Consider the following 118,509-nt stretch of genomic DNA (forward strand, 5'->3'; position numbering starts at 1 on the left):
GCACAGAACCTAAAGGGAGCTTTCTCTTTCTTTCCACTCTTAATGATACCGACACACTTTGAAATGTTTGCTGAGTGACCAGAAGAGGTTATAATTCGATTGGCAGGAGATCTTGTTCCTTGAGCCCCAGTTTTCCTTTAGAACTAATATTCTAGCTTTGGGATGAGCACTGAGTACCGCTGAGCCGAGTCCACGTGGGCGCTTGAGCCCAACACGAAATCAGGTCAGCTTGGGTCCGAGGTGCCGGCTCAGACCCACGGCCCCGCCCAGCCTCTCTTTGTTCCTCCTGGCCCCTCCCCCTCCTCCCAGCTTCCTCACCATTGGCTAGAGGGCGGGTTTTTGCTGCTCAGGAGGCGGAGCTATGGAGGCGGGCGGGGCCTATTGCGCCTGCGCAGAGTCCTCCGGCTTCAGCTCTCACCGGCGGTGTCTGGGCTCCGGGTCCCGACTGTGAGATCTCCGAGCTGCGCAGGGCCCCGCCCCGGGCTCCATTGTTGAGGCTGCAGGCGCTCCACGGGCTGCGCTCCTCTCGGCCGTCCAGCGCTCACGAGCCACTGAATCCTGAGGTGAGGCGGCGGCGACTTTGAACCCCGAGCAGGGCCAGGTGTCCCACGATGTTCCCGGGCAGGGTCCCAAGCTGGATGCCTTGGGCCGGGCAGGGTCCCCAGACAAGGCTGGGCAGGGTCTCCGCAGCCGGCTAGGGTCCTCGAGGCCCTTCGGGGTATTAGGCAGGGCTGACCAGGGACTCCTGACAGGGCAGAGTCTCGACAGGGCAGGGTCCCTTTATGGGGCTGGACGGGGTCTCCAAAGCTAAGTTGGGGTCCCTGGAGGTCAGAGTCCCCAGGGCCAGGTAGGGTCCCCGAGGCCCTGCAGGGTCTCCAGACAGGGCTGCGCACGGTCAACGGGCAGGGATGGTTTTCCAGGAACTACTCGAAGATCCGGTCATCGGAGACCTAAAGGGTAAACCACATATTTGGACTTGCAGGACAGTCGCTAAGGCTAAACTGGGGTTCCCGGCTCGGCGGTCGGCTGAAGCGGGTCAGAGCGTGTGCTGCCGGGTTGGTGGCCACCGCCTTCCCTTCCAGAGGGACGGGAACCCCGAGAGGACCGGCCTGGATGGACCCGAGCACTCACGAGTCCGTGCGCCCTGGCATTGTCTCGCCGCCGGGTGGCACAGAGGTCTCTGCGCCTCCAGGTCCTGGTCGCCCTACGAGTGGGCTCTTTTCCGGCCCTCCCTCTTGGATGTAGCTGGTTGATTGTCACCAAGAGGGACCTGGGGGCGGAGGGTACCCTTGTGTGAGGGCGCCTTCCTGTTTCCCTATGTGGTGTGGATGGCTCCGGAGGTAACTACGTGGACTTAAGTGTGTGTGGAGGCTTGGCGGGTGGGAAGGCTGTTTCTGTCCCTGTATTGGTACGATTTCGTATGTCAGTGAGGGTGACAGCGTGGATACGCGCGAATGGGATCCTGGTCCTGTGTCCCATGGCTTGTCGACCCAGGCTTTCCCCATTCAGTTCCGGCCCCCGCTTTGGGTGTGCATTGGGCACTGGTGTTTCGGTGAGGTGAGCGAAGCCCTGTGCGTGCTGGGCGCAGTTGGCCTAAGGTGGTGGACCGCCTGCCACCCGCGCTCTTCAGTGTTTTCGTATTGTCTTTACTCAGTGAGCTGAAGCGGGGAGCGGGCGGGGGTGGAGGGGGCCTACACGGGCTCTGGAGTAGCCTGCCTGCGAATGTGCCCCTCACCCTGCGGGTCCCTGGTGAGCGTGGGGCTGTCACTGTGCTGGGAGCTGCGATGGAGTTTCTTACTCCAGTGCTAGGCCTGGCGACCTAGAGGCCGGTGCTGATTGGAGGGAGCAGAGCCTCTCTGCCCCCAGCTTCTTGATTTCTTCCGTTGGGAAGAAAAAAAAAAAATCTGGAAAGCCAAAGAGTTGACTTTGTAACTCCCAGCCAGCGCCTGGCAAGTGGAGGAAACTCTCCCAAGAACTTGGCGGGCTGCAGAATGCGTTTGAATCAAGAAAATCCACACCCAGGGAACCAAGCCAAAGCAGTTACAGTTGGAGATCAGATTTATTATGAAGGCAGCCCTGGGGTGAGGTTCAGGGAGGGGACCTGACGCTGGTCCTCAGGCTGGGTTCTCCTCAGCTACTAACTAATGTGGAAGCCATTCATTAGACACTGCTGCTTCGAGCTTTAAAAAAACCCACTTGTCATGTATCAGGGATGATGATGATGATGATGATGATGATGTGTGTGTGTGTGTGTGTGTGTGTGTGTGTGTGTGTGTGTGTGATCAAGGCAGTGTTTTTTGTGGGGAGAGGGCAGGCTGCAGTTGGAACAAGGAGTTTCAATAAGCAACCCACAATTTGTCCTAAAAGAGAGCCTGACTCTAATAGCAGGGATAGGATACAAAACTGAACTGAGAGCCATCCTTGTCCTGTTAGAAGATCCCCGATTAGTCTCTGCCCTCTTCTGCTTCTGCGCTTGCACCAGCTCAGCTCTGGGTGCTGAGCTCTGGCAAGCCTCGGCCTCATCAACCTTTCTCTCTGAATCTTCCTGTGTTAGTCCTGTCCTTCAGGACTGTGAACTTCAGGGACATTGTGAGTTTGAGCCAAAAGTACCTATCATAGCTGGGGGAAACACACACACACACACACACACACACACACACACACACACACACCCGTCTCCCCCCAACAGACTCAGTTTGTGCCCAGAGCAGGCAGGAGGTGGGGCCAAATGAGAGGGCCTTTGTCTACACCATGAATCCAGGTATTTTCATGTTGTTTTAAAGCTACAAAGCCACGACTCTCCAAAGATATTAAAGGTTTTTTTTTTTTTTTTTTTTTTTTTTTTTTTTTACCTGTCTGACTGGGTTTGTTTTATGATGTAGAGTTCTCAAACAGAGTTCATTGAGTCTAATTTTGGCCCCAAAGTTGATTTACTGTCCTTCCCGGGTAGTTTCTCCTCTAGGTTTTAGCCTTCTCACCTTTGAAGGTCTTCAACTAGACAATTTTAAGGAACATTCTTGGCTGAACCCTTCATTCTTTTAACCAAATATAGCAGAAGGAAGTTGGCCTATGGCAAAGATATAAAGGAGATATTTGAAAAATGTAGTCTCAAGAGCAAGCTACTTCCTTGCTTTTCAGTTTCTTTTTACAAAGGTTGAGCCGAGGACTGAGAGATGGCTCACGGTCAAGGTTGCTGGCTGCTCGTGCAGAGGACCTGGGGCTTGTGTCCTACCCTGCATGGTCTAGCTCCAGGGCACCTAATGCCATCTCTGGCCTCTGTGAACACTGTGTGCACGTGGTATGACAGACATATGGAGGCAAAACACTTATAGACATTAAGTAAAATAAAATGTCAAAAGGCTGGGTAAATCATCAGTGTATGGGATAAGTGTGTATGATGGAAGCTTGCACTTTTTGGTGTTGCCTTGCACGCTTTTTGAAAAATTAAAATGAAAATTCATTTTGGGTCTTTCTAAAGATTTATACCCCCACGAGAGAGAGAGAGAGAGAGAGAGAGAGAGAGAGAGAGAGAGGGAGGTGTGGATGTGTGTGGATGCACGTGCATGCATATGTGCACATACACATGGAATGCCTTTGGAGGTCAGAAGAAGGCATCAGATCTGCTGGGTCTGGAGTTGCAGGCAGACAGGAGCCTCCTGATATGGGTGCTGAAAACCAGACTCCCTGAGCAACAAGCATCCTTGACCATAAACTGTTTCTCAGCCCTCACACCCTCTTACCCACAAAGCATAGTTGTGTTTGTTTGCATCTCCACTGTATCACATTCCTCCCTTAATGAAGCCGTTGGGTGCAGATCTGTTCTCAAGAGCATCTGTTGGTGTGTTGTCGATGGAGTCTGCCAACGGTGCAACGGTCCCAGTCTATAGCCAGGATTTTACTTGAGAGACTCTGAAACAAGTGGAATCTTGAGAGTGCCCTGAGTAGATGCCCTGGGCTCTGACTAAATGTTGAAAGGCTCATTTGATCTCAGTGTGTGTAAAAAGGGACATCGTGTGTCAAGGGGTTGGTAGAGGAGTTCAGGAGCAGAAGCCAACCCTTCCGTGCTAATCTGCGCATCTGTGGTGAGGTGGGGATTCAGTGTGCAGTGTTTCTTCTGGCCGGGTGTCTGTGTGTAGAAAGGACACAGTTCTCTTTGCTATCTAGATAAGGGCAGGGATTGAAAGTTGATGATGGCAGTTCTGTCTAAGGGTAACACTCTTTACTGTGACATATCCCCTTTTAATTCCAATTTCTTTCCTCTGTTCAGTACTCCAGGGGCTATGCTGTGTTGGGGACATTTACTTTATGAGACATCTTTAAAACTCCACTAGTTTTTCTCTGTTTTTCATTTTTCTTTTTGATATTTAGCTCGGGCTCTAGCTGGCTCAGGCTCATCTCGATGAGCATTTTTCATTCATAGCTGTCTTGATTTCTGTCTAGACAGAGTGACAGGAGTCTTTGTGGGGAGGCTGCACAGGGATAGGGGTAGATCTTGACTTCTTCGCTATTGTCCTCTTGTCTGTGTTCACTCACCACTGAACACGTCAGTTTGGTTAGGTGCCATCTGTCTGCTCCCAACTGTGTCTGGAGATTTCTGTGACTGCCACGAAGGTTTTAAGCCATGATGTCACTTCCCTTATTCCACAGCTTGATACCTCTGTTAGCCACCGTGTAGCTTCACATAACCGTGGAGGATTGCTTTTTTCAGACTGTATGTCTACAGTTATGGTGTCACTACCACCCAGGGTTTCCCAGGGCACCTTTTCCACTCTCAGGTTTCTGTGTCTGTCATTGCATTTGGGTCCAGAACCGTTCTGTGTGTTGACGGGATGTAGATGTGAGTTGGGTTAGGATTGTTTCCTATAGTTCTCCGAGAGGGGACTTGAGTTAGATTTTGGCTTTCAAAGTCAGGTTCTCTCAGCTTCAGTTCCTTGATCTGTGCAAGTGTGTTAGTTCTTAGTAATGCCATTAAAAATATTATTATTATTTGGAAGATTCAATGCAATTACAAATAGAAAGGATTTTTTGTTTAAAGGTGTAAAAGCCTATGTTGCCAAAGTTATAAAAAGATGCAGCATTAAGGGTTGATTTTTCTGCTTTTCTATACACACTCAAGAGTCTTGGATGCAGTGCCAGGAAATGTAGCATTGTTTTACATCCTGAATGATCTGTATCATTTGATAGGCATTTTGGGGAAATCATCAAGTTCGGATTCCGGTTTTATATGGTTTATATGAAAACGTGTGTGTGTGTGTCTGTCTGTCTGTCTGTCTAAGTTTCTGATGGTTTCTGTAACAGGTCAGAACCACAAACACCTTCCTTTAATGACTGATTTCTTTCCTGATCTTTTGGCTCCTAAGGGATCTGGCTGGAGATTGGGGAAGGCAAAAGTCAGGGAGGTCAGAGGTCAAGGCCAGAAAAACAGCCACTTGTTGCAACTCAGTATCCTACTAATGAGGGGCAAGTGTCAGGGTGAGCCCAGCTCTTGCAGCAGGAGGTGCTTGGGTCATTCTCTCCCCAGGCCATCTTGACAACCCTACATTGCCTGCCCCGGAGCCAATGCCAGTCTTGCCCCCCATTTTTTTTTTTTTTTTTTTTTTTTTTTTATCAATTGCTACTGAACACTTTTGTTGCTCTAATGTTACAACAGAACACAGAGGCTCACAAATTCAGCAGTGGGCCTCAAAGAATGTCTGTTGAGAAATGCAGATATTAATATACAGCATCCTCTGTGGCAACAACAGACATACAGAATTCCTGTGGTGTGGGAAAGCACAGTGCGGTGGCTCAGTGCTGTGACCAGTGACTCAATCCAGTAGCCAGAGTTTCCTAGGGGGCTTTGATGGTTGAATTTCCTGCAACACTGGCATTGCTGGACTGGTAAAGGAAAGGCAGTGCACTATGGGAAACATAGATTTTGTAGTGTTCTGGAAAAATTAGAATTCCTGAAATCTGTGGCTGTAATGAAAACTGTGATCTGTTGTTTTGGAAGGAATGTGGCCATCCCTCTCTGTGGTGTGTGTGAATATGCATGTGCACGTGTGACTGAACCCAGGATCCTGGGCTTGCAAGGCAAGTGCTTTTCTTTGCTATTAGATGAAATCCCGCCAGGTGGTGGTGGCGCACACAGCCTTTAATCTCAGCACTTGGAGGCAAAGGCAGGCAGATCTCTGTGAGCTAGAGGCCAGCTGGTCTACAAAGTGAGTTGTAGAACAGTCTGGGGAGAAACGTTGTCTTGAAAAAAAAAAAGAAGAAGAAGAAGGAAGGAAAATTCCAGTCCCCACCCTTCCTCTAACTTTAAGGGAGTTACTGACTGCCATGCTGCTGGCTACTCTTGTTAATTCACTGTATTAGTTTCTTACTACCATAAACTTAACTTTGTTAACTAACATACACACACACACCATCTCACACTGTCGCTGAGCAGAAATTGCCAAGGTAGTGTTACTCAGCTCTAGAAGAGTTGCTTCCGGGCTCAGTGTCTCATTGGCCATTGGGAGTTCCTTGTGACCATAGGACCAGGTTCCCGTTTTCCTTACCAGCTGGGAACCACCATTCACTCTGTAAGGCCCTTCTTTCCTTCCTTCCTTCCTTCCTTCCTTCCTTCCTTCCTTCCTTCCTTCCTTCCTCCCTTCCTCCCTCCCTCCATATCTCCCTCCCTTTCTTCTTTCCTTCCTTTCTTCTTACCTCCCTCCCTCCTTTCTTCCCTTCCTTCCTTTGCTACCATGTGACCTTCAGATAGAGCCTCTGTTAAATGTAAAATATCTCTTATGCATGTTGCTTTTCTACCCAGAGAAAGTTCCAAAGTTGATTTGAAGGCTGGTGTGTTCAATTGATCACCTAGATAAGAGGGGAAGATCCAGCTTGCCATGTCCTGTTGACAGTTATAGGTCCGAGGGCTCCGGCATTAGTAGTATCTATGGAGATCAGTCCTTGTGTCCACTGAAGTCACCTGGTCCTGTGACTGCAGCATCCTGTGAGGTTGCTTTGTTACTCTCCATTCATGGATATGTAAACTGAGGCACCGACAGTTTAAACAAATTGTCCGGGATACGGAGATTCCATTCTATTTGTATGTATTCCATTCTATTTGTATGTATGAGCATGTGTGTAGTGTGTGTGTGTCTGGTCAACTTTCATGAGTTCAAGAGTTGGTTTGTCCTTTCTGGACACTGAGCCTGGAAGCAGAGGATCAAACCCAAGGATGTCAGGATTTTGTGGCAGACCTTTTACCTGAGAGGCAGAGGCAGAGAGGCAGAGAGGCAGAGAGGCAGAGAGAGGCAGAGAGAGAGGCAGAGAGAGAGGCAGAGAGAGAGGCAGAGAGGCAGAGAGGCAGAGAGGCAGAGAGGCAGAGGCAGGATGTCAGTGAGTTCTAGGCCAACCTGGGCCACACTGAGAGTCTGAGGCCAGGTTGCATAGGGAGACCCTGTTTCAGAAACAAAGACATTTTGTTCTGACTTTCTGTGGAGGTTTACAGTATTGGTCAGCCTCATGCAGCTTGTTTTGGAGCACTGAAGTGCCTGCTGAGAGTAGAGTTTTGCCAAGAAATCCTTAGAGATTCTGCTGGTGGAAGAAACACCCAGGTGGGGAATTTGGGACCTTGCTTTCTCAAGGCTTAGATGGAGGACCCCTTGTTTCTGGAATGGACTCAGCTGGAATGAGTCAGCTCAGCTGAGAGTCACACTCTAAAGGGTCAGCACCCCCACTGTTTCAGGGCAGAAAGGAAGCCAGTAAATAAAGCCTGGGGTCTCATTAATTCAAGCCAGTCTCTCTGGGCAAGAAGACACTTAGGAGGCCCACCAACTGTAAGACCAAGCCTATCACATGAGCGCTTTTTATCGGTTCTCATTTAAGCACCCTGCCCACCCCCATCCCTGTGTAGTCAAAGTCAGCTTTGCTCTGAAAGGAATTTTATGAGGGACCAGAATCTGGGCTGAAGTGATAGCTCAGCAGCAGAGTGCTTGCCTAGGGTGCAGGATGGCCTGGGTTTCACCCTCACCTCTGTAAGGAAAACCAAACCAAAACAAAACCTAGAACCTTTACTTTTAAGATAGAACCGGAGCTTGGTGAACTTAGGAATGCCCTGATCTCCTGTTCCGGATGTTTTGCGTGTGTGGGTGTGTTTTTTTCTGGGAGAGGGATTTACAGCTTTCCACACATCTTCAAAGTGGCTGGGCTCCCTAAAGCTTAGGAATGCACACTCTGTTCGGTCTTCTTCTCGGTCAAGGCTCAGATTTTGTTTAAACATTAAATACCCATTTTAAACACAGTTACACAAGCGCATGGTTTTAAGAGTCAAAAGTTCTTCAAAGCTTGAAACAAAAACAGAGCAATCAACCCTACCCTTCTCCACTCCAGCTCTGACCCCTAGGGGCCGCCACTTTGAAGGTTTTAGCTGAGAACAGGGGGGGTGGGGGGTGGGGGTGGGAGAGGAGAGAGGAGAAGGAAGAGGGGAGAAAACGTGGGGGAGGGAGGTCTGAGTGAGGAGGGGGAGGAGAGAAGCAGGAAGTGGGAGCAGGATGGGAGAGGAAGAACTCCAGTGGGACTGTGGAAGGGGTGGGGTTGGGGCCACTCACTCTCCCCCAACTCCCAATGCCTACTTTTTTGCCCTCCAGCCTCCCACGAATAGTCTTGTGAGATAGTTCTACAGAATAAGAAAATACAGACTTCGTTCTAGTTTTGAGTCTTGTTTTGGAACACCTAAAGCATAGCTCTCTAAACGCTGGAGGTGATAGGAACATCTTCTCTCGCACCATTACTTCACCCGAGCGATGGGCATTGCGTAACAGCGAGATGACTGGAGGCCTCAGGCTGGGGCCCGCAGCCAGAAGCTTCAGGGGCAGGATGAGGGTGGGGAATCTCAGCTCCACCTCCAGCCCCTGGGGAGCATGGGGGCTAAAGGCTGAGCTAATCAGCAAAGACCAGTGTTGTAAGCAGTCAGCCTCCATGATGGAACCTCCACAAGAACCCTGAACAAATGGGCTTAAAGGCTCACCTGCTGTAAATGTCTGGCGATAACAGGGGGCAGCTGTGTCCAAGGCGCCCTTGAAGCACCATGGATTTCCTTTTGGGAAGAATCTTCCAACTTTTTCTCTAGATCCTTGTATGAAGTTTTTATCATGGTTTTAAATTTCAAAAACTCCTTTATAGTTTTTGAAGGGGGGAGATATGTGGTACACACACACACACACACACACACACACACACACAGAGAGAGAGAGAGAGAGAGAGAGAGAGAGAGAGAGAGAGAGATCAGCTTGCGCACACACACTCACTCACTCATGAAAACACACATCCTGGTTTCAAGGATTTTGTTAGATTTTTAAAAGCAGCTATGTTATTTTCTAATTTGCATGTAAAATGTATGTGTTTTTTAAATTTTTATGTGTTAGCCTTAGGATTGTCATCTCTTTGGTGCAGTTCCTTTTGTTACGACCTTTGTTGTTGGTCCAGAGGTTTCTGTGAAGTTTGTGACTTGGAAGGGATCTTGCTGGTGTGTATGTGGACAGTCCAGGATTCAGAGATGTCGGAAACAGAACACAGTGTTCTCTGGGGCTGAAGAGATGGCTCAGTGGTTAAGGGCTCTTGCCGAGAACCCAAGTTCAGTTCCCAGCACCTCGTGGGGGCTGGCTCACAACCACCTGTAACTCTATTTCTTGGAGACCCATTGTAGCCTCTGCCGTACATGACACACAGATGATGCACAGGTGAACAATGTAATTTTAGTACTTTTCTGTGGCTGTGATAAAACACCATGGCCAATGCAACTTAAAAGAAAGGCTTGTTTGAGCTTATGGGTCTAGAGGGATAGGAGACCATTCTAGTAGGGAAGCTGGGTAGTAAGAGGTAGGCATGGTGACTGGAGCAGGAAGCTGAGAGCTAACATCCTCGACTGCAGGTTGTCATCAGATATTAAAAGGATCAGTGTGCTGTTCGCTTACAGGTACATATCCTCCCCCCACCCCCGCACCCCATTTTAGGCGTTACTGAAAGGAGGGGACTGGACCTTGTGCACTCCCCCATGCTAAGGATGAATCCCTGACACTGGTGTGATGGATGTCACTAGCAGGTGGGGGCTCTGCTAATCAAGGGCTACATGAAGGTGGTGGGGTTTCTGATGAGGTCAGATCCCTGTCAGGAGGGGACATGAGAAAGCATTCACTGCCTCCGTCCTTGGCATGTGAGAAAGGTGGCTGTCTGCAGGGCTAAAAGAATAGCCTCTTTAGGGGTCAGGTCTTGGACATCCCAGCTTCGAGATGACGAGAAATAGATTTCTGCTGTTAAGCCTCGCAGAATGCAAGATTTTGTTATGGCAGCTGGCAGACAGATATAGACAGGGTTCTAGAATATTGATAGTGTTCTAAAAATAGATACAGTTCTACATTCCTTTGTCTATAAAGATGGTGGAGTGAAATCAGGCTGCCTGCATCTGACGGCTTCTTGTCTTTTCCCCTTGACGATCTACAGCTAAGTTATACATGGCATGATTTTCTTTGAGCTTCTAGCATCTCTTGTCTTTTTCCTTTGTTAAGGTGCAGGGTGAAGTTGCTGGCCTGCTCCAAGGCTCATAATCTGGGTGCAGACTCCAAGTTAGCATTCAGCTTTACAGTCACTATCATCAACTTTGTTATCAAGCCAGTAACTTCAGCCTCTTTCTAAAGCTCAGTCTGAGAGTGGCACTTGGTGACTTGTTCTTTTCAGTGTTCCTGTCTTGGTACATGCTGCTTCTGCTCTTTCATCCTCTGTCATGGTCAAGCCTTCGAGAGCTGTCTTTCAGCATTGCTCTCTGATGTCCAACTTGGAGCTGCCTCTGAGCGCATCCTCACGCCTTCAGCTGTGCCTGTTTCGACAACACTTACCCCAGAGCTTGACTAGTGCAGCGCTCAGGCCTGTTAGGCAGTATGATTAGATTCTGCAGTTATGATAAAGCATTGAATCTTGTGTCAACTGCCTTGATGCTAAGCATGCAGCAGCATTCTCAAGGCTGCCCCAGAACCCCAGTCACTTCCTTTTGGATGCATCCAGGAGGCTGCATTCAGCTGAGCATCATGGATGAGTGCGTTCCTTCATAGTGTGACCACAGAGTTGCACAGTCAATCTCCCTGGACCATCTCTGGAAAGCGCATCCTAGTCTTCTGGAATGGCAAACTATTCTGTCTTGTTCCTAGTTCTCATGGATTTTCATGGATATGCCCATGGACTGAATTCCTAAGGACGGAACTGTTACTCAAAGGGTGCACACATACACAATATTGATTGGCATGGCTGGATTCCCTTGATCAGGTTCTATTTTATTCTCAGAATGTGCGACTGCCTGTTGGCTGTTCCTTGACCAAGTGTTTTATTCTCTGCCATGCCATAGGCAGGTGGAAAATTAGATATTACAACAATTTCCTAGGTCTCATAGTATGTGTTAGACAGGGCTCTGCGATTGTTTTATAATTTCAGAATTTGTTTGCCTCCTGCATGTTGCTGCAAAGAGGTTGCATTGCTGTGATGGTCAGTAGCTCCTGAGCGCAGTTCCTCTCCTAGATTGTCTCATTTATTTATTTCTTTAATGATTGATTGATTGTGTGAGTGTGAGTGAGTGTGTGTGTGTGTGTGTGTATGTATGCGCGCACATGTGCACTCGAGTGTACATATGTAGAGACCAGGTCAACCCCAGGCTCTTCTCAGGAATCATCCAACTTATTTTTGGAGACAAGGTCTCTCATTGAACCTGGAGATCACCGATTCGGGCAGGCTGCCTGGCCTTTGAGCCACAGGATTCTTCTGTCTCTACCCCAAGCACTGACAGCTATAATCACCCTGCCTTGTCATTGTGCCATCACCTGGCCCTCTACATGGGTGCGGGAGATGGAACTGTGTCCGTCCTCCAACCTCCCAAGCTTGCATGGCAAGAACTTTACTGGCTGAGCTGTTTCCCAGCTCCTTTCCTGCAGTGCAATTTTTTTTTTTCTTTTCTGGAGAGGAATTTCAGATGTGGAGAATATTTTTTAAGAATTTTTTTGTACAGACCTGAAAATGCACTTCCGCTCACATGACAGTGGAGCTGAGGCGCTCGTCCGTGCAGGGGGATCGGTGCCTGAGGCTCCTCAGCCTTGAGAAGTCTTTCTGAGACAATTTGGTTTGCTGTGCCTGCACTGCTGTGCGCTGCTTGCCGGCCTGGCTTCATGTGGCAGCCCCTGTCTGAAAGGCATGACATCAGTTTTTGCCACTGAGTATTTATAGCAGCCGGAGCCTCCCCCATGGGTCACTTGTGGTTTCTTGGGGGGAAATGGTCTGCAGCTCTCCTGTCCAGACCATACTGCCCGCTCCAAGATGTTTCTGATTTTTGTACACTGTCAAAAGAGGCATCCCAGGTAGGCAAAGCCAGCTACGAGGAGGCTCTGCCATAGGATGGGTGGTTGCTGGTCCAGGGGCCCAGGAAGGCTTGTGAAGGTTGTAAAGGCTGTTGTCCCTCTGACCATCTCTTTCAATGCTTTAAAAAAGCATTGTTTTTTTTTTTTTTTTTTTTTTTTAAATTAAAAACCAAACAACTGTTCGACTGTTTTGTTTGCCAATCTTTGCTGACTATCTGGACAGGAAGTAAGGAAGCTGTTATGCGGCTCCAGTTAAGACACTGGCAGCTAGAGTCAGCCTGCCTTGTACATCTCCCTGCCAGTCCTCCTGAGGCAGGTAGCATTTATCCTAGTAACAATTGAGGCAGTGTACGCTTGTGGTTAAAGGTACTTCCCAGCAAGTGACACAGAAGGGTGAAATCCCATAGGTCCCGCTCCCAAGTGGACTCTCTTGCCTATCAGATGGAGGCCACAGTGGCTGTGAGGTCCCCAGTGTTTGGAGGCAGGCTGGAATGCACATCACTATTGATATTTGGTAATTGTGTCCTGTTCACTGCCTCCCTCTGACCTCTTCTTCTACGATGTTGATACCAAGCCACTCTATATTCAGAGACTGTGAAGCCCCTGGATTTTCAGGGTTCAGCGGTACTCTTCGTAATGCAAAGACACCACCTTCTGGCAGCCGCTCATAGTGATGACTCCTGTGGTTTAAGTGGCCAATTAAAACCTACTAAACAGACATGCTTGTTAAGAGACTACAAGGGCAGATACAGCTTGGAAGAAAAAAATTGTGAATAACATATTGAATAGAGGGTAAGTAGGTACAGTATATAATGAACTCCCAAAATTCAACAGTAAAACAAACCATTCAAGTAGAAAATATAAAAACAAACAAAACCACAAAACCCACCACCAACAAAAACAAACAAACAAACCAGGAAGAGCTGGTTGAATAACCAATAAGCACATAGAAGACACCCATCGTGGGCTGGGGCTGTGTCTCAGTGGGAGAGTCCTTGCCTAGGATGTGTGAGGCCCTGGGTTTAAAACTACAGAAAAAATAAAAAACCAACCCTACAAGAACAATAACAAAACCCCTCATGGTAAGATACCGTCAAAATGAAAAAATAGTAACAGAAAATGCTGGAGGTTGTGTTCCAGGCACTGGTGGGAGGGGAGAAGTGGGGTAGTCCTCCAAAGGCATGGTGGCATTCAGTCTCTTGGAAATCTGAACCAGGAAGCATATGAATCTACGGTTGAGCCTGAGGGCATTTATCTCAGAGAGAAGGAGTTACGGTAACTCAGAAACCCGTGCATGTATAGGCATAGTAATTTTATTCTGGAAGCATTCAGGATGACATTCAAGGGCAATGGTGAGACAGAACAGCCGTGCTCCGTGGACATGGGGGATGGGAAATGAGTTGAGTTCCCCTGTCTTTCAAATCAGAAACCTCTGTCATTTTTTAGGTGATTTAGGTGTGTGTGTGTGTGTGTGTGTGTGTGTTGTCTGAGGAGGCCAGAGCCGTCAGAGCCCCTGGAGCTGGAGTTAGATGGCTATGCATTACCTGACATGGGTTCCCTGTAAGAACAGTGTGTGCTGTTCGCCTCTGAGCCATCTCTCCAGCACCAGAAGTCACTTGGTTCTTTTGTCTTCTTTTCTGTCTGTGTTTGATTGGACTTTGTGTTATCTTTCTGTAAATACACCTCTAAGGAATGCATATGTCTGTGACAGCTGACATCACTGTCTCTCCACCTCAGCAAACACTTCCCACACTCCTCTGTTCGATGCTGGAATGATCTGCCCAAGACACAAATGAAGGAGCCTTGGAAAATGGCCTGTGCACTTTTCCAAATACAGTTGGAAATGTATAAATTACTTTCTGTTAGGAAGCTGGAAGACATGTGAGAGGTTTCTGTTTGCAGTTTCAAGGTCAGGGAGGACTCCCAGCCCCACAGGGACTGTGCGGCACATTGGAAAAAGTACTGGTTCCAGAATCAAAAGATCTTTATATTTTTCAGTAAGAGGGAGTTTATTGGAAAACTCACTGAATTTTTGTGAGATTGACTTTTTTTAAAAATTTTTATTTTATTTTTAACTCTGGGTGCATGTCCGTTTGCGTGTGCGCGTGCATTGCATGTGAGTGCAATGCTTTCAGAGGCAAGAAGAGGGTGTCAGGGCCTCCTGGAGCTAGAGTTCCAAGCAGTTGTGAGGCGTCAGATGTGTGTGCTGAGAACTGAGCTTGGGGGGGGGGGGTCTACAGAAGCAGGAAGTGCTCTTAGCTGCTGAGCCATTTCTCTCTATCCCTCCTCTTTCTTTTTTTTTTTCCTTGATGAACTGAGCAAGGGAAGCAGTGTGTCCCAAGAGGTCACAGGGAGAGCAGGTGAGATATTCTGTGGTACCGTTCAGCACCCTGAAAGACATGTCTGTGGGGAATACAGCTGTGTAAACAACTTCTCTGGAACTTGAAGAAAGCACATCTGTAATTCTGCCCGAAGACCTGAAAGGGACAGCATGCACGGTTCATGCCCGTGAGCCCCTGGTGAGGTCCAGCCTGAGAAAAGTCCGCTTAGGTCTTCATGGCAAGCTGCCCCACCAGGGGAAGGAGGCACTCGCTCCTGCCTGCATGCGATGGGGTGGGGTGTCTCCAGTGGAGAGGGACAGGAATACACATCATGCCTCTCAGAAAAAAAGCCTTCTGATCTTTCTGTACTCCAGGAAGTCTGCACGCCTAGGAGGGAGGGCAGGAATGAGGAGTCACTTTCTGGTAACCTGCCAAAACCTTCCGCACCCGGTCTGCTCATAGAGTGACCTGCATGACAAGTAGAAGACTGTGAGAGACAGATGGACCCTGTCTGCTCAGTGCTTTACCGCTTTTGTGGCCTCAGAGCAGTCAGTGACAGGGCTGCCAGCCTGCTAGCTTTCCGGGGAATGCTGGGTCAGTCAAGAGGCTGAGACAGTGAAAGGACCACAGGTCACTTCCCACTGTGATGAGAGTGACTACTGGCAGCGGGGGTAGGGTGGCATCCGGAGGCAGGGGGAGGGGGGGACCAGAGCGTGCTCTTCTTATATTAATATGTCTTAGCCAACTCAGACCTCATCCATTACAGTCCGTGACAGCAAAGGGCTTCTAGAAAGATTAGTGATGCAGGAGAAATTGCAAGGTTTGCAAGAAACTGAAGGCTTGAATTACTATTAGTGGAACGTGTGAAGGTATCAGACACCTTAAAATGGTCCTTTAGCTAGTGTGTGTGTGTGTGTTCTCACTTCCCTTTCCATCTCTTAGGGATGGAAATAGGGCCCTATGGCTCCTCTCCTGGTTGTCCTGGTTGGTGGCTGAATTCCTTCAATAGCATCTCTGTCCTCAGCATTTCTGTGCTGTCTTTCATCTGTTCCAGGGCTCAGACCAGAGCCAACAGTGATACTGAGGGAGCAGAGGCAGCAGAGCTGGCTTCTTTTGTGCTGCTGTGTCCTCTAGTTCCACCCTGATCTGAACCATTGCTATGCTGTGGGGTGTGTGTAGGCAGTTCACTTTCACTGTGGTTCAGACATGAATTTCCTCTCGGAATTCCCCGGGCTCAGTTAGTCCCCAGGCTTCTGGCAGGGAGCAGCAGGAAGTATTTTGTGTAGAAGCCTACACCCAGATCTCTCTTCACCTGCAAGTTTATTTGGTTTGGACTGGAATAAATTGGGGACCCCGGTTTCTTTATCCTAAAGCAGAGAGTAAACACTCATCTCTTGTCCCAGGGTAGAGGCCGCCCTGTCTGAACCTGTTTTCTAGTGCTCAGAATCCCAATGAGTGTGTTGAGCTGAGCCAAGTGTGTGAGTGTCTGGGACAAGGGCTTTGCAACCCTGGCTGCACTGGGGATTTCTGAGAAAAGCAGGCTAGCTGCAATAGAATCTCTGAGAGTCTAGTGCAGGGAGATGTCACTTTTAGGGGTCTCTTGATAGTTCCTGTGTACAGCAGAGGCTGAGAACCCCTGGTCTGAGGTGAAGTGGTGTTGCAGGTAGGAGCAGTGCAAAGGCTTCACCTGCCGAGCCTTGCTTCGTGCAGACAACAGGGAACAACTTGACACTCCATCTTGCCGGAATCTCCTGTGAGCACGCTCATCGGCCTTCACTCTGTTCTGACCCCTCTCCCATCTCTCCATGGAGCAGAAAGCTGAATTAATTCTGCAAGACCACCATATATCTCATTTCAGTGGTGCAGGAGAGCCTCAAGTATGAAGTGTCCAGCAGGTGTTTACTGCAGTCTTGTCCCCTGAGCACTGTGTGGGATGGTTTATAAATAATGTCCTTATCGAGAGCTGGTCCTTGAGCCTCACCAAATGCCATGTAATTATAGTGTTTAAGCTTGTCCACTCTGATTGACTCCATCTATGAAATGGATAATGGGCTTGCTGTCCAACAGGACTGTCTGAGGATTTACCTGCAAATGTGTGTGAACTGTTCAACTTGGTGCCAGCACTAGAAGCACTCTGTGAGGGCATCATGGCACTGATACCCTCATCACCCTCGTTATTTTCCAACATACGTCTTGAGAATTTGTTTTAGCTTGCTTTCTATCACTGTGATGAACACCATGAGCAAAAGCAACCCGAGGAGGAAGGGGGTTTGTTTGGCTTACATTTCTAGGTTAGAATTCATCACAGAGGGAAGTCAGAGCAGGAACTCAGGCAGGAACCTAGAACCAAGAGCAAGGAGGAGTGCAGCTTCCTGGCTCACACCCTGGCTCAGGATCGGCGAGCTTTCTTACACAACCCAGGCCCACCTGCCTAGGCATGGTGCTACACACAGGTTGGGCTCTCCCACATCTGTTATCAATCAAGACAGTCTCTCACAGACACAGTAATAAATCAATTGGACTAGTGCAAGCAAATAAGGTTCCATCTTCCTAGATGACTCTAAGTTGCGTTAACTTGACCAGAGAAACAGGGCAGAGAAAACAAACTTGTCAAAAATAATACATCTGTATCTCTTGAGCACTAAATGTTTTTATTTTAAATTGTAACTGGTAGCATTAATTTACTACTAAAGTTAACATGACCTGGAATACCTTGAATTTCAATTGAATATATCCAAGGATTTTCTAATTGGGCCATTGCTATTAAAAACTGATTGGAGCTTCATGACTGGACAGTCTGACACTTGGTTCATTGCTTTGCTTTCTTCTCCTGAACTTTATGGCCGTGAGCTCATTGACCATTGTCTCAGTCAATGTTCTATTGCTGTGAAGAGACACCACCACCATAGCATGGAAAGTAATTGAGGTTGGCTCACAGTTCAGAGGTTTAGTCCATTATTATCACAGTGGGAAGCATGGTGGCATGGTGATGGAGAGGTAGCTGACAGGTCTGCATCTGGATTGGCAGGCAGCAGGAAGAGAGAGAGACTCTGGCATTAAGAGCATTTTAAACTCTAGAGCCCACCCCCAGTGATGTACTTCCTCCAACTAGGCCACACCTCCTAATCTAATCCCTCTCAAGTAACACCACTCCCTAATGACCAATTATTTAAATCTATGAGCCTATGGGGGCCATTTCTATTTAAACCACCACAACTGTGATTCCTGGATCCAAGGGGGGTCAGCTGACAGCAGCATCCTCAGCCGCCTTGGGGGCATGCTTCTCTGCAACCCTCAGACGGTGTTCTTTAGGCACTGCTCAGCACAGGTGCCTTTCATCCAGCCCCACTCCTAAGTTCAATGAACTCTCTCATCAGCCTCTTTCTCTTTCTAGTCCTTCTTAGCACATCACTTCTTCTTGAACAGGGATCACTGTTCTCGCCAGTACTGAGTCCCCAGCACCTAGCCGTGGCCAGTATATGTTATATGCTCGCTATATGTCTGACATCATATTCTAGCAGAATACAGGGAGATACCTCAAGTTATGCTGTGAAATCTACAGTGATAAAATGTAGCCATTTGCAGTATTTGGGAAGCTTAAGTCTTTCCACAGGGGCCATGTGACTGACTGGATAACTGTGGTGTGGGTGGGCTGGGCTGTGTCTGGCCTCTCCCTCCATCATTAGAAGTAGTACAGTATTATGGCATATGCTCCAAGCCAGTCTTGTCCCACTGTTGAGTTGGCTCTGTCCTAAAGCCAGGCTGTTGTGTGGGCACCGTGTACTCAGCTGTGAAGGGGGAGATTGTGTGTGTGTGTGTGTGTGATGTCAAGGCACTTTTTATTCTTTAATTTTTTTTACAAAAAAGGTTTACTTAATTTTTATATTATGTGTATGTGTATGAGTATTTGCCTACATGTATGTACACATGTATGTCTGGTGCCTGTGCAGGCCAGAAGAATTCTCTGGAACTGGAGTTATAGATGGTTGTGGGTTGCCATGTGGGTGCTTGGAACCAACCAAATTTCTCTGCAAGAACAGCAAGTGCTCTTCACTAATGAGCCATCTTTCCAGCCCCCGACCCCCTTAAAGAGTTACTTATAGTTTATTTGTATGAATGTTTGCCTACATGTATGTGAGCACACCATGTGTGTACCTGGTCCCTGTGTGTCCTGACTGGTTTTATATTAACTCAATCACAACCTCAAGTTATTTCAGGAGAGAGTCTCCCAGTTGGAACGATGGCGCTGTAAGATTTGCCTGTATACAAATCTATAGTACATTTTCTTGATTGATGATTGATGTGAGTGGGCCCTGATCACTGTGGGCAGTGCTACTCCTGGGCAAGGGGTGTTGGGTGCTATAAGAAGGAAGGCCGGACAAAGCCAACAAGCAGCACTCCTCCATGGCCTCTTCATCAGTATCTGCCTCCAGGTTTCTACCCTGACTTCTCTGGATGATGGACTACAGGCTGTAAGATGAAATAAGCCCTTTCCTTCCCCAAGTTGCTTTTGGTCATGGTATCTTACAATAGCAACAGAAATTCTAAGACATAAATTGGTATCAGGAGTGGGGTATTGCTGTGACAGACCTGATTGCATTTTGGAAGGATTGTAGAAGGACTTGGGGACATTGAGCTGGAGAAGCCCTGAATGTTGGAGCGTAATGAGCTGCTGCAGGGGCTTGGGAGATAAGATTGCAGAGAGCAGCGGGGCAGTGGTGGCACACGCCTTTAATCCCAGCACTTGGGAGGCAGAGGCAGGCTGATTTCTGAGTTCGAGGCCAGCCTGGTCTACAGAGTGAGTTCCAGGACAGCCAGGGCTATACAGAGAAATCCTGTCTCGAAAAAGAACCAAAAAAAAAAAAAAAAGAAAGAAAAAAGAAAAAAAAAGATTGCAGAGAGCAGTGCAGGCAATGGAGGCCTGCTTGTGGAAGCAAAGAGTCACAAATTTAATGTAATCATTTGAATTAAGAACCACTAAAGCGAAACCTTTGCTTTATTGGAACAGTCTGTGCTGGTCAGCTGGGGCTGAAGTAAAGCTGTGATTAAGAGACAAGGAGACAAGCGTCACTGAGGCAGACTCTTCTGTGAAGAGTTTCCTTAGAGTCACCACACAGAAGCTAGCCTTGTGGGCCAAGGCTGTACCTTATTCGGCAGCTGAACTTGGTAGTAGTGGAAGAGTCACGCAGGTGGTGCTGGTTTTCAAGGCATGAGGCTCATGGGGAACAGCTGAGGCTTGCCACTGTGTGATAGGAGTCCATGAAGAGAGGCCAGGAGAGGCTGTTGGTGAAAGTGCAGCCTCAGTTGCAGTAGAAGGTCCAGGATGGAAGGGAGCCTGTGGAAAGGCTGAGGTTTGACACTGTGTGGTAGGCTGAAGCCCGTGAAGTGAGCCCAGGAGAAGCCATTGGTCAAAGAGCAAGTCAGCAGGCAGCACTCCTCCATGACCTCTGCGTCAGCTCTAGGTTCTTTCCCTGAGCTCCTGCCCTGACTTCCTTCATGGAGGACCGTGATCAGGACATGTAAGCTGAAATAATCCCATTTCCTCCCCAAGTTGCTTTTGGTCACTGTTTCATCACAGCAACAGAAATTGTCACCAAGACACCATGGAAGCCGAAGAGGGTATCAGTTCTTCTGGACCTGGAGTTACTGGTGGTTGTGAGCCCCCTGGTGTGGTGCTGGGAAGTGAACCCCAGTCCTCTGCAAGAGCAGCAAGGGCTCTTTAGCATTAAGCTCCCTCACTTTTTTTTTCTTTTACCACTGAGACTGATGTCTACCTCCCCTGAGAAAGAACAAGGATAGAGTGTCCAGAGAGTTGTTTTCTGCACTTACTTTCTGGACTCTACAGCCCACACCAGGGCAAGGTCATCTTTAGTGAGCAGGAGGCAGGTGTTGGTGGTCTGTTGAATTGTGGAGTATGTGGCTGTACTCAGGCACCTGGTGTTAGCTGAGCATGCCCTGCAGGGTGCAGCTGAATGAGGTGATCTGGAAAGAAGAGCCGCACTGTGGCAGCTTACACCCTGTGCGTCTGAAGTGAAGTTGCTGAGTCTTTTTATGGCAGGCTTTTTAAGGATTTCAGGCCTCTGTTTCTCTGGTTACCCTCAGAAAATGTAATGCCATCATGTGACATCATCATATTCTTTGACCTTTGCCAGGGGCTAAAGGCTTTTAATGGTGAAAAGCCTCTTCTTGCTTCACAATGTGATAAGTTTGGGTGACATTATGGGAAATAAGATTAAAAACAAATTTAAGAGACTCATGAAAGTGAAGCAGTTTTTAATATACCATTCTGCAGAAAGAGACACCAGCTGGAAGAAAAGGGCCAAATTGGCAAGTGTGCTGAATATGGCGGAAGACCTGACTCTTCCAGGACTTGCCCCATCCCCAAATTCCACATCCTATAGGCTTAGGACACAGCTTGATCTTATGGACATGCTGCAGGGCTCAAGGCTGTCCCTTTCTCTGAATTTGGGCTCAGTCAGTTGGTGGATAACCTATAACCTTCCAGTCTGAGAGCCCCCAGCCAAGGTGGAGGGACACAGCATCTCTTGCTTGTCTGTGAGTCTGAGGAGCTCTAAGAGCACCCCATTCTGAGAGCGCACTGTGGCTATCTATTTCTTACAGCATCAAAGCCAGCAGAAAAAAGATGGCTATTCTGCTGAACCCCTCTTTTATGAGTGGCTGCTTAGAGGGTTGAGGCTGTGGAAGGAGGTGGGTATTGGAGTCCTCCACGCCTCCCATGGACCACCATGCTTGGCTACATGCATGGTTACATACTGCTTTCCTGTGTCTGGGAGGAGCATACTCTGATCTTGTCTCACGCCATTGCTATTAATGACAATGGTGATTTCTTAGAGATTTTTAAAACCCAAGATTTTATCTTCTGCCTCTCAAGGAGGCAGGGCAGGCCTTTCTACATGGTTTTCCTGTGTCTCACAGCAGCTGCCAGAAGCTATTCTGGGGGAGCTTGGAATCGGGCTTAGATTTGGCCTGAATTCCTAGGGCCCAGCTTCTTAGAGCCACAGCTGGTATTGCTGTAAGCCAGAGGTTTTCAACCTTCCTAATGCTTCGGCCTTTAATACAGTTCCTTATGTTGTGGTGACCCCAACCATAACATTATTTTCATTGTTACTTCATAACTGCAGTGTTATGAATCATAATGTAAATATCTGGTATGCAGGCTATCGGATGTGTGACCCCTGTGAGAGGGTTGTTCAACTTCCAAAGGTGTCATGACCCACAGGTTGAGAGCCACTGTCTTAAGAAGTGGTCCTGTGGCTTAGGATTGTAGCTGAGTGATTCGCCCTTACTCAGCCCTCCCAGAGCATGAGGTACTTCATAAAGGCAGGCGCTGTAGTAGTCATTTGCATTTGCCTTAGTGCCTGGCTTGGGACAACCAAGGTGGATGTGTCGTCAGAACGAACTGTCTTATGAGCCAGCTGTAGCATTCAATCCACAAACAAAGAAAAACAACTTAGTTAAAGGGATTTTTTACTTGGGACATTTTTGGAGGAAACAAAACAAAACAAAACAAAACGAAAACCCCTCTTTCAATAAGCTGACCTGTTTGTCCCTTGCAATTCAATTTCAGCTCAGAAGAGCAGCTGTGCGCCCGGAGGGCTTTGGGACTTGAGCCTGTGACAGATGAACTTAATTTGTAGTTGTGTGAGTGAGCTTTCCTTCGGTGGGTTTATTAGACCTTCTTTTCAAGTGGAGTAGATGGTTCTATAAAAGTCACACTGTCTTTTTGAGAAGTATGACACTAATTTTATGGGATGGTCTCTCAAAAAACGAGCTGCCGGCAACTGAGCACGGTTGCCAGGCTCCCGGCCTTGGATCCCGGCCGTGGCAGTTCAGAGGAGAGCGGCCTCTTAGGGTTGTGAATGAAGCCGGTCAGTTTTGGGGGCAGTTGGTTCTAGGTCCTTAACCTGAGTCTCGGTGAGTCTAGGTTGTGATGTCTTCCAACATTTAGGAGCAAAACTGATGCAAGGCTAGGGGGTGGAGGAAGGAGGTGTCTCTCTCACTGCTCGGAAGTCACAGGGTCTCCAAGGCCCTGATTATTGTGCTTTCTTAGGAGAGGTGTTCCAAGGGCCAAAAAGATAATGTCTGCAACGGTGCTTTGTACTTTTCATTCTGGAAAATTCCAAACCTAACTTGTGCTTTTGAAGCCTTTTTAGGTGCAACCAAGCCCCACACTGTGAAGTTTTAACTGGTTTGATGTCATTCTATGCAGTGAGAGCTTTAGCTTATAGTGATAATTAGCCTTGCTTTGCAGGTAAGGAGCCAGAGGCACAGGACTGTCAAGCACCTTGGCCAAGGCCACACAGTGCTTTTTAAACAATTATGTATTCATTTAGTTTGACAATTTTGAGACTGGGTGCCAAGTAGTTCAGTTTGGGCTTCTAGCGCTATGAAGCTAAGGCTGGCCTTGAACTCCTGATCTTCCTGCCTCTCTACTTTTCAAGTTCTGGCAGGCAGGTGACACTCCACCTGTCCTTCCATCTTGTTTGTAACGGACACGTGGTAATTATAGGTGCATGTGGAACATGATGACATTGCAGCTCGTGTGTATAATACTAGTCAGCACTAATGAAAGGCTATGTGAGGGATTTCTAATACTGACAATTTATTGCAGTTATGAGACAGGCAGTGCTTTCATGGATAGAAGATTATCTCTGAATGTGGATCCGTGGCTAGCACTCGGGGCTTCTGTGCCACCTTTTCCCTGAACTTACAGGCTGTCTAAAATCCTGTTTTCTCATCCAGGACATCAGGAGAAAACACTTTGGGCTTTGTGGTCTTAGATCAGGGAGGTGTGTATGGAACTCTTGTGCTGCCCACCTTGGGTCTCACTGGTGGAGGTCTGTGCATCACTGACGTTTCCTCCACCTTAGAGGTTTCCCTTGGGATGGTTGGAAGCTTCCATGACCGTTGGCTCTTCACCTCTGTCTTGCCCCTCTTGTGTTCCATCCCACGTGACTTTTTGGTTTCTTCTCTAGCATCCTGTTTTTCCTTCTTCCTTTCTGCATTTCTCTGGTGTCTTTTTTTTTTCTTTTTTGAATATAAGAATTTTAATCTTTTTCCTGTGCAAAAAAAATTCTAAGAATTGGCTCATTATTTCTTAGTTCTTAAGGAAGCCCATACCTATTGTGAGAAGGCTGCAAACAGATGAGGTGAGGAAGACAGGGGCCATAGGCACAAACTGACTTGAGTGCAGGGGTCCTGAGTCCTCACAGCAGAGGATCCCCATCTGGGCAAGGTCTGTATGGGAAGTGAGCCTCTGGCTATATCTGGAAGCCTGGATTGGGGATGGTGCCTGAGCTGGCTGGAGGGAGGGGTTCCCTGTGCCTCTGCTGGCTGTGTAGACATGCAGATCTTGCTCACATTCACCTTTCTATGGGAATCTGGAGTTTTGGTACATGTTGTATACAGGGCACCAGTGTGAACTGCACCCCATGGTAACCCTGAGCTCATTGGTAGAGAGACTTACATGTCTTGGTATGATTCCCTTGTGAGAAGGTTCTAGAAGCTCATTCCTGGTTTTCTGAGGATACCCTGTACCTACCCTCTGCTGATTTTGCATTGTGTCTCTTCACTGTAAAGAATTTTAGCCTGGGTGAGCATCTGTGCTCACCAAGCAGGAGTGTCTGTGGAAGGAACACTGTCCTGGGTAGTCTTACAGACCCTGACAAAGACATTTTCCCTTCTGTGTCAACCCTCTAACACCACTGCTACTCAAATGGATATTATGCTCACCTCTTCAGGATATATATATATATATATATATATATATATATATATATTACACACATATATGTTACAGATATATATGTACGCATGTTATATGTACATATATATGTTACACACATATATATGTATGTATGTTATATGTACATATATGTGTGTGTATATACATATATATATATATATATATATATAGGCGAGTTGTGAGCCATGAGCCATCATGTGAATGCTGTGAATTGAACCTTTGTCTCTGTAAGAACAGTCAGTTCTCTTTCTCTCTCCAGCCCCTGGTGATAGTTACCTTTATGTTTGGTTAACATTTGTAATTAAAGGAATATTTGCTTTTGAATGTTTTCCAAGAGATCTTAACAGGTTTTCATAGATGGCTTCCTTTTTTTAAATGGGCCTCAGTTTTCTCATCTGTAAATGGGGAATGGAATGCAGCACTGTCACAAAATCATGGTGAGAATTAAGTAGGATGAAGTGCTGAGCCTAGCATGGTGAGTGCTAGCTGGCATGACTATTTCAGCATTGTCAGAGGAACAGCACTGACTGGTCTCCGACTTCAAGTAGTGTGTCTGTGATGGCTAATCTTAGTAGTCAATTAGACACAGTTGGGAAGAGGGACCCTGTGGCCATTGTCAGTGAGGCATTTTCTGAATTGCTAATTGGTGTGGGAGGGTCTCATCCACTGAAATTAGTGCCACCCAGGGAAGGGGAAGGTGGACCTGGGGTGCTTTAAGAAAGCAGGTTGGGAGATGGCTCAGTGGTTAAGAGCATTGGCTATTCTTCAGGAGGTCCTGAGTTTAATTCCCAGCAACTACATGGTGGCTCACAACCATCTGTAATGGGATCTGATGCCCTCTTCTGTCATGCAGGCATACATGCAAAAAGAGCACTTATATACTTAAATAAATACATGGGAGAGGGGGCTGTGGGGAGAAAGCAGACATGGGGAGCAAGTCAGTAAGCAGTGTTCCTTCATGGTTGGTCGGTCTCTGCTTGAGTTTCTTCTGCCTTGAGCTCTTCCCTGATGATGGATTGTGATCTGTGGGCTTGAAAAGCAAACTAGGACCATGTCCCTAGACTTGTGCCAAAGCCAAGTTGCAGTTGTCTCTTGCCGGCCTGTAGCTGCCGGCTGGGTGGGTCCACCCACTGCTGCACAAGGGCAGCTACGTGGAGTATATGGGTTCAGGTGCCATGCTGGAGTACCTGAAGGCCAGCTGAGATCCTGGAGCTGGCTGGCCACCCTGCGCCACCTGCAGCTGGCTCAACAAGCTGCTGGGCAAAATGAGGATTGTGCAGGGCGGTGTCTTGCCCAACATCCAGGTGGTGTTGCTCCCCCAAAAGACGGATGAGAGCCACCATAATGCGAAGGGCAAGTGAGGCTGTGTAACAGAGACTTGACAGTGGGATGTGGAAGTGCTTGGGCCCTGCCTTTGCTGCAGATTTGAGCATCTTTTGGTCTTGACATCTTGGGCAGTGGATTCTATTCTCCATTCTTTGTGTTCTTTGGCTTGATAGCACTTTAATGTTGCTGTGGGGGATTCGAGGATCCAAACTAACATGCAATCTCACTGAATGTGACAGGACAGACCAACTCATAGCCAGCAAGTGTCTATATGCCTAACAAAGGACTTGCCTGTCTTTGTGGGGAGACAGAAATTCCTTCTGTCTCCTTGGCTGTCATAGGAAGACTGTGAGGCTACTTTGTGGCATCCACTGCAGGGCCTGGATCTCCTCTCCTAGATTTGGCAGCTGTCACATATTGCCATCACAGCAGAGCCAAGTATAGGCACAGCTTGCCTTGATTTACATTTTCGGGTGTTGGTGCTATTTATAAACAATTAAGAAAAGATGCTGAAGCCTGTTTATGGCAAGCTGGCAAAGTCAGCCAAACATGGAGAAATCTGTTAGCACAGTCTGCTCGTGTGTGAGCACAAAGCACTTAAATAAACATGCACACTTGCTTGCATTTAAAGTTTCCTCTTAAAAAAAAAAATGACATTCTGGCATTGGCCAGATGATTTACAGAGCCTTGTCCTAAAAGGGCAGAAGTATGTCTGTCTATCAGATATCGGAAACCTGAGCTGTCATAAAACAGTAACTGTGATGTCTCCCCAAACTTTCTGGCCATTTATGGGGAATATAAGATGGAGGGAAAAGAGGTGTCACCTTACAAAGACTTCAGGGAGTGAGCTTCTAATGTCTTTCTATTTTAAAAAGTGTGTGTGTGTGTGTGTGTGTGTGTATGTGTGTGTCTGTGTGTCTGTGTGTGCATGAGAGTGCAGGTGCTTGTAAAAGTCAGAGGCATCAGATTGCCCTTTGGAGCTAGATTTACAGGCAGTTAGGATACATTGGATGTAGGTGCTAGGAACTGAATTCAGGTCCTCTGCAAGAGCAGTTCATGCAGTTAACAGCAGAGCTCTCTCTCCAGTCCCACCTCCGTTGTTAACATCCATTACCCAGGACAGGCAGGGTCTTTCTTTCCTACTGTGTATTTCTCTGTAGCCTTGACCCCGGATTCTGTATTTTGGTTGGTCTGTCTCCACTTGAAAAAGAGATTTCTCACTATATAGCCACTGCCTGGCACAGAGAATACTTAATAACCATTTGTTGAATGATTTCCTGAATGGACTGGAAGAGGCTTGTCCTTTCTTCTGTGTTTTTTGACAGGTGCTGTCATATGATCAGGGAAGCTGAGGCCCCAGGTCACTGGGTGGATGACTCTCCTCAGGTGCTTAGCTGCAATATGTGGCCCTAGAGTAGAAATCTAGAGATAACACCCTCAGAGAGGAAGCTGTGGGTCACAGGAGACATGGCATATGCATGTGAGTCACAGCCTGCCATCATAGGTGGAGGTCTCTGTACTCACAGAGGAGTGACAAGCAAGGCCCAGCTTTGCTGCAGGTCACCTGGGTACAGTTCTGGTTTTTTGTTTACCACTGAGCCATGTCCCCAGCCCCTGAAGCTACTCAGCCTCTTGGCTTTTCCCCCACACTTCCTTGTTGTGCACTGTGTTGTGGGCCATAGATGCAGAAAGGAAACCTGAGGGCTAGAAATGGCCACATGTCTTGGGTCTTAAGAAGGCAGTTATTTTTGAAGCCCTCCAATCCCACTTTTCATGTACATCTTATCAAGAGATAAAACATAGAATTTTATAGAAAAAGAAAATTAATCAATGCAGAGCATTAGAGTGTCCGATTATTCACCATCTAGAATCGAGGTACAGTAGGCTTCCGTCTAAGTGCAACTTGAATCTATTAGTTACCATGGTGTGGGCAATGGTTACTGGTTGCCTTAGACAGACAGATGCAACCCCTGCTCTGTCTCAAGATGGGCATATTCATTTTAAATTTGCATGAGGGAGAAGCAGATGGTGTGGTGAGTGACTGGTCAGATGTCAGGTCATTGATAGCTTTTTCTTTCCATGCATTGCCCTGGGAGTTGGGACCAAGAGCTCGCTGAGAACTGATTGTCATCTGTCCCCAGCCAGCTGGGTTCTCTTTCATCCCTGGCTCAGAAAGATTGCTCTCTTTACAGCCGGTGAAGGTGCATTGTTGATTATCTTGGAATCATAAAAATTTTACTTATTCTACCCCAAACTTTAGAAGTAGAACTGTTGTGTTTATTAAAAAGATAAAGAGAGGGAGGGATATATTTTATGGAGGTGTAGTGAGGTATGGGGGGAGGGTGTGTCTCAGTGGGCCCGTTATGAGGCATTTCTTCCCCCTGAGGAAACAGCAATATAGTATAGAATAGACTTGATTCAGAGCATGGGGAGGGGAGTCAAGAAGGGAGTAGAGGCAGAGAAAGGCAGAGAGAGAGAGAGAGAGAGAGAGAGAGAGAGAGAGAGAGAGACTGGAGAGAGAGAGAGAGAGAGAGAGAGAGAGAGAGAGAGAGAGAGAGAGAGAGAGAGACTGGCCATGAGTACGTGGAGAGTGAGGGGGGAAGGGAAAGCAAGAGCAAGAGAAAGCAAGAGAGCAAGGATGGCAAGCAGCCCCTTTTATAGTGGGTCAGGCACACCTGGCTATTGCCAGGTAACTGTGGGGCTGAGCTTAGACAGAACGCTAACAAGAACTGTCCAAAGATGGTCCTCTATATTCTTTTTTAAAACCTGGGGGTTTTTTCCTTTCCTTTTTTCCCTTTCCTTTTTTCCATTTCCTTTTCTCTTCTCTTCATTCCTATTCAGATTTAAATAGGTTGAGATCTTCTTTATAATTAACTGAGTAGTTTGTAAGTTTAAAAAGTAAGTGTGTGTGTGTGTGTGTGTGTGTGTAAACCAGAAGGAACATCAGATCCCCTGGAACTGCATGTTACAGTTCTGAGCCACCAGATCTTGGATGCTGGGAACAAACCTTGGGTCCCTCTGCAAGAGCAGAAGGTGCTCTTAACCATTGAGCCATCTCCATCCCCAGCCAGACAGGATGATCCCTTGCAGCATCCAGGATGCTGGGACAAGAGGGGCCAGAGAAAGATGGTACCGGCAGGATTCCGAGTTCTGTGGACCTTAGTGTCTATGTTGAGAGTTCAGAATTTGCATCTTTAAAGGTGGATCCTCTTTTAACCAAAGTGCTTGGGGTCTGAGCACATGAGAATGTAGTGGTTTTGTTTTGGGTTTTGTAGTAATTGGATGTTGGTGGTCAAACATTCCTAATCCAGAACTCCACAGTGGAGCTGCACAAACTTAGAAAGTTTAGGATCCAGAAACAGTCAGGCTTCAGAGTTCCAGCCTTCATTTTTTTTCAGCTATGTCTAGGGAAATGACAGAACTTGGAGGAACATTCTTGCTCATCCAGTCTAGCCACCCAGGGTCTCATGGAGAGGGCACGTTTGGCATGCTGCCTGCCTGGGGTGAGATGGCTCTCCCTGCCCCAAGTCTGTCCTGGCTGGCACCATCTTCTCAGCCCTTCCCCACACCTTCCCACACACCCACATGGCATCAGGGTGTGCTCCAGAGGGAGCTGAGTGGAGCTCTGAGACTGGGGTGACAGAGGGAGGCATGGCCTGCGGTTATACAAAAGAGAGCTGAAAATCCCCGAGATGACCTAGCAGAGTATTCTGGTGGAAAGTACAGGCATATGATACCCACAGTCTGAATCAACAGGAGTTTAGAGAAGTTGGGGTGCAGGGGGCCTCCTAGCTTTATCAAGTTTTACTTTACACACTGTTGGGCACACTGTGCATGCATCCTTACTAGTCAGTACCTTGTAAGCAGGCTTCCAGCACTCTTCCTCAGCAGCGGGCCTCAAACTGCATTCCTCTCAGAAACTATTCTTGGTATAAAGAGAATACTTTCGCTATCAAGGTAGAGGGCACTGCTAAGGCCTGGGATGGACTCCCAACAAAGGAGCCTGACTGCAGTAAGACATAGGCACCTCTGTTGACCCATGACAGCAGAGCTGGGAGTTGAGACTCAAACTCCTCGGGCACTGGTGGTGCATTCGGCTTTTGAGCCAAGCTACTCCATAGTCTTTCTCTGCCGGGGGACTCATGCTTCTTTTGGCTGCTGGGCCATGTGTCCCCGCTGTCCACTCCTGTGCTTCAGTGAATCCTTGCATCACTGCCAGATTATGGCAGCTGGGATGGAGACCACAGCTCCTGATTTCTCCCAGGTTTTTAGTTGTTCTTAGGGGTTGGGCTCTGGGCTCTGTTGTTTGAAGGTCTTGTTTCAGAAGGCATTTGTGTGAGGCATGCATACCTGTGTGAGATGCATACTTAGTGCTGTTTAGACTGGCATGGTTAGGGTCAAGGGGCCAGTGGTAGTTTGTGACAGCTGTCTCCTTCATGTGGCAACTGGTGAGGGCGCCCTCACCACTCCCTCCCCAGCCTGGTCATTTTCCTCCCATCTGCACGTTCCATCTTTACTTGGTGTCCTTGGCCATTTTGACATTCAGTTTCGGGCCCTGAAAAAGAGTGGACGTTTTAGACAGGAAAAGACCATAAAGGATTCTCTGTGAGGGGCTGGACGGGTGCATTCTGCACATGTGGCTGAGTTATCTCCCGCTTCTCTCAGATCGCAGGCTTTCGGGGCTTAGTGATAATTGGAGTCACTGAGAATGTTATTCTTGCAGGATTTATTCAGTGCCACTTTATTAGAAACAGCTAAGCTTCCAGCCAAATAGATTTGTGGGGCTATGGCTATTGTCTGGTCGAAGGGAGGCGTGTGAGTGTGAAGACCGTTCCAACCACTGAGAGTTTAAACACATCTGGGCTTTTTGCCATATTCATTATTAATCATGGAGGTAATGATGAATTCTTGAGCTTGGCTCCCCCAAGAATACTCCTTTTGCTTTCCTTTGAGATTCCAGCCTCTCCTATGGCCACTACCAGCTTGTGTTTTAGGTAGGTTGAAACCTACTGACCATCTTGTTTCACCCATCCACTACTCCTTCCTGGTACTCAGCTAGGCTTAGTTACCTGCTCCTTGGCCCACCTTCTGCTGTCCACTCTTAGATCCTATGGGTTCCAGATGGGCGAGCAGAAGCTACCACACACTTATCTAGGGGTTCAGAAGGAGCAGAGTCTGATTAGTTTTCAGACCATTGATAAAGATGATGTCTTTGGCTCTGGGATGAAGGCCTTTGTGGTATCTGCCCTTCTTGGAGAAAGATAATTTCTGTTCCCATCCTGTTTCCAACAGGAAAATTCCAGGTTGCTGTAGTGCATTTTCTGTGAGGGATTATTGACAGATAAAGGTCATCCCCCACTTAGACAGTTGTTTATCAGGCGGTACATGTGAGCCTGTTGGAGTATGACCTTCATGGATTAACACTCATAGGTCTACAGGTCCAGGGAAGGCACACATATGCACTGTGGAAATTCTGTGTGGGCAAGAGTGGGGAGCCTTCCAGGTGTAAAGCTTGACTCATGCCTCCTAGGTCAGGGAGGGTCATATCTTCTCGGCATGCCCCACCCTTCATTTCCACATCAAAGTACTCTGAATGTTTCCTTAAAAGTCTCCATTTATGTTAGTTTTATTGACATAAAACTGAGACTACGTGAAGGATAAACTGAGGGGGATATATCCTTAAAACATGATGTGTGCGTGTGCGTGCGTGTGTGTGTGTGTGTGTGTGTGTGTGTGTGTGCATACGTGTACATGTACATGTGTGTCCATGTCCCTGTCCTCATATTGCTAACACTATCATTCCTGGATCCCTTATGGAGTTTTCTTAGCTCACAGTATTGTGGCTGATGGTTAGTGATCAGGTGACCTTGAATTCCCAGCAGATGGCATCAATGGAACATGTAGGATAACTTGGATGAGACAGGAAGCCAGGGAAAGATCAGGGAGGGGCTTCCACTGGGCTATGCTCAATAAAGTTCTTGTCACTTCTCTCAGCCATGCAGAAGACATGAGAGCTCACAACACAAGAACCTCTGGAGCCACCCTTGAACCTTAACCAAACTAAAGCAGAAGATAAAGGCTTCTTAGTGTTTCATTCACACACACACACACACACACACACACACACACACACACAGAGAGAGAGAGAGAGAGAGAGAGAGAGAGAGAGAGAGAGAGATCATATTCTTAATGGGGAGAGTCTGAATGGGACTGGTGGGTTCCCCTCTTTATTTTAAAATAATTCAAACTTTTGGAAAGGTCTCAAAGAAGTCTGTTTGCCCTTCACTCAGGGTCCCCAAACATGTCCCTTTCTCTGTGTTTGCATTTTGTTAGGTGTTTAAGCGGGAAGCCAGAGTGCATGGGTGGGAGGAGAAGAGTGACCTCAGGGGAAGGTATGGCGGACTAGTTTAGGACAGTGGAGAAGTGTCTGAATTTGGAAGGCATAGGTCTAGGGAGATTTGTTTCTGGGTTGGATAATGGTGTTGACAATAGCCAGAGCTGCCCTGAGCTTTGCCTCTGTGAAGTTAAGCCTCAGTCACTGTCCGCCTTCATCAGGAGGTATCTCACTTGAAAGCCCTGTTTTTCTTATAGTTCCTAATCCCTTGGAGGTCTTACTTCTCTAATCCTTTAGCACTGCCTGAGGCTGCCTAGCTTGTCCTGCACCTGGGATTAGTCATCGCCATCAGCATTCCACAGAGGTTATGAGTTCTCCACAGAAAGTCCTTGGAGACAGAAGCTGGGATCCGGAGCAGGGGTGTAAACTGAGTCAGACTTCTGGGAAGGACTGTTGTGTAGATGGGATTGAACTGTGTGCATGTGTGTGTATTTGCATATGTATTTGTATTACACGCACGCACGCACGCTCTGATATTTCTGACACTGCCCATCCTGCTGATCCTGAATACTTTATGAAGTTTCCTTACCGTTTTGACAGCTGTTTTCTCACCTATGAAGTACACCATTATTGCTAAAAAAAAAAAAAAAAAAAAAAAAAAGAGCCACTTGCTTGGAGGAACAGCTTCTTTGAAAAGCACACGGGAGACTCTTAGGGGTTCTGAGGGGGCAGCAACAGCTGTGGTTTGTTTGGTGAGCACTAACTGCCGTCCAGCCAAGGAGGGGGGAAGCTGCATGTTATCTGCCTTTAATTTTTCCAGCCACTCTTTGGGGTGGAGAGGAGCCCTTGATAAACTTCTTTTGTGTAGCAGATTGTATTGATAATGAAAGTGGCAGTTGCCAGGATTTGTTGAAGGCTTTATCTCTGTCAAAGACTGTGCCAAGCTCCACATAGGACATTAAAAAAACATAATAACATCCACAGTCAAACCTCTGGCAGCCCTGACTTTACAGAACACACTCAAGACTACCAAAGAGCTGTAAGCAGAATTTCTAGGGCCCCCGAATCTCACATCCCAGAGGAATCTGGCTCTTGCCCATCCTGAGAGTGTGGCAGCTCAGTCCCTGAAGCGCAGCCTGTGAGACAAGCCTTGCTTTTAATTTGCTTCCATTAACACCCTGGCATATGTTACCCAGCTCGAGGTGCCCACCGCCTTGCCTCCTGTTCCCACACGCTCAGGGGGAAAAAACCATCTGCCAGGGGATCCAGGAGGAGAGACAGATGCCAGCCTTTCAGCCTCCACTCCCTGGAGAGCCATGGCCCTTCCTCCTTGGAGCTTTTTAGGCTGTCTCAGGCCTGCTGTCGGGAGCCCTAAGGCTTTTTCTTCTAGCTGACAGAAGAGACTTGATGGCACGGTCCCTGGCCTCAGTGTCTTCTGATGGCCGGATGAGAGGAGCCAGGATACAGAAGCCCAGCTTCAGGCTCTATGGACAGCTGGATTGCAGGGGCCAGTGAGGAGAAGGTACTGGGATTTATGAGGGATGGATTTCTGTAAAGGCCTGGTGCAGGCCCTTTGAGAAAGGTGCCATCACCATCTCCACAGGCCAGGCTTCCCAGTGCCCCAGGGCTGTATTTCTTTTGGAGTCCACGCTACCATCCCAGTGCTTCCATGGCATCAGGATGATGTGCTTTACACTGGGTTTCAGGACTTCCTTTTTGGAATTTTATTTCTCTGAGCTCAGAGTAGATGCAGGGAAGCTTTGATATTGTGTAGGCTCTTTTCTTGGTTTACAAGTAACCCAGAGGTCCTGGTGGGATATTCCATTGGGTGGGTGTGGAGTAGAAACGGAGGTGGCCCCTCTCTGATGGCCCCTTCTCTCCTGGTCTATTCTTCTTAGGGGCCCCCTGCTCATATCTTTGCCTTGGCTTTGATACAATGGAAGTGTGACTTAGCCTGCACAGAGTTTGGAAGGCAGCTGGTGTTTTCCCAACATGATCTGATGTTATGTTCCTGGTAGAAAGTATACATCTAGGCAAATTGTGCCCATCTGCCCTGTCCCTATAGGGATGGAGAGAAGAAGTAGTTCTTTATGAACATGCCTAGGACCATTATGGAACAGTGCAAGGAGGTGCAAAGAAGTGTGGACTCATCATGTGTAATGCCACCTCTTATGTGGAAGTCACCACAACTTGCAGTAGTTAGTTTTCTCCTTCTACATTTGGGTCCTGGGGATGGAACCTAGGTCATTCAACTCGGTGACAGATGCCTTTACTCATGGAGCCGTTTCAACAGTCCCCAAAATTGCAGTTTAAAGAACTTAATTAGGGCAGGATTTTATTTAATAAAGTAGTAGAGAGTCACAGGATCAGGTTGGAGCTAGCTAGCTGTCTGGATGTCCTTAAGGCTCTGGATGTCCCCTTTGGAGATGGCAGAGGGTCTGTGGAAGTTGCCAGCCAGAGTGCCTCCTGCACGGAGCCTACTGTCCCAGTAGTCAGGTGGTGCCAGCAGTAGGTGAGTTTAGCACAGGGGCTGTGGCACAGGCTGGCAGGATACATGATTGCTCACTTATTTCTCCCTGTGGCTTTTGCTGTCATTTTTCCTATGTTTAGAGGTGGTGCCAGGGCCACTGTGCCTATCTGCCATGTCCCTGCAGGATTATAGAATGTGAGTAGTTCTTTATGCCACCGTTGAGCCTTGTGCCGTTGAATATGCTTATATCCCTAGGCATTAGTGTCTACATGGTTACAGCCATAGCACAGTGCACTGGACACATCTCCTGGTTGTCTCTGAGACTTAGAAGTCTTGTCACTGTGAAGGAAGCTAGCTATCTGGATTTGAAAGGATCACAAAGGAAGTAATACCCTAGTTCCTGACCTCTGTAGCATACACCATGCCCAAGGCTACTACTCCTCCCTCCAAATGTTGCACCCTGTGGGCCAGTGCTTTATGCATTCCTGACCTCTTCCCTGACCTGGCCAGCTGTATTTCATCAGGATCTTGGAATCTTTGGATGAAGATAAAACTGGTTTGGGCTTGATGACTCCTGTTCTTTCGATCTGTGTGAGCTGCTGGCCTCTCTAAACTTCTTTTTTTTTTTTCTCACCACCAAGATGAGAAAGTCCACTTACTATTGTTTTATTTGGCTCCATGCTTTCCTTTGTGTTTGCATGTGTGTTTTCTCATTCCCTCTGCTTGGAAGAACCCCATGTCTCGGGTGGCGAATGGCATGCCCTGAGTGGTGGTGGTGGTTAGGGGCCTTTCCTTCCTTGATACAGGAAGGTAGAGCCTGCTTTCCTCCTGTGGGAAGCCGAGCAAGCTCCCTCTCCCTGCTTCTAATTTATTTACTGCGGTCAGCCAGTAGCCTTTTCTTAAACACTTATGTATGCAGATCTCATACTACCAGATGAAATAGTGTTTTTGTACTTAACCTGATCACCTTAACCTGTTGCGTTTCTCCAGATCTCTGCTCCTGTGCCCCAGTCTCTGAGTTTAGAGCTCATCCCTCGCCCTGGAGTCAGAGGGTCTACCTCTCACATCCTGATTTGGGTTAGCCCTGATTGGCTCTGTGGCTAGGTACAATTGCTGGCTCTGGGATTTAATTTGCTTTATGGTTGAGTGTTCCTTTCATGTAGCTCCTTTGAGAGATTTACCTGGGTTTTATATGTGCATACTTTATTTCTTTTTATTTCTGAGGGTTACTCTGGACTGAACACAGTGTAAAGTATTTATCCCTGCCTGGCATTGGGCTTGGGTTTTGGCGGTTTTGTGTAGTTGTCTACAGTACTGTCTTATGTAAATCTGTGGGCATGGGTTTCTGGGCATGTGGTGGGGGCATCTTTAACTTTAGGATGCTGTCACCCTGTCCTTTGAGGATTAGAGATGGGATAAAGTTCCACATCCCCTCCCACTGAAGGAATGTGTTTCTGTCATTTAAACTTTAGTCAGCTGGTGAATGCCATGGTGGTTTGGTTTGTGCATCTGGATGAGTGACTGCAGAGTCTTTCTACTCATTCAGTGACATTTGTGACTTCATGGTCAAATGTCATAGCTCCTGGGCCTGTTCATTACTAGGTTGTTTGCCTTTGTATGTTCTTGGTGTTCAGGGTGCTGACACAAACACTTTGTCAGACACATCCATTCTGTGTACTCTCATTTAGAAAAATAATTTCTTTGAAGAGTTCTGTTTTTTAAACATATATTGGTACTTTTGGTGTTCGTGGAAACCTGAGGCTAAAATTATGTTTTCTCCTAGGTGTTTCATGCTTCCCTCTTTAGTCTTCTTTGAGTTTATATGTTAGGTGCTCAGATGTGCGAGTTTGTGGAGGCTTTGTTATGATTGACAGGGTTCACTAGAGGATGTCTGGATTCCCAGACACACTGTGGTCCACACTGCCCCATGAGGTTGTAACTAATGCCCTCCTCATCTTGCCAACTGTCTGACTGTTATGTTCTTTCCTTGCTGACATTGGAAAGATGGGGCTCAGGACTCACTGGCTAGTGGCCATGCCATGATAGTGACCTCACTTTGTATAGGAGTGAGGCTGCCAGGGATGCGTGACTGATCTGGGGGATTTGATGTGAAGTTCTTGGTGTGTTTAGGTGACCCATAATGTAAAGCATTTATGGTAAACTATGTGATTCTTAAGATTGTAACTTTCATTTTGGAAATTCAAAGTTTTTTCACTGAAGCAAAGTTTTCCTGAAATTGATAACTATTTTGGTTTTTTTTTTTTTTTTTTTTTGTAACATTGTTACAAATAGTGTAACAATGAATCCAACTATATCACTGTTAGCCAGAGATGACACAAGCCACTCTGTATCTAAAATGCCAGGGAAACTGGGGTATTGCCAAGGTATGTGAAAGCTACTTTCCCTAGTAAGTGCAGAACTGGGAGCCATGCTCCTTGAAGTAGAATAGCTTGCTTGGCACAACCCTCATCGTTGCTCCCTGCAGGTGACTGCCATGCAATTTCTGTTTCAGTTGGTTTGGCTTTCATCTGTAGAGTTTGCAACACTACGTAGATTTATTTTATTTTATTTTTTTTACAAACTTGATTCACTTACCTTAAGTAATCACAGCAAAAATGATCTCGAAAAACCGACATGGAACTGTTGGCTTTTTGTGTTTGTTTTTTTTGTGGTGCTGGCTATTGATACCAGGGCCTGGAGCATTTGAGACAAGCCCTCTGGCACTGATCCATACTCTGGCCCACTGACTTTTCCATAGTTGTCAAGATTCTGGTGTATGTGGTGCGCATGCACGTTGTTTGCTTGTTTGTTCACTTGGGTAATATGGCACTGTATTTATTTTCTCATCACTGTCCACTGTGCCCTTCATGATACCCAGATATTTCCACAATGAGTTTCTTGTTATGTAATGTTCACATTTTTTTTTTTTTTTTTTTTACAATGAATGAAACATAAACATGCCCTTCCCAGGGCTGTGGAGATAGATGCTTCAGCGGTTAAAGCACTTGTTCCACAGATGTGAGGAGCTGAGTTAGGATTCCCAGAACCCAGGTAAAGGCCAGGTAGGTGTGGCAGACACCTTTAATGCCAGCCTGGGAAGGTGGAGAAACGGGTTCCCAGACTAAATTGCTGGTGAGGTTATTTATATAGGTGAGATCTGGGTTTCATTAACAGACCCTGGCACAATGAATAAGGTGGAGATCAACCAAGGATGAGACTAGACATCAACCACCATGTGCACATGAACTCACACATGCACGCATCCCCACACGTGTGCCCTTCCATATGTGCCCACATACATGCAAACATCCACACACATGAGGATGGAAACAGAAAAAAGCAGCATACTGCCCCCTTCTCTCTGCCTTTAGGTTACTGTAATTGTCTCTTCCCCTCATCTGGCTTTCACTATCCCGGCTCCGCCTCAGTGTCATTCTGGAATTATCCTTTCAAAATGGAGAGAAGTCAAGACCACTTTTTCTTAAAAAACAAAAACAAGACCAAAAACCATTTGCCACACCTGTTCCTGGTGCTGTGGTCCCTGTGTTGTGCATGGCTCTGAAGTATGGGAGCAAGAAAGTCTAGGATTGGATCTTACTCTCTTTAAATTTTGAATACATCCTTGGGAACATAGTGCCCAACAACTGGCTAATTAAATTGAGGTGAATTAAACTGGACTGATGTAGGTAGGGCGGGGATATGGTGCTTCCTGTGTCACATCTGAACTCTCCTTCCTGAGTGACCTGAGAGCTTCTTTTCCGTGGGCTCTTCATGTGAACCGGGAACTCCTGCCCTATGAATACTGTCGATGACTCGCACTCAGACAGCAAAAATCACATCCAGATCCTGCCTGCCTTAGCTTCCTACAAACCAATGGAACGGTATTTTCTCTTGGGACTTCCTTGAATGAATGAATCTAACTTCAAGGGTCACCACAGGTTCTGGAAAGGATGGGTTCTGGGGATTTTCATACCCATCCTCAGGAACTCCTCCTAACCTGCCTCTAACTCAGTCCGCAAAGATGATGCTCAGAACCATTCCCATGCTCTTAAAGACTTTTCTTCCTGGCATGGATGGATATTTCCAAGATTCGTACAGCATCTTCCTGAAACCCAACAAATCACCACTGGTGTGTTGACACAGGAGCTTGCTAAGAAGAGATTCAGGTTAGGCTCCCACTAGTGTCTGGGCTGAGGATCCTACTTACAGCCTCTGGGTCTTCCCAGCTGCCATCGGGGCAGCTGACTTCAGCACAGGTTAAATAATCATGTCTAGAGTCACCCAGCCTCCCAGATGACGACCGGTTCCGTTATTAAGGCCATCAGATGCTTTCTTGCCGAGGGAAACTTAACAACCCAGCAGCCTCAAACCTCAGCTGCTACTTCTGGGAACGCAGAGACCAACCTTTAAGCCGCCTCCTTAGATTATCTGCTGAGGCCAGGGGAAGTGTTTGGAAGAATCTGCTGGAGGAATCTGAACTGTAACCCTATAAGGGAAAATATGCATGGCCGCACTGGGGTGCTGGCTGCTTCACTTCCTTGCTGCTGGAGTGCTGGGTCCCTTCAGTATGTGCCCAAGAGTGAGCTCCAGCAAACAAGGCCCTGCCAGGTGAGGTAGCTGCCTAAGGGGCCCTGTAGGAGCTGGCCTTCCACCTCACTTTTCTTCTGTTCTAAAGATGTCACAGAAGATGCAGTTACTATTCAGGGACAGCATTTTTTGTTGTTGTTTGTTTTTTAAATATCTCTGGAATTTTCTTTTTAAGACACATCTCAAGGATCCTGCCTGTTAAAGAAACCAGAAATTCCCTAGTGAATTGGTTTACCACACAGAGCAGGTGCCTGTTGACACTGTGCTAGACATTGCTGCAGAGAGATGCACACTGTGGTTCCTGACTGCAGACTGGCTCCTGCCTGGGGGAAGAGACAGACTTCCCCTTGGTACAGTGTCAAGTAGGATGGAATGAGGGTATTTGGGGGAATTTTTTTGTAGGGAGGTTATTAGCAATTCTTGTGTCCTTGGCCCCAGTCTGTGTTCAGTGGTTAGCATTCCATCCAGTGTGGGGTGCTGCATGTCAGGGCTGACAAGGGAGGGGCTCCCTGCGCAGAAATTTTCTCCTCAGCCTGCTGCCACAGGCTGGGCACCTGCTGTTCCTATCTCACTTCTGTCACCTGTTTTGGGGATGATAAGATCATGAGGGACCAATGAGAAAAGAGCATGGAAAAATACCTGAGAGCATGCTCAGGTATTAGAAGGCCATTAGTGTGTGTGTGTGCAGTCCTTGGACCAGGGTCCCTCAGGGAGAGTAAACTGTGGCCTTGAGCCATACTTTTAGTTCTTGAAGGAAAACAACCTCAACTGAAGAATTAGTTGCCCAGATCAGATTGGCCCTTGCCCATGTCGATGGGGCTTTTCCTTAATTGCTAACTGAGGTGGGAGGAGAGGGCCCAGTCCACTGTGGGTGGGAGGTGCCATCCCTGGGCAGGTGAACCCAGGCTGTATAAGAAAGGTAGCTGGGTAGGCCAAAGAGAGCGAGCGGGTAAGCAGTGTTTTTCCTTGGTCTTCAGTTCTTGCCTTGGCTTCCCTTGGTGATGGACTAGAAGGCAGGAGAGGAAATAAAGCCTTCTCTCCCCGAGTTGCTCATGGTCACGGTGTTTATCACAACAGCAGGAAAGCAAGCTAGGACTGGAGTGAGGCGGAGCTGGAAGGTTAGTCTTGAAGGATTAGACTGATGCTAGGCCAGCCCTTCTGTGTTACAGCGAAGGGGTTCTTTGAATGCTGGCTCAGAGGAGTTGATGCCTCTTCCATGGAGAGCAGAATTCAGTGTATGAGAGGAGAATTGGAAGGGCCCCTCCCCAGCCTGCCTGCTGTGACTCCTGGTTAGGGTTTGATTTCTGTCAGTGGCTTTGCCCAGGACCTCTGTAACCGCTTCTAGAAGGTGAGGCAGTGTCTGCCTCAGGTGGAAGTAGGGTGGCCCCAGCAAGCATGGGCATTCCCATTCCCTTGTCTCTCCTGACCATTGCCTCTCCCAGTGAGCCTGGTAGGCCTTGTGGCCTGCAGGTGTGCAGGTGTTTAGCATCTGTGTTCTGAGAGGAGTCTTCCCAGTGTTTGCCTAGGAGTCACCTAAATTACTCTCCCTTCCCACTGCCATGCACAGGTGGCATCTCCAGGTCACAGGAGACCTGTGAGACTCTTGCTTCACCCCTGCTCCCTGACTGTTCTAGCACAGTCTCCCTTCATCATGAGACCTGACTGTTGTCCCTATAAAGTATTGTATCCCCTATGCCCTGGTGTTTTATAGATAACACAGATAAACCGAGTACTGTGGGCTGAGCGAGATTCCAACTGCCCTCACAGTGACGTGGTTGGGTAGACAGGGTTTGCCTTTCCCGTAAGACCTGTCAGTTAATGTCCTATGTCATTCCTGCAGTGACATTCCAGTGCTTTCTGTGTGGACTGTGCTTTAGGTTTCCCGAGGCAAGCAAAGAACAAGCCTGTTCTTACCAGTTGATGAGGCTTTACCCACTGGGCCATTTCACTGGTCTAGAGCTAGCAGTCTAAAGATATTTGTTAACTTAGCAAACAGCAGTCAACATTACATATTAATATGTGTTAGATAGTTTATGAAAATATCTTCATTTACTAAAACAAGACAAGTAGAAAGAGACATTGTTGGGTACTTTTGCTGGCATGTTTGACATCAGGAAGACAGCTGGATTCTTGTCTATGTTCAGACTGAGGGGAAGGCGTCTTTATGGTGGAAGTGCCCTCGCTTGGATAGGTAGCCAGGAAGGATGGGGTTTTAGTAGCCTCTACAGAAAAATGGTGACCACTTTCTTTGCACTGTAAGCGACTGCTGTTTCTGATGCTGTCTGGCTCTGGCACACAGGACAATGTCAGATCCTTTGGCATTTCAGGTGGGTCTGTTACTCACACTTGCTGTATAGTACCAGAGCTATATAGATCTCTCACTGTGGTTAGGTGGCATTTGCAGTACCCAAAACTGATGTTTCTCTTGACCTTGTTGGAAAGTATAGTGTTGGGGGCTGTTGGGTTCACACAGACTGACACAGACCCCAAAATACTTAATGGGACTTCAGAAAGCTAAAAAAAAAAAAAAAAAAAAAAAAAACCTTTCAGCTGTTTCCTTAGAATCGATAAATGTAGTTAGTTTGTTTCTGAGGGCTTTGGGGTGTAACTCTGTGCCATGTCCAGCACACATGAGGCTCTGGCTAGTGGCTGAAGAAAAAGCATGAATGAATGGTTGTAGCTGTACTTGTTCATTCAAGTCAGGCGGCACAAGTGGCTCCTTCTCCAGACCAGCATGCTGCTATCTGCAGAAGGGCTTCCAGAGCTACAGTAGAGGAAAGGGCCAGTCTTAAGGGTTGAGACTTGATAAAAGCAATAGTTTTTACTCCCTGAGTAATGTCAGGGATGTATCAAGGGTACTCTTCAGGAAGAGTGGCTCTCAACTTGGAGAACACCATGCCTCTAATGAAGCTAGGTGCCAGTGCTTGAGTCTAGGTGCCAGTACTTAAAGCTTAGTGCCAGTGCTTGAGGCTAGGTTCCAGTACTTGAAGCTGGGTGCCAGTGCTTGAGGCTAGGTGCTAGTATTGAAGCTTTGTATCAATACTTGAGACTAGGTGCTAATACTTGAATCTTTGTGCCAGTGCTTGAGCCTGGGTGCCAGGGCTAGACGTGTTCATGTATGCCGTTTCACCCTTGTATTTATATGCCCCATCATCACAGCAGCGGGAAACTATTGGGAAACTATTGTGGACCTGCCAACACTGCAAAGGGTTTCAGACTGTCCTGCAGCTCACATCATCAGTTAAGTTGTTGATACAACCCTGCATTCCAGTCTCATGCACAATGTCAATGTCTGCCACCGTTTGAGCGGGAAAGACATGAGGGAGGTCACCACCTGATCTGGAATCTTGGCTGCCCTGACACCTACTATCCTTACTGCGGTGTGTATAGTACCTCTGTCATCCTGGTGAAGCTCAGAAGAGCAGGTAGGGGATGAGCTTTGGAACCTGTGTGTTGGTGGTTATTTGAAGACTGATGTTTTAGTCTCTGGTCTCTTTCTGGACACTGAGATTCAACATCACCCACTGACATGGAATGATGTCTACTTTGGGGCCATTCCGTCTGTTGGCTTTGGCTCTGACTCTTCTCGTTGAGCTTTGCTGCCCCAAAGTAAGGCTGAAGGAGCCGTGCATGTGTTAGGAAGATCGAGTCTGTGGTGGGCCTGGCTTAGCATTCTTGCCTCTTGTGTTAAAATGTAGAATACTTCATCCCGTGATCGGACTGAACATGAGCCACTGAAGTGACACTCACACTCCTATTATGTCATCAGCAAACTCTCAACCTGACGATCCCTCTTTCTTCTCTCTCCTTTCTTTCCAGCAATGGAAGAGTTAATAGTTGAACTCCGCCTCTTTCTGGAGCTCCTGGACCATGAGTACCTCACATCAACTGTCAGAGAGAAAAAAGCGGTGCTTACCAACATCCTTCTGCGACTGCAGTCATCCAAGGGTGAGTGTCACAGGCTGCCAGGCATCCTTGGTCCAGATTCCTAGGCTTCCAAGTCCTCTTTAACCCACCTATTTCTAAACTGCATTCATTTGTTCTCTTCCAATATATCCTCTGACACTATCCCCTCCATGAATTCTTCCTTCAGTCCCCTCCCTCTCTCTCTGGTCTGGTCTCAGGTAGACTTTTCACAGTTAGGTGGAGAACCATGATGCCCCCACCACCCGTTTACAGGATTGTTGTAAAAGATCAAAGAGGATAAATATTTGCATCATTCTCTAGAGGGTCCAGAAAAGGCTACTCCTGGTCTCCTCCTCCTCACCCAGATCTGTGGTTTTGCTTAATCCCTACAGGCTTTGAAGTGAAAGACCATGCTCAGAAGGGAGAGGCCAACAACCTGCCAGCACCACCCCAGATGCCTCTGCCAGAGATCCCTCAGCCATGGCTGGTGAGTTGACATCCACCCACCACCCACATTGCCACGGGAGGCCTGGGCTACTCTTGTGCCTGTCAGGCCTGTGATAGAAGTCAGTGCTGAGAGGCTTCTCTGTGCCGGAGATGCTCCTTGGAGTGTGTTCCTAGGGTCCCGCAACTGCTAATAACAGAAGGAGCTCCTGTTTCTCTGTAGATCCTGGAAACACAGGTTCTTGGAAATCTGTTAGGACAGGTGAAGGGGAGTCAGCAGCAGTCGGAATCTTGTCCAAGGAGCCTGAGAACTCTGCCCGCTTTCTGTGTGACCTCTGACATTCACTGCTGTGTTCCAGGGTGAATTTTTTTTTTCTCAAGAGAGAAAAAAAATATACACACTACAGAAATGTACGTTTCAGTTGCGTTGATGTATTTCAACGTTGTATGGGTTCAGGGTCTCTTTTTGGTATAGTTTTTAAACTGGAGATGCCCTCGTATGCCATGCTGTCTCCCGTCAGCCCTTCCTGTAGCTTTATATCCTGCAGCTGGCTCCATCAGGAGCACTGGCTTCATTCAGATGAGGGCAAAGTGGTCACTCGCTGCTCTTTCCTCATTTGCTTTGTCAGGTTGGGGTCTGAACTGGAAGAGGCAGGGTTGGGCCTCATCTGTCTCCGCAGTCCTGTCTGTCCATCATGCTGTGGCCTCTTGTCCGTGGTGCCTCTTGCACAGTATTCTACCTTTCTCCAGCTTTCCTTTCTTCTATTGGGACAGACATTGAAAAGCTCAATCTGTGATTGTGCAGAGTGAGATGTTGATGGCAAGAATGAATACTACCAATAAAGCTGTAATTATAACAGTGTGCTGTAGTAAAGGGGATCTCAAACTTGGTGGTTATTTATAGAACTTAGACTGTAGAATGTGTTAACTACAGATGGGGGGACAGCTGTTATTTTATGTAATCCTCATGGCATGGCTTTTAAAAACTGTTGAACGCTTTATAGCAGCGGTTCTCAACCTGTGGGTCAAGGCCCCTGGGGCGGGGGTCAAACAACCCTTTCACGGGGTCATCTATGACCATCAGAAAATGCAGTTATATTACATTCACGGCAGTACCAAACTACAGTAATGAAGTAGCAAAATAATTTTATGGTTGGGGGTCACCACAAACTGAGGAAGTGTATTAATTAAAGGGTCGCAGTGTTAGAAGGTTGAGGATCTCTGCTCTAGAGCATGTGAAGAGTGTGGCTGCCAGTTTTTGGAAGAAGGTTCTGAGGATGTGTGATCTACTGGGGGTTATTGATAAGCAGTGAAGGCAGGAATTGTTTTCTGGCATGGCTGGCCCGCAGCTGGTTCCCTGTCAGGCTTGGGCTTGTCCTCCAGTCAGGCTCCAGCACGTCCATGTGCCATGAGGAGGGTGTGGAGGTCAGAGGAATACTTGTAGGAGTTAGGTTTCTCCTTCCATGTGGGATCTCATTCAGGTCGTCAGGCTTGAGGGCGTGGTCTTCATCTGTGGAGCCATCTTGCCAAGGCCATAAGCTTATTTTTAAACATTGGTTTCTTTTCCTTTCCTGTTGTAGAAACTTTTTACTATATTATTATTATTATAATATCATTTGCTATTTTTAGTTACATGAAATCATATTACAAAAGTATTTCATTCAACAACACTAGTACTTTCTACTGGTAAATTGTTTTTGCAAATTATGAACTGGATGGAAATCAATGGTCCACTGTTTTCTGATTTAAATGATTTGCTCTAGACTAGTCTTGAACCCATGGCATTTTGTGGCAGACCAGCATTTGGTACCCTCTAGTCCATTGTCAACATGTTGTGTCTTGGGAGTGTCTCAGAATTGAGGGGGAGGAATGGATACCTAGAAGCAGGCAGGAGAATGGTGGAGGTTGTAGGGGTTACATGGTGTCTCCTGCACAGCCTCCCGCTGGACTTTCCTGGAGTGCACACCCTGCAGGGCCAGCTGGAGGAACAGAGGAGCCCTTTGGATGCCAGTTTCAGAATAAGAGTCCTCACTGAAGGGTCAGCACTTTGTACCATTTTTATTTCTGTGGACTTTGCTTCCAGTCTAGTGTTGGGCTGTGGAAGGGTATCCTGGTTCTTGGGTTGTGGGTTGTGTTTACCTACAGTCTAGTTCACCCAGTGACAAGTTGGTCAATACTTAGAGAAGAGCCTGCTGGCCATGAGCCTATAACATTGTGTGGCCACCTGTCTGGTCATTTTGCAGAGGAACTGGAAGCTATCTGTGGCAACTTTGGCAGTTAAGCAATTGGCCAAGGCACTCTACTACTTACTACGTGTTACTGATTATGACGTAAGATTGTTTTTCAAGTAGATTAAAAGTAAGCATTCAAAGTTGGCTTATGTTTCCTTCCTTCCTTCCTTCCTTCCTTCCTTCCTTCCTTCCTCCTTTTTATGAGGGCTTTTTGAGGGTAGTGGGGAGACAGGTCTCTCTGTGTGTCTAGGCTGACTTGGAATTAATTGTATATGCCAGGCTGGACTGGAATTTGTACTCCTCCTGCCTCCACCTCCCAGTTTTGAGCTCACAGTTGTATTTCTTCATGTCTGTCTTTCCTAGGGTTTTTAGTGAAGAAAGAGTTTATCATGTGAGCTGGTCAGTCAGTAAATTTGGGCTTTGGGGCAGGCTTTTGGCCAGGCACCCTTGATTTTTGAAGGCTGACTTTGTGGCAAATTTGCTTCTTGTGAGAATGGACTGGGAAGGAGACCACACTGGGCAGAGGGGCCCCCAAATGAAGGCACAAACCCAAGAGTGAGCCAGATGTACCCAGAACCATGTGAGTGGTAGATCCTAGGATTTGGGTGCGTAATGCCCAGAGGAGGCCGTAGTGCTGGACAGGCTGACGGGTGGGAACTGTGAGCTTATCGTGGGAAAACATGGCGTCTGTCCTAGTTTTCGTTCTGCTGTGGTGATAAACACAACGGCCAATTTAGCGGGGGAAGGGCTTCTCTGGCTTATGTGTCCTGCTCACTGATGGGAAAAAAGGAACAAAAATCACAGCACAGTATCTGTGACACACACCAGCTACAGTTATTTCCCATGTTTGCAAACTGATAGTGTGCTCTGGTTTTTGTCTTTTTGTGGCTTGTAGCATCGAATATTGCCTTCTGTCTGTTGCTATAAATACTTGTTGCTGCAATAAAATGACCACGTTGCTTTTCGGGAAGAATCTGAAGACTCTGGAATTTTCTGCTGGAAAGCCATTGGGTGCTCATTGCTTACTGGGCCATTCAGCCAGGGCTTAGAAGGTGGGAGAATTAGGACAGTGGAGCTTCCAGCTGTGTTTCAGAGACAAGCAAGGACTTGATCAGGAATTGGGCCAAGGGCCAGTTGAGTGATATTTTGACTAAGAATCTGTGTGTGCTGATCATGCTGGGGCTGAAGAAGGAGCAGGCAGGCAGTCTTGACTCCCCCAGTGATGGACTGGAATTGAGTTGAAGCCAAATGAAAACCTTTTCTTCTCTGTGCTGTTTTTTTTTTTTTTTTTTTTTTTTTTTTTTTTAAATCAGGATATAAAAACAGAAATACCTCAGCAACAGAAATGAAATTCATTATTACTTAAGATTGTTTAAATAAGAATTATCTGTACATTCCTTTTGGTTGGGTTGTCCTGATATACCAGCTTTCTGAAATTACTATCTCTTGTCATTTGTCAAGTAAATTAAAATTAAAGCATTCAAAGATGGCTTATGTTTCCTTCCTTCCTTCCTCCCTCCTTCCCTCCATCTCTCCCTCCCTCCCTTCCTCCCTTCCTTGCTTCCTTCCTTCTCAGACAGGCTCACAATATAGACCAGGCTGGCTTCAAACTCACAGAAATCTACTTGCCTCTGCCTCCCCAGTGCTGGGATTAAAAGTGTGTGTTGTCACCATACCCAACTTTCTTTTGTTTTGTTTTGTTTTTTTACATTGCTCACTAATGTTGGCCAAGGGTCAGCTTTGTAACATAGATGCTGCTCTCAGAAACCAAGGGAACACCTGGCTGTTCTCAGATTGCTCCCAAGTGAACATGCCTGCCACCCAGGGTGGGCTGTGTCAGCGGGAGCCTTGTGCATGATGACCGTGCTTCATCAGCTAGTGCTAATTCTCCTGAGGGATTGGGGGTTGTGAAGTGAGCTTGGGGACATGGGAAGCCCTGTGAGCACCAGGATGTGCAGCATGGTTGGTACTCATGCCATCGTCCTCAGGGAAGCTATGGACCAAAGCAGGCATAAGTGAAGTAGAGCCAGTTCTGTGAAGAGCTGGCCTTTTTGGACAGCTCTTGCTAGTTGTACATGGTTTGCAGAGAGCTGAAAGGTTTGGACTAGTGGGTACTTCACTGGAAATGGATTCCCCATGTGTGGTGTTGACTGATACCTGCCTCAACTCTGAAGCCAGTTCCTGTGATGATCTCTTTCTGCTTCTGTCCTCACAACACCATGGGGTCTGTGATTTGGATGAGACTGTCCCCCATAGGCTGGTGTCTTGGTTAATGTTTTACTGCTATGAAGAGATACCATGACCATGACAACTCTTATAAAGGGAAACATTTAATTGGGGCTGGCTTATAGTTGAGAGGTTTAGTCTGTTTTTGTCCTGATGGGAAGCATGGTGGCACATAGGCAGTCGTGGTGTTGGAGAAGTAGCTAAGAGTTCTAAATCTGGATCGGCAGAAGTGAGTGAGATCCACTGGGCCCAGCTTGAGCCACACCCACTCCACAAGGTCACACCTCCTAGTGCCACTCCCTAATGACCAAGCATTCTAATCTATGGGCCTATAGGGCCATTCCTTTTTTTTTTTTTTTTTTTTGGTTTTTCGAGACAGGGTTTCTCTGTGTAGTCCTGGCTGTCCTGGAACTCACTCTGTAGACCAGGCTGGCCTCGAACTCAGAAATCCGCCTGCCTCTGCCTCCCAAGTGCTGGGATTAAAGGCATGCGCCACCACCACCTGGCGGCCATTCCTATTCAAACCACCACAGCTCTGGTATTTGAACACTCTGTCCCCAGTTGGTGCTGCTGTTTGTTGGGTGAGGCATCCTTGCTAAAGGAAATGTATCACTGAGTATGGGTTTTGATAGCTTATAACCTGACTCACAGAGATCCACTTTCCCCTGCCTGGTGTTGGCACCACACCCCACTTTCTTAGCCATTCTTTTTTTGTTTTTTGTTTTGGTTTGGTTTTTGGTTTTTTTGAGATAGGGTTTCTCTGTATAGCCTTGGCTGTCCTGGAACTCACTTGGTAGACCAGGCTGGCCTCGAACTCAGAAATCCGCCTGTCTCTGCCTCCCAAGTGCTGGGATTAAAGGCGTGTGCCACCACTGCCCGGCTTCTTAGCCATTCTTAAATGTTCAGTTGGTTGCTGAATCCCCATGGCACTTTTTTTTTTTTTTTTTTTTGTCTGACAGATGGGATTAGAGAATGCTTTGTGACGATATATTAAAGTTAGGCATTGGAAGTCAGGCCTGGAGCTACTGAGTCTCTGCATACGTGACCCCACATTCCTCTTCGTCTCTTGTCTTTCCAGAGTCTCATCATGTGGTCTCCGTGTGGTCTGGTGGCATCTTTCTCTTGCATTCACCCTGTGGAATTTTAGGCATGCACCTGGACTCCACTCCTGCAGTCTCCTCTGCTTTTCCACTCTGGTGCTGCCTCCTGATGGCTCTGTTCTTCACTGTCATAGGTTAAGGCTGAGAAAGCATAAGACAATGCGTGCTGGGTCGTGCTGGGTAGTCACTGTTGCACGCAGATCAGAGAGTGGGTGGAACAGTGAATGCTTTGTAAAGGACTGTGTGTCAAGACTGAAATTTTTAGTGTTAGGATGCAAACTATCTATCTATCTATCTATCTATCTATCTTCAGTTTTATAGCCCATGGGAAAAAAAATTCCCAAATTCTAATCCTCTTGGCCAGGGAAACTCAGACTTTGACATGTGTGTTCTGTGCTGCCAAGCATCCCCCTGTTGCTGGTGTGGGGCAGATCTCACCAGAACTCTGCTTTTCTTATTTCATAGTGTCTCATTGTTGTCTGTTACTCTAAATAGATTGATCTTCTGGAGCCAGGAAAGCAATACAGACACATCCCTGGATGTGTAAAATTGGAGTCAGAAAGTGGTTTCTCAGCTACCGTTAGTTTGGGGGCTTCTCTAGTATTTCTTATACAAAGACCTCTGTGATATCTGGGGTTATGCCATAGGCAGGGGGATGGTGAGGGGGCAGAGCTCCAACTATGGGGAGGTGTTTGGCCATAATGGCATTGGGTAAGATGGGGGTGCGGAGGTGTGCGTCTCCTTAGGAAGCAGGAGGTCTGGATGTGGTGATATGGACTCTAGTTGCCTGCTCACTCCGACAGCCCTTCTCTGCTCAACATCACAATGGTGCTACAGAGGGGCTCATCTATCTGTAACTCTAGCTCAGGTCTGATGCCCTGTTCTCTCTGCAGGCATGGGCATGTATGACACACACAGGTGTGCATGTGTGCACACATGTGCACGAGCACACACACTATCAAAAATGAATTTTTTTTAAAAAGTGGTAAGTATTGTTGGACTCTAAAGATTCAAAACCAGGGGACGTGCTCCCCCAGAGACACTCATGGACAGGATTCACTGCAATAACATGAGGTTTATTGATGATAAGATGACAAGATGACAACCAGTATACTGGGGTTCTCTTGCATGCAGGCAAGAAGAACCCCGAATTAAAGCTAAGGGCAGCTTATATACTGTTTTTACAGAATTTACGAGGGCAGTAATGCAATTACTTCTTAAATAATAACCATAAAGGCCAAACTCCAACAGCCATTCCCAGGCCTGGTTTCTAAGTAACTCAGATTTGCACCTTATCTTTTTACAACAAAGAAGGTCAGCTTAAGTAGCTTCTGTTTACCCAGGTTTACTGTGTTAAGGGCTCATAAACTCCTATCTTGGGTCTTTCTTCCTGGAATGTTTGTTTGAGTCTTTGGAATGTGCTCTTCCCAGGATGTGCCTGGGGGCAACTAATATTTGACTCAAACTTAAGGATCTTTTAATTTTAAGTTCAAGCTAAGACCTGAAATTACATTCTTACAGTATTAAAAATGTAATCTATGCAGATGCAGGTAAGAAAGGCAACTTTGTGTTAACATTTTTGGTGAGCAGCCATCTTTAGCACAGACACTCAAGAAATCTAGAAAGGAGTGGGGCCACAGTGTTTTTCACGTAGTGGTGCTGACTGGGGTTTTTCAAGTCAGTGGCTCCAGGCTGCGTTGCTGTGTGTGGTGACACATCTGAGCATTCTTTTTTTTTTTTTTTTTTTAAACCATTAGTTTCTATTTATTATTATTTTTGTGTATTATTATTTTTGTGGCAGACGTGCCCCAGCATGTATGGGGAAGTCAAAAGACAAAGTCTCTCCTCTGGGGTTCTGGAGATCATACTCAGGTTGTCTGACTTGCACAGTGGCCTGGTTAGGGCTTTGTAGTTGATGTTGTTGTTAACTTGACACAGCTGTGGTCACCTGGCAAGGAGGCACCTCAACTGAGAAGATCAGCTTGTAGGCAAGCCTCCTTGATTAATGATTGAAATGGAAGATCCCAGTCTTCCCCGGGTGCCACTCCTGGGTACAAGGGCCTGGGACGGATAAAGCAGGCTGAGCAAGCTATGTTGAGCAAGCCAGTAAGCAGCCTTCCTTCATGGCCTCTGCGTCAGCTGCTGCCCTTAGGCTCCTGCCCTGCCTTTTCTTCGTGGTAAACTGTAGGCTGTCAGATGTAATAAGCGACCTCCCAAAGTTGCTTTTGGCCATGGTGTTTATCACGCAGCAGAAAGCAGACCAAGATGCCTTCTAGGCCCCTTTGCCTGCTGGGTGGTTTTATTGGCCAGAATTATTCTTCTGATGGTTGTTTATATTTTTCCAGAACATTTGCTTTTGTGAGCTTGTTTTTTTCTCATTGGCCCCAAGGACCTTTCTGTTGTGTTTTTAGAGATGAAATCCTGAGGTCTAAGGTGTCTCTCTCTGCAGGTTATGTCCTTGGTGGCTTGACTGTGTTCACAAACCCCTCAGTACACACTAGCCTTTTCCCCTCTTCCCTATTCACAACTCCCTGGAGGGAGGCCTGACCTGGATACATACAGAGACTTAGCTCCAGTCCAAGGTGTGAGCAGTCAGTTTCCCAACACTCAGAGGAAGGTGGAATCCCTGCCTTCTCATGCACTGTTAAGCACTCAGTGAATCAAATGGCTTCCCGAAGCAGCCTCCGATTCCAGGCTGGATGTTTAGCTTCACCCAGTGCCAAACATAGCATGTCAAGTCTTTTCTTAGGACTGTCCTCTGAAGAGAACAGGAAGGCCTTGGATGAGCCAGCATGGGCCCTGGGATAGCTCTGGAGTACATCCCCTCAAGTGAGTGAGTGCTGGCTGCCTACAAAGCTGGTCCTTTAACATGTAGGTAGATGATGACCACCAGGGAACAAGGTAGGGATAGGAGGGGCCGAAGCTGTTTTCTGCAGGGAACAGGCCTGGACAGTTAGGTAATAGCACTCAGCTAGCTGACGTGGAATCAAGCCTCTCTCCAGCTGCAGGAGGAGGACGCAGGGTGGGTGTGCAGTGGCCATTACTCACAAAGGACTTTTTGGACTTAGAATTAGGGAAAATGATGGAGTCACATTCTGGAGGGTTTGCATAAGAATAAAAGCAAAGCCCATGATGTCAGTGGAGCCGTGTTCGGGCAGGATGGAGCTTGTCACTTCTACCCTGTCACTTCCTGGTTAGTTACAGACCATAGATAGTGTGAATTAGCTATGCACAGAGGGGGAGCGAACATTTTAAAAGGTCTTTGGTGGATGCCAGGATGTCTGAAAACCCAATCATGGCAGGAACAAGTCTGATTTTGAGCAGCATGCTTTAGATTCTGGGCCTTGCTCTCTGTGTCTGTATAGTATGAGGCTGCCCACTAGCCTTCCTACTCCCATGGTGCATTACCAGGCAGGGAGCAGGGGCCCTGGTGCATCAGAACTCATTCCCTTTGTCCTTTTCTAGTGGCAGAAGGACCAGCAAGGGCAATGACCAGCAATGTCCCACGGATGTCAGAGAAGAGGCTGGCATGAATTAGTTGTCAGTTAAGTTCAGGAAAAACTGCATCTTGCAGTCTGGTAGGATTTGGCTTGGGCTGAGGCTAAGGGACTTACACAGAACTCTAATGGTTGTTGCAGGGTCTGGATTTGTAGGGAATTTGACAGGATGGCTTAAGTTAAGGACAGATACTGCTGCCAAAGAGTGGCAGGCCAGGGGTGGCTCGTGGGCCTGCACTGCTTTAGCCATAGCCCAGCACTGAGAGGAATACCTGGGAATGGCACACACTTTTTCTTTTCTCGATGCTCTCTGTAGGGGGGACTTGGCCATGGAGTGTGTTGGGGGGACACTATGAGGATGAAGAGGAACACACAGACCCCATCTCTGCTGGAAAGGGGCTCAGAGGGCAGGTGCGATTCAGACCAGATGGCTTTGGGGGACAGGCTTCTGAAGGCTCACAGTGTGTGCCAATAGTAGTCAGATGAGATGCCCCCTGTGTGAAAGTAGAACTCCTTACAGGTACCAGTGGGAGCTGAGTAGTCTATGACCAGCCAGGGTGAGGCTGGGGGATGGACATGAGCAGGAAATGTGGTGCAGGTCCTGGTGACCTTGAATTTCCAGCAGCCACTCTAATCCAGCATGGTTTTCCTTTTTCCTTTAGCCTCCTGACAGTGGGCCTCCGCCTTTACCGACATCCTCTCTCCCAGAGGGTTACTATGAGGAAGCCGTGCCACTGAGTCCTGGAAAAGCTCCAGAGTACATCACCTCAAGTGAGTGAGTGGTCCCTTCATTCCCAGGAATGGTAGTGAGCCAAGGTACTGGGTGTGGAGGAGGCAGGGCTGAACATCACCACAGAAATGTTGGAGCGATGTATCTGGGACCTAAGGAAGGCAACGAATACAGGAGGGGCCTGGGGAAAGGCTAAGACCCTCAGAATCCTTTCTTCCAGCTTCTGGAGAGTTGGGCTCAGTGGTGCCCGGAGCCACGGAGCCATGTGTGGGTAGATGGTGTGATTCTCTGAGGTCGGGAGAGAAAAGGTTCTGTAGTACGTTCATGTATGCCCCACCCTGTCCCCTCTTGGTCTCTACAGAGCACTGCCCTGTAGGTGGAGGTTTCTGCCAGAATGCCTGTTGGGTGCAGGCTTCTCTTTTGTGGTGAAGAGGGCAGGCAGGCTTTACTGAACAATTTCTGCTGAAGTAATGCTCCTCTAGCTCCTGATGCTGACTTCAGTAATCCTCCTTTTAAATGGAGATATGCACCACACTCAGAAGCCGACCTTCTCTAACTGCCCCTGGGATGCTACAGGCTGTTACCTCTCAGCAGGTTGCTGCATCCAGCTGTGGCATCCTGTGTTTCTGTGCTCAGTTCTAAAACACCTCTCATTGTCAAGTACTTACTCATTAAAAAGAGTGTGAAAAGTGTCAATGTAGGGCACTTGTTCTCAAATCTGATGATCTGGATTTGATCCCCAGGACCCACACGGTGGACCCCCCCCCCAAGGTGTCTTCTAGTCTCCATGCATGTACCACTGCACACATGCCTCCACAAAATAGTTGTTTAAAACGTTGTACAGTCAGTGTACAGTCTTTGTGACAGGCTCCTAGGGCAGAGTAGAGCACAGGCTAACAGTGCTGCTCACTGGCTTCCACACCTTGACAACACCAAGTGGCCATGTGCTCTGGAAACCGGTTCCCCAGGGTGCATTTGCTTATAGCACTTCTCTTAGACCTGTGGCTGGCTGCCAGCAGCTTCTCCAACAGCCAGGTGACAATCTCATTCTCTCAGTGTCTGGCATATCTGGCTCTTAGGTCCCCATCTGTGACAGCATGAGCCTCTCTAGATGGTATGCTTCTTTCCCCCTCCCTCGGGGCAGAGCCCACCTTCTGTCTTTGCCTTGCTGTATGGTATCCACACAGTCATAGGCTTTGGGGCCCTTGAACCATTTTTGAAAACGGGGAGTTCAAGGCTTAATTCCTTAACTTTTCTAAAAATGAAGGTTGGAATGTTCCTTTGAGGCTGCCATGTAAAGAGGGGGTGTTAGGCAGACACACACATTGGCAACAGCCATGTGCTGGTGTGTAGGAGGGGAGAGAGGAAAGAGAAAGGCTGCTGGTCTGAAGATGGCAGGAGGATTCTGGCCTGATTGTCATTCTACTGCATCCCTCCTGTCTGTGTCCTCAGCACTTCTCAGACCAGCAGGCTTCACATCCTCTGTGTAGTCCCAGCCCTGCACTCTCAGTTTACCACTCCCTCAGGTGCTGTGTCTGTTACCTCTCCTCCCAGCCACCCCAGGCCTGAATGTGCCACTGTCCCACTGAAGGATCTATTTGCACGTGACTACTCTACTCTTCCTTCCGATGGTGCACCCGCCCTGTTCCTGCAACTTTGTTAGGTGCTGGGAGAGCTATACCGCAAGCCACAGGGTGCTCCCTTCCCTGGGCTCACAGCTTGGTGTGAAGAGCTGACCTGTGTGCAGTGAGAAGTCTATTAGGCTGTGTAGTCACAAGGGCCTTTGACATAGTGTGGTGTTGTCCTCCTCAGGCTGCTGCCTCAAATCACCCTCAGCCCCGAGGCTGGAATGCTGAAATTCTTGGGAAATGTTAGTTTTGGGCTTATCTTGCCAGTGGTTTATCTTACTGATGGCCTGTCTTAGAGGTGTGCCCTCTGGACTGTCCTCACCCCCTCCTCTCTCTCCTTCTTCCTCCCTCTTTCCCCTTGTCCCTCTCACCACTCCCATCGGATTAGGGCTCTACACTTATGGTCGTAGCCATATTGGTAACAGATTTCATGTGAATCGTGACCCAAAAGTACCATCTCCAGATGCAGTTGTGTTAGCCTAAAGACCTCAGCATGCAAAATCTCGAACCCATAGAACTGGCCAGAGGGAGTCTTAAGCAGAGAGGAAGGAGACGGGCAGCTTGGGGTGTGTGCAGAGAGCCCAGGGGGAGAGCAGGCTGTGTGTGGAGAAAGTGTAACATAAGAGCTGAGGTATCCTTGAGTGAGATTCCTTCCCTTCAAGAGATGGGACAAATCCTGCCCAGCTTCAAGGTGAGCCAGTGGGAAGAGGTGGCCTCTGGTGGATTCCAAGCGTTCTGAAGGGTCTGTGGGTGACAGTGTCAGCAGGAAGACTTGGGAGGTATTTAATCAAGGCCAGATAAAGAGGAGCAGAGGACTCTGCACGGACAAGGTTCCTGAGTGGCCACCCAAGGCAGACTGCAGCTAATGTGGCCATTGGGGTGACATCATCTTGTTGAAGTGAAAGAATCTAGAGGTTTTAAAAAATAAATCTCAATGTTTTAGTCATTGCATTTGAAGCGTTTTGATGAGTTCTCAGTGCCTGACTTGTGGAGGTTTCATCCTCAAGGCCAGGGCGGAAGCTCTTTCCCACTGAAGCCCACAGTGGCTGGAAATGAGGCCAGCTGAGGTGAGCTGGATGGTCAGCCTCTCACCTCTGCCTTTTGCTCCTCCACAGATTATGACTCTGAGGCTATGAGCAGTTCCTATGAGTCATATGATGAAGAGGAAGAGGATGGGAAGGGGAAGAAAACTCGGCATCAGTGGCCGTCAGAGGAAGCCTCTATGGACCTGGTGAAAGACGCCAAGATCTGTGCCTTCCTGCTGCGCAAGAAACGCTTCGGCCAGTGGACCAAGCTGCTCTGTGTCATCAAAGACACCAAGCTGCTGGTGAGGACCCCAGCGGGGCTGTGCCACCATTGGCAGTCTGAAGTACAGGACCTCGGCTGGTACATGCAGATGCTACCACTGGGAGGCAAGCGACAGGATCTTGTTGAGAGCCAGGGGCCCTGCCCAGCCCAGCCAGGCTGGCACCTCTTCAGGGAGGGCTCATGGTTCCCCCACACCCAAGTCCTTCTACCCTGCTGGGCCTGTGGCTTGTGTCAGTGGAAATGAGCAGTGTTGAGACTTGCCAGAAACTGCAAGATAGACTTTCTCATTTGCAGTGAGTCAGTAAATTCCTCCCAGCCAGGTCACAGCCGAGGCCGGAGCCTGTGGAGGCGCCTAGGGGAGGGCAGAGGGAAAAGACATTCTTTTGGAAAGTCAAAAGCTTTCCAAAAAGAAGTTGTTGGTTTTTTTGTTTGTTTGTTTGTTTTGTTTTTGTTTCTTGAGGTAGAACAGGAAGGTAGAGTATGTCCAGAAGCAGGGCATAGAAGATTTAGAACTCTGGCCACAGGTACTGTCCCCTTGGGGGCTCTAAGGAGAAGAGCCTGGGAGGCTGCATTCCTGCCCCCACCCCCTAATTCTTCTGGTAGAAGCCAAGGCTGGTCACTGGGTCATGAGCTTTACTGTATGTTTTTTGCCTTTTGTCTTTCAAATTAACCTCAGGAAACAATTGCTCAAAAGTGAGTCATTAAAGTAGAAAATCTGAGTTTCTCTTTCCCTGCAGATAACACTGTAAGGGAGACCATGGCCTCCAGTGAATTGTGGGTGTCTTACTTGTGTAAGCTCTTAGGTCATTGTATGTGCCGCCTCCTCCTCCTCTTCTTCCCCCTCCTCTTCCTCCTCTTCTTCCCCTCCTCTTCCTCCTCTTCTTCTTCTTCCTCCTCTTCCTCTTTCTCTTCCTCCTCCTCCTCTTCTTCTTTGCTCAGACTTTTAAACCGAAGTGCATATTTTTTCCACATGTGTGGCCTGAATTTCTTCCAAATATAGAATATGCCAAAAATGATGCCATCAGGGATTTTAAAGCATGAAAAATATTAACATAGCCCTTATTTATAATCTGATGCAATCGCTGCAAGATGGTGATATGCTATATACAATGATTTAAAATGCACTCCACTCTCATGAGAAAGAACAGTTTTATTTCCAGTGCAGGCAGCGGTAGGGCTGATGCAGAGTCAGCAATTTGGGGCCCAGGTTCCTGATGCCACGCCCACCGATCCTCCTCCTCCTCCCCTGCTTTTCTCTACAGTGAGATCCTTCTTCTCCCTGTTCTATGATGGTAATAGCTTCCATAGAGACTAGTTTAATTGTTGAAGGAATAAATAGAAAATGAGGGAAAACACCATGCAAGACAAAATGCAAGATGAAACTTGGCCTTTTATTTGATTTTGGCTTTGTTATGACAGAGTCTTGCTAAATAGCTCAGGTTAGCCTCAAATTCACTATGTAGCCCAGGCTAGTCTTAAGCTCTCAATCCTTCCTCTTCCGTCTCCTGGATGATGAGATTATAGGCAAGTTCTACCACATTTGGTTTAAAATAGTAGTAGTAGTAGTAATTATTGGTGGTGGTGGTGCTCTGTGTGTGTGTGTGTGTGTGTGTGTGCATTATCTTCCTTCATAAATAACACATGATTCAACTACTCAGATGAGAAAAGGCATACTTTCCTTTTCTGGAGTATCTTGCCTGGCCTTCTGTGGGTGTCACACTACCTACTTTATTGACTCCATCTTTAGACTTTTTTTTTTCCATGCCCAGGCAATTCTGCATGCACCTAGTCACCCCCAGGCACTCCGCCCACTCACTGAAGTTCCTGTTCCCTAGCTGATAGGTAGCACTGAGAGAATTGTCTTCGTTGAATGGACTCTGAGGTCAAGTCACCTTTCTTCAAGAGGTCTGCCTGTACCTAGTGCTTTTGCCTCTTCCAGGGTCTCCAGACAGTACTAGAGTTACAGGTGGTTGTGAGCCAACTGATATGGGTGCTAGGAACTGAGCTTAGGTTTTCTACAAGAGCAGTGTGCATTCTTAGGTGCCAAGCCATCTCACCAGCTCCAAGCATCTTCATTATTACCCTGTCTGCTCACAGTAGGTCTAAGCAGTTGCAACAAATCTAATAATCCTTTCATGTGTGTAATATTCACATGAGCATACATGTAATATTGTGATAATGCTCCAGTAGAACACAGGACAGATCAGTGTCTGCTCAGTCATGTCTTAGATGTTCCATAGGCCTCGGCCGAGTTAACACATACCTGGGTGTGGCAGATGTAGAAGGAGCGTCGGTAGGCAGCAGACTGTGTGTATCACACCTGTTAGCTGGCTGCTGAGCCACACCCCCTGAAGCACTAGAGGTTTGGTTATGCTAGGTTTCCCATTGTTTCTGGTCACCTGTCCTCAAGGCATTAATTGGTCTGTCTTGTTCCACGCAGTGCTATAAAAGTTCCAAGGACCAGCAGCCTCAGATGGAGCTGCCGCTGCAGGGCTGCAGCATCACATACATCCCAAGAGACAGCAAGAAGAAGAAACACGAGCTGAAAATCACCCAGCAAGGCACAGACCCTCTGGTTCTCGCTGTCCAGAGCAAGGAACAGGCTGAGCAGTGGCTGAAGGTAGGCCATCTGACACGACTCTGAGATACCTTCATATCCAGGTTCATTTCATTGATAAGTCATCTAAAACCCAGACAGATCGATTAGGAGCTTTGTCTTTTTTAATAGTTAAGTTACATGTTAATTTGCCCCACCCCCATACACATATGCATACACATACATGCATGTACACATGGCATGGCCGGCATATGAAGATCAGAGGACACCTTGTAAAAACTGGTTCTCTATCTCCCACCCACAGTGTGGGCCTCTGGGATTAAACCTAACTTGTCAGACTTGGTAGTAAATGCCTTTACCCACTGAGACATCCCTTTTGTTATCGTTGTTTGTTTTGAAGCTTTGGTTGTGAGTCTTAGCCTTGAACAACAGAGTGCTCTTTCCAGCCCTTGGTTAGTTTTTATAATGAACACTCATTGGTAGAATTCCCACTCACCTGACTCCCAGCTGCAGGCAGCTGTCTGTCCGAGGAGGCTGTCCATCTGTCCTGTTGTTGTTTTTAGTACTGCTTTGATCCGTTTTCCATTCCCAGAAACAATATTTAAATGTGAGACCTCACTTTGTGCTGTCCGCCCCTTCCTTATTCCTCTTTGGTCTGGCTTCTCTCTGTCTCTATTCCTCTTTGGTCTGGCTTCTCTCTGTCCCTTTCTCCTCTTTGGTCTGGCTTCTCTCTGTCCCTTATTCCTCTTTGGTCTGGCTTCTTTCCTGGTCCCCTCCAATTCCCCGTGTCGTCCTTGTTTCTGATTGGTTTGGCCCCTCTGCTGTGTTGTAATTTTGGCTTTGGGGTCCATCTTATTCTGCTCAGGCTGCTCTGCCAAGGTGTCCCAGGTGGGGTGGCCTTGAACAGCAGCTGTTTATGCCTGAGCTCTGGGGGCTGGAAAGTGCAAGTCACAGTACCTGGGGACTTGGTCTCTGGTGAGATGTTCTCACTGTCCTCGTGTGTAAAGAGGAGGTGGCCACCTGCAGTCTCTTTTATGCAGGCACCGATACCAGCCATGAGGGCTCTACCCCATGACCGCATCACAGCTCAGATGCTGTGCCTCCTGGTACTGCCGTATTGGAGCTTAGGGGCCCATAGTTTTAAGCCCTAGAATTTAGGCTGTTTCTTTTTTAACCTGGAAATGTCTCTTTTACAGTTTTAAATTTCTCTTAAAATACTGGTCTGGCTTTTACCTCTGAACTGGATGGGCGTGGTGGTTCTGACTCTGATTTTTACCTGAACAGAAAGAGCATGGTGACTCTGACCCTGGCTTTTCCTAGAGCTTGGAACTTACTCTCTTGTCTATTGTATTTGTTGGATGCCCATCCTGGTCACGATATTTGGAAAGAAAATACATTGAAATAATTCTTACAGCAACGATACTGGGTATGGCTCATATAACCAAAAATCCCTTTAAAGCAAATACAATTTCATGGTCCCTTTGGGTTTCCATTCTCTGCAGCTCTTGGAAGTGATTCTGTGACCATAGCTGCTCCTCCTGCTGACAGCTGTTTGTCTCTGCTCATCTTCCTAAGGTTTTAGTTCACCGGCCTGTGGTCAGGGCAGGGCTGGAAGGAGATGCCCTCTACTTGGGCATCTATGACCATAGTGCCTGTGACATGCGGTTTACAGGCAACTCCCTCAATGCTGTAACAAAATAACCTGACAAAAGGGACTTAGGGAAGGAAGGGCCTGTCTGAGCTCACAGTTTGAAACTCTCCTTGGTGGTGAGGGTGTGGTTATGGGCGTGAGGTGAGTGTGCTGGGGCTCAGTCCATGGTTCCTGTTTAGTCAGCCAGGCCTTCAGTACATTTTAGATTGAGTCTTCCCTCTTCAACTAATCTCTCTGGAAACATCCCAAATGGATGCCCACAATTGTATCTCAGGTGATTGTAAAACCTGGCAAGGTGAAGATGAACTGTCACACACCATATCTGGGGAACTGTGAACCTCAATTCCCCATGGCCCCCAGGAGCACACAGTCAGATTTCAGGCCCATGGTAATGCCTTCTCGGCTGCTCAGAGAACCACACACAGGTGACCTGTGGCTTGCCTGAAATTGTGACACTCAGGTTGGGGAGGGTTTTTCCTGGGTTTCCCTCCTGTAAACCTCAGGCTCAGGAGTCTTTCCTGGGAGTTTGTGTAGCCTTCCAGATGGAGAGCTTCACTCTGCTGCAGCCCAGCCCATAGCCTTGCAGGAGTTCCAGAGCCTTCAAGGTTTACAGAGGCGATTGTCTCACTGACTCATGATGTCTGTCTCTCTCTCTCTCTCTCTCTCTCTCTCTCTCTCTCTCTCTCTCTCTCTTTCTGCACATGTGTGTGTGTGTGTGTGAGAGAGAGAGAGAGAGAGAGAGAGAGAGAGAGAGAGAGAAAGATGCATGCATGTGGATGTAGAGACAACAGAGGACAAGCTCAGATGCCATTCCTCAGGCGCCATCAGCCTTGCTTTTCTGAGACAGGCCTCCCACTTGCCACTGCCCTAGCTCACAGAGACAGTTAGGCTGGTTGGCCAGTGAGCCTCATGGATCCATCTCACTGCCTCCCCAGAGCTGGGGTTACAAGCACACAGTGTTGCACCCAGCTTTTTTATGTGGGTCCTCACCCTTATCACCCCAGATGCTCAGTCCTCCTTATCTTCTGACTCGGTTTGATGCCTGAGAGGTCGAGTCTCAGGCCACATGGTGTGATGATCTACAACGATCCGTCTGGGCATCGAGGTCGGTTTTCTCTTGATCAAGGCTTCACGCTTGAGTGATGGACAGCTGCCCCGTTCCTCTTTTATCCTTCCTCCTGTGATTTTTTTTAAACTAATTTTTTAAACGTTTTATTGGTTCTTTGTGAACTTCACATCATGCTTCCCAGACCCATTCATCTTCTCCCCCACTCCCTCCTGTGTTCTTAGCCTGTCCATTTACTAAAGGAGAAAGGGCAGTTGTGGAGTGGGCAGCTTTCCCGGTGCCTGTTTTCCTTCCCTGGGTTCCTCTCCTGGCTGCCTGGACTCTCCTCTCCATGCTTGGTGTTCTCCATAACTTAAGGAGCGCTGGATAGGACAGCCCTGAACCGCAGTGGCTCCTGCTCCCCCTGTTCTGCAGCATTAGATACCCAGTGTTCTGAGCTCCCTTCTAACTGCTTCACATCTGACATGAGGTCACTCTGAGTCCTTGAGCAGCTGGCAAACAGACCAGAGAAACAACGTGCTTCAAGATGCTGATAGAGTGAGATGACCTCATATCCTCCTTCCCCCTGAGCAGACGGAGGCGCTTAGCTAATTACAGCGTGACAGCCCCGCTTGTGAATGGTAGTTAATTGCGAGGATTTCAATTTTAGTGTGTTTCTTACAAGGGAAGTAAATGATACTAGGCAGAAGATCTTTTTCTGAGGAGTTTGAATTGATTGCTCTACTTTAATGTTTGTTCTATTATTTCTGCAATACCAGGGATCAAGGAGTTCTAGCAATGAGAGTCAAAATGATTGTGCAGCACCCAGCCCTAATGAGTGTTCCCCAAACTCAGGGAGCATTGTGGAGGAGGGGGTGGGAAGGCTGGATGATGGGGGGCACTCACGAGGCCCTGCTTCCCCTTGAGGGTTTATAATTAAGGTCTACCCATGGGGAGGGTATGGTGACCCACTCTTTTTCTGAGGATCTATAAGCACTTAATGGTTGCCCAGGGAGAAGGGGCATTTTCTTCAGTGATGAGCCACTGATCCCATGCCTCTGCTCCTGTGAGTCACTACTCAAGCCTCTGTAACTAACCCTGATAAAACTCACTAGGTCTCAAGGTAAAAAACAGATATGGGGCAAGTTAGGAAGGGAGGGACTGTCAGGGGAGGGGATAAGAGGGCAACCGGGTGACTGTGGTAAAAATTATATACATGTGCGACAAGCTCACTAAGAAATCTATTGTGTATCATTAACATCAGTATATACCAATGAATCAATAAAAGTCAAACGACAAAAAGGTTTCAGCCATTAGGATCTTAATTGTCTCAGCCTAGCAGAGCTAGCTTCCACGGGACAAGTTACCTTATCAGAACCACAATTTTAGCTATTGTTATAGTTATTATTAAGTAGTAGTAGTAGTAGGTGTGTGTGTGTGTGTGTGTGTGTGTGTGTGTGTGTGTGTGTGTGTTCATATGCTTTGGTGCCATGCTGAAGGTCAGAGGACAATGGTTATTTCTCCTCTTCCACCATGGGATCCTGGGATTGAACCCAGCTTGTCAGTAGATACCTTTCTCTGCTGAGCCACAGAGGTGGTGGAGGTTTTAAAAACAAAACAAGATTCTGAATAATTCATATTTGTTGGGAGCCTGAAATTCTTTTTTTTTTTTTTGGTTTTGGTTTTTGGTTTTTGGTTTTTCAAGACAGGGTTTCTCTGTATAGCCCTGGCTGTCCTGGAACTCACTCTGTAGACCAGGCTGGCCTCGAACTCAGAAATCCGCCTGCCTCTGCCTCCCAAGTGCTGGGATTAAAGGCGTGCGCCACCATCACCCGGCGAGCCTGAAATTCTTTATGATTTTTTTGCTTTGTGTTTTCCTAAATGCTGCTCTATGCTGATGGGATTGAGACATGCCCCGCTCCCTGCTTAACTCTCTTCTCATGGAACTTCTGTTTTGGTGTCTAGAACCATGAACTCCTGATTCTCTTGCCCAGTAGGGGATGAGGAGAAGTGGAGCGGGAATGAATGATAGGCCACATCATTCATTCTTGGATGTGAGCCTCCATCCTGTCATCTCCTTTTACATCAAAGAAGTTGGTGTTTTGTTTTGTTTTAACGAAGAGGGGCTGGAAAGATGGCTCAGTGGTTAAGCATGTTATGCTGCTCTGGCAGAGGACTCACGCTGCGCTGGAAGCACCTATATAAGTGGCTCACAGCTGCCTGTAACTCCAGCTCCAGGGAGATATGACATCATTGACCTTCACAAACATCTGCACTCATGTGCAAGACACACACAATACACACAAGTAATATGAACTAAGTCTTTTTTTTAATTAGAAAAAATTGAAAGCTCATTTCCTATAGCATAGGCCTTCTGACAGTGGACTTCCAGGTAGTGTATAACCACCATCTTGCTCTGCTCCCTGAGAAGCCAGCCCTAACCACAGCCATTGTTCTCAGGTTTGGTGTCACTGTCACTGGAAAGTTTAAAGTGGCTTTATTCTTGGGCTTCTAGCAGGTGACCTTGTGGTACTGGTACAAGTGGGGCATCCTTCCTGGTCTTTGTCATCTATCCAAAGGACACTGTCTTTCATTGGCTTTGAAGCAGGTGGGTCAGTTCTTCACCCCTGTGGGCCTCTGCATGCTCTTCATGGCCTGTCCTCTCCATTTTGGAAGCTTCTGGCTTCCAAACTATTTCTGTCTGGCATTTCTGTCATAGCTGTTCTAGTGTCTGTCGTTCTGGCACTGGAGTACTCTTTGAATTGCCCCAGGAGTCTGCACAGGCTTTGGCATGTGTAAAAGAAAACCACAGAGACTACCCTCTGCTATTTCCTGAGAGCCACTGTAGCCCTGTGCCCAATAGTCCCTTGTTGTTGGGCATGATAAAATGGCCACATTGCTTTGCTTTAGACTACTCCTGCCTTCAGAATGGGTGCTGCGTTTTCACAGGAGCATGGCAGGGGACTAGAGAGCTGGCAAGAGGCCTGAGGTCTCTCATGGACTGTGGACATGCTTTCTGGAGCAGCCTATAGGTCTCTTTGGGTCTAGCCTGCCAGATTCTGCTCTGGGCTCAGCCTCAGCTTTTGACTATGGTGTCCCTTTGATCCTGGAAGCTGGAACCTTCCTGATGGGCACTGGCCATGCATCTGGACTTCCTTGGCAAAGCAGACACCTTGCACTGGATGAAGTGCACTGCGTCTCAGGACTCTGTTTCCTCCCTGCCTGCCTTTGGGGCCTCCTTATTACCTCAAAAAAGATGAGAGGGCTGAGGGGTGAGAACTGGCTCCTGCAGGCCCTTGGGGACCTAAGTTTTGCTTGGCTACTTTGTCATCCTTGCCCCATCTCAGCCAACCAAGAGGGCATCTGTGGAGAATCTGATTTCTCCGGCCAGGAGGAGCCATTTTCCTCCAAGGCCCCTTAGTCTTCAGGGTCTCCTTCTCTGGCCCCTCAGCATCTCCATACTCAGATGACTTTGAGAAGTGCTGCGATTGCTTGGTTTTGGGTTTTTCAGTTTCTCTAGCTTGTTTTGTGTTGTCAGGGTGGTGGTTTGATGTGCTGTTCTGTGTGGTGACAGTGAAATACCACATGCCCTGTTCATTGTCTCGGCAGAAGGTCTCGGTTTTGTCAGTTATGTAATAAATAAACTTTTGGGTCAGCTGATTTTTCTACAACATGACTTTCTTTGTTTATTATTTTAGTTTTTAAAATTCTTTTTTTTTTTTTAAGACAGTGTCTTAACAAGTAACCCTGGGCCCCCAGGAACACACCTTAGGATTCCAGGGCATTGAGTTCATGATCTCACCTGTGCTAGGGACACTATCCCACTGAGTGATTTCTTTGTCACCACGAGTCGCTATGGAAGTGCATTTCTACTCTCTACTGGGAATTGTTTTATAAATAAAGACAAGTATATCAATACCCAAGTCTACTGTTATCAAGACTGTTCAGGGCTTATGATCTAGCCGTAGACATTTAGAAATAGTTTCAATAAAACAACTAAAAATCCTTCAGTTAGAACTCACTTACCCTTGCAAAACAGGACACATACAGTGCAGCACAGCAGTACACAAGACAGCGTTTGACCAGCATGCAATGCTGTTTGGTCGTCCTTCTGCCAAAGGTAACCACCAGAGCCATGCATCTTGTCTGCCTGCTACATTCACCACCCTCAGCCCTTGCCAGAAGCCTGTGTCTATACATGCATGCATATGTCTATCCACATGAATGTCCATGTGTGCGCAGAAGCTGCAGACATGAGCCTCTGTGCAGAGGTCAAACACAAGACACGAGCCAGCATTCCCAGAAGCAGCATGATCAGGTTTCCATAAAAATGTGCAGAGATTGTGTTTCTGGGGTGGAGGGCTTGAGTTAAAAGCAAACAAAAATGCCACAGAGTATTTGGTTGTGTGGAGGAGTCGTGAGTTTTCAATTCGAATGTCATTCTTTTAAGTGCACTTTGACCTTCTCACACTGTTTTTTACATAGACACATACCTTGAGTGGTAGGGCCTTCCTTTATGATTTTGGAATAGACCCTGCAGGTGCCTTTGGGAGATGCACAGGACAGTGAACAAAACAGTCTGATTTCTTCCACGGGTGACCTTGTTCCCAAGATCACCCGGGTTCACCATCTTTCAGGGTGTTTTCTCTGTGGTCTGGATAGGGAAAGGCAGTCTCACAATGCCAAAATGCCTTCTGTGCTCTTGGCCTGCCCCAGGTGAGTGTCTGGGTCTCTCTGGGTTCCTCATGCCCATGCCAACACTGCACTACACATGGCTCTGCTCCACCAGGGATGAGTTCTAAGAGGAAGAGAAATGAGTCACCTGAGAAGCAAGTACAGCCCCCTGAGTGTTGTGAGTGTGTGAAGTAGCCTTGTAGGAGCTTGGGAAGAGGTTGTCATGAGCCAGCTCTGATGGCCAGGTGGCATCTTCTTCCTCCAGAAAGCTTGGCCTGGTCTGGGAAGAAAGGTTGAAGTGTGCATATGCCAGCTGCCCCTTTTCTCTATGCTTTTGTGATTTATGACGTCAGTGCAGAGGACTAGTAGACTTTGCCACATGGCTTTTACCTAGTGGCGTCTCTTTTCTTTCTGTTTTTATTGGTTCAGTTAAAAAATATTTATAGAAATCTGGGCAGTGGTGGTGCACGCCTTTAATCCCAGCACTTGGGAAGCAGAGGCAGGCGGATTTCTGAGTTTGAGGCCAGCCTGGTCTACAGAGTGAGTTCCAGGACAGCCAGGGCTACACAGAGAAACCCTGTCTGGAAAAACAAAACAAACAAACAAAAAATTATAGAAAGTCTCAAGCCCAGTTCATCCTTGTTGTGTATTTTCCTGTTTTATAAGACCTTCAAAAGCTGTTGTTGCTGGGCAGAGTGGGACACACAGTTAATGGCACTCACCTCTGCATTTGGGAGGCACACATCTCTGAGTTCCAGGACAGCCAGAGATACATAGTAACACTGTCTCGAAGCAAAAACGAGAAAAGGAGTTGCTATGAGCGTCTGTCAGGGCACAGAAGTGTGTTAATTGTTCCTATGGATTAACAACTAGCTGCCTCTGGGCAGGTTGGAAGTGTCCAGACCTTGGGAAGTGTGTCAGTCAGTTTTCTGTACTGTGACAAAGTCACACTTTGAAGGAGGGCAAGTTGATTTTTGGCTCAATATTTCAGTTCATGGTTAGTTGGCTCCATTGCTTTTAGGCTGTGCAGACTCAGTGGTCACAGCAGGAGCTGGCGATAGAGGAAGTTTATTGGGGCAGTTGGGAAGAGAGTGATGGGTGGGATGAGGGTCACAGTGTATCTCTTTTGAGTTAGTGACCTAATTCCTCTTACTGGGCTCCATCTCCTAAGTTTTCATCACTTCCCAATCAAGGCCCAGGCTGATGACCAAGCATCAACATACAGCCTCTGGAGACAATCAAGACTCAGCCTGTAGCAGGTGGCTAGAGCAGGATGCCTGCTGGAGATAGGTGATGCTGCCTTCTGGAGGATGAGCTGTGCTGAGTCAAGAGAACACACATGCCCTCCAGGGAATAGTACAGCCAGAGTCACACAGGCACATAATGTCACATGGACAGACAAACAGACAGACACACACACACAGAGCCACACAGATAAACACACATATACACAGAGTCACACAAACAGGCACATATATATACACATACACACACAGACACACTGATAGACTCACACACAGGGCCACACAGACAAACACATACACAGCGTCATACAGACAGGCACACACACACACACAGGAACACACTGACATACATACATACATGCATACATACATACAGACACACACACACTAACAGTGCCACACAGACAAACACACATACACAGAGTCACATAGACAGGCAGACACACAGACACACACACAGACACATACAGACACATACACAGACACACACACACACATACACACACACATACACAGACACACACACACACACACACACAGCATCTGCCTCTGCCAGGGCTGGTAGGAGTAAGTTAAACTGTTTTACCACATGCTTCTCCCATGAGCAGCGAAAAAACAAAGGGAAGGAAGACAACAGAGCTTTCCCAAACCACGCCTTCGCAGCCTCGGTTTGGAGTGCGGGCTTTGGTAAGAATGAAGAACTCATCAAGTTCACGATTGTTTGTGTAATTGCAGCCAGTTTTCTTAGTTAAAGCTACAATTACAAGCTGAGGTTACCAGAGGCCTGGTACATGGGGCTTCTAGGCTGCCCACCACAGGGGTACCCACCACAGGGGTGCCCACCACGGCCTTTCTCAGTGGCATTGGGTGTTGTTTTGTGGAGTTTAGCTAAAGAGCGTGAGGCCTGGCCTTGCTCAGGTGGTCAGTTGGGGAGCTGGACTTGAACCACAGAAGCTCAGAACTTCCCCTCCCAGTATGTTTCTTCCCCAGAGAAAGGCTCATCCTGTCTTTTTTCTTTTTAATTATTTTATTAATATCCCAAATGTTGCCCTCATCCTCATCCTCCCTGATAGTCTTGTTCTTAGTGTAAATATGTCTGTCACTTCAAGATTTAGTCACTGCTTGGGGCAGAAGAAGGAAGGGGAACCTGAAAAGGGAGCTGGGAACCTAGCATAGGAGTGAGGGAAGCTTATCTTTCCCCATCTTGCTGCCTGGGATAGGTAAGGTCCCTGGGTGGAATGTTTCTCACAGGCTTTTAGCTCAGAAGTCACAGGAGGAGTGCCTTGCAGCTCCATTTTGAGTGTGGGAATCACAGTTTTCTCTTGGAAGTGGCAACGTGGCTGGGTGCAGACCCCAGTCCTGCAGATTCTTGGTCAGATCCCAGCACCAGTGCCGTGACAGAGCCAGGGCCAGCTGTGGAGGTTGACCTGCCTGCCACTGTGCAGACCAGGCAGGACACTGGCGTTTCTGTTGCCCAGGAGTCTGGGTTTGAGTCCTGATGCAGTTTAGGACACAGAAGGAGGGTATTCTAAAAGCCACCTGCCAACTGCAGAGATGACACCTGTAAGCCCCACGTGCTCAGAGCTTCATATCACTACCTCACAAACACAATGAGCATGTGGGGGGTGGCTGAGGAGACACGCTGGGATTGTGACTCAGTCTGGCAGTCCCTGCCTCTGTGGCTAGTCCTGGGTCACAAGGCTGCTCACGCTGCTGACTGTGGTGATGTCACCGAGGCTGCCACCTGGGAAGGTGTCCATGCTGGATGCTGTCTCAGGCATAGTCCTCAAGACGGGGCTTCTTAGTCCCAGCCTTTGCTAGGGAGGAAATGGAGGTTTGGGATGATTTGTTTCTTTCCTTCAAGGCTACAAAGCTGGTGGCTGGTGCTCTGTCCCCTTGATTCACTGAGTCTTGCAGGAGTTTGCTCAAACCCCAGCGTGGCCAGCTTTCCTGAGCCACTACCTGCCTTGCTCAGAAAAGGAGCACAGAGAATCCTTTCTTTCTGTGCAACTCCTGACAGGGAGGAGGGAGGAGCCACCCTTCTCTGCCTTCTGCTCCCCTTAGACCAGTGGTTCTCAACCTTCCTAACGCTGCGACCCTTTAATACAGTTCCTCATGTGGTGATTCCTAACCATAAAAGTATTTTGTTGCTACTTCATAACTAATTTTTGATACTGTTACGGATCATAATGTAAACATCTGATATGCAGGATATTCAATATGTAATCTCCAAAGGGGTCCCAACCCACAGGTTGAGAACCTCTGTCTCTCTTTGCCTGTCTGTCTAAGTCTCTCTTAGACTGCTCAGCTGCTGGCCATTCTTTACTCCCCTCCTTCCTGGACTTCCGTCTTCTTGCTCCTGAGACCCTTGCTTGCTTCCTACCTTCCTGTCCCATCATGCTTGCTCTCCCATATTCTCCTCTTTTAACTACCCTTCAGTGCAGGATAGAAGACAGCAGAGCATGCTTGGTCTTCCTCCTGTGTTCTCTGGCTTGCCCTCTCCAGGGAGGCTGGGAGCACTGGTCTTTTTGCTTGCAAATGGACTTATTTTGTGCTCTGATTGAGATGTGCCTGTGGATCCAAGCTTCTCTCTTTACCCCTCCCCCTATGTATTTCTCATTACCCCAGTGCTGAGGACAAATACGGAATGTGGGCCCAGGCTGCAGCATCCTTAGACAATGCTTGCATGCCTTAGCCCCACCCCACCCCTGCATCCTCACTTTCACCTCTGTATCCTCACTGTTACTCCCTGTAGGCCTACCCCACCCCTGCATCCTCACTGTCACCCCTGCAGCCTCACCCTACCCCTGAAACATCACTGCTACTTCTGCAGCCCTGCCCCACCCCTGTAGCCTGCCTGCCACAGATGCTGTCATTGCACCTTTCCCTCATCTCAGCTCCTGCAGTCTCCCCCAAGGTCCCTACATTGGTTTTCCTTTTTCTGCTATGTACTTCTTTCTTCCTACAACAGCTCACACCCATCGTGCTTTGGGTCTTGTCTGAGAGACTTGATCTGTACAAGTGGGTGTCTTTATTTTGTTTCTGAGAAAAACAACTTAAGGGAAGGAAGGATCTGTTTTAGCTCACAGTCCCATCATTGTGGGGAAGTCAAGGCAGCCTGAGGTATATGGTCACAGCATGCTCACAGTTGAGAGCAGAGAGCAACGAATGGCATGCTTGCTTGTGTTCAGGCCCATTTCTGTACTTGCATAGTCTGGGACCGAGTTTTAAGGAATGGTCCCACCCACAATGAAATCAGAACAATCTGCCTAGACGCTCCCCCCCTTGAGACTTTCTTCCCCAGCAACTCTACACTGCATTAAGCAGATGAGTGAAAGTCACAGGGGCTTAGTCCATTACTGCAGCATTAACAAGCTGTGTCACACTGAGTCATTCATAAACAGAAATTTATCTCCCACAGTTCTAAGGGTGGGAAGTCCGTGATCCAGGTGCAGGAGGCTGTGATGTCACGTGCTCCCTTGGTAGATAGTTCTTAGTGGCTGTGTCCTATACACAAAAGGCATGGGAGCTCTTTTCTGAGGTCTGAGCCATTCTCGGAGGCCTAGCTCCCCTGACCCTGTTGCCTTCTCAAACCTCCCCATTCCAAGGCTGCTGCTGTGGGGTTTCAACATGAACTGGGAAGAACAGAAGCATCTCAAACACAGTATTTGTGCTCCATGGAGGAGGAGGTGGCTTAGGTCAGAACAGCTAATTATTCTGCCAACATGAAAGCCAGGCAGCAGAGCCATTAGCCCTGGCTGTGGAGCCCCTCCTTCCTCACGCTGTAGTCCTCCGCCTGCCTGTCTCTCCACACTGACCAAGTACAGTCTCCTCCTCAGATCCAAGAGGGCCATGTGACTGGGCCTCTGCCCTGCATACATTTCCTACTTCTCTGCCCTGTTCTCCGTAGCCACAGAACACTCTGGGGGCTCCTTAAATACTTGTCACCTGCTTCAGGGCCTTTGCACTGCTGTCCCCTCTGCCTAAAAGCATTTCTGTCGTCAGTTCATGTGACCAGAGTCTTGTGGTCCTGAGCTCACACAGCTTGTATGATTTCGTGCTGGTGCAGCACCCAACACTCTGGCTCTACAGTCGCTGACACCTTCTTGTGAAAGGACCATGCTTTATCCTTGTAGCTCTTTCATCTGTTAGATATCACCATTCTAAGAAAAGATTTATTTTTTTATTGTAATTTTTAATTATGTGTATGAGGCCAGAAGAGGGTGCCATATCCCCCCACAGCTAGAATTACAGGTCGTTGTGTGCCACCAGACAGGTGCAGGGAACGGAACTCAGGGCCTTTTCAGGAGCAGTGCATATTAACTGCTGAGAACTGCTCTAGTCCCTCACTTTTTTGATGACTTTATTGCTTACGATGGCATCTCTGTACTGTAGGAGGGAACCTCCAAAGAGAACCTGGAGTGTACTTTCCTGCAATTTCCCCAGTTAGTGCCAGGACTGGAGAGCAAATGAGTGAATCAGTAAACACACTCATGTCTATGTGAGTTCAAACACCAGGTGCTGTTGACCCCTTAGCTCCCCTGCCACATTGTAGGCGTCTGTCTACCCACAAAGGACTACACCCATCACCTGGATCCCCCTGTCTCTGGTCAGGCTCAGACTGTGTCTCACTCCCACAGGTAATCAAAGAGGCCTACAGTGGCTGCAGTGGGCCCGTGGATCCGGAATGTTCTCCACCACCCAGCGCCAGTGCCCCTGTGAACAAGGCAGAACTGGAGAAGGTAAGAAGAATGCCAGCTCTCATACAGCTCTGTCTCCTTAGTGGTGTTTCTTCTCTGTGCGTACAGATGAATTATATGTATTTATGGGGAATTGTTGAGACAATTCAATACGTGTGTGCAATGTATTGGTTAGCCAGGGTGTCCCTCATGTCTGCTACCTCAGACCTCAAGCCTTTAATCTGCAATCGCCAGTTTAATAACATTCTGGGAGAACCACAGTACTTCAGTGGGCGTGTCTGCAGTTCTGCCCCTGAATATTTTCAGTGCCTCCTTTGGACTGACTCCTCACAGACTCTGACTTGTGTTATCACCAGCGATGGATAAAGATGGGAACTCAAAGGAGGGAATGGCCTGGTCCATTCATACCGATTAAATGAAATCAAATGCGGTGTGCCCACTCGCAGCGCTCCGCAGGTCTGCGCCGGTGTGCTGTCTGCGGAGTGCTGAGCATTCAGCCCATGCCCACCAAGCCTGCATGACTCCTGTGGGAATAATGTGATCCTTGTGTCTTTATAGAAATTGTCTTCAGAGAGGCCCAGCTCTGATGGAGAAGGCGTTGTGGAAAATGGAGTCACCACGTGTAACGGAAAAGAACAAGGTGAGATTCTAACACGTGCCAAGAATATCTGAACTCAAAAGGCTCTGCTAGGTGTGAGTGTGTGGGAAACCTCTGTGCCTCAGCCATGCAGGCGCCACCACCCTCTGTCCCCGAGAACACAAGGAAGGCCTCTTGATTTGTAATAGCCCAGAACCTTCCTTTTATCCCACCTGCATTTACATTACTGTTAAACCATAAAAGTACATATACCACAGAATTTATAATTTTCAACCATTTTAAAGTGTTCTGTAGACATTAAACACACACACATATAGTGCTGTGTAGCTATCACATGCATCTGTCTCTGGAACTTTCTGTCAAGTCCCTATCCCTTCCTTAGCCCTGGCAATCAGCATTCTGCTTCCTTTCTCTATAGATTCCACACCCTAGGGGCCTCATGCAAGTGGAATTCTGTGGTACTTGTCTGTTTGCAACTGGCTAGTTTCACTCAGTATGATGTCTTTAAGGTTCAGCCGTATTGTATATGTGTCAGCCTTTTCTTCCTTCTCAAGACTGAATAGAATTCCATTATATGGACCGCATCTTACTGACCAGTCATCTGCCAGTGGTACTTGTGTTGCTTCTGACCTTTGGCTACTGATAGCACAACCACTGTGAACATGGACGAGCAGGGGTTAAAGTCTCTTGTTTTTAAACTTGACTTTATAGAACGACAGATGACATTTAGTAAAACCCCCCAACTTTGACTTAACTGTTCCACGAGCTTTAATATACTCCTACAGCAAGTAACCATTACTACAAATGAGAGAGAGAAAGAGAGAGAGAGAGAGAGAGAGAGAGAGAGAGAGAGAGAGAGAGAGAGATTCTTCATGTCTGTCATCCCACTGTCCCTTTGCTTTTCTGTCACTGCTGCTCCAGGCTACCCCAGGTAGCTGCTGCTGTTTCCCGCGTGCACTTGGGATCTGGGGTGTGTTACCTATTGGGAGTTTCTTTCCTGTATCTCAGTGCACCTTGACTTGCAGTGTGAGCGCTGCTGTGCACCATTCCCTGTGGAGATGAGCTCTGGTAGTCATCCACTGACCAATGCCAGGACACATAGTGATCTGGGGACATTCTGACCCCGGGTAGGACTTTGCATGGACAGGTGACTCCATGTCACCCAAGGACCTATCCAGAAGTGGGGTTGCAAGGTTCCATTCTCGTGGGATCGCTACCCTTGGCTGGCTGTAGTCTTTACCTGTTATTGCACAGATGTGTGGTGGTGTGCAGCTGTGGCCTCCCCAGTGAGTGAACAGTTTAACACACTCACTGTCTGTGCATCTCTGGTAGAATGGCTCCTCAGATCCTTTGCCCATATTTCTGTGGAGTTGTTATTGGGCTTTTGAGGGCTCTGAATACTCTGCCTGTGTGTCATTTATACAATGTGTTTCCTATGGGCTGTCCCCATCTGTGTGGCTGGACATTTTATTCCTGAGCATGCGTTGAATGTTGCAAGTATGTGGAAGGAGTTGGAGCTCTGTGGACCCAAGTGCCTGAGCCCTCATCTGTGCGGCTCATGTGTGCTGAGTGTTCCTACCTAGGAATAAATCATGGCAGCTGTCCCAGCCCTGAGAATTCTGGAGCCAGACAGGGCGACAGTTCACCCCAGAAGGTCACACTGTCTCTTTCTTCACTGTGGTTTTCTATTGTAGTCTGGTCTCAATGTAATTTTAGTCCTGTCCTCTGGGAGCTACTACCACTCATGTTATATATAATGAAGACCTTGGAGCCGGAAGCTATCTTTAACTTCTGCTCTGAGGTGGGACACCCTGCGGTCTCTGGGCTCCAGCATTGCCTCTTTTTTTCCCTTTTGGCTCTATTTTGTTCTTTTTGTTATGAGATGGTCTTTCCGTCAAGGCCGATCTCAACCTCACAGATTCAAGCTGTTTGTTGTCCAGCCTCAGCCTTCCAAGCTGGGACCTCAGAGATGCCACATACCAGGTGACGGTTTCACTGCTGAGGTGCGACAGACGTGGTTGACAGCTTGGTTTCCTTACTGTTCCCCAGCCCCCATGAACCTGTGTTATGACCCCGTTGCTGTGAGGGCTGTGCCTGTTATGTTGGATGTTCATGTGGGCTTTGATTCTGCCCCAGGAATCTCCTGTTTGCTCTTTAAAAAGAAAACTATTTATTATTTATGTGTGAATGTGTGTTTGGGTGCCTGTAGAGGCCAGAAAATAGCTTTGGATCTTGAATTAGAAGTGAGGTGTACCTGACCTCAGGGTTGGGATCTGAACTCAGATCCTCCGGAGGAAAAGTACATGCTCGTAACCAGCAAGGGGGTCTCTGCACCCCCTCCTGTACACTGTTTAACAAGAACAGCTTTGTGTGGCTGGGAGTGAGCAGGTGACCTGGCTCACACGGTTTCCTTTTCTCTGACACCGTGCTTTGCTCATCTAAGATCACAAAGGAGCTTTCTGGTCCAGATGCATCTTGGGCTCCTGTACCCTTGTTCTTGATCCTGACTGTTCTCTGCTTTTCAGTGGAGGGATGTGAGAAGTGGAGCTCTCTTTAGCTTGGCCCTTTGTCATAGGTTTCTCACTGGAGAAGGCAGTGGTTGAAACTCTAGCTCTGCTCGGAGACATTCATTTTTTTTTTTTTTTTTCATGATGAACCCCACTATAGACACTGGGGAGTCCTATAGCAGATGTAGGGAAAGATGATGGAAGCCCTAGGCTGTAGAAACTGTACTGCCCTAGCCAGTGCTGTGTGGCTTTGAGACAAAGCTCTCAATGGGGGTGTCTGTGGGTGGACTTGTTGAACCAGAGGTCTGATGATGTCACCTCTCCCGCCCCTTACTTCCTCTAGAATAGACAGAAAATCATTTGATTTCCATCTCTGTAGGAGAAAGCAGGCTGCCTAGGTTTGTGACATTCATACACTGAAATATGTCTTCATCACTCGGGCATTAGTCTTGGCCATCTGTGCCCTTTGTCCCCCTCCACTGTTCTGCCATGTAACCTCACTGACTTGAGAGTTCTCTATTGACTTTTGGATTTAATCATGTGCTAAATTCTGCTCCTTTACCATTGAATAGCCTCAAAGGGTCCTTGATGGCTTTTCTGTCTCATCTCTACATAGGGACCTTTCTTCCAAGGATGACATAGGATATGATTATTCTTTGCCTTAGAAATTGGAGTCCAGCAAGCACTTTGCTGGCATGAGCTGGTTTCAGTTATGGTGAGTGTGAATCCCACTCTAACCAAGTCTTGCTGCCTGAGTGGAAGGGTTACCCCCCAGGGGAGCCTGTGGAGAGCATCTCTGGTCACCTCACTTCCAGCTTGTTTGGGGATGGGAGGCATTGAAGTTCATCTTCAGGTTCCCAAGGAGCCGCTGATGGAGCCAAATGCTGCCGCTTCTGCCCACTATGGCTTGGCTGGACTAATCCAGCTCTCTGGCCCCAGGCTTCTGTATCGAGGGAGGGGAAAAGCTGGGTCTTTCCCACCAAGACCTTGGATAGGTTCTCATTACTCAGTAAGTGGATGTATGTCTGAGAGCAAGGAAAAGGTGGTACACACACATTCCCATGGATATTTTCCCTAAGATCTCAAGGGGCCTTAATCTGGTTTACTTAAAATGAGTCAAAAATGTTTGTGCTGTAAAGACACTGGGTGAAGGGTGGGGTACACACAGTAGAGGCTCAAGATGAAGGCCACAGGCAGGGTTGCTCCCTGCAGGTTTTTCTTCTTGGCTTGTGTCCTCAAGTGTTCTGTGCACATACAGTCTATAAAAGGGTGCTATGTTTTGGATCATTGACATGAGGCCTTATTTAACCTTCGTAGGCATGAATTTTTTGCAACCTACTTTTAATAAGGGTTCAACCTCTTCTCTAGCCCACCACCAGGAGAGGTAGTGGAAGAGAAAAGTTATTGGGTGAGGGGAAGTGGACCTGTTCAGCAGTAGTTCTTTGGGGGCCAGCTCAGTCTTCTCGGGCAGCAGTTCAGCCCCGTAGCAAACACCAAATATGATTCAGCAGCTGCAGACCAGTCCTCTGGGCAGGTAGACATCAGGCAGCTGTAGTTCAATCCTGAAGAAACCACCAGGCTCACCAACTGGCCTGAGGTGAGGTGGCAGAAACAGCATGCTACCGCAGGAACCTCAGGAGCAGTTCTTGGGTGGATTTCTCTCAATAGCAGTGTTACCACAAGTTGAGTTCAGCAATGCTATGTAAGGCGAACCAATACATGCATGTCCTTAGTGAAGAACAGTGAGGCGGAGGAAACCAAACCAGTGTCCAGTGCTCGTCTCCCACTGTCTGTAGAGCCACATTTATACTCCTTCATCAAGCGAACTTTCAGGTGTCTGCTGTAGCCAAACATCCTCTCACCCCTGTGCCCCAGTAAAACATCATTTAACATAACTAGCTTTCCAAAGAAACTAGAAGTTTCCACTTCAAACCATCCTTATTAGGACTCCTGTCTCCAAATACCATCACTCCTTGCGTCAGTATTGTGGAGCCAGGACAGGAACATTGAGCATGAAATGTTATGCTTGCCCTCCAGTTCTTCATGGCTTCATGTCTTAGCTGCAGTATGGCAGCTCTTCCTTAGACACTGCTACTTACCTTTACACCAGAGGAGAGGCAAGGATTTCACTAGCTGATCTGAGACGGGGAGGCAGGGGTGGAAGTAGAAACTGGGACTGTTTTCTCCTCTTCACCAGAGAGGACTGGGGAGGTCCCCTTGTGAGTGAACACATTTGTTTTGAGGAGGAGTTGGGGAATTCTTCTATAACTTATTACATGCCCCTAGATGTTCTGTCTCTGAAAGGATTCCATGTGACCTTCTGGGTTCATTTGTTCCTGAAAAGGGAGCCTGGATGCCCATTGCAGTCTAAAAAGGTTTGTACGGTACCTAGAAGGTTGCCCCAAAGGACTGAAGGGTTGCACTAGGCGTGTAGTGAGTGAGGTGATGCTGAATGGGTCTTGATGCAGAACTGCATCCTGGGTGGCTGTGTTCCAGTGGAGGAGAAACTTGGGAAAGCCTCACACCTGTCTCTAGCATATGGCATCTTTAAGATGCCTTTACTCTGCCTTTGCCTGGAGTTGCTCTGGAGTGGAAGGATCTGGTCCCTCAGCTCCGAGTGGACCCTTATGCATCCATTCTGACTTGTCTGGGTCTCATCCTGTGATACAACATGACTCATGGATGAAACCTTGAGGGAAGGAGAGGGCTACACATGGAGAAGTAGGAGCAAATTCAGGAAAGCAGTTCGCAGTCAACTTCCCTCCATGCCATGTTATAGTCAGATGAGAACTGCCCTGTGCCAGAACCTGGAGCCATTTTCACCTGCATGGATTCTGCACCATGTTGCTATTCATGGGAGTCCAGGGTTTCCAGGTCTTCTGGTTTTTGCAGGAGAAGCCAAAAGTTTTTTTAGTTCAGAATGTTTCTGGATTCATATAGTGACAGTTTGTTCCTAGCCATCTCTGTCCTGGCCAAGTGGCAGATGATGGCTTGAAAGGTAGGCTCTGGTCTGAGAGTTCTACACAGGGAAGCTCAGCATAGTGTTCAAAATGGTCAGGAGAGGCCCCTAACGAGGACCCACTTCTCTCTTCCTTTCTTAAGGACCCGCTTGTCCACCAGGCTGCTGCTTTATTGGTACCAGCTCCCCTTGGTTCCTAGGGCCCCTGCATCTTAACACACTGATAATTTGTGTCAACTTATCTTCTTACCTTGGAGTTGCTCCCTCTAAACAGGCAGAACTTATTCTTTATGTCTGAGTACTCAGCCAAAAGTCCGCCCTAGGCAGGCTCTGTCCATTCACCTGTTCTCCAAGTAACTCATATCTCTACGTGGTTTTTGCCATTCTTTGTTGTCACGAGTATGTCATGTATGTCTGGTAGTGTACACGTGCCTGTATGCATGTGTTCGTACCTGGTCTTCTCTGTAGTGCAGGCTTCCTGAGTATAGCCATATCATTCTGCGACCCCAGCATCTGGCTCCCCAGCTGGCTCATCACAGGTGCTCCTGTGCACAATGAGTGACAGTTTGGAGGGGAGGAAATGCCTGGTGATCAGTGCTGTGACTTTTCTACTTAACATGAGTGGTTAAGACACACTTTTGTATTGACAGCAAAGAGGAAGAAACCCTCCAAGTCAGAGGCCAAGGGGACTGTGTCCAAGGTCACTGGGAAGAAAATTACCAAGATCATTGGTCTGGGAAAGAAGAAGCCATCTACAGATGAACAGACATCGTCAGCAGAGGAGGATGTGCCCACCTGTGGTAAGACTCTTCCTCGTATTAGCACACTATCCCTGGGTGTGCTCCGGGGCCGTCTGAATTGTGGAGAACAGTTTCAGCCTTTAGTAATAGAAGAATCTCTAGGGGCTTGTGATACTCTCCACAGTTCTTTCAAGGTAAAAACCAATGTTTTTTGTCGAATGACCACACCTACCTGAGTTTATTCCAGTGCTTCCAGACTTGGCCACAGATGCCAGGCAGGGCAAAGCTCTAGAACTTAGTCTCCTTCGGGTCACACCTAGGACTTAAGAGCTGTCTGGCCATCCCATGGTCGCAGTGTTGTCCCCTCTCCCTCTCCCTCTCCCTCTCCCCCTCCCCCTCCCCCTCCCCCTCCCCCTCCCCCTCCCCCTCCCCCTCCCCCTCCCCCTCCCCCTCTCCCTCCCCCTCCCCCTCCCCCTCCCCCTCCCCCTCCCTCCCCCTCCCCCTCCCCCTCCCCCTCCCTCCCCCTCCCCCTCCCCCTCCCCCCCTCCCCCTCCCCCTCCCCCCCCCCCTCCCCCTCCCCCTCCCCCTCCCCCTCTCTCCCTCTCCCTCTCTCCCTCCCCCTCCCCCTCTCTCCCTCTCCCTCTCTCCCTCTCCCTCTCCCTCTCTCCCTCCCTCTCCCTCTCTCCCTCTCCCTCTCTCCCTCCCTCTCCCTCTCTCCCTCTCCCCCTCCCACTCCCCCTCCCCCTCCCCCTCCCCCTCCCCCTCCCTCTCCCTCTCCCTCTCTCTCTTTCTCTCTCTCTCTCTGTGTAATGCTATTTTGTCAGAGATTGGGTAAAGCATATGGTCTGTAGCCGTCATCAAGCCAGTCTTGCCCACCATGGTGTCTAGACTAGGGGCTAAAGAGAAGAACCAAGCAGGGAGGCTCACCGGAGGGATGTGTATGTAACAGCCAGCTATGCCCACCATGGGGAAAGCAAAGAGGTGGAAGGTGCTATCATGGCACCAAGCTAGGCTGTGGTCAGGCTGTTGGTACAGCCTCCAGGAGAGTGGTAGCAACACCACCCTGTAACAGTCCCAGTAACCACACTTAGGAGAATTGTGTAGTCGCTCTTTCAAGGAGGAAAACTTCATAAGCACAAAGAAGTGATTGCCTTTTGATTTTGTTTTATTTTGTAGTACTAGAGATGTTCTAGGCTAGTGTCCTACCTCCTTGCCCTTTCCTTCCTTAAAAAAATATCAAGAATGGAGCCTGGTATGGGGTACATGCCTGTTATCATAGTACCAAGGAGGCAGAAACATAGAGGGTTGCTGCCAATGAGGCCAGCCTGGGCTAGCCTGGGCTAGCCTGGGCTGTGTAGTGAGTACTAATCAGCCAGAGCTACATAGCAAGACCCTATACCAGAACAAAACAAGAGCAGGAATAAGCTGTAATTGCCCCTGTATTACCGCTCAGACTCTGCTTCCCATCGGTGTGAATACACAGTTCCTTCAGTCATTCTGTTTAGGATCCCCTTTCCTACTGATCACCTTCCTTGGGTGCTGAGTCAGGAAAGAATCGTAGCTTCTGTAGGTACCAGGAGCTAGGTGCACTTCACATCCCTGGACTGTTTCTCATCAAGTGGTTGTTGGGAACAGGACAGAATTAGGTCAGCTGGTAATAAAGGTTTCCACATCATATTTCCTTTCATGAGGAGAGAACTTGGCTGCAGTACAGCCAGCTGGACAAAGCTGTGACCGAGTGGGGAGAGTCTGGGGACATTGCCACACTACTCCTGGCCAACCTCCATCTTCCTGGAGATCTTGGGGACATAGTCTTTCTCCCTGCCTTTGTCATCAGCTCTTGTGATGACAGCAGTTGGGAGTTAAGGCCTCTGTTTTTTTTTTTTCAACTGCTCTAGGTCAGTGAAGAAAATAGAAATTATTTTTTGAGACAAGATTTCACCAGGCAGGCCTTAAATTCAGAGATCTGCCTGCCTCTGTCTCCTGAACACTGGGATTAAAGGCTGGACACAGAAATGCTTTTAGGAGGACTGGTTACGTATTAACATGGCAGACAGGTCAGAGGCCACAGTCTGGGTCCTCCTCTTGCAGAGGAAGCCCCCATGCTCAGAGAAGTCATGAGTCTCCGGCCTCATTGAAGGCAGAATTGGTGCCCCCACCCTCATAAGCTGGCAGTTCTACTCCCTGTAAGTCATATCACTTCCTTATTAGAAGAGCACAGCCTTGTAGGCTTCCCCACAAACCGCTGATACCCTGTTACTGTCACACAGTGGCTGTCTCCATGCTAGTTATTTTCTTGAGAGCTTGGGTGATCCTGAGAGCAGGGGCCTGAGGCTTTGCTGGGCACAGCTCTGGCTTCTGCTGAGACAGTGCCTTCTCTCCACAAGCTCTAAAAATGTCATGCGGCTCTTTGCCAGACCAGAGGTAAGGGTAAGTGTCTCTGGGGGAACAGGGAACAATGGCCATTTTCAGCCCCTCAGAGCAGCTGCAGGGCTTCTCAGCAGAGGAATAGAGCTGGATTCAGGCCCGGGGGACTGACCCTGCCACGCTGAGCCCCTGCAGCTGCTGGGAGACAGCGCTAAGCTGCTGGGCCAGAAGGGCAGAGCAGCTGAGCAGGCAGAAAAGCTTCCCTAGAATTACTGAGCCAAGCTTGGTGCATGTCTGTGCACCGCAGTCTGGTTATGCTAGATGGGGTGCTGTGGATTCCTGGGGTGCTCTTGCCAGGCTTTTGTGGGCTGGGAGCAGACCTGCAAAGGCAGCTGGGCAGCCCCAGGTGCCATCTTTGTCCTCCTGAGAGGCCTTTGAGGGATGCATTAGTGTTGGTCTGGGCAGCTTGTCCGCAGCCCTCAGGGTAAGGTACCCAAGAGACACACCAAGACTCCAGACCCAAGGTGGGTTTTATCTGGCCTTCCATGGGCTGACAAAGTCCCAGAATTCTTGTCACCCTGTAAGTGAAGTTGTGAGATCTGGAAATGCACCCTCCCTCCACCTCTCCTCCTGTCTACTCCCCGCTTCACTCCACACAGGCACCTTACCCTAGTCACACCATCCTGGGTGCAAGCATAAAGACCCTCTCTTGCTACCCACCTGGGATCTCAGACTTGGCCAAGCCTCATTGCATTGCTAGACTATGACACTGCTCTGTAGTGTCTCCATCACCCAGCGCAGGGCTCAGAACATGCTGGCAGAGCCACTCATTGCTTTGGGGGTTCGGGCTGCTTGTCTGGAACATGGACTCTAACAGTTCTTTGGTTTCTGTAGAGTCGGGGTGCAACTGGGCAGGGGCTGAGCGCCCATGTTACTGCCACTGTCTGTTCTTCACCTGCCGTGCTTTAATGTCAACGAAACACATCTGCACAGCAGCCCTGCCCAGGTTCGGGTGAAAAAGTAGACTCTGAGGCCTGCTGAATTAATTTTAAAATTCAAAGTGGACCTTGTTTATTCTTGTCTTTCTTTCTGTAGAACTTGGAGGGGAAAGAATCTCAAAATATTAAACAGAAATTACCCAGTTTTTAAGATATATTAGCACATTGCTGTAACATAGGTGAGATTATAAAAAATAGAAAAAGAATAAAAGCCAAGGGAAAAAAAAAAATAAAACAACAAATCCTCATATAATTGTTCTGGAAGCCTCAAAGCCAGTCCAGGTCCAGGCCTTAAGGTCCTGGCTGCACTCTGGCGCCCTCTGGTGGCAGATGTCTACTTCAGCTGGCGGCTCTGGCACATATCCTTAGCAGGGCAGTGGGTGTAGGTACAAGACTGGGACCCACCCCTTGACTTGATCCCAGCCTGGAGAGGTCTGCATTCTCTGCCTGGCCTTGCTCACCTTGCCAAGAAAATGAAAACTTGGGAACCATTTCTTGGGAAAGTGAGGTACCATGGAGGCCTGTTGACAAACACAGCCATGAACATGTCTGAGAGTTTCCTGTTTCTCTCTCTTTCTGAAACTTAAATCCCAAGAATGTATTAAAATATGGTAATGTCCCATGAAGTCATACTCTAAATGAAGGGAGGACCTGCCTCATGCAATCATTCTGCTTTGGCTGACATGTTGGGAAAGTATCTGGTGACTGTGGGCAGACTCCATCTGGAGCGAGGAGGAGCAAGAGCCGGTGTGGCTGCTCTGCCCAGGCTGGTGTCTGAGACTGTCTGCTGGAGGCTTTCTACAGTGCGGTCACTGGAGGGCCTTGTGCCTCTATATCGCTAATCCTTGCCAGGCCCAGCCACGGGCAGCTCAGCAGACCTGCACAGGACTCGTCCTGTCCCTGTCTGGCAGCTCCATGAAGCCCATATGCCCTAGAGTTCAGAGCCTTCTTGTTTTTTCCTTTCCTTTTCTTTTCTTTTTTTCTTTCGTTTGTTTGTTTTTCGAGACAGGGTTTCTCTGTATAGCCCTGGCCGTCCTGGAACTCACTCTGTAGACCAGGCTGGCCTAGAACTCAGAAATCCATCTGCCTCTGCCTCCCAAGTGCTGGGATTAAAGGCATGTGCCACCACTGCCGGCTGAGCCTTTTTGTTTTTAAGGGCAGGGTCTTCATGTGTCATGTAGATTCATCTTGAATTGAAGCCCTGTATCCAACTTCCTGAGTACTGAGAATATATGTGTACCACACTGGTTAGTTTTGTTTGTTTCTGTTTTTTGTTGTTGTTGAGATAGGGTCTTATATAGCCCAGGCTGGCCTTGAACTCGCTGACCCTCCCTGCTGCATGCTGGGATCACAGGCGTGTGCCTCCACTCCCCATGGAGAGTGACTCTTTAACAGTGGTTAAACAATCCAGGCCTGTGTGATCCTTGTCTACAGAGTATATCAAGTTACTTGAGGGCTTCCTGCCATCCTGTTTGTGGGCTTGTGCTCAGAAAACACTTAGGCTCTGTTGACACAGGTGACTTCTACCCAGAAGTCCAGCGTTTGGCTCTCGGCATGATTGATTGCTGTCAGAACACAGAGCGAACAGTTCTAGTAAGATGTTCATCTGACTGCATTTTAAAGCAGGGCTTTCCTTCTTTCCTTTAAAACAGTAATAAATCAGAACGGTTCCATCTATATTTTAAAAGCCTTTAAAAAAAAAAAAAAAAAAACCCCAATATCATTTAACTGCTATTTCTCGGGTGAGGCCTGTAGCTGTATTGGGAATAATGTCCCTTATCTGTCTCTGATTTCATGTAGGGATCAGGTCTGACTGTGGCCTCTGGTAGGATACCCCACATCTGCCCTCTCCTTCCTGGATGGCCCTTGGAGAAAAACGTTTAAAAGATGCCTGACAACAAGAGAGCAGCGAGTCCCCTGCTCTGGAGCTCACAGGCTTTGTGTCTGTGACTTCATGACAAATGTCAGTCTTTGTTTAGCTAGAGATGCACTTCAGAGTGTGTGGGTACAGGAGAACCAAAGCCACATGAGGACTCACATTTTACATATGTTGGTAGTCATCGCGCAATATCTTGAAAAAAATATTCATCAGAGAGGTACAAACTTTTATCTGGGCACTGAGCCTGTGAGTATGTATATGTGGGAGAACTGGAAGAGACTAAGCACCACCCAGCATTCTCCACTTCCCTTCTCACCTGCTGGTCACCCTTTCCCTGTCTAATCCTTTCTTAATCTCTGAGAGGTAGTGAGTGCACAGTGGGACAGTTGGAGGCCATAGTAGGACAACTGCCACAGTTGCCAGAGTTACCATGGAACCTCCAATTTATGCCTTGAAAAATTTCTAGAAATTTGTGCTTCATGTTTATGATAGTCTCAAATTGTCATTTTGTGTGTGTGTGTTTGACGATTTTTCTCTCATAGGGGATAATCCTCCCTGTAATTCTGTCACATGTGACATCACACTGAATACAGTATCATTCCAGACACACCAGAAAAATCACCAGAAACATCGCCGTACAGATCCAGAACTCAGGCAGTCAGGCTTCATCTGGATTAGTCTCTCCATGAGATGAAGCCCTTGCTTCCACAAGCAGGGATGGAACCTAGAGACCAGGAGGAGGCCTCGGGGCTGTGGGTGGGGAGCTCATACCAGCCACGTTCCATCACTTGCTGGAACATATCCAGCGCTGGGGAGTTTACCACTCCCCGGGCCTCCCACTTCCTGGAGAGTTCTCATCTTCAGATACTTTTATCCTATCTCCCATGCTCTGCGTACAGCATTTGCAGCTGGGTCATTTTGCATGCGATTTCTCGTCCCTTGCATGCAGGCAGCTGTCAGCCGCTTCTAGCCACCCCACGTCCACTGTCACTGTCTCAAGGTGGTTTCCAGGTTCCCTTGTAGAAACCAAGGAGCCGAAGCTGATCCTCACACTGTGAAACAGGTTCTGTCTGTTGAAGAGCCTCCAGGTCCCACTGAAAGCTAGCTGTGTAATAATGACTCTTCTCCCGGTGTGAGCATTTGAAACCTGGGTGTGAGTGTGTGTTTCATGCATGACACTTTTCCTGGTCTGTAAAAGAGCAGAGATAAGGGACGTGGCTTCCTCGGGAGTCTGAGCTGTAGCACCCTCTCCTTGCAGGCTATCTGAATGTGCTATCTAACAGCCGCTGGCGGGAGCGCTGGTGCAGAGTAAAGGACAGCAAGCTCATTCTCCATAAAGACAGGGCTGACCTGAAGACCCACATCGTCTCCATCCCTCTCCGTGGCTGTGAGGTGATTCCGGGCTTGGATTCTAAGCACCCATTGACCTTCCGGCTGCTACGAAACGGACAGGAGGTGGCTGTCCTAGAGGTATGGGATTCCCTGGGGCTGCTATCCAGAGAAGTGTACACAGGTTCTGTCAACACCATGATTAATTAGGTCCTCTGCAGAAGACCTTAGCTCCCTGTAGGGACTCATTTTGATTTAGCCCCTTCCCTCCCTTGGCTAATTCGGTTTTGCATTGTCTTCTGGGTTTCTCGTTTGGAGAGTCAGGGACAATACAGGCTTCCAAGAGCGTCATGCATGACAACTTTGCTTGCCACAGTTCAATGCCTAGCTCCAAATAATGGGTCACTTTTCAGAGTGTCCAGGCAGGCAATAACTGTGGGGAGAAAACAACCTCCATGAAAATACTTCTAAGCATAGGCTACTGAGGCACATGGGGACCGTCTCCTTCACTTGTCCTTTGGAAAGCTCTCTACATTTTAGGGCCCCTGACACCCTGTGGTAGGGGTCATTGAGCTGCAAGCCCATGACTACCTGCGTCCCTTATCATCTGCTTGGCTGCCTTATAGGATAATTCACCAATCTTCCATCTTGTTCTTTTCTGCTTGCCATTACTCCAGACATATTTTCTCTCTTTTCCCCCTTTATCCTTAGTATGATTAAGATATACATGCACGTCATACATTCACAGACTTAAAGAGTTGTGTTTTCCAGGGTATACGTCAGTGTGTTCATGCCATGAGGTCAGCAGAAGTGAGGCTATGTTAGGCTTGGATCAGTGGCTGACATGCGTGCTATCCACCAGACGCAGAGCCCAGTCTTAAATGGCTGTGGTATGGGTAATGGGGCTCTGACCAGGGTCAAGGTGTCCAGGCAAGCAGTCAACAAGATCTTGAATTTCAGTATGTGGGTACTTATTTTCAAAATTGTTGTCACAGTAGGTTTTTGTTTGGTTTATTTTTGGTTTGGTGGGGACCTTACATTGTCCCTGTAGGACTCAGGCACTGGCCCAGATAGTCTCAGGGACCAGGAGGATGACTGTGCCCCCTGGTGGTCGCATGCAATAATACATGGCTTATCCAGTTCTGGGATGCTCTCTCAACCCCTAGCTCTCAGCTGATCTGACGGCAAGTAGCCAAGTGTATTTTTTCTCTTGGCCTCTTAACTGCCTATAAAAATACTTAACAAGGATGGCTTAACATTTTAATAAGCATGATTTTAAAGGTAGTCTGAGAAAAACATTAAAAACGGTATACACAGCTAGTCAAAACCACAGAAAAGTATCACACCTGCAGGGATGCGGTGGACTTGGAGATAAGTTGCCTCCAATAATATCCAGATAAGAGGAACAAGCCTGCAGTCACATACCACACCGGCTACAGCACAGGTTAGGACCCTGGGGGCCATGGGGTAGAGCGCCCACACGCTCTCCAGGCCAGGCCCTCAGCACAGTTTACAACTTGCTGTGGCTCAGGTGTAACTACTCTTGTAAATCTCTGTGTCTTCTATCCTGGTGCCCTCTCCCAGGTAATGGGGAGGCATCTTGGTGGCTCAAATTTTAAGTCTCTTTCTACAATTTTTCTGTACCCTCTGGCTCTCCAGCCTAGTGTGAACACAAAGCGAATCCTCTCACTCAGACAATGAGGCTGGCATCTTTCTCATCCACACTCAGGCCTCCGTGTTCTCTTTCCCTTCCTGACATGCATCTTTGTCTCTCTTCCCCGTGCCAGGCATCCTCTTCTGAAGACATGGGCAGATGGATTGGCATCTTGCTGGCTGAGACGGGGTCCTCCACGGACCCGGGAGCCCTGCACTACGACTACATAGATGTGGAGATGTCAGCAAATGTCATTCAGACAGCGAAACAGACCTTCTGGTAAGACTCACGCATGACCTGTGGAAGGCCTGAACTCAGCCACATTCCTCTTCTGTTTGACAGTAGGTGCTCAGTGACCACGCAGACCAGAAGCACACCCGAGGACTTTTCCTTGGTGAGGTGCTATCCCTGATGACCCTGATGGTGGTCATTTTGGCCTTCTGGGATTTCTGCTAGAGTGGCCTTGGCAAACTTGTCTGAAGATGTTGTACTGGCTTCATGGGCCCTGTGATCCCTGTACATCTGCTTAGCTCTGCCCTTGCAGCCAGACACTATAAGGGATCGTGGCTGTTTTTATTTACACCATGAGTTGTAGCCCTGAGCTTGCCCTGTGAGCAGCTGTTGTGCCCCACCCACTTGTGACAGAGGTCTTCTAGGAAGCAGAGAAGATTCTTCTGTATGTTGCTGAAACAAGGCCCAACATCTCAAAAGCTGTCAGTGTAGCACTTTCTAAATTTGAGTCGTAACAAATAATTCTACTTCGGGCAAAAGCATATTTTTGAGCCCAGATGCTTCCCGAGCACAGTAATCATGAGGGCTTTGTAGCAGCAGATCCTGCAGGGTCCACAGCCCATGTGGGGATTCGGCATTGTCAGCTGTTCCACAGGGTGAGCGTTTTTCTCCATGGTCGCCTGAGATGTGTTCTCCTTTCTCACTCTCTGACACAGACTGCTGTCCCAGCTGTGAACAGGTCTCTCCACAGCACTGTGCCCCTGGCATGCGTTCCCTTTACACACATTGGAAGTAGGGAGTGTCAAATATATTTGGGGTAGCCTTGGGCTAGAGAACTCCAGTGGCCACGGTGTGTTGTAGTGAATCCCACATGGCCCAGGGGTGCAGAGCCACACATCAGCTACAAGGAGGAGCTCCAGGCAGTGGGTTGCCAGTGCACCTGGCGGCCATTCCCAGCTTCCTGGTTTTACCTTGAACGATAATCAATGGGTTGGGATGGAGCTTAGTTGTTACAGTGCTTTTCCAAGCATGCCCAAGGCCCTGAGCTCACTCCCCAGCACGCATAAACTGGTGCACATCTCTAATTTAAGCATATGGGTGGTAGAGGCAGGAAGATCTGAAGTTCAAGGTCATCTTTTGCTGCATAGTGAGTTCAAGGCTATCCTGGAATACATGAGACCATGTCTCAGGAAAATAGGATAACTGATAGACGTTGGGCCTTTCAGACAAACATAACCTTAGAATGGATCCATTTCCCCTAGCAATTAACTAATTCTGAGCCAGTGAAGGGAGGCTTACCCAGAAGGTGGTTTCCACATTCGTACAAGCACTATGTACGCAATGGCTCCCCAGCTCAGTGACTCCCTTCTGATGATAAAGTGGCAGATTCACACAGTGGGGCCACTGGTGTGTACAATGAAAATTCAAACAGTGGGACCACTGGTGTGTACTGTGGAGATTCACACAGTGGGGCCACTGGTGCATACAGTAGAGATTCACACAGTGGGACTACTGGTGTGCACAGTGGAGATTCACACAGTGGGGCCACAGTGGTGATGGTGACAGGAGCAGGCCTGTCCCTAGAGCAGTGTTATTCTGTGGCCTTCATGTCAGAGCACAGAGTCTAATTAAGAGACTGCCACTCATTAAGACTGTCCACAGCTACCTACCTAAGAGGCTGTGGGTATGTGCCCCTCTCTCCCAGATTCATATCCTGTGAGGCTGCTTTTCCCCACATATGTCACCCAAGTAGCACAGTGTGGCCATTGGGTACAGAAGCAGGAATAGGAACCCAGTTACCAATCTCAGAGAGACATTTATGACCTGAAAATCAGCAACACCTTATTTATGTTGGAAAAATTTCACAAACACATACACGCCCCCCACACATGTGAATGTATGTATACATTTATACACAAATATATATTAACTATGATGAACTATGATAGACCTATGATTATTGTTTTTAAATGAGTACATTTCTCACATTTTCTTTAAATTTAGTAGGTAGCTGACAGGAACTCTTCACAGAAGAGCTGAGACCAGCCATGAGTCCCTACTACTAGGAAGTATGAACAGTGCATCCTGGGCCAGCTATGACATGCCAGCATGCACCTAGACACTTAAGTCACTCTCTGTATCTGACCCCCTTCTAAAAAAAAAAAAAAAAAAAAAAAAAAAAAAAAACATTTAAAAAAGAATTTTAAAATGTTTTTATTGTATTCTTTCCTCTCCCCCAACTCCTCCCAGACCCTCCAACCACTCAGCTTAATGGTTTTCTTTTCTATCTTTACCTCAAACAAAACAAAACAAAGAAAATAAACCCCAAAAGACAAACCCCAGGCTATAACAACAACAGAAGCACATATGAAAAAGCCTGGGATCCTTTTGTGTTGGCAACTACTCCTGGGCATGGGGCCAGGCCTAGAATGTGGGTGATATGCCTGGTGACCCTCCATTGCAGAAAAATGGATCTTTCCTTTTCTAACAGGTATTAGTTGCAAATAGCTTAATTTGGGAAGATGGAGATTGAAACAGAGTCTTTCTGTATCTTTGGCTGCCCTGGAACTCATCATGTAGACCAGGCTGGTCTCAAACTCACAGAGATCCACCTGCCTCTGTTTTATGAGTGTTGAAATTAAAGGTGTGTACCACCATACCTGGCACAATTAGCGTCTTGGTTTGTGGTGGGACTTTGTGTCTACTTCTCCTTCTCAGTGCTGGGATTTTGTCATTGTGAACATGTGCAGATCTCGTGTGTGCTGCCACAGTCTCTGCGAGTTCGTATGTGTATCTGTCCTGTTGTGTCTGGAAGACACTCCTTCCCTGGAGTCACCCACCACCTCTGGCTCCTATAGTCTTTTGGCCTCTTCTTCCTCATAGATCCCGGAACCTTGGAGGGGTTAGGACTGAGTCTCCAAAGTCTCTTGTTCCTTCCATATTGTCTAGTTGTAGATCTGTGCTCCTTACCACCTACTGTAAGAAGCAGCCTCTCTAACGAGGGTTGAGCAACACAGTATGTCATTAGGAATCATTTTATTGCTGTTTCTTTATCAGAGTGATAGTAGTCTGTCTCCCCCTAGGACCTATTTAGTCTGGGGTTCTTAGCCACAGTAGTCGTGTTAGGTGTGAGTCCCATCTTATGGAGTGTGCCCTAACATCAGGCAAAGAATGACTGGTCACTACAATGACATTGGTGCCATTACTGCACTGGTGTATCTTGCATAATATATAATAATATATTATAATATAGAACATAATTGCTATTGTGGGTCAGTAGGGTTTGTGCCTGGGTTATGTTAATGGTTATTTGTTTCCCCTCCTGCAGTGTGTATAGTACACACAGCACTATGAGACCAGTCAGTAGCTGTAAAACTTCTTGTTGGGCACCAGCTCTGTTTCTCTAGGTTTGATGGGCTAAGTAAGTGGTATCTTCAGCAATAGTGTCTTACCATCAGCTTGTGGAGGAAACCAATAACATTGCCTGTAATGTTGGGATGGCTATGGGACCCCATCAGCCAAAGACTCAATAAGATGTAACCCATTCCTGCAAATGGGGTTTTACTTGGTGCATTGTCTCTCTATGGTGTCTTCATTTAAATTCCTTTTATATATTTCAGGAAGCTTCTGCAGTAGTAGGTTTCCAAGTGGCTTTTCAAAAGGCCTCTAGTATTAATCGTCCCTCCCATATCCCCTCCTTTTACCCCCATCTTTCCCTCCCCCTCCCTGTTTAATTCTTCTATTCTAGTTTCACTTTATAACTCTATATCCCATTTTTGGGATAGCTTCCCCCGCCCCTGGCACCCCTAGTCCCTTGCTACTTAACTCCTATAGATATTTTAAATGAGAAAGATTCTGTATGACAAAGAAAACCATCACTCCAGCAAAGTGGCTGCCTACAGAACAGGGGGGGAAAAAAACTATCACTTAAACATTTGGCAAAAGGCATATTAGAGTATGCATAGATCTAAAAAAAAAAAAAAAAATCTGAACACCAAGAAAACAAACCGCTTGTTAAAACGGGGTGTAGAACCATCTTAGGGTTTCCTCTTGAGGAGGAAGGGGTTTGTTTCAGCCTAGAGTCTCACCTCACAGTCTACCTTGGAAGTCAAGGCAGGCACTCAAGTGGGGAACCTCACCCTGTGAAGTCTCCACAGCCTGATCTGTTAACAGTTGTTAGCTGTGCTTATGTGGAAATTACTAAAATCCTCAAAACTCACAGTCTGTTAACTCTAACCAGCAAGCAGATCACCACATTCAGGAGAAACCCTGAATGAAAAAGTATTTGCCTCCACACACAGCTCAGTTTTTCCTTTTTAACTGACCAGAATTTTAATTTAAACCAAATGTAGGGTGGTCACATCTTGGAGAAAGGAATGCAAGTCGCTGTATCGAACACTCTTCATTAAAAAGGCACATGCCATAAACTTAGCCTAGGATCCTTTTTTTTTTAACCTCATTAAAATCTTTTTAGGGATGTCAGCTAGCAATAAAGCTAATTTTCATGTTTCAGTTTTCAAGCCAAACATTCCCATAAAACTTAACAGAGAGGAGACTGAACAAGGAAACAGCCCTCAAAATATGGCAGCTTGCCAAACAATAGATGGCCTGCGATTAAGTTAATTTTTCGCTTTTTGTAACTTGGCGGCCATGTGGTGAGTCTTTGCCAAATGATTATGAAAATTATCAGCAATTGTGTCTGACTGGAGGAAAAAAGACAGTAAGGTTTTGAAAAGGAACAGGAAACAGAGAAAAAAAACAACTTGTAGGATTGTCCTGGGAGATGGGCATGCAGATGGGCATGCAGGGGTACAGATGGCGCTGGACACCGTGACATGTCCTGGGGCTGACCAACGGCTGTGGGTCACGTGACAGAAGGACAGTGTCCTGGCATTTCCCCTGAAGCTCTCACAAGTGTTTCCCATTGTAGGCCCAGCAGAGTGTGGTGGTGGTAATATGTATCTGCCTGACTAGAGGGGGACAGGGTGGGGAGAGCCACCTCCCGGCCACCATCTTCAGGTCCCTGAATTTGCATATAGCCTTCCCTGGGATACCCTTACGTTTTAGAGTCAGACTCATTTCTGCTTACACACCTGGCTGAAAGTCACTTTGGAAAAAGTGCCAGAGGGGAGCGGGAAGCCCCTGCTTACTCTTGGCTCCATGTGAGTTCTCTTGACTGGCCTGTGCCCTCTCTGTAGACGTTAGGATATTCTGGCCAGGGGAGGCCTTCTGCCAACAAGGACACATGTGTGTCATGTTTCTTGAATTCTTCAAACATCTCCATTGAAGGAATCGGAAATGTGCCCAGCTAGGGACCTGGGCTCTGGTGACTGTCTTTGATCTTCCCGATGTCTGTGTGTAAGTGTGAGTCCTGGGCAGGTTGCCAGTGCCTGACGCTGTAAAGCAAGTATGCGGTTCCTGCTCTAAGGAGGAGAAAGAGTTCTGTGCACACACATGCAGCACTGAGCGGTTAGCAGTGGCCGTGCTCAGCGCCAGCAGGTGAAGGCACACTTGGTATCCTGCCATTCTTCCATTTATCATGTCTCGTTCACAACGGTCCCAGATAGTCCCTCAACTGAGACATTCGGTCGATGCCTTACATGCGCATGCGAAACATGCAGCAACTTCAAGTGGCCAGTGGCTCTTTTCTTCTTGAGTTTCCTCCTTCCTGTACATTTAACTTTGCTACACTTGATTTGATGCAGACTTAGCATAGAGTCATTATATCAATGTCCATAAGCTAAGAAGTGTAGAATGCTGGTCTGCTGGAGGAGCCGTGCTTTCCAGCAGGGGGCAGCAATGCACTGTGAGAGTGTGGCCTTAGGTTGTGCACAGCCACACAGTTGGCTGTGTTGCCCCAAGCTACTTTTCTCAGAGGAACAGTTTTGGGGGGAATACATTTGTGTTTAACTTTCCGTGATTTAAGTTTCCCCAGTTAGGAGCAAATTCTACCTTGGTTATTTCTTCCTAGATTTTCACAGTTGTCCTGAAACAAGCCCATCTCTTCTCATTATGCTCTAGAAATTGGGGTGACAGAACACCCCAGAAGCTTGTGTTCTAGTGGGGGGAGACAGACAAGGAGCAGGTACAGGATAGGTTAAGTTGGGGCACAGAAGAAAGTCAGCACTGAAGAGGGAAGGGGCTTCTTAACGTCAAGGAAGGACACCCTTACCCCATCTCCCCAGGCACACGGTTGGGAAGAGCAGTGCTCCAGGTAGGCAGAGTGAAGAGGCGGAAGGGACTGAGGTGCTCCAGAGCATTCCTGACACCATGGAGGCCGGGAAGGAGAAGCCAGAGGAGCCAGGGGGCAGAGCTGGAGTCTGGTGCATGCAGCCTGTCCTAGACAGTGTTTCGCTTGATTGTTTTTGGTGACTTTGGAAGCCTCTGGGTAGTAAGATGCCAGGCTGATGTGCACTTGCTCTCTGAGAAGCAAGGACAGGGAGGAGAAGCAAACTGCCCTTTTCCAAGGTGCAGACTCTTGTTCTCCACCTTTGGCCACGAGGTATGGGTCTTCTCACACCAGGTGACACCGTAGTTCTCTGTGGACTCTGGCAGGGAGCCACTATTCTGACACAGTCCTGGCGATCAACAGCTCTGTCCCTTCAGATGTCATTCACAAACCCAGTTTGCCACTGATGCTCGTTACAGAGCGGATGTTAACCTGAGATCCTCACCACCCCACAGACCTCCTTAGACCGCAGGAAGTGGTTCATTTGCTAGGTCACTGGTGTGTTAGGAATCCACCAGTTTGAAGCTCTTGGGTAGAGTGTGAGCTATGGGAGACCAGGGCTTCCTCTTCTCCCCTGGTTACAGTGCCCTCTCCCTGGATCTAGCACCTTCCTTGGGTACATGCCTTCTCTAGGTACAGTGACTTTTCTGGGTGGAATGCTTTCCCTGAATACAGTATGCTCCCAGAGTAAGCACCTTTCCTGGGTACATCTTCTTTCTGGGTGCACGCCTCTGTGTGTAGTACCTTCCCTGGGTGAATCTCCTTCCTGATGCCTTCATTCTGGAAGTTCTTCCACCCTGTCATCTCGGAGTAGAAAGTCCCAGACTGTGATCATATGGCTGTTTCCTTAGCTACTGGCAAATCCTCCAGGCTTGCCAGGGACGGCAAGCAGTTCATTATGATGGGCAAAGGCAGCCTGTCTCCTGTTATCATCAGGGAATTCTAAGGATTTAGGGGCTCTGGCCAAGAGCAGGAACCAAAACCCAATCATGCATCTCTCGTATCCCAGCAGCACAGGCTTCTGAAGCCTTAGCATGGTTACCCACAGTGCCCTCAGAAGAGCCGGGACCAGCTGAAGGTATGCTCTGTGGCTGCCAGAGATTCTGAGTGTTTGCTGAACAACTGCAAACATCCCAAAGATGGCCAGGGAGTGGTGTGGACCATGCTGTTCCCTGCCTTTGGGAATGGCCAGACTCTGCAGACAGAACAAAACTGGCTCACAGCTATGAGATGCCCAGCCTGTCAGAAAGAGCTCCTGTGCCCTCCCTGCATGCGTTCCCTGTCATAATGAAAATAGTGGTGGCTGTCCCATTCCCTCCACTTGTAGGTGCTGCTGTATGTCCCCATATATGGTATCCGTAGTCTGTGCTGGGGCCTGTCTTTGCTCTGGGTGAGGATTGGCCCGAGTCCCTTTAAGATGGCATGTGCTGCTGCCTAAGGGCCTGACGTAGCCTTTGGTTGCATCAGTGTTCAGAGAGGCCCTGCTGGTTAACTGACATGTGCGTGTTTCTCTCTCTCAGCTTTATGAACAGGCGGGCAGTGTCCACTAGCCCATATCTGGGGAGCCTCTCCAATGGCTATGCTCATCCCAGTGGGACAGCACTACACTATGATGACGTCCCCTGTGTCAACGGATCGGTGAGTGTCCTTCAAGAGCTGATGGTCAGTTTTGGTTGTTGACAAATTGCTGGTCAGGTCTGTCCTGGAGTGTCTATTTTTCATCTAGTATGATGGAGAATTAAACTACATCCCCCAAACCCTCGTCTCTGACATGAGTATCAGGTCATGTGACCCCTAGTAGACAGCTCATCTGTCATCAACATGTACAGCTCAGTATCCAAGAGGCTGGCTAGAAGACCATGGGTTAAATTAGAATAAATAGGTGGAGCTGGAAGAACATTCCGTTTTACAGTGTGGGTAAGTCAGATACAGTGCAGGGTAAGTTACCCTGATTAGTTTTGCCCAACACAGCTGCAGTCACCATCACCCGGAAGCAGTGCCACACATTGCTGCCTTGCCGCACACTCACTTGGCTCCTGGCTCTGCCTGCCCAGTGAGCAGGTGTGGGACAGCGTGCGTGGGAAGCCTGTACTGAGAGAAGCCTGCGTGTTTGTTTCTTAGGGGTTCCTCGACCTTAGGTGATGTTTTAGACTTCGCCCTTTCCCCGATATTCTGATGGCAGGAGCCAGGGTGCACTGGAAGAGTTCCTGGTGTGGTGCTCTGTCCTTGCCCTATACCCTGTAGACAGATCTTAGGGAGGGGCTTTGCCGGGTGAGGGCTGTGAGCAGGACTCTCAGCTCAGCCTTTGTATCATCGTGGTCCCCAGCTCCCACCCTCATTCCCACCCCATTCTGGCTATTGCACCATTCTCAAGGTGGGACGTGGCCTCCACTTAATGTGTAGACACCAGCAGCACTGTGTCAGCCCTGTTTCTGTACCCCAGCATGTAGGCTCCCCTCAAGGGTGAGCTGCCCCTCCCCGCCTGTGGCCTTAGACAACGCCTCCACATATCCATGCACCACGCACACACACACACACACACACACACAGTGAGGATCTGATAAGTCACATCATGCTCACTTGTCCCTGTCACCTGGACAGTCCAGACACTATGCTAACTCAGGTTCTCCCAGTGCTTCTCCCCAGATTCACCCATGGTTTGATGTGCAGTTGGAAATAAACAGTTCTGCACTGCATCCTCCTCACATGTATGCTCTGGGCTTCCTTAGCCTGTTTCCCGCGTGCAGGCCTCTGCTACCTTGTGACTACATTTTGGAGGCTTCATTTCCGGATTCCATTAATGTCTAAGCTTTATGCCCTAATGCTCAGCGTGTCAGAAATTTAATTTGTTCTGCATCCCTTTTCTTTTTTCTTCCATTTTTCCTTTTTTTTTTTTTTTAGAAAGGACTCTGCACACACACTCTAGAAAGTTCTGTGGGATTTCTGTCACTGTTTACTAAGGGTTCCCATGTGACTCGATCCTTGCTATTTTAGGAAAATGAGAGTCAAGTACAGATCATTATGGACCTGCGTGGCTGTCACTGTGAAACGCTCCGTTCTGGCATCTCTACGTTGTTTTAGGTTGCTCGTTTGTCCCCAGCATCACAAAAATAGACGCTGATGTGGCTGCAGAGGAGACACCCCCACCCTGGGATTTTTAGGCCTTTCCTATTTTTATAACAAAGGGCTATAATTACAGTCTGGCAGGAGGGCGCGCACAAGGCGAACATAAAGAACAGGCTGAGATGGGCAGAATCTATGAATTAATATTTCTTTTTATAATGCAGGCAATTTACAAAGACCTTTGAAGCCTAAAGGGATCTGGCACTGCCTATGTGGGGTTTCTTTATACTTTCATGCCTGTGCTCTGGGATCCCTGTGTCCTGTGACGTGGCTTTGAGCTGTTAACTCTTTGTTCAGGTCGTCAGCTAGTACAATGCCATTGTCCCATCCAAGGCTGCATCCTGTGATGACTTGGCTTCTGTCATCAGCAGACTCTTTGGGCTGTGACATTCTCTTCAGAGAATGCTCAAGTGCAGGACTTAGATTGTGTTGACCTTGGTGGTGAATTTGCTGGCCCCAAGGGCATCAGAGATGAGCCTGGGGTGCTCTTTGTCCTGGTCATGTTCCTGTGTCAGAGCCTGAGGCTCTCTGACAGCACATTGTGTGGCCGTGAGCTTGACTTTGGCCAGCTCTGCCTCTCCCTGGTTGTGTGAGCTGCTGTTGCCTCAGTTTCCCCTGATTTCCAAGGAGACTCTGTGATAAATCATCCAGTGTGTGCAGAGCACAGCAGGTGCCATGGCTCTTGACCATGATCTCACACACCTTCCTGTGGAGCACGGAGGGAGCTCCAGGCTCTGCCCAGCTCCCCTGACCTCACTTCCTGTGCACCAGGGAACTTTCAAACTCCAGGCCCCTAGAGCTGGTAATGCCACCTCAGCATGCTTCCTTTTGAAAAACAAAACAAAAACGTCATGATCCAGTGACTCTGGGAACAACTTAAGGACAGAGAAATCTTCCTAGGACTCCAAAGGCAAAGGGGTTCTTATGACGCAGCCCACAGCTGTGGGAGACGTGCCTGCCGTGCATGTGTGTGTGTGTCTGTGTGTGTGTGTCTGTGTGTGTGTGTCTGTGTGTGTCTGTGTGTGTGTGTCTGTGTATGTCTGTGTGTGTCTGTATGTGTCTGTGTGTGTGTGGCCATGAGGAGTATTGGGGGGCTGCTAACATCTCACAGTGCTGACCTTCTCTGTTCTCGTCTGGCCGCTAACAAACAGGCTGTGTGTGTTGCAGTGGGACATGGATGGCGGCTTTCCAGGCTGTGGGAGCAGAGGCCCCGTGGAAGAGGTGCTTTATGATAACGCGGGCCTCTACGATAACTTGCCATCGCCGACAATCTTTGCTCGCTCCTCTCCTGCTGACCGGAGGGCATCTCGGCCACCTACTGACAGGCTGTCCTCTAACCACTACAAATCCCCCACCTCCTGCAGCCCACCCTGCTCCCCATCTGTCACTAACACCTCTTCTGTGGGGAGGGCGTCTCTCGGGCTGCACTCCCAGGTACAGACTAAGTTCCTAAACTCCTCAACATCAGTGGGTCTGCAGTGACCATGTGCTCACCGTCCCTCGCACACCAAAGTGAAACGTAGTCTTCACAGTTAGCCACGGAGGGACTAGAGACACATTTGTGACCAGCTCCCAGTTTGTCTCCTAGAATTCCCCAGTATTTTGAGAACTGTGTCAGAGATTATGAAAAGAGGCCATGCCACTTTCCAGAAAATTCTGGAATGCCAGGTTTCTCTAATATATTCTACCTTGGGTATAAGTTAGCAAGGGTTGCCCCCAGGGAGTGGTTGCTTCCTGTCCTTAAATATGACCAGCGCCATGCCGAGAACCAGAGTGCTGTTAGGGAGAGGATGACGTGTGCCCTGTACCTGTGTGACAGGAAGGCTCTGATTCTGAGTGGCAGATAGACTTGAGGCTGAACTCTTGTTCCTCCACCCTGTGGCATGCACCAGCATTCCTGAGCAGACACTAACAGCTTCCAGGAATTTTGAATCGCGTGTACTCTTCATTTGGAGACTCTTGTAGACTCTGCCCGGAGTCCTGGGTACCTCAGTTAGGGACACTGAAAAGAGAAAGCAAGAGGCCAGCCTTTCTGCATTCTGCTATACTCATTGGGCAGTTTTAAGAAAATAACAGGTACCAGGCAGGGTCCTAGGCCTCCAGGTAGCAGTGACTCACAGTCACACCTCCAGACACTGTTTTGTCAGAACAGACACAGAAGGCTTGCTGTGTTAGCACAGCTTTGCAGATTGCCACCCCCAGAGAGTATGACTCCTGATGGGAGGGGTATGGACCCCTGGCTGAATGACCAGCCTGAGAACCATTGGCCTCTACAGTTTCACGAGGATCCCCTCCCAGTTCGGGCCATTATGGCCCACCTATGTATCTATCCATTTGCTGGTAGCATAGTTGTCTTTGGTGAGCTTAGTAAATCTGCCCCCTGTGCATTGGGATCGTTCCCTTGCTGGTCAGGTATCACCCAATACACGGGCTAGTCAGATATCACGTGATGCACAGGGTGGTGCTATCACTGCTGCTTACCCTAGTCTCTGCTACAAATAGGAAACAGCCCCAGGCTGAATTCTAGTGCCTTTGCGCGTCACACCCTTGTGTGGCCATTCTTTTGGGACCCTGTTGGTTGCGAGAACGTACACTTCCAGAGAGTACCTGGATGCCATCTTGTGCATGGATGTGCAGTGTCACTTAGAGTTCTGTGGGAGGTGCCAGTGTCTTCACATTTTTTTTTTAAGTGAGCAAGCAGAGGTTCTGAAAGTTTCAAAGGGCTAGCTCAGGGTCTCCTGAGAGACAAGCCAGAATTACAGCTAGATCTTTATACAGCTCCACACTGGGCCCCCAACATGAGAGGCAGGCAGTGGGAGGTGGGTAGGGAGGAGAATGACAGGGTCTGGGTGTCAGGTTCCCTCTGTGTTGCTCAATGCCTGGCATACAGTGTCACCTGACAGGTACGAAGCTGTGGCTTGCAGAAGTTGGGTGAGCAGAGGACCGTTGGATTTTTTTAAGTTTATATCCGGTCAAGGCTTACTTTGTTTATGTTTATGCTATTTCCATATATGTGTCTTTTGCATCCTTCCTCAGAAGCATCTGATCTGAAAGGAGGTTATGTATCTCATTATCACATCACTCTGTTAAGGGCCAGAACCTCCCTGCAGAACCAGGCCCTTCCACTAGGAGCAGTCCCCTTATGGGAAAGTGACTTAGCTCTAGAAATACAGGTTCACAGGTTCTCAGAGGGTATTGCTGCATACCTGTACATGGTCACTCAGAGCTGCTTTCTTATCAGCACTTAAGGCCCCAGTAGAAACATAATATCCCTCCCACTGCAGATTTCCTGGTAGTCCTGGGTATCCAGCCTTCAGTGCTGGGAAGGGTCTATGAGAAGCCCAGGGACTGGAAACCAAATTGGTTTTCTTTGTCCTCTTTGACCATGCCAGTAGGTTGTACTTAAGAATCAGAGACTAAAAGAAATAACTTTTGGCAACGGGGTGCTTTTGTTCGATTATTTTTTTAATTTTCTCTGTGTGTTTCAACAGTTGAAGAGCAAAAAACCTCCAGCATCATCTAATGGGCTTCCTGTAAAAGGAAAGGCTCCGAGCAGCCAGCAAAAAAAGGTGGAATCTGCAGGTGGTGTGAAACGGACAGCATCAAGTGAGTTTCCCCTCTGGCTCCTCTTTCTGCTTTGGTGCAGTTTGCAGACTCAGTGCTGACTGAGCAACTCCCTCAGCAGATGCCAGCCTTAGGGGTGCTGGGAGGTGGGGCAGAGTGCATTCCCCATCCCTCTCCTCACCTGCCAGGATCTCTAGCCCAGCCTCTGTAAGTGTTGCTTGGCTTCTTGGTATGGCATTCAACCATGAGCCACTGGGCCTGTGGTCCAGGAGACTCTAGTTTTTGTCCCTAGAACACCACTGACAAATCATGTAAACTGAATACACCCCCTTCATCTCTCAGATGTGCAGTAGGAATGGTGATGCTGGACACCTAAACCAAAGCCCCCAAACGCTCAAGGGCACAGGAGGCCTTGCTACAGCCAGCGCCTTCCAGGCCTGCTGGCTCCCACAGTTGTGTAGTTAGTGTTGGTGCTATGCACCTCATTATGCAAATGAGGGATGAGCCCCCGGGTAGTACAGGACAGCCAGAGGTCTCACAGTAGGCCAGCCACTGAGTTAGGACATGTGTAGGCCAGGCTTCATACTGCAGAGCCAGCTGTGCAGAGAGAGACACAGCCTGCCTCAGAGATCAGCAGCCCTCCTCCATAGGCAGCTCGAGCTGGGTATGCTGGCGTCAAGTTTGCGTTTTCCCTATCCAACCGCATTGGGCGGTCTCCCACTCAGCCAGCCGGCCCGTGGGACTTATTCAGGCTGCTCACTTGTTGCTGGGGATGCAGTGAGGAGATCATGCCAGCTTAGAAAGGCAGGCATAAGGACTGCGTGGGGCTCTGCAGGTCCTGGAGCTCCTCCATCAGTGTCCAAGCAAGTGTCCATGCCAAATCATGACATGCCACCACTACTTGGGATCCCTTCCTGAACCCAGTCTGCAGCCATGCAGCTGATAGATCAGCTTCTGTGATAGTGGGTAAGGCTTCACCTGGGAACCTCCATTCCTACTTGGTACAGGAGAGAAAAGGCCTCAGACCTACATGTGGCTGGCATCCAGTGTAGAGTCAGAGTGCACAAGGGCACAAAAAGGCTGTCTTTTTCTATGGTCAAAGCATGGATGAGCTTTGGGACTTCAGCGACATTTGGCTGCTTTGGCCCCAGGGAACCTTTGGGTTCTCAAGAGGAGTTTGTCTACACCTCTGCTTTCAAACCTGTATTTCAAATAGGCGTGTCAGGAGTCTGTCAGACTGGGTTCTCTTTGTCACCGATTTCCCTTAGTCCCCTCTCTCTGTAATTTCATTCCCCGATATCTTGGGTGTGCTCACACTGTTGTTCTTAGTGTTGTTCATTCAGGGAGGTGCAGGAGTCAGAGGGATGCGTCGGCCTAAAATGCCTTGTTAAGCAAGATCTGAATCCCACTCGGGCTCCTTCAGCCTGGCATTTCTCACGGCCCTCTGCTCGCTTTATTTTATGGATGATTTATTCCAGTATCTGGTGGGACCTTCTGTAGGGAATGTTTTATTAACTTTAGTGACATCTAATGGAAACAAAAGAGAAAAATAATTGCATCCTGCACTTCTGCAGGATTCAGCCAATCGTGTTACAGTTGTATAGAGTTTATTGCATGGGGACCAAATTGGGGGGAGGGGGAATTTATAAGCTGTCATCTTTAGGTTTGTTGGGGGACATATTGGTTTAGACAGTGGAGTTTGCACAGTTTAGCATGGAATTTTCTAGAAGTGCTTCAGTTTCACAAGAGAGGGTAGTTATTCTTAAGCTGAGGATCAGGCCATGTCATTCTGTGGAGGTCTTTTTGGTGAGGTAAGGCATGCTCACTGGACATGGGAAGGGCACACATCTCCATGAATAGGGCACATTATTGAAGAAGCAATGGTAGAGCCAGCTCAAGCAAGGCACTGCGTGAGCAAGACTGACAAGCCAGTCATGACTGATTGCCATGGGGGCTGCCTGTGAGTGTCCACCCCAGGCATCTTATCACATAGTTATCTGTGTTAGGGCATGCATCCACTTTTAAAGATGCACACAGCAGCCCTTGTCCCTCCATGGCTTCTACTCTGAAACAGACAGACATGCAGATGGGCAGTGACAGACAGACAGTCAGGGTCCAGCTACCCTTGGATGGTCCAGCAACTATAGAGATGATAGCAGCAAACTCTGGGTTGTGTGAGCATCTCCTGCCCTCAGCATCTTTTCCAGGGAGGTTTTTCCTGAATTCCTATCTGACTGCTATAAGTTCCTGCCTTGACTTCCCCACAATAACACACTGCAGCCTGAAACTAATCCAGGCTGAAGAGACTATGGGGCCTGGGTTCAATACTATGTGAACTGCTATGTGGGGTGGCCAGGATTCTAGGTCTCCCCCAAAGCATTTACTTATTTACACATTCACTGTTCAGTCATTAAATTTTAACAGCTATTTATACAGGACTCATTTGGGTAGTTACTTTAAGTGCTTTATAAATATTAATTGAATTTTTATAGCTATCTGTGAATGGCCTGCTCTTATTCCCATTTCACAGGAGGAGAAACTAAGGAAGAAATCCGTTCTAGGTTATGGAGCTTCAAGACTGTCCTCTAAATAGTGGGTCTCCAAGCACCATGTGCTGCCTTTCTGTCATTTTATTTGCTGGAGAAGCTTCCCCTCCCCCATAATCTCAGACCAAGAAGATGTCCTCCCTTCAGCCAGGAGAAGGCTAAGAACAGACTTGGAAGTGAAGAGAGGCATTGCAGATAGAAAGGACTACATAAACTCTAGGAGGCTTTGTTTTCCTGTGTGTTTTTTGCTTACATGTATATCCGTGCACCATGCGTATGCCTAGTGACCAAGGAGGGCAGGAGAGGGTGTTGGTTGCCCTGGAACTGGAGTTACAGATAATTGTGAGCTGTCATGGGTGCTGGGTCTTGGATTCTGGTTCTCTAGGAGAGCAGCCAGTGCTCTTAACCATCCCTCCAGCCCCTCTAGAGGTTGTTTCGACAGTAACACAGTAACACATTGCAGTTCTAGCTTCTTCATTTCTTTTGCTGTAACAAATACAATGTAGGGAAGAAGAAGTTTCTTTGGCTGACAGTTACAGGTCACAGTTACAGGTCACAGTTACAGGGTACAGTTACTTCACAGTTACAGGTTGCAGTTACAGGGTACAGTTACATACAGGTCACAGTTACAGGGTACAGTTACAGGTCACAGTTACAGGTCACAGTTACAGGTTACAGTGTGTCCTGGGAAAGTCAAGGCAGGTGCTTGACAGAAGCCAGTGGCTTCTGATCCACAGTCAAGAGTGAAGAGAAAAAATACATGGTTACCTCCCTGATGTCCAGCACTCACTCAGCCAGGTCTCTCCCCTTGTACACATTCCAGGGCCTCATGATAATGTGCCACCCACAGGGTGTAAAAATGCAGGGTGTAATAATCAAGACACTCCCTCATGGACATGGCAACATGCCAAGCTGTTCTAGGTAATTCCTCCTTAAGACTCTTTTTCCAGATGGTTCTAGATTATGTCAAGTTGACAGAACTGTCCAGGTCACTGTCTTGCCAGGTTCCAGAATCTTCACTCTGAGCCTTACTGACAATTATTTGAAAGTCGATGCCCTATGGGAGGAACATGGAAGGGACTCCTCAGTATTCTGTCTCCATTTGTAAACAAGCAGATCAAAGTATTAGAGGATTTGAGGCAAGTTGGGAGTCCCTGCTCCAAGGCTGCTAGCCTGTTAGGACTAGCCGGGAGCAGCTCTGTGGTACCCCAAGAGCTGCCGAGCCACAGGCACTGGCAGCCCGACTCCTCTGGTTGAGCTAACTCTGTGCCCCTTGCTCAGATGCTGAGCAGTACAAATACGGTAAGAACCGGGTAGAAGCAGATGCCAAGCGGTTACAGTCCAAAGAGGAAGAACTGCTGAAGAGGAAAGAGGCCCTGCGGAACAGGCTGGCACAGCTCCGGAAAGAAAGGAAGGACCTGAGGGCTGCCATCGAAGTGAATGCAGGTATGGGGACTTGGCCCTGATGGTCCATGTGCCAGTGTCTGCTGGAGTTCCAGATTCCATTCAGGTCACCCCAGATCCATTGGCCAAGGCTGCCTCTTTAGCCTTGCCTCCTGGGGTGCTGGCTTTGTGGGGGGAGCCCGGGGCAGCACAGGGTTGGCTCAGTGGTGCCACTATAGGCAGGGACTGTTTCCTGACCACAGCTGCACAGTGAGACTCCAGCAATTTCAGCCTCAGGCGCTGACAGCCAAGGTTGGCAGATTTTGTTCCTTGCCTGAGGTGACTCAGTCCGGCTTCTTGGAGGAAGCAGCCAAGGGGGCTGAGAAGTTTTCTTAGAGCTCTGCCAAGGTCAAGCAGCTCTCTGTTCTCAGAAGGACCTGGGGAGAGCAAGGCTGACCTGGGTTTGAGGACCAGAGAAAAGGACTATGGTAGTAACCCTGAAAGAGGGGCAGAACAAGGATAGCTGCCAGGGTAGCGGTGTCTAGAAATGTGTACTACCCAGGTGCAGGCTAGGCCTTGCTCCTGCCCGACCTCCTCATCCAGAATGGAAACTAACACCGCCCTCTGGTCCTGGCCAGTGTCCCCACTCGGGTATGTAGCTTCTACTAGCTGAGGAGAAGGGTGTCTATGCAGTGGACGGAGGAGCCCAGAGTGGTCACTGGCTTCCAGAAGGCTTCAGTGTAGGCTGATGCTGGTGCATGTGCCCATCATAGTTAACCAGAACTGAACTCTGTCTGAATTATGGCTGTTCAGGGAAGTAACTTGGGCAGCAGAGAACAAGAAGGTAAAGGTGGGCCCATTAGGATAATCTGTGGGAGTGGGTTGGTCAAGGTGTCAATATCAGGCTGCCTGAGCCAGATGGAGACCTGGATCTATGACAGGGAGGGAGCATGGTACATACAGAGCAGCTGTTCTACCTGCCTGTGCCAAGTCACAGGACAGAGATGCAGAAAGGCCCCAGCTCTGCCCTGAGAGGCCAGGTTCCCTGTGTCCTGTGGTTTACCCACTTCCCTGACTCAGTTTTCTTTTCTGTCCATCTCTGCATTTCCTGCTCATATTGGTCATCACAACAAATTTCAAAGAGATGAATTTACTGCCAAACCTTGGAGAACTATATGCCAAGGCTTAAAGAGATCTAGGCAATGTTTTGTGACCATGGAAGCATATACAGTTGTCTTAGTTAGGGTTTTACTGCTGTGAACAGACACCATGATCAAGGCACTCTTTAAAAGACAGCATTTAATTTAAGGGTGGCTTACAAGTTCAGAGGTTCAGTCCGTTATCATCAAGGCAGAAGCATGGCAGTGCCTAGGCAGGCATGGTGCAGGAGGAGCTGAGAATTCAACATCTTGTTCCAAAGGCAAACAGGAGAAGACTGGCTCCCAGGCAGCTAGGGCAAGGATCTTAAAAGCCCACCACCACAGTTACACATTTCCTTCCATAAGGCCACACCCACTCCAACAAAGCCACAATAGTGCCATTCTGTGGGCAGGCATATTCAAACTATCACGACAATAGTCCACATTTGAGACCTCTCGTTCTTCAGCTTCCTAGACAGTGTCCCCTCTGGACACTGTGTCCTTACTCTTAAGTCATGAGGCCCCTTGGCCTGTGTAAGATTATGTTAGACTCCTGATCCTAATCTCACACAGCAATAGATCATTAGGAAAGGATCTGGGCTCTGCAGGGAACGGTTGGGCTGGACCACTGTGGGGAAGACCTAGGAGAACTCAGCTAACCCCTCTATGAGGTAACCATATATCCCTGGGATTTCAGGCAGGAAGACCCAGGCGGCCCTGGAGGACAAGTTGAAGAGGCTGGAGGAAGAGTGCAAGCAGAGGGAGGCAGAGCGGGTCAGCCTGGAGCTGGAGCTGACTGAGGTCAAGGAGAGCCTCAAGAAAGCCTTGGCAGGTGGCGTCACCCTAGGACTGGCTATCGAGCCCAGGTCAGGGACATCCAGTCCACAGGTGAGTGTCCTGAAGGCACAGCATACAGAAGTGCTCCACGGTCTCTCCGGCAGCACGTTCACCAACGTGGGTGGTATCCGCCTAATGTTCCCACTGTGTGCAGTGTATAGAGGCACTGATGTCTCCTATGTACACTGAAGTGTTTAAAGGTCAGTATTGAGTAGTCTCTGCATGGTCAGGTGACAAAGGCCAGCTCTCCTGCCTTTTCGTCTGGTCTGACTTGACAGCAGCTTGCTAGGCAGGAACTTGCTGTCACCCTGACAGCGCTGCCTGGTGTCTGGAAGCTGCAGAGACTGTAACATAATAATCTGTGCTCCAAATAGGGCATGAGGGGGGCACCTGTCAAGGCTGAGCTCTTACTCTTAGTCATGGCTCCTCATTGTCACCTGACATAGCCACTGAGACTTTCTGTTGTCCCCATCTATCTCCTGGTCACGAGTAAGCATGGCCTTCAGAAGCTCAGGAACGGGTGTCCATGCCTCCTTCGTCTCCTGAGGGTCCTCTCTATGCCCTGGGATTGCCTCCTGCATTGGTGACAGCATTATGTATAATCGTAGACAGACCACGTCCTCAGAGGAGTGGCTTGTTAAGCAGGTTCTTCTGCTGCAGACACTTATTGCCTTGCCATCTCCAGAGACCAGGGTTCTTTATTCTGTGTTTGCACTAGTGACCACACTCATCCAGAGTCGATGCAGCCTCTGAAAATGTCTAAGGAAAGGTCTGTGCTGCCAAAACATTGAGCTGGGAGCACTCCCGTCGGGAGCCCTCACAGGGGTTCTGGGCTGATGTTGCTCTGAAACAACACCCTTGCACATCCCCAGTGTGTTTCCAATGTTCTGTGTCATATGATGACAGGGTCTCCACAGTGCTATGCTTTTTCTCAAAGGACTGTTCTTGATCCTATATAGAAGAGCCAACAAGCCAAATCAGACCCAAGGCAGCTGAGGAGATAAGTTGTTTCATTTTGAGCTTTCCAAAAATTTCTCTCCAGCATCTGCAAAGTGGGAGTGGTCAGAGACCCAGTGTCACTAGGGGCTACTTACCATCCCAGAACACCAGGCTAATGCTGCCTGCTGCTTGCAGCTTCTGCTCACTGGGGGTCTGACCCTCTTAGTGGCAGGCAGCTCCAGGAAACATTTGCAAACTTAAGAAGCACAACATTGATGGGCAGGTGAGAAAGGAGGTGAGGGTAGGAGTGTGGGCCCGAATCTGGCCTCTTGGTCATCCATCCCTCTGAATGTGCTCCGAGGATCAGGCGCTGCTTGTGGCGGTCCTTCCTAGTTTGGCCCGTTTCCATATCTGTTTCTTTTTTACTAAACTATTTCTACCCGAGAGATGCCAGTGGCTGAGAAGCACCCCTCACCCAGGGCTCTCCTCTCATTAACAGTCTCCTGTGTTTCGGCATCGGACCCTAGAAAATTCTCCCATCTCCAGCTGTGATACCAGTGACGCTGAGGGGCCTCTGCCTGTGAACAGTGCCGCCGTCCTGAAGAAGAGCCAGCCGTCCTCAGGCAGCTCCCCTTGCCGTGGGCACGTGTTGCAGAAGGCCAAGGTGAGCCGGCTGGCAGGGCCAGGTACCTGAGCTCAAAGTGAACCCCACTACACTTGGCACTCAGTCTCCTGCCAGAGGTGCTGAGCAAGTACTTCCCCACATGCCCCCCAACACCCTCAGGGACTGGGGTTCAAAGAGAGCCACCAAACCTGAGCCCCCAAAGCTCCAGGTCACCTCAAGTGACCAAGACCCCCACCCCTGGCCTGGCCATCTTTGGGCAGTGACCCCACTATCCTCTCTAGCACTTACCTGCTATGATTCTCCAACGAAGAAAGAAAGAGCCAGAAAAGTATGTTTTCTCCCGGCTGTTCCCAGCACCCTGGCCATCAACCCAGGGCCCCTCCTTTCCCTGCAGTCAGGAAGAGGAGCCACCAACCTTTGCCATGATTAAATCCTAGGGATTCTCAAGCATAGTTTCCAGATGATCAGAGCCAACGCTTCTCGCTCATGGTAACAGAAGCAGCTGTAATGGAATGTAATAGAAGCAGCAGCAGGTGGAGCTGGGCTGGCCTGGGGAGGGGGCTTGAGTCCAGATGGTGTCCCTCTGTCCTGAAGATGGAGGAGGCTGAGTGTGCTCCCTGCCCTGTCTCTTGTAGTGCTGGCATTGATGTGTTGAGCATTCAGCAGTCCAAGCCCCTCCCTCAGGACCAATTTCGTGTAGGGAAAGGACTGTGCTACGCTCTAGGGGGTCCTGAGATGCTGCTAGGAGCTGTGCTTGCCCAGCCTCTCCGTGTGTGCTTCCCCAGCAAGTGTGCTTTCTGGAAGGCTTCACGGTGGAGTGAATTACTGAGCTGGCATTCCAGTAGCTTTCCTGCACATCCCTTAGGCTTCTTAGTCTATAGTCAAACTCTCCTTTGTAGAGGACCATTTTGCCTAAGCCATGTTAGAATGGAGCTGTGTGATTCCTCCCAGTGTCGTGTCTCCCATCAGAGAAGAGGGTTGAGAAGCTGAGCCATGCTATGAAAGAAAGGCTCCCTCCACTCAGGCTGTTCAGGTTTGTCCCCTTCTGATGGTGAACACGAAGCCTATGCCTGTCAGTATGAGACACGGACACCTTCATACAGTCCCCGTACAGCGTAGGTGGGCTTCTGGTCCCAGTTGTAGCCAGTACACAAACAGGAGGTGTGGAGGTTCTTGTCACTGCAGCTGATCTCTGACACAGCCTGAAGAGTGGACTTGAGAAGAATGACCCTAGTGTCAGAGGGGCCCCATGAGCTTCGGGGTGTGTGTGGGCATATTGACTAGGCTAAACATTCTCCTGACTTTTCCAGAATCAAACGTTCACATGTAATTAGTGGCTAATGGCACAGCACTGGCAGAAATAAGAACCCTAATGGAGCAGTTGGCAGAATCAGGAACACTGGGGCAGGCAGGAGGAGAATGCCACAGCCCTAGAGTGGTGGTTTGGCTCTGCAGAGGAGAATGCCTAGCCAGGTCCCCATCTCAACCTCCCCAGACACCTCCATGATGGCTGAGAATATGTGCTGAGAGCCCCATGTCTGAGGGCAGTGTGCAGGGCCTGCTACCCTGTCCCCCTGCCGCCCTGCCCCCCCCTCCCCCAGCAGCTGTGTCCACTTCACCCATCCAGTCACCTGTCACCCACTTTCTTGTGGTAAAAGAAGGAGAACTAACCTGACCTATTAATAGGTCATCTCCATGTGTGTCCTGCCTCCAGAACTTCATCTTTCTAGATGAAACACCAAAACACCAATACTATCTTCTTCCCTTGCCCAATGTGTATACTGCAATACTGTTTATCTCTGTGAACTTGACTGCCTTGGGCTTCCATGTAAATAGACTCAGATGATATGTAGTCCTTACTTACATGATGTCCCATTGGTCAGCTCTCCCTTCCCGGTTCTGCCTGATGAGTGTCCCGTGTCTGGAGGGGCTACATTTACCTATTTGTTCCTGTTGGGTATTTGGGTTGGGTTTATCTCTGGCTGGCTCCTTGGAAGTGGATGGCTGGATAATTCTATTGTTCAGGGGGAGCCTGCATCCTGTAGTCTGTGGCTGAGCCCCCAAACTCTGTAGATCTCAAAGGCTCTTGGGCCATAGTGGCTTGTGGCAGCCAGGATCAAGCTGCCTGCATTCACACATCTCTCTTCTCCAGGAGTGGGAGCTGAAGAATGGGACATAGAAAGAGCCCAGCCTCGCCCAGAGACTGTGTACTGCCACCAGCCTCGTGTGTGACACGTGCGCCTCCCAACGTGGCCTGAGCATGACTGCAGAAGTTTGAACGAGTCTGATGCTGACCCTTGGCTGGCTTGCGTGCACGCTTTCTACTGTATGATGGTGCCCTTTAGGAAAGTTTACTTTAAAACTTTGGCGTCCAAATTTACATGTTTAAGAAGCAGAAACAAAAGGGGCTGACAAGCTGTTTTGAAGCACCCTCTAGCAGATGGGGCACTTCTGAGGACCTCGGCTCAGCCCCAGAGCCTGCAGCCCATGCACCGTGTGCCCCTGTGAGACGGGGTGTCCGAGCCTTCTCCATGTGCGGTGAGAGCCACGTGCCTCACCCTGTTTGCCAGAGGGTCCTCCTCTGCAGCAGCAGTATGAGCTCCTAAGTCTCTGCACAGTCCCTCCCTCTCCCCGCCTGACCCTTGTCACTGGAGGTGAAGCCATGAGGAATAGCGCTGTGAAGCGACTCTAAGATTCAGTTTTGGTTTTGGACAAACCTTTTGTCACCAGGATAGAGAAGTTGTCATTTTTTTTTTACCAGTGTTTTTCATGTTTGCTTTTAAAGTAAATGCCCCCTCCCTTCCCCGCTTTTCATCATGTGCTATGCTTGGACATTAGGGACTTTTCCGAGACCCGGTTCCTTCCCAGTTTATGAGAGGCAGCACAGCTTTCAGTCCTTGGCTAGCATGTGTCCCCCTTTTCTCCTGGCATGAGACTGCAGCTTCCCAGGCTTCCAGGCAGGAACTCCTCAGCCCAGGAAGCGCACTGAGCACCATCTATCTGCCTGTGGATTTAACAGAGCAGGTTCTAGAACCTGTAGTTAAACCTGGACCGTCTTTGAAGAGAGACGATCCTTCCAGAGCATCTTCCTCCAGTTTACAGTGGAAGCTGTGTATCACAGGTGCACGCCTGGGCCTCGGTTTGGATTGTGTGGTCCCTCCCAGTCTCCTGCTTGCCTCTGTGCACTTTGTAGTATAGTTCAGCTGCACAGGATGACAGCTCATGGGGGCTAGCCTCTATCCTAGGGGTTTGAAAGTCAAATTGGCCTTTTGGGCTTCCAGGATACAGTTCAAACCTTTCCACCATGGGGAGATGCGGGCAGTGACCTGGAAGTTTGGCATCTCTGCAGACTTGTGCAGGGGCCAGTTAAACACCGGTGAGAACCCGGTGATTCCTTCCCGTCACAGCCCAGAATGTCCTTTGCACACACAGGGGGAAAGTCTCCCTGGCTCTCGGTAGAGGTGCCTTTAGGGTCTTCTCTGGGTAGCCTTCATGGCCAGGATTGGTGCTCTGTGCTTGAGCCCTGCAGCCGCTGCCTTGGAGTCACCAAAGAGCAGCACAGTGGTCATCAGGGTACGGGGGACATGACGGTGTAAGCCCAGTGTAAGACACTTGCCAGCTGTCTAATGGTGCTTCGCTCTAGTGCCTTCCTCCAAAGGGCAGTTAGGGTTCCTCACACCAGCATCTGTGGGCTAGTTTCTGCCAGGACACTGTGTAGAAGGACCTGGAGGAGGGATGCAGCCTCCGCACACACCAGCCTGTTCATGGAGCTGCAACTGGGGGAGCCTCTTGGGTCATCACAGGGAGCGGAGACCATTCCATGCTCTGACAGGGAAGAGGATTTAATGTGACATAGACGTCTGCTGCCTCGGGTCTCAGAGCAGTGCTTATGGCCACTGATAGTAGCCCTGCTTTGCCAGGAAAGCTGTTCCAGGCTTTCATTGTTACCAAAACAAGGAGAAAATGCTCAATTTAACAGCCAGTCCTTGCCAGCATAGAGGGATAGTGAAGTATCATGTCCAGCAAATAGCCTCAGATGAGTTGTCCTGATGAAGACACAGCAGGCTCCAGGCTCCGGTGTTTATAATTCGTGCAGAGAAACCCAGGCTTGCAGTCCATTCAACTGTGGTGGATCCTGCAAGTTCCTCAGAGCCGTATAAAGTAGGTCCCGGGGAAGGTAAGGCTCCCAGCACAGGGCTCTACTGTCCTGTACTCCCATTAATGTCCTTAGATTTGGTCAGAAAGCTAGTTTAAAGCATTTGTTTCAAAATAAGTTATTTATTTGTATATGTTCAATGAATAGAGTTTTAATTTATATTTGTACATATCAGACACCCATGATCCTGACAGGATTCTCAGTGTTCTCATTCTGTGACCCTCCCAAAGCCACCAGCGTGATCCCAGCCATCAATTGGCACAGGTTTGCTTTGTGTGGAGCCAGGTAGGCAGAGGGCTGAACCCTTTCCGTGAGCAATCAGGTCCTCTGGACCTTAGGAGATGCTCCACCCTTTGGGGCCTCTCTTCGTCTGAGGCCACAGTGTTTCTCAGGTCCACTTTTGTTACAATTGGGCAAGATGTCATCAGCTTTCACAAACCCCCGACTTTTATGTCTGTTTACTTAACGAATCACTTGCATACAAATTATCATGCTGGCCTGGGAACTTGCTATGGCTGGCTTGGGCATGGGGGTGGGACCCTCAGTGTCATACAATCTTATGTGCCAGTGTTCTTACAAGGGTGATCATGGGACAAACAGGTTATCGCAGGTGCCAGAATAACCTGTCAGGACTCACTCACTTCACACCAGAATCTTCCCGAGTGCTTGTTGCTCCCCTGCCTCGTGTTTCAGTGTGCTGCCTCTTCCTTGTGCATGCCTTGGACCTGCCTCACCCGCCTGTCCACCTCATCTCTCCACTGCCCCAGTTTCCCTTTGGCTGTCTCTGTGTCAGCATGCCCACACTGATGGGACTTTTAGAAAATCTGCTTTGGAAAGCAATGTCTCAGGCCCTGAGGCCATCGAGGAAGGCGTCCGCAGTCCTCCAGGTAGGATCCACATGCAGGCAGCAGCAGGGGTGTCCCTGGCCTCTCCTCCCAAAGGCAAGGGACCAGCCTCCTCTGTCCTCCTCTGTCATTGCCCTCTGCCCCGTGCTCTGGAGATACTTGAGCCAAGTCGAGTCATTTACACCCACCCTCACCAGCACACAGGACACCTTCAAGGTCTGATCTATGGGTGTGGCCACATCAAAATGAGTGATCTTTCTCTCTGTCTTTTTTTTTTTTCCTAAAGTAATTTTGAATCAGAAACATTTCAAATCCATGACATAGTTTTTATAGAAGCAACTGAATGTCTGGGTCTTGTTCCCACTGACTTACTACTAATCATACCAGAGAGCTGGGTTTCTACTGTGAAATAAACTGAAAATAACCCCACTGTGCCATCCACACACAGCCCAGCCCCAGGGAGAGGCAGAAGCAGCTTGCCCATGTCCCTGGCAGGGGAAGCCCACCCCTCCATTTTGAGGAACATTCTTTGCCAGTAGATGTGGACACACCACTGTGGTCTTTGGAAACCTGGGCTTCCCACATGCTGGACTGGATTATCCTTTCAAAGCGGTGTCTTTAGTTTATAATTCTTAGGGACCAAAGGTGTTTTTAATATGATAATGTTTTAATTGATTTTTTTTAACAAGGGTTTACTCTACATTTTAACACCAGTTTTTTTTTTCCACATTCTAGATATTCCAAAATCAATTGCTCGTGGCTCTAAGTTTGTAAAGTGTTTTCACGTTATGAATGTAATTATTTCCTTAATGTATTTTTTAAAAAAGCTAAAATCATATTTAAGATAATCTTGGAAAGACACAGGCAAAGGAAAGAGGTTTTTTTTTTTTTTAATTAACTATGTTGGTAGCCCATTTGAAATGACTGTAAATCTATTTTGATTGTGTAGCTCAATGTATTTAATTCAGAAGGCAAAGATTTTTTTATGTAAAGAGACTTGCAATGAGAAATCCTAGTTTTCAGTCCACGTCCCCATCCCATAGTCACTTCACCTGACTTTTCTGCTCTACAAACTGACTTTTTCTACTGTTGTAACCGTGTACCCATCGACTGGCGCCCATTGGCGGAACTTGTATGTGTATTAATAAAGCTGTGCTGTGTGGCCCAGCCTCATGTCCTCCTGACAGTGGCTCATGGTGCAGAAGAAGATGTCCATAGTTGTCTGAGTCATCACTTCCTGTCACTCAACAGGTGGGAGGGGCTGGATCTCACCAGTGTGCAGGGAGGGTAATGTACACAAGAAATCCCCCTGCCTTAGAGGACTCTTGGGGATTTTTCTGAGTGCTTTTGGTCTGTGGACCTGAGTATTTGACTCAGTAGACACCATCACTGCCTCCTCGCCTCCCCACTCGGTGCCAAGTGTTGGAAGCAGAATGAATCCCCTGGAGGCCCACTCTCAGGGTGCCAGCAGACACAGATGCACTCTGGTGGGCGGCGCTGTATGGGGGATTTGAGGAACTGTAGATGGGGCAGCAGCTTTGAAGCCTAGTAGAGTTCTGAGACGTGGGGGGTTATTTCATCTAGGCAGCAGTATTTAAATAAAGGCCATGGCTGCTTACAGCCTGATATGAGACAGAGAGACAGTAAGAAGAGGGCTGGGGTAGGCTGGGAAGGACCTGGGGAAGTTGTGGGACATCCTGTCAAGTAGAGAGGAACCTTTAAGGCTTTTAGGAGCTTCCACAGGTGCATGCTGGCTGATGGCTGGCTGGTGGGACAGGCATCAGAGCAGATATGGAAACCTGCCCAGGGGGGGTCCTGTTCACGTTGAGGGCTGACACCGTGAAGGAGATGTCCAGAGGGAGACAGCGTGATGATCCCAGGTAGGAGCTGAGTCTAGGACCTACTACTTGGCTTGGCATCTGGATCGAGAGCCATTGGGTCTAAGTACCTGGGGAGTGTGGTGAGGGATGTGTTGGTGGTGTTCAGGGGCATGGGTGAACCCAGAGACTCACTCAAGCCACTTATGGCTTTGGTGCTGGGCAGTGGGCAAAGCCCGGCCATTGACCACAGGTGATGGAGGATCTCACTGCATTCAATCTGGAGATGGGACCCAGACTTCAGGGTGACTGTGAGGTCACAGAGCTATTCATCAGGGAAATCCAGTTTGTGGGAGCCCCCTGGAGTTCTACATGCCATATATGAGAAGGAAGAACCCATCCTTGCTTGTCTAGGTTCGTCCATTGAGTCCTAAACACTGGTCAAGTGTCACTGAGCCAGTTTTTAAGTGATGCCTTTGGTTTTAGAGTCCTGGTGAGCTGCCAGGGAATGAAGGATCTCCTCAGTGTCATTTAAAGCAGAGGATGACCGAGTGCTTGGCCACAGAGACCCCCCAGGGTGCTCATGCTGTCAGTGATAGTCGGTAACCCGGTGTCACAGAGCCTATTAGATGCACAGTAGGAACCTCCACAGGAAACATTATTAGATGTCTGTGACTTGGGAAGTTTGTGACAGAAACATGGGTTTTATGGGGTTGTTAAAAAACACCTCTCTCCTCATGGGAAGGTAGACTCCATGGGAGGAGACAGGTATGCATTCCTCCTGAGCTGAAGGTGGGAGACCTGACAGTACAGGAATGTTCAAAATGTCCCAACAAGGACCCTTTATAAGCATTAAGAAGCACCAGACAAGGTAGAGCTGGCTGCTTCCTTCCTTGGGTGCCAGCCTCCCCTCCAGCTGGCCTGCAGTATGGCTGGCTTCAGGTCTATCTGTCTCTAGAAATGCTAAGTGAATGTTTATGTGCAAACTGGCCAGTCCAGAGCCTGTGCCCTCCAGCCTCTAGGGGATGTTTGTCTCAGCATTCTGCTGGATGTGATGCTGACTGCTACGTACAAGACATAGGGCTGGTTGGGTCTCCAAGGAGCAATGTGGGATTCTAATAAGACCAATATGCCCAACCCTAGTGCTGTATCAGGAAAGATTGAAAAGGGAGATTAAGGGACCATGGAGCCTCCTGAATGGCTGACAGAACACAGCTCAGGAAAAACACCCCCAAATCTATACATACAAGAGAGGCTCCTATCCCCTTTGCTACACACCTTAGGCTTGCCTTAAAATGTGTCTGGGCCAAGCTCATATCATACCCTGTAAGACCTACAGAAGAGGTATCCAGTGCCTGACCCACTATAAACCTGCCCACCAGCCCCGAGACCACAGTCTGTCTCTGTAATGGGCTTACAGAGTACACAGATAATTGCAGCTTATGTCCAGCTCTTGAGATGCATGGCCATGGTGAGACAAGAACTCCTGACACACAGGGAGGGCAAAGAACCCACACAGCCTGGAAACCCTGAGTTCATTATGACAGCCCACCGCCTGCATCTTAGAACTAAGGTTGGACCACTCCACCCCATGCTTGATGCTGACCCTGCATGGTCCAGACACACTGTATCATGGCAGCATCTCTGTTGTCCCTTGTACCAGATGCAGGGACCCTTGGTAGCCCTTGTCTATGGGTGCTCTGGCCATATTGCCTTCTTATTCCTATATTTGGAGGCAGTATTTCTGCATTATAGCTGACAGGCGGTACAGGAGAAACCAAAACACACCAAAGGGCTTCCTTCTCTGCTGGCCATGTGATCTGATCAAAGCCTCTAGACATTACAGGAGGAAGATGTGGAGTCTGGAGGAGGTGTGGCCTTTCAGTAGCCTGAGGACACACACCCCTGCATCCCTTCAGAAGATCATAGTTAGGGTGGTCTCCACTCGGCTCTGTGGTCCAAGAGGCTCCCCTCCCCTTTGTCGACATTCTTGCTTGCCCCATCCCCATGACCATTTTCTCTCTTTCCCAGATAATCTATCTTCTCTTGCCTCCTCAGTATCCCCACCTCACTTCTCATTAGAGCACAGTGCTCCCAGCACATCTGGCTGTGTTGCCCTGACCCTGGGGTGGGCACCCTCTGCTTCTTGGCTCCATCCCTCTACTCTAGGCTCTACCACGTTTGATCCCTGTGGCCTTGCTGTGGTGTGACTCCTAAACTGGATGCTATCCTGTCCCAGCTTACCCTTCTCCCCAGGAGCAGTACATGGGCCCAGTAGGCATAGGTGGGGCTCCAACATTTTAGATCTCACTTCCATACTGTCTGTTCTCTTGAGCTTGACCCCTGCCTATCTCTGACTCAGCTCCCTAGACAGGGCCTGCCATTAGGATGTGCCACTAGGCACTAAGTGGCACCTTTCTTCAGCCAGAAGTGAGTCCCTAATGGTTTTGTCTTCAAAGCACCCTCTCACTGCAGCTACAAGGCCCTGGCTCCTTGGCTTGTTTATGGCCTCCCTTCCCAACTTCTCATCTTGACCTGAGGGCCCATGGGACCAAGTTCCTCACCTGATCTCATTCTTGGCCAGGGCTCCCTCTCCCTTCTCATCTCTTACCCCTCCTGGGTCCACCAATGTAAGGAACAAACCCTTATGGCCCACTTTAAGAATGAGGTGTGTTTAGAGGACAAGAAAGAACTGCAGTAACAGGAGGCACTAGGCACTGTCTTCCTTAGCTTACAGCTCATGCCGGGGTGTCTGGCTCTGCTCTCTCAGTTTATCCAAGGGTTGGAAAGTCACAGGCAGCTGTGGGATGGAGCAGAAACAAGGGAATCTTGGGATTCAGGAGGATGAGGAGTTTAGGGATTATGTTAGATCATTGAAGATTGCACCTCTCTGAAGAACTCAGCTAATGAATTCATAGGGGCAGGAAAATGTGATGAGGAACATAAAGACCGCCATTTTTTTTTCTTTTTTTTTGCTCTAAATCTGTGCAGCAGCCAGTCTGGCCTTTTCTGTAGGCTGACCCACAACTCTGTAAGGTCATGAAATTAACAGCATCACTTTCACTCCTCGGAGTCTCTGGTGCTCTTACTATGAAATGAGGACTTGTTTCTCACACTAGTCCCTGCTGTGACCAGGCCAAACATGCACCTGCTGTGGTCATGGGTGGTCTGAGCATTTCCAGATCTGGCTGGCACTGTGACTCAGGGTCCTACTCCAGTGTGGAGTGGCTTGCACATCTGCTTCAGGGCCACTGCCAGAACGACCTGCAGAGCTGTAAGATGTACCATGTGCTGGAATCGATGCATGGCCAAGACTAAAGCCGTCATTATGGCTGGTTTGTCATTGCTCCTGTCACTGCCTGCTGGCAAGCTCAATACTGCCAAAATCTGGGTAAGTCGTTAGCAGAGCTGAACGTGTGGGCCACAGTGACACCAGCTGCAGGCTGCCAATGCTGCCATTAGCCCAGTGGCAAGCCAGCAAGTCCTGGACTGGGCCAAGTGCCATAGGCATGCTGAGTCTGGGCATGCTAGGCCTGAGATGCCTGTGATAAACAGTCATCCATACTGTGACAAGGGAATATCACCACCAAGTTCCACTGAACACAACCACACTTGCTTGCTATTTCTGAACCCTGAGGAACCTCCATGGTTAGTGATCCTGACATGAGGCAGAACAATCATGGATGCCTCTCTGTGGAGATGATTACCTCACAGCTCTCACAGGAGAAGCTTGGCAGCACAGGTCTCCATGTGCTGCCCCACTGAGTGCCCACAGATACCCCCACACAGAATCTCCCTTCCCTGTGAATCTTGTCCCTCAGGCCCCATCTAAGACCCGGGAGCACAGTTAGAGCTGGGCAGGAGGCCCTGTGGCACCTGAGCCACACCTAGGCTAGAGGTATGAGGGCCTGGGCAAGGGTGGCCCTGTGGGAGCTGG

General features: G+C 48.3%; 1 protein-coding gene across 2 annotated transcripts; it reads left to right on the forward strand.

The window, feature by feature from the left end:
• The first annotated feature begins 341 nt into the window (after positions 1–341).
• Afap1 (actin filament associated protein 1) lies at positions 342–110,112 on the forward strand. 2 transcript variants are annotated; one of them, XM_034508766.2, is made up of 18 exons: positions 342–563; positions 42,986–43,114; positions 43,465–43,559; positions 53,233–53,341; positions 56,044–56,255; positions 58,677–58,856; positions 72,048–72,149; positions 72,666–72,747; positions 78,822–78,971; positions 85,414–85,625; positions 87,272–87,417; positions 95,119–95,236; positions 97,889–98,155; positions 100,213–100,327; positions 104,113–104,277; positions 106,051–106,241; positions 107,629–107,793; positions 109,907–110,112. In XM_034508766.2, the coding sequence occupies exons 2-18, from the start codon at positions 42,988–42,990 to the stop codon at positions 109,931–109,933; spliced, it is 2,463 nt and encodes an 820-aa protein (XP_034364657.1). In that variant the 5' UTR covers positions 342–563; positions 42,986–42,987; the 3' UTR covers positions 109,934–110,112. The 2 variants fall into 2 exon arrangements, with proteins under 2 accessions (XP_034364657.1, XP_034364656.1); XM_034508765.2 differs by lacking the exon at positions 97,889–98,155 and having other exon boundaries at positions 417–563; positions 109,907–110,084.
• Positions 110,113–118,509: the final 8,397 nt, after the last annotated feature.

Source organism: Arvicanthis niloticus, chromosome 7 (genome assembly GCF_011762505.2).
Source record: "Arvicanthis niloticus isolate mArvNil1 chromosome 7, mArvNil1.pat.X, whole genome shotgun sequence".
Taxonomy (NCBI): Eukaryota; Metazoa; Chordata; class Mammalia; order Rodentia; family Muridae; genus Arvicanthis; species Arvicanthis niloticus.

What these genes read in the sequence shown, in the direction of transcription:
- Afap1 (XM_034508766.2), top strand. Translation starts at nt 42,988, where the DNA reads ATGGAAGAGTTAATAGTTGAACTCCGCCTCTTTCTGGAGCTCCTGGAC. An exon ending in TGCCATCGAAGTGAATGCAG is followed by an intron (nt 104,278 to 106,050) that starts GTATGGGGACTT and finishes CTGGGATTTCAG; the next exon opens with GCAGGAAGACCCAGGCGGCC. An exon ending in CAGGGACATCCAGTCCACAG is followed by an intron (nt 106,242 to 107,628) that starts GTGAGTGTCCTG and finishes TCTCATTAACAG; the next exon opens with TCTCCTGTGTTTCGGCATCG.